Below are 140,101 nucleotides of genomic sequence, written 5' to 3' on the forward strand. Positions count from 1 at the left end.
CTTAAACAGGGAAAGGAAATGATCATAGTTTTACACATTGTTTCATAGTAACTGTAAACTTAATAAGCCATCAAGGCACTTCCATCATGACTGCTAAAATCTGGCTGGTTTTGCTTTCACTTTTACCGATACATGTTCAGTGAAAGGCTTCTGCTATTCATCTCTTGATTAATGATTGATATAAAGATGTGTAATAAGAAAAGGTCTTAAGATTTGTCCCCACTAATTATTTTATGACTGCATTTTCAACCTCTTACAAAGAAAATATTCCCTAAAGATGAAGAAATTGACACACTGTTGTCTGTTTGTCACATATCAAAGTGGCTTTCCTTCTGTTTCCCTGCTCTGATAACTGTTCTAAGCATGTAGTAGATAAACTGTAAGTCAGCCTTTAATGCAACCTGGTTCTTCACATGAGTGGATGCTGCCCTCTTGTGGTCAGTTTGCATGGACAGCTCTGATCACGTTCAGATTCAGACAACTTTATTTATCCCAAATGGCAGTTCAGTTGTTGCAGTTTACCCAGTTTTCCCACACACATTCACAAACAGTAAACAGGTAAGTCAGAACAAACCTAAGTAGTCAGTACATAGACGGAGATGCTCATTGACACGTAGACCCCCCTCACATGGCCCCTTTAGTAATGACACGCCCAGGGTCAGGCAGATTATAAAGCACACATAAGAACAGCATCAGATGAAAGAAAAAATAATTAACATACATGAATGTGCATTACATATTACATTATAAGTTTACATTTATAGTAGGGTTGGGCAATTCATCAAAAATTAGATTAAATTGCAATATGGCCTGCTGCAAATCGCAGAAGGTGCAATACTACTGTAACCTGAACTTTGTGTCAGAAATCCAGTTTAAAACATTTTTTTGCAGCAGAGATGTTATGCAATACATATCATGCAATCATTCAAGGCCATTGTTATAGAATAGTCTACAAAAAATCGTATCTTCTTCATTGTTGCACTTTTTTTCTCATCAAATATGAGAGTGACAAAAAAATCATTTCCTTCAACACAACATTTCATTTCCATGCAAGTAAAAATAATCAGAATTGGCTTTTTTTCTAAATATTCAGCACTTGTTTAATCTAATATTGTGTTGGTTATAATATAGAATAACTTAATGCTTGTGTTTGTTAAAAAATACATAAGAAACATAAGAAATCATTGCACATCAAATCGCACTGGGGGGAAAAATCGCAATTAGATTATTTTCCCAAATCATTCAGCCCTAACTTATAGAGTGTATAAAAGAGCAGTCAGCATAAGAACACACTTTTAACCATAACGTGGTTAAATGCCAAACAAATACAAAGCCTTCAATCCATCAGACCACTATCAAGGGTTAACAGTCTGATGGCAGAGGGAATGAAAGACCTAGAAAACGGTTTGTTCTCCTACAAGGCACAATAAAGCGGCGGCCTGAGGGCATTAAAGTAGACTCAGAGGACAGGATGTGGTCCGATTATTTTGGAGCAGATTTTAACAATACTTTACAGACTGTTTTTGTCTTTGACAGACAGACCATCAAACCAACAAACAGAAAACGTCAAAAGACTTTCAATAAATGACTGATAGAAAATACACAGCATTTCGCCACAGACATCAGAGGACTTTAACTTCCTCAGTAAATGGATTCTTTTTTGACCCCTCTTAGCAATGCTCTCAGAGTTTACAGCTAACTTTGGCTGGGAATCAAACACAGTTCCTGAGTATTTCTATGAGTCTACATCCTTACCATTGATAGAGCTTGCTTTAGGTTTAACACACTTTTTCCTGAATCAACAATAAGCTCCTTTGTTTTTGACACATTAAGATCAGGGAAATTTTCATCACACCATTCAATAAAAGCAGGAAGCGTGCTATGATGACGCTGAACCTTGAAAAAGAGATAAAAGTGCCATGTCATCAGAGAATGAACCAGGTAGCTATTGTCTTTCAATGACCTGCAGCTGTCTGTGTCCAGAATAAAAAGAAGAGGTGACAGAATTTTATGCCCATGATTTTGAAAAATCATTTTGAAGTTTTTTTTTTATTCTGCTCATTTTCTTTCTTGTTTGTTCAACTTGATTTTATTTTATATGCAAATTTAGGGACTGGAGTTTTAGCAGACTTACTGAATAAAAACATGAGTTAATTTTGAAAAAGCTGCAACTTGGAATTGTGTTTAAGGGACAGTTTTAAATAAACATCAAAATCTGCTTAAAATAAACTGCTTATAAATATATATTTATCCTGTTAAATTAGCATTAGTGTATTTCATATGTATATGTAGAAAAGATTCCTTCATGTTGAGAGAATTTAGTAAATTGATTCACATATAGGCTGCCATTATTGTGCATTACATTCTGGGTATTGATGTCCAATGTTTGCATTGTGTCTTTCTCACCAGTTTGTGCTTAATTCTTTTTGGTCGTGCTCACCTCAGTCTACATTACAGTCCGTCTCCTTTCTCTTCCTCTTCACTAAAACTGCCCTCAGATTAAAATTCAACAGGACTACACACCATAGGAAAAGATGTGGGAACAACAATACGACCATTTGACTTCACTACCCAGAATTCATAGCACTAAAATGGAAGCCGGCACATAAACATGTTTTGTATATTTTCTCAAATTACAAAAACTGTATTGTTTCTTATTTTAACATACATATGAAAGATGATTATTGCAATCTAATAAACCCACCATGTCTCATTATAGAAAGGTTATTTTAAAGCTCCAGTGAGGAACTTTTAGTTTGTGATGATTTTAGTGCCCCCTTTGGGCAAAGTGGTGTCACTCATATCTTGTTCTGAACATGAGTTGTGTTCCCAGACAAAAAACAAAACAAAAAAACATATGGTTTCATTTAATCCTGATAAATGGTTGTGCCATCCTTGGCGGCAACAACTGCAGGGCAGTGTGATAACTGGCAGTGAGTCTTTCACGTTCTCTCTATTTACAGGATTGTTTTAATTCAGCCACACTGAAGGGTTTTTCTAGCATTTACAGCCTGTTTAAGGTCATGCCACAGCATCTCAATCAGATTTGATTCCAGACTTAGACTAGGCCACTCCAGAACCTTATTTTATTTTATTTTATTTTATTTTATTTCTCATAGATATTTATTAAGTGTTCTTTTTTTTTTTTTTTTTTTTTTTTTTTGTCTTGCGGCTTGCTCAAGGGCCAGGGATCTTTCCCGGGACTTTCTGGATAATGACAATTTAATTTGATGCCCCTTTGAGCATGTGGCCCCAAGCCATCGCCCATCTTTGTCTATTGTAAAACTACCACACTAAAATGTGGATTAGCCAATGAACCTTTTATACTCAAAAGATAATTGATGAGGCAACCATCTATTACAGTGATATCAAGTCAAATTACTGCAGCTGTTAAAAGCAGCGTTCATTCTGGCAGCTTTTATAGATTTAGTCCTAATCTTAAGTTTAAAATAAATTATGGTTTTAGGCATGTTTTAGTCATTTTTAGCCTTTATAGTTTTAGTCTAGTTTTAGTTGGCAAAAACTAAAAAGGCCCAGTTTTAGTCATGCAGTCCTTACAGTTTTGTCATCCATAGTGTAATATTAAAACAATTTGAAACACTCATAATAATGCACAGTAAATAATTTGATTTAAAGTGTACTGAATACTGACATAGCGTTTATGCACAGTGGAGAAATGTTTTTGATTTTGAATATCCAACATTCCAGCACCAACATTTTGGCATTTTAGTCTACTTGACAAAAACTAAACTTCCTTAAAATCAGAGTTTTTATCACCAAAGATTCATGTTTTAATTCTTTGCCTTGTCATGTGGGAAAAAGATAATCAACAAACATTTTCAGTCATAGATTTAGAATTAAAACAAAATGACCACTAGTTAAAAGCCAGTGTAGTTATATAAAACAGAAGAAGTCTGATTAAAGCTGTTAAAGTAAAATTAATTGAATGTGGGTAAAATTGGATGCATAAGATAACGCCTAGTTTGCTGCAATGGTTTCTTATGTAAATAATTAAAGTAGTTATGATTAAATAAAAGGGTACGGTTAAGCCTGACAGTTAAAAACAGGTTAAGAGGTTTAAAGTATTAATTTAATGTAAAAAAGATGAATGTGCATTTATGTCAGGCAGCTATAAAGTAGACACATTTTTGAATGTTTAAATAAAGTATAAGGACCTCATGAGTGTTCTCATGTTTGATAAATGCAACTCAGTTTCTTTCCACCAGATGGATTTGATTGGAGTTTAGGTTGCTGAAGTTCTGCAATTATCCACAGGAGGGCAGCGATGGGCTATATAATCTAAACTGGAATCTACAGGGCAGAGCAGAGGGCAAATACAGTGAAATGACACTTCATCTCAAATCAGTGACTATAGTTGACAGGTGAAAATATAAGAGGCTTCATGAAAAACGGTGCCCAATGAGACCAGATCAATACTTTCAAAAGGCCTGATTTGATTCAGGTTGATTCAATGAATACATCACTGAGGGGAGGAACTGTTAATGTCACATACATGCATTATTCTTTAAAGCTCCTGTGAGCGAAATTCTGGTTTGCCAATTTTATATATATCTCTTTGCCAATCTTTTCTCCTCTGCATGAACAAATAATGTTTTGTGACAAAAGTGATCCTTTTTATCATTGCAGTTGTCTCGCCTGTACCTCTCAGTGTCTTTGGTGTTGAGGTATGCTGCACCTACTATAGAGAAATAATATTTTTCCCCCAGTGGTCTGGTTTGCTTATTTTAAACATCATAACAGAGCATTATTATTGATTTCTGTCTCATTACCATTTAAAAAGATCCTCTATATCAGGGGTGTCAAACTCAATCACAGCAGGGGCTGGATTCTGGATTTAGGTCTAACCTGAGATCCTAACAGGGTCCACATTTAACCATAACTGTCAACCTCATTTTCACCTGTTATGAAATATTAAAAAAACAGCACTGACAATAAATCATTTGGAAATTCAAAAAAGTAAAAATGATATGTTTAAAGGCTCAAATCTGAGATTAAAATTCCAATTTATTAGTTCAAAACATCAGAACATGATATTAAAAGTTGAATAATGTTTTAAAAGAGCAAATACATGAGAAACTTAAAATCCTAAGTTTGAAAGGTCAAAATATGAGATCAAATTTGAAAATACGAGTGTAATAGTCAAAATATTACTTAAGATTTTAAATCGTAAATAATATGACTTAAATTTTCAATTGGGAGTGTAAAAGGTCAGAATATTACATAAAAAGTAAAAATTATTAATTGACAATGTCAAAATATGAGAAAAAATTGAAATCATGAGTTTAAAAGTCGAAATATGGGATTAAAAAGCCAAAGTAAGGAGTTGAAAAGGTCAAAATATGTCTTAAAACTTAAAGTTGGGAATCTAAAAGATAAAAAATGTGACATATAAAGTCCAAATTGTGAGTTGAAAAGGTTAAACTATGAAATGAAAAGTCAAAATCATAAATTTGAGTCATAATCTTGAGGTGTAAAATTGAAAATATGACATAAAAACAAATTAATTTCTTTCCCCACATTCTTGACTTTTTAGGAACTCTTTCTCACTCTTTACTTTTTCAGATTTTTTTGGCTTAACAAGGATTTTTTAAATAAGTTAAAGTTTACATTTTTATACTGGAGGAAATCTGCAGACCTCATACTGGTAGGACAGTTATAATACAAATATGATATGATCTTGAGGGCCGGATATAATCATTCCACTGGCCAGATTTGGCCCCCGGGCCTTGAGTTTGACACCCCTGCTCTACATGGATCAGCTGGTCTAGCCATAGCACTCACCATCACCTCCTGATTTTCTAAATGCTCTAAAATGTCGACCCTAGACAGAATAAAACATGAATGAATAATGAGACTAGGCAAAACTTTGGGGCTGCACACATGTTAACATTTTATACTACTCCTTATTGCCATGATGAAATAACTTCTGTTGTCTTGTGAGACATCCCCTCCCATGTGAACACCAGCTTTCTTCAAGATACTTCTATCAAGATAACCGGATAAATGAGTCAAGATCTCGAGAACACAACCAGAATTAACTCCTTGTCCAACAAAAAAGAGTGAGGTAAAACACATGGCTGCCTAGGACTTTCTTATAACCTGGATTCTTTGCTACGTTTTATTTATCAGGCACCAATTCATGACCCACAGAAAGCAGGTCTGGGACCCACTTTTGGGTCCTCACTGACCAGTGAAGAACTGCTGCTCTAAGGAGCAAAACATGCATTTACTTTTAAAGATTTTAGAAGACAGTGTGCCTTCTTAACAGTCAGATCAAGAGCACATCTACAAACATAAATCTTCACCTCTTTAAACAGGCAGCTGCCTGACAGCCAGGAGGTTACATTTCAGTTTAAATCAGAGATTCTGTGTGAGCGTCCGTGGACTGTCAGAGGCTGAGTCCATTACATTGTCTCATAAATATTTTGTGGTCAATAAACAGACGCTTCCATCAACATTTATGGCTGTGGGCTGGATGTTTTTGGACAGCTCAATTAGTCAGATGAGCTTTACAGGCCCTCAGACACCTGCCTTATTAATCATAAACAACAAGAACTGATTCAGGATTAGGAGCTTTATGTGCCAATCACAGTTTAGTTAGTCAGTTTTATGGTGACTGTGCAGACCCTCAGTGTAAAGATCAGAGAATCTGGAGGATCTGACTGAGTTTTTCAGGAAAGGTGTTTTTTTTTTTTTCTTTTTTTTTTTTTGCCTTTTAAACATAAATTTTCTGTCCCTCAGAGTTTGCAGTAGAAGATGGCACCACTGGAACATTTAAGGAGTTCATCATGTGTCCACATGCCTGTTTTTTTTTTTACTTCCTGCGATTTTTTATTATTGCTTGCAGCCCAATCATTTCCCCCGTGGCTCGTGACACGTATTAGGCAGGATCAGAGAAAAATAAACGTGCTGTAGTTTGAGGGGACATGCAGTGGGGAGTGATGTGTGGGGAGAAGCTGTTTGTCACGGGTGGAGGGGGGGTTAGAGTTTCCTTGTAACCGGAATTAGCTGTGAAGTGCGACCTTGAGGTGTGAACACGGAATACGAAAGGTCCGGCTTGTTTCAAGAGAGAAAAAAGTCTCTCATACTTTGCACCTCGTTTGCAAGTGAATATCTTAACAAATAAAACAGGAATCAGGCGTGAAGCGTGGATGGAAAGTAAGGAATTCACACAGTCACGGGTTTGTAAAAGATTAATAAACCTGTTTGGGCAAAAAAAATTTATCTTCATTCTGGTCAAACCAAGCTAATATGCTGTTTAAAGAAACGGATAAGTCCTGTTAAATTAAATATATCCGTGCGTAATTACGCACAGGCCTCTTTGGCTGGGAGCCTTTGAGGCCTAAGTATATTGCCATGTCGTGGCGCTGATAGGCCGCACTGTTAATGTATTCATCCAGAAGAGAAGTCCTGTCCCGGATAGGCCCACTGTCAGCTGATGACGCGTTACAGGACAGGCGCAAGGAGGACAGCTGGGCCGGCAGCACTCCTCGCACTCATTTGAATGCAAATCTCCAAGAGTTTAGGAGTTAACTGACGTCAGGCAGGCCTCAGTATACCTTTAGCACCTTGTCAACAGAGACACATCATGTGAGAGAGAGGAGACAGCCTGGAACTACGTCGCGTTTCACACTGGGAACCCATTTGGACTACAGAAACAGCAGGATTGTTTTCAGCGTTTAAGGGCTAAAATGTCGCCTTGAAACAGGCCACATCATCCCCTCTGCTGTTTTTATTATCGTTACGTGTTTTTGCTGTACATCATGTATGTGGGATACCTTCTGGATAAAGAAACCGGCATGTATCACCAGGGGCCAGTCAGAAGATCAAGCATCAATCTGCCTCCACAGAACTTTGTTTCCACACCTCAGTACCCCGACTTTACCGGATACCATCATGTGCCAAACATGGATACGCACCCACAGTCTGCAGGGAGCTGGGGACCCACATATGGAGCTCCACGAGAGGACTGGGGTGCATACAGTCTGGGACCCCCTAATACTATTCCTACACCCATGAACAACTCCTCTCCTGCACAAGTTCCGTACTGCTCCTCCGAGTACACGCACATGCACCCTCCAGGCTCTGCGGTGTTACAGCCGCCACCAGAGAACGTAACAGTTGCACAGCTTTCTCCAGACAGAGAAAGGCGCAATTCATTCCAGTGGATGAGCAAAACTGCGCAATCATCTTCCACAGGTGAGTTCAGCATCATAACTACGGCGCCGAAAGGTGATACTGGAGTCTATGATTTATGACTTACGCCTTGCGTAAAACCAAACTTTTACGCGCAGACACCTTTTGATACTGCTGTAGTCCAGACAGAAGATGTTTAGTCTTCTTGCAGTGTCATGTCAGTTGAGACATTTTCTCTAATGTGGTGGAATTAATTGTTGGGAAAATGTGTAAAAAATCCAAAAACAAGATGGCAAAAATTGGGCTAACGTTTGGCAGATTGTGGCTCTTAAATTTGGCTCAACCAGTTAACAAAACTAGCGTAATTTTTGAAGACATATGCCATTAAATAATTACAACTTAGCGCAGAAAACTCAAAACAAAAAGAATAAATGCATGCATAATTTCAATAAGTCATATCGGCGGTGGGAAACCAGTTCGGACTGTTTTCTCTCCTGTGGTGGAAATTCAGAAAAAGGTGTGAGGCCTCGGCGCCAGGCCCAGTTGTGATGTTAATTTCACGATTCCTGCAGATGTGAGGAAGTGTTCCCTGTCACATTGTTTGCGGTTTTCAGTGTTATCCGTCATATCCAGGCGGTGGCCTTTGCTTTCAACACCTCTTCACTTTGATATGCACCAACCTCCCTTCCTCTCCCAGAGTTATATTACCGGAAAGAGTGACGGGTTTCACAGCCTCAGACGCAAAGCAGTAAATACTGTAGGCCTTACAGTAGCACTGCAACGCCAATATGTTTAATCATGGCTGCCTATAATAAAGCAATCCCACTGTAATTCACTCAATTTAAATTGTCAGATGGAAAATATTGCCATGTATTGCAGGAAGTGTATTCCAATTACATTTTAGGTATTGCTTGTTTCTCTAACAAGTCTAAAACTACAATAAATGCCACAAGAATCCCACAGGACCCTCTAGAGGTGCTTTGGTGTCATGACGTGAGCCAATAACTCCTTTACAAAAATGTTTCCTTATCTGATTTTTTCACTTGTCCGTTTTTGATCTGATCTCTGGCTCTTTGAAATTCTCTGAGCTGCAGTCTTCATCAAAGCAAGAGGAAAAAAAGGCTCAATTTGCGTATCAGATGTCGATGTAAAGGGATGTGTGTTTAACAAGCAGCTCATAAAGATGCTGTGTGCAGATATGAGCCGTCCTGGCATGCAGCCTCCTGTGCGTAAATCTTCAAAAGACTTGATTCTTGATGCTGGATGTTTCTTCTCTCGTCACCTTTGCAGGTAAAACCAGGACGAAGGAAAAATACAGGGTAGTTTACACAGACCATCAGAGGCTGGAGCTGGAGAAGGAGTTTCATTTTAACAGATATATCACCATCAGGAGGAAGTCTGAACTGGCTGTTAACCTGGGCTTATCGGAGAGACAGGTACGTCCATACCACTGGGCTTTATTTTCATGCGTTTGGGTGCAAAGCGAAGATTTTTATTAACTATTTTCCCTTTATAAATTAACAAGGAAAGATACTTAAAATATGGGAATTTATCCTAATTTATTATTACTTAAATGTGATGTCATATAAATGTTTTAAAAGACCATTTATTTTGTATCAGAAAAAAGTGGCATGAGAATCAGAAATGACAGCTCTTACCTAAGCCCAATAAAGTGTTATAAACAATGTCTGTTTGTATTTTTAGGTTGCTTTAATAATGCAATAGCCCTATCCATTATATTTTATTTTAATATATTTTTTTCGTTAGCTTTTTAAATTATAACAATAAAAATATTCTGCCGAATTAAACCAGGCAGTGAGTACTCAATCATGAACATTAGCCCTATATGTTTAGAATTTATTCTCTATCTTCCATTTATTTATGTATTAGGGTAACGAGATTGCAAATGGGTTAATCGGTGCAGCCAGTGACTTGAAATATATTCTAAACCTGCTGTTTTATTATTTCCGCAGGTGAAGATCTGGTTTCAGAACCGCAGAGCCAAAGAGCGGAAGCTGATCAAGAAGAAGCTGGGTCAGTCTGACGGCAGCGGGGGCTCGGTGCACAGTGACCCGGGCTCAGTGAGCCCTCTGCCGGTGCCGGGCTCTCTCTCTCCCTCAGACATCCACGGCCCTCTGTACCCTCCTCAGGCCATGAACACGTTGCCCTCTATCAGGAATATACAGCAGGTGACAGTGACTCAGTGAAAACTGTTGAGTTGACCACCTCACAAAAAAATATGAGCACTCCGACACGCGGACAGGACACCTGAACTGACGTCATGACGCACACAGCTGTGGATGAACTTTTGATTTATAGCAACGAAATGCTGGAGGCTCTTCAAATATCGCTTTTTATAGAATAGTTCTAATAACGTGAGGATTTAAGATTGAAAAAAGACGACGTGTTTCAAACTTAAAGCTTTAAATTGAGAGTTAATAAGATATAAATATCCTTTTTTGTATGTGATGAAGTGTATGTGAATAAAATCAGATTTCAGGGAGATTATAATGAAGTTTAAACCGGATGCATGATCCTGTCACACTTGACGAACTGTTGACAAATCATTTACACTGTTTTTTTCTACATAGTATTACCTCTATGGTGGCCTAAAAAGCAGCCAACAGCTGTTACTGATACGGGTACAAATGTCGTTTGATGGCATCTCTGAATGTAAATAAAATGTTTGTTTTTGCAGTACAACTGTTGTTAATCTATTTATTTTAATTCAGGCCCATTCATGGTGTTTCACGCATTAGGACTATGTGGTGGTCACTACTGTTTTTCCAACTATGTCTGCTGAAAAGCTCACGACATTTGCAAATGTTTACGGTTCCTTGGGTAAGGGGCATAGTAGTTGGACTTTAAAAGGTTGCCAAAAATGGTTAGGGGCTTTTATGCGGCTTGAACATTCACCTGGTCAAAACCGTGGCCTGTTATTTCTGAAATTGCCCGAATATTTTGAGGTTTAACTCTTAAATAACGAGGGTTGACTTTACTTCATTAATTAAGACCACTTCCTGTCAGTCTGTCGTTAATTGGCACCGATTCGCTTGTACACATTTCTTCTTAGACGTTAGAGAAAACCGAGCTGGAAACATTTTCGGTTCATTTCTACACTTGTGTCCAAAAAGTCCACTTTAGGTGGCTAAATGCGACGGCAGGTTCAAAGACGTGCACATAATAGCTGACATGTTAATTGGCTATTTTTGGGAGAAAGTCAAAGAAGTTAACTTCCCCTCATTCCGTGCGGGAAAATTCAATTTATAATTTCAGACATGTTTTAAACATTAAAAACTTCAGTTTTTCCTGTGACGCTTCTTTAATATAGCTGTCATGTCTCGCCTTCAAATGGAGAATGATGACTTTCAGCTGTGGTCCCTCTGAACACAAAGGGCGATGATTTTTCCTCCCTCGACTCGCGCTCGCGCTCAAGCGTCCGTGCGCAGCCTCGTAGGAAACGTCATGAGCGTCTTACTACCCAACATGGCGGACTTTGATACCATTTATGAGTTGGAAGACGAAGAGGATGAGCACGTAGTAAGCGAGGAACACTTGCCTAGATACTGTCCGGAGCCCGTGGTCATGCGAGGGGCCGGCCACATCACAGTGTAAGCAAAGCCGTGTTTGTCACTTCGTCTGCCCGCCTGTCGCTTTGTTGTTTTGGTGTCTCCATCCGGAGCCTGTTTAGCTGATGCTAGCAAGCTAGCTAACGACAAACACAACAACTAACAGCTAGATCTATGATTTGTCTGAACAGACAGTTTTTCTACTTGGCTTAATTTAACCTCAACAATGTCAACAGCCGTGTTTTTTAATGTTAACTGTGAATTTAGAGGTAATTACCAGTATTTGTCGGTTGGCAAATTTAGTTGTTGTGTACCGTTAGCGAGAAAAATGTAGCTTTAACGTCATAACCGAGCAGACTCATTCATCAACATCAGTCTGGTGGTGTTAACACAGAGGTTATAAAGTCATCTATCACATTAGCTCAGTGTCACAAACCTAAACACAGCCGTAGACTAGTTTATTCCAAGTTGTTTCTCTTGTTCCCACAGGAATATCAGCTCCTGACTGAGCTACATTTTCACTTTAACTTAGGCTGATGTCATTTTTTAAAGATGATTTCACCCATAAATACGATCAAGGAGATGCCATTTCTAAACAGTTTTCCACTGAATTTAATTATAAACTAATTTCAGAAGTTTGAGAAATACAGACTCTTAGCTGGAAACATATTCAGCTTACTTAATCAGTTTCCTTCTGGACTTTGATCAAACTAAACAGAAAGTCTGTCAAATTTAAAGCAAACTACAACTGATCATTCTTAGATAATCTGGTTAAAGTGACATTTCTCAGGTGTTCCACCAACAGCAGACCAACATTGATTATTTGCAGAATGAGAACTGGAAATAAACACAGTTGATAAGGAGTATCTAATAGGGATGCACAATATTGGACTTTTGTTGATATGAGCTGATAAGCTGGTATTTAAAAATTAATTTTTGCCAATATTGATGCCTATGTTTAACTGTAGTTCAGACCTACTACTCAAGTCCCCAAAAAGCAATATTTAAAGTTTGAGGATGAACAAATGAACACATTTTAGTCCTTATAACACATTTCAAAGTAAGGAATGATGATAAATGGCTAAAAAGACTACAGCTGTCATCGGTCTGTTGGTCTAGTCTAAAATTCCACCAACTTAGTTGTCCATATGGCCAATATTTACAGCTGATACAGGCAGATTTTTATAGCCAAAGTTGTAGTTGTAAATATTGGCAGAAATGTTCATATTTCACACCACTTTTTCACTTTTCAAGCTATATGTCGATTGCCTTATCATGCCAATAATATTGTGCATTCCTAGCATCTAATATCAAAATACAGTATCAGTATGGCAGTTTTATTGTAAAAGGTGGCGTCTGAGACTAAACAAGGGATGATTGAACTGTAGTAAAGCTGTGGCCTGAAATTATCTTTCTGTAGATGTATGTCAAATAGGGATGCTGCAATACCACATTTTTCCTGACCAAGTATGAGTACAAGTACTTAGGGTATATTTGGGTACTCACCAATACAGAGTGCAAATAAGAGTACTTTATAATACCATTACTGTTCATAAAGTTTCAACAGATGTTCTCCCCCCCCTTCTCTTGACAGTTTATCAGTGCAGTTTTTATTCCCCTCTACTTTTGTCACTCTTATTTATTTAAGAATATCACCAAACTGCAGACATGGCTCTAACTTTGACAACATACTTACATAACGAGAGGCTATAGGTATTAGCAGCTATCAGCTTAAAAAGTGAATTACCAGTATCAACAGGTATGAACATTGCTTCCAGTATTTATAACTAATATTTTGTCCATAAAAATCTGCCTATATCAGCTGTAAGTATTGGCTTTACAAACAAATAAGTTAGTGAAGTTTAAGGCTGGACCAACAGACTTAAGTCAAGCTGAAGTCTTTTTCTTTATTTCTAATAATTCCTTTCACTTCGAAGCATGTTTAAAGACAGGAATTTGTTCATTTTTTCATCCTCAAACTTTATGCGTTTTAAGGACTACCTTTAGATATCAGTATCAGTATTGGGAACCGGCAAAATATTGTGCATCCCTATCCTGAACATTTTGAATGAAGCCCCAAATATTAGAATGTCTACTTCCCCACTCCTCTTTCAGCTTGGCTCAGCCTTTCTTTGCATTGGAGACACTTGGTGATTTTATAATGAAAATAATATAATAACGTAACATATCATAAATCATATAATACTTCCTATTTTAAAATAATGATTCCTCTTTATTGTGATTCATATACCAACTGTATTTTAATACCATAAAAAAAACATGGAGTTAGGCTAATTCATGTCTCATTCCAAGTGCTATTATGCAGCAATACCTTTCATCATCAGGGGTTTTATTTTGGTAAAGTTGAGTGGGTTAACACGTGTTTTTTATATGTATTTATGACCTATGGTAAGACATTTCTGAACAAAAATAAGATTATCTTTACATGGACTAAAATTAGCTAAAGCAGTGGTTCTCAGGTGGTCTAGCCTCAGGACCCACCAGTATCTTTAATAAAACATTTGATTTTACCCATTATCATAATAAAACGGAATAAAGTAAAAGGTATGGATGCATGTACTTTATAGAGTTTTTGCCACATTTTTTCCAGACACATATCTGCAACCTACTGAAAACTGCTTTGTGACCCACTTTTGGGTCCTGGCCCACCACCAGTTGAGAACAACCGCACTTAAGTTTTTATTTATTGTTTGTGATCATGCAAAATGCAGAAGTTATTACAAGGACCATTAAAGTACTAATGGCATATGAAAACCGAGTTATTGTATCCTTACCTTGCTAGTTTCAATTTGTCATTTTTTGTTTTTTTGGATGTTTTTTTCCCATCATGCACAGGGTAAAGCTAATTTTGCACACTTAATAATGATCATATCAAAGTTACACGTTTGTTCCTTTTTGTATTTCAGGTTTGGACTGAGCAACAGATTTGACACAGAATTCCCCTCTGTTCTCACGGGAAAGGTACAGTTCTTTTTGCACTTCAGTCCTGCTTTCTGTTCAATTCCAAGTGGGAAGAATTAAGTAATTGAAGCCACAGTGTTTCTATTGTTTCCATTTTGGGCCTTTAATAGCCCTGACTTCCCTACACCAGCCCATTCAGAAAACCTCTCCAAGTGGTTTTGATCTGACAGAGATGCATTTCATCTAATGTCGCAGAGTGTGGAGAAAAGAGCCTGAATGTGCTGCTGCCCAGCTCTGTAAATGAGTAAGCCGTCTATGGGGCTCAGTTGGCGGGGACCCCAGTGTTTTGGAGGGTCTAGCTCCAGGTGATAAAATAATGAAATGAAGACTTTGCCGCAGACAAGAAAGGAAAGCTTCCTGGGTCGGACGCAGAAACACAAAAAGGCTGTAGGGGTAAGAGCAGGCCGAGGGAAGTGTGGGGCAATAAAAAGTACCTTCAGTATTGTGACCCAGGGTGACACGTGATGGATGAGGTCACAATTATGATGATTGAAGGGTGCAGATCAGGCCCTGCTGGGCTTTATTCCGAGGTCTTTGGCTGTTTGCAAAGAGACCTTTGCATCCTGTCATAAAAGATTACGACCCCTGTTTTATGGCGTACAGACTCAGAGAGGAATGAGCATCCATTCAAGTTGTTTGGCCGGCGCTGCCACAGGCACTGAGCTTATCTCTCCTTTGAGTCCCTCCTTGCCTTGAACAGTCTAGAGCTCGGTTAGCAAATCAGAGGCAGAGTATTTAGAGATCTCATCTCATCTCTGGACAACATCTGCAAATATCTACCTGTTGGTTTTCTAAAGCTCTTTGATCTTTGTGCTCAGGTTTTCTTTGCAGCAATTAGGAATCTTTCATGTCAGCACCACCTACAAACACTGAAGTGTCTCTTCCTATTACTCTTAACAGTTTGGTTACAGCTTCAGTTTGCTGTTATTTCCCCTACTTCTTGTACCCTAAAGGAAATAAAAAAAATACAACCAGAATATCTCTTAATTTCTAGGTAGCGCCAGAGGAATTCAAAACCAGCATCAGCAGGGTGAACGCCTGCTTGAAGAAGAACTTGCCGGTGAATGTGAAGTGGCTTCTCTGCGGCTGCCTGTGTTGCTGCTGTACAGTAGGCTGCAGTCTATGGCCCGTTATCTGCCTCAACAAGAGAGTAAGTCACAGCCTTCCTGCGACACAGGTCGGACAGTTTAACTCTCCCTTACATCAGCTGCTGATTACTCAGGGGCTGTTATAGCAATTCAGCTTCGTTGCTCACAGAGCAGAGGGTAATAACAACTCATGTTCAATTAGTGGCTCTGTGTAGAAGTGACGCATTGCGCTGCTCAGCTCCTCTCCTGCTCAGCTCAAGGGTGCGTCATTTAAAGGTGGGGTTACCACTCAGATTTAATGGCAACAAAGTGGAAATTACTAGCTGGTAAATTGTTAGTTCAGTCCATAAATCCTAACACCGGGGCTGTTTACTGATACCTGTTAAAGTGTTAAACTGAGCAATTAGTGTTCTATTCCTGCTTTAATGATAATGTGTTTGTTTTCTTTTTCCACAGACGAGACGGTCCATTCACAAGTTGTTAGAGTGGGAAAATAACCGATTATACCACAAGGTAAGAAAGACAACACATTTGCACCTGCGTGGAAGTGCTTATTTGTCTGTGTCAGTGTAAGCCAAGGACCTCTGTGATGGATTATGACCATCTATCTGTTTTCTAAACTCTTAACCCCTTCACACCAGTCGCTCAGAGCTGAGTCAGATCTGATACACGGGGTCTGAGTCAGATCTCATGCACAGGGTCCTAGAAGACCATGAGGTCAGCAGTAAAATGCCGTGTTAATTTTGTTTTGTCTCGCAGCAACAAATTACTGCTAGTAGCTGTGCAAAGGCATAAAGGAAGCTCTTCAGGGTGTCTGGCCACAGTTTGACCCCAGCCAGACCAGACAGCCCTGCTCCCAAATTCCCCTGACACTAAGGGGGAGATTTCAGACAGATTTTCTTTTGTGTGTCTTTGTGTCTGTTTGAGAGTCAGAGAGGTGTTCATTCATTGTGTCTGTGTCTTTTCTTCTCTCCAGCTCGGGCTGCACTGGAAACTCAGTAAAAGAAAATGTGAAAGCAGTAATATGATGGAATATGTAAGTATGCTGTCAGTCACACATATTGATTATTTATATCTGCAGCTGACCGGGAGATCATTTTCTTAATTAGTCTCTTAATCATGAACTCTGCAAGTTATCAGAAAATAGTCAGAAATGGTCATTATTATCGTTGGGGTTTAATAATCAAAATATTAACAGAGTGATGGCCTTATTCATCCACGGGGATAAAACTGTATCTTTAAAGAGTAATGTGGAAAAGTGTGATTGGTATCAATAGTTTGGGATAAACATTGGTGTTGATAGTTCCGACTGAACCCCCGAGTCTTCTAGTGGGCTTGAAGTGTTTGGAATTAATAAACTGTCATCAATTTTAATGGTGGATCTCTCTTTTTGTAGTATATACAATTTTCTCAGAAAATGTATCACCATAAATCCACAAACAAATCTGACCTATATAACTTCACCCAACTACTGCTTCCACAAATTACATTTATTTAGTACACTCCAATCTCTAATCTGTCTTTTCCCCTCTATGAACAAATAATGAAAACATCTTAACACAACCATTAAACAGATCAAAAATGCTGTGGTCATTACAGGCAAATACTGCCTAAGATTGTACAGTTTGGAAGAGGACAAATCACAAACTTTAAAGAAAAATGTACTAAAAAATTAAGCAAAACTATAATTTCAACCACGTAGCTCCATTCTTTGAGGTATCCTTTAACCCTTGGAACCCCAAGCCAGTTTTGCTATTTTTGTTCCGCCTGTGTTGTTTTATGCAAAAATGCATGTAGAATCTCAATCCTTTTAAGCACAATCAATATTTAGACATCTGTTTTTTCCAGGATAACTTGGACTATCAGGATATGTCCTGCATCGTTTGTGACCAGTTTTGTTTCTATAAGATTTACTTGACATATTCAGGCTTGGGGGAAAGAAGAACAAGATTCCAATTAAATAAAAAAACACATCTGACATACCAGATATTTGTATAAACAGACAACAGAAAACAAAAAGCTTAAATTAAAAAAAAGAACTGGTTATGGTGTCATCAGTCAGTCTAATAGAAAATAACCATGATACTTGTACTTTTTTTTTTTTTTTTTAATTGACAATTAAGCACCACATCTTAGTCAAACAGTGCGTACATTTTACGTTAACACCCTATCCCCCCAAAACAAAACAAGCACAATTTCCAACGTAAACACAGAGCATAGCACAGTCCTGCATTACAAAGTAGGATATCAAATTGTTGAAACATTGTTATCATTGACATACTGTGAGTGAAGCAATACAGACAACAGAGCCTCCCCTTGTCTTCTAGCCATCTTCTCCTGGTTAGGAAAGAGCCCTCCAGAATATACTGCATGTTCTCAGCCCCATATAATCAAGAAATGGAGTCCATTTGTGATAGAATTTTCCTATTGTCCCCCGGACCAATATGTTAAATATTCAATAGGTAGCAAATCAAATATGACCTTGTGCCAGTCAGAAACAGTTGGTGGTTTATGTGAACATTTGATATCTACATTTGATACATAAAGCAGACTTTTCAGGGTTCATCCTATGTCTAAGTTGTGAAGAGATCTGAAGACAATGTAGCAGCCTAAATTGTAACTCTTTAATACTTGTACTTTTCATTGATTTAACCTTTATTTAACCAGGAAAAACCTCGCTGAGCTTAAGAATCTCGCTGCCATACACAGAAAACATTATACAAGATACATAGATGAATTGCATTAAAAGACACAAAATAACACAATTCAGCAGCAAATATTTACCAAAATTAACAAGTAGAGATCATACATCCCTAACAAGATTCAAATACAGAAATATGCACACTCATATTATGGAAGCATGATATTTGTTTTTTGCTGCTTTGCCCATATTTCCAAAACCCCCTTAAGGGGACACATAAATATTCACACCTTTTTTAAACTGGTTAGTGCTTATTGTGGAGAGCACAGAGTGTCTTCTCTGCTAAAACTAACCTGGACAATCGGATGCTGAAATTAATGATAGATGCATTCTTTTTCAAATACAGACATTCGGCAATAAAAAAAAGAAAGAAAATAATTAACATTACATTAACATTTGGTGCAAAATGTATTTGTAATAGTAGTAGTAGTAGAACCAAACTTCATCTGAATTTTTGAGAGCAGCAAACAGGACTTCTAACTCTATTCTCTAAATAAGAATGAGTACCTTTTTATTGAGCTTATTCTTTCAAATTAAAATGATTTCTCCGAACCATGCCAATATATAGTCAGTGTGTTAGCTGTAAATATCAGCAGAAATCTATTTTATTTGTTATTAACTTTTAAGCAAATATCAGGCCAATAACATTGTGCATCCCTGTCTCATATATACTTGGACTGGCAAGATGAATTGCATAAATTGCGATTAAATCTGATCCACAGTTAGTGCTCACATTTTTTAAAATCATGATTAATCTCATGATTTATTGTCCCTTACATCACACTTTGGTCAAGCCACATCAGCGTTTCCCTGTAGCCACAGTGGTGTGAAATAAGTCCACCAATGCTCCTTAATGTCTCATTTCACTTTAAAAAGCTCCCAGTCAGAAATCATCTGCACCTTGTGGTATTTAACATGTAACTTTTTACTGTCCCTAAATTTCTTTTACAATGCATGACAAGTCCTTTTTTCCATGGTTAAGTTAATATCATAGTCTTCAATCTCCTTTTTAAAGCAGGTCTGTATACAAACAGGAAGTCCGTTACTCTTATTCTAAGACAGAAAAATCCAAAATGACAAAAGAACTATTTTAAATGCAAAACAGCACAATTTTAAAATGCAATAAAAAGTTGTGATTAATTGCAATTAACTACAGAAATCCTGAGTTTAATCAGGATTAAAAATTTTACTCTAGACTGCCCTAATATATACACTTGCAAATATCACATACAATGGGAAAAAGAGGAGTTAAAATCACTTTGAAGCCCAATAATTACGGGGGAGAAGTCATTTTATGATAACTCTATAAATCTCGATCAGAGTTGCTATTTACTTTATTTTACAACTGACTGTTTTCCATCAACATCATGAAGAAATGTTATAAATAACCATCAAGGATAGCATGTGTCAGAAGCTCTATCTAATAAAGCACAAAAATGCCCAAAAATAAATCTTTAAAAAAATCTGCACTACTATTGGCCTCCATTGACTTGTGGGGGTCAATAGTAAGGGCTTAACTGGGTTCAAGGATGTCTTCACTCACTTATGCTCTTTATAAGGCACAAGTATCTTGTGTTTACATAAAATCTTTCCAGGGAATGTAAGATCTGCTCATGAGACTGGCTGGAAATACTAATTCCGGTGTCATTTTTTCTTCTCTGCAGGTGATTCTTATAGAATTCTTACCCAAATATCCTATATTCAGACCGGACTGAGGAGCCTGTTACAGACTGGACGTGTGGCCCTTGAATCTTCTCCTTAGTGCCTTGTATATAAAGTTTGTTGAAATAAGGGTCTGCACTGGTGTCTGTCGTGGTGACCCCTCCGTACATCTCCCAGTTTTCTTGTACATTAGAATTTGCAACAGTGTCACTTTGCTTTAGAGCAGATTTTGCACATTTTCCCGACAGAGCTCGACATGTCTCCATTGTTGCACTCAGACGTGTTTTTCTTTTTCTTTTTTTTGTTACATGTGACAAAACAAGTGAAACTCTCAAAAAAGTGCATTTACCCCAAAGATCCATCAATCTGTAATCCCATCTGTTATATCAGTAATCCCTTGCAAAGAATGTGATGCCTCCACCTCCCTTAATTAATCCTTGCCTTATGTATGATTTTGTAACTCTGCGTGCAACACGAGGAGGATGGGGCATTGGGAAATTCAGCAAGTGTGTACATTTCAATGCTGTTTGTTGGGTTTGAATCCACTTCTTTGCAAGTCAATGGGACAGTTGAGATTGCCTAACGTACAGTGTACGTCCTCACCCTGTGTTTTCTTTACATCTGACCCTCTGTACATGGGAACTAGCTAGTAAAAGAACTTGACCTGTAAATACCATGTTAGGATCAGCTGTACAGTGGTATACCATTGTTTACATAAAGTTACTTAGCTCTTTAGTTTTTTGCCAATATATTGCTGTACCATAGTTTTGATTAATGAAAGATGTCTATGTACCTTTCTAGTTTATATGGACCTGTTTACCTTGTAAGCCATATAGTTAATATGTACACAATGCCAGAGTCAGGACTGATAATTGCACTTGAGCCCAGTGAGAGTCAGGATAATGCATCCTGCAGATTCATCCAGTGACAACAGCAGTGCATGTTTCCATAGGGGTTTGCCAATAAAGATGACATTTAATCACTTGTCATCTGTTTAAACTGGAGATGAAATCTCTGATGCGCAGTTGGAAGACGAGAACTGTCGTTATCTGATCATTTTATTCCAACTTTGCATTCATTTCTATAGTTTTGTACCCTCCCTGTGCTGCGTTGGGTCCTGGTGTGTAAAGAAGCACATGAATCAACAGTACATGGGGTATTATGAGCAGGTGGTTCTTTTGTTTCAGTCCACTGTTAGTATTATTTCTCTGAATCTTTGTCGACAGACTGCTGCATTGCGTTGTGTTCGAGTGCCTCTGGAGTCGTAGGTGAACCACAGAGAAGTACGGGTTGAAACCTTGTACAAAGGAGAGTTGAAATCCTCCTCCCAGTATTGTCCCTGTTACAATTCTTGTAAATGTTTGTCCTGATCCCTATTGGGAGAAAATAAATTCATAATTTTATTTCTTCTGTTGCTCTTTTTTGTTTTGTTTTACCTGAAAAATGGTGTTTCTTTGTGCCAAAATACAAATATCACTGACCTCAGCTTTGCCCACAGCCTGCAGCACCGCTGCTGAAATGTGGCTGTTTGTCACTTTTAACAAGGTGTTGAATCGTTAACTTTAACAAGACAGCATGCAATTAGTTGACACTTTTATTAAACCAGGGAATGCTTCTCCAATCATTTGCTGCTACTTTCTAGAGTCATGGACGAGCAGTCAGAGAAAAGTAGAGCATGTTTCTAATGTAACTCTCCAACACAACCCCCGAACGCTGAGAGGGTGGTGGGCTTGATTGCACTGTGGATGGTTTTATGGTCCTTTGTGTTTTTTGTTTCCACAGTCACAGTCTGTCCCTGTTTAGACAGAAGGTTTCACTTTACTGCAGCAGAGAGTTTCAACCCAAGCTGCTGCCAATTTATAATGTGCTTTAATCACAAGGATCAGCCAAACGGGTTCTTAATTTAATTACAACTATAAATAAAACAACTAATCTGTTTATAGGTTAACTGAGGGAAAGAATCAGTACAGAAGAAGTTATCATTGTATTTAGAACCAAAGCTAACCTGACAAACTAAAAGTATCTCAGAAAAATGTGAATATAGCAGCCTGAAGCAAGTCATATTACAACAGTGCTGAAGAGCACTTCTGTTCACAGCAGTAGAAACTCCTAGTGCAACAAAATGTTAAATTTTAACATTGTATATTGTAGTACTTCCACTTAATCCAAGGATCATAAAACTAGCTTTTCTTTCTCTGATTGTTGTGCACATGACTGCTGTGACCTACAGAAGCATTTTTCTTTTTTTTGCATTTGCAGCAAGTTGTACCGGTTTTATGGTCTCTTCTGTTTGCATGCACAAACATTCAGTACATGTCTGGGTATTTGTGTAATAGAGCTGGATATTGAAAGAGTCTGCAGAGGAAGCATATGCATCTATAGATTGACTGCGATAGAGATGGATAGATAAATTAAAGCAGGTGTTCACAAACCTTAATCTAAACGTCCCCTTTACCAGTATGGTATAAAGCCTTAAACCTCCGTTTTATCTTTAGTTTTTTATCACATATCATGTCATTAAGGTTAAATGAAGATGCGGGTGTGGTAGTTTAAGTGTAAAATGGGTCAGATTTTATGGTAAACATCAGCAGAGCCAGTCACATTCTGCACAGCTTTTGTCCACTAGGGGTCAGGCTGAGCCATGAGCACACTGCACAGTTTATTGGACACTTTCTCACTGAGGTTAATGACTGCAGTCATTCACCCTCCTGCTCAAAGACAAGGTGATAATCTACTACAGTGGTTCCCAACCTATCTTTCAAGCCTCCCACATGTATCTAAGAAAAGCCGGAGCCCATGACAAATACTGATTCACTGCTGTCAAAAACTAGCATTACTCATGATTTTTTATAGTGCTTAAATCCAAAGGAAATACTCCTGAAGGTGTGTTCTTACTAAAAGATCTTTGTATAAAAGGAGTTTCAACTCTCTCGGAGCAGACAGAGCCATGTGCCCCACCTGAAATCTCTGGGTTCCAGGACCCCAGGTTGGGAACCGTTGATCTGTTTATTTTATAGAGCTCACGGTTCCCTGGGGGGATTCTGTGAAGGAAGCTTATGGAAAGAAAAAGCTTAGATATAAGAGCTGAAGCTGAGCAGCAAGGATGGAAAGTTAGGGTTTGAATTTTAATAGATTTGGGTTTTTCATTTGTTCTTTTGTTTTTATCTTTTGTTTAACATTTCAGTGTAGTATTAAGTTTTTCCTGCTGGGTTGTTAGTTTGGTTAAGTTTTTAATTTACAAAAATAAAAACAAGTTTTAGTGTTAGATTTAGCTTTTTAGGCAGTATCTTATACCTGTCAAGGGCTTATCACTTTTCATTTTATTTATTCAATTTTGATGTTTGTGTAAAACTAAAGACCTAAAATTAGTGAAGTCTTCTCTAATCAAATCAGGGGATTTTACTCCCTCCAGGCTTGGGTATACATGCCAGTCCTTATGCTGCTGTCAAAGACTAAAACGAAGGAGATTTTGTCTTTAGTTTTATTTTGTTTTAGCTAGTTTTCATGTTTTGAAAGCTTAATTTTAATTTAGTTTCTGTTAACTAAAATGATTTTTACATTTTAGTTATATTTAGTTAGTTTTAGTTAACTATAATAACCTTGCTTTAAATAATGGGTGATAGTTGTAATTATAACAAGGTGGTGGAGCATCAGCCTAGTCCAGCAGGGGTGGGTGCACCTCAGCCTAACTCTGCTTCCCTGCTAAGCCTGGTGGTGGTAATGCTGTTTGGGCTCGGGGAGGGGGATTTTGTCTTGAATACACTGGCTTCTTGTAAAGATTTGCCTGGGTTTAGGGACTTCTTCACCGAGCACTCTCCACATGTAATCACCAGGTTTGAACGAGCAGCATCTGATGGAGCAGAGTCACATTAACATTCAGATTTGCTCAGCTGCAGTAATTCTTAACTATTTTTTCTATTTCAGTTGTATATAATAAAATATTGAGGCTCAATGTTATAGAGATGGACTGATTGTTAAAATGAGGCTGATTCCAGTGCTTAAAGAGTTAGCTGATGCCAGTGTCTTTTTTCTTTATTTAATACTTAATTTGGTGTCACACTCCTTCTTTATTAGCATTTTCTCTCACACTTGACCATGAACTGATCAAAGTTTGTCCAACAGGGCACTTTCCACCCTGTAAAAACCTCTTGTTTGATAAAGCAGCTAGATGCATTAGATGTCAGCGTAAAACTGAATGGAATCAAGAGATCAACAATGTTAACTGACATTTGTGCATATCACATAATGTCTCACAATCCACTTCAAGAGGCATCCTCTTTGTGCAGTTAGAGGCCAGAATAACGTGGAAAAAAGCTTGTTTTGTTATTGTATAATTTTATTGAACATAATGAATCAGTGGACAGTCTAATACAGGTGCTATCTACTGTGTTTATATAATCCAATAACTCTGGCATTAATTATGATACAAGAAAGGCCACTGGGAATGTGTGAGAAGAGAATTAAATGAGAACAAGACCATCTTTACAAATGTCTATAAACAGTGATGAAGGGAAGCAGAGAGTGAAACTTGTGGTGTTACAGTGGATATTTAAGGCAAGTCTCCGTTCTGGTTTGTCCTTCTATATACAGGCTCCTCCTTTACAACATCTTAAAGTATAAGCGACTACATCAGTAGAAATAAATATAGAGCAGGTTTAATGGACGTGGTGGTTAATAAATCAAGAGCAGCTGAGAAGACTAGTAGACCAAACATCCAACACAATTATTTGATTCTTTTTCAGCTCACAGTTTTCAAACATGTTTGAAAGTCTGACCGTGCTCCCTGTTGCAGTTGTTACTTATTTTTATGTTATTGTTGTCTATGCAGGTTTGCTGTGATGGGAGAGTGCTGCAAGGTTGTCAACATTTTCAATACTCTTGATGCTATTTTGATGCCATGTGCTTTCAACAATACAACATCGATTATTTTTATGTTTAATAGTATTAAAGTACCAAATTTGTAAGGAAAAAAACACTATTCTCTTATATTTGTACGACAAGATGCCACAAGAGAGAGCTCACAGTGATGGGCAATCAAATGTGAGTGTGTTCAGGTGTCCTGTTCCTAAAGCAGAGCAGTGATACAGGGAGAGATGATATTTCCTGATTTAGTCGGCACGCCAACAACACTGCACAGAAATTAACAATTTAGTTTGACTGATGCTGAAAATGTGCCTTTTCCTTCAACCTCTATCCTCCCTGTTTAATTCACTAGTCTGCATACACGTCTTATTATCTCTAGCATCTCTTAAAGATGCACAGATTAGCTTTAGTGTCTGTAACAGACAGAGAGAGCAGAGGAGAGGTTCAGTGATGTCTCCTTGTCCCTGTAAGTTTCCTTTTACATCCAGGCCTGCAGAGTGATGACAGAGTAAGAGCTCTGCACAAATACTGACACTCGTAAAATGACCTTAATATAAAAAAAAAAAATAGAGATTACAGAGAGCAGAACCTCTGCAGACACTTCTTCAAGCTTATTAATGATAATTCAGAGGATGTGTGCTTTTAGGAAGGCCCTACACAATTTTAAAAGTAAAATCTGGTTTATTCTGTTAAAATAAACAGTGTCAGATTTTTGGTACGTGTTTACTGTTCAGTGAACCTTTCTTAAAAAATAACTAAATTAAGCCATTTTTGGGTGTCTAGGGGATCATTGTGCTGCTGTAAAATCAAAACAGGCATCAAAATTGTTTGGCAAGGCATCCATTTTCTGCCCTGCTTATTGCTTTAATTCTGGTATCATGGCACTCTAGGATGCAGGATTTAACCATGTATTTTATAGGAGACAACCAGACCTCACTCCATTTAGCCAAACTCAACAAGTGCATTTCAGTGATAAAGTGAACTGTTCCTCTTTTCTTTGGCTTTAACCTCTTTGTAACAAGAACAGACGTCTTGCCACTGTAGCTGCTGATCTTATTCCTTGCATCTTAAGTAAATCTCAATTTCCATCACAGTGTTATCATTCTGTCGCAGGTTTTGAAGTAGACAAAAATGATTAAATCAGACTAGATTCGATCAACATAAGAAGCAGGTCAGGATGATTTTTGTGTCTTATGTGTCGGTCTATAAAGCAGTTCTCTTATAATCTATAATCCATCACAGCTAAACACTACATTTCATCTTTGGATGCCTTTTTAATGTGAATCACTTGAAATCAAGCCACAGCTACCCAACGATAACAGGATTATTAAACAATAAAGCAAAACAAACTTAAGGATCATCAAGGTGTTCCATATAAAAATATCCTTCCAGTTTATCCTTAGGATAGAATTCACTGATTGTCATTTTTGCCCCTGATTTAATCGTTCACCGTGTTGTGCAATCATCTGTTACTGAGATGACACTGGAACAAATGGGTTCCTGCTTAAACTAAGCATAGGAGAGCCACATCCATTGTGGCTCTTAGGTACACACCGTGTTACATTACTGAACAAACAAGTGAACAATAAAAGCTACACATGCAGGGAACAGTGAGTCAGGACCGGGATCTGTGACTGTTCGTGTGATAGAAAGAGAGCAGGGTGAATAGACTCCTGTGCTACACCAGACTGCCAGGCCAGGACACCACAGTGAGAGTGACTTTATTCTTCTGCAGCTTGAGCATGGGGATCAGGGACGAGTTGTTCATTCCTACTGTTGTGGCCCCGTTCACTGCAACAATCTCATCACCACACCTGCAGAGGAACACAGCAGAGTCAGAGTGAGAGAGAGTGGAGGTAGCATGCAGCAGGTGATTGTGAGGTTCAAAATGGACTCACTTGAGGCGTCCGTCAAAGTGGGCAGGTGTACCAGGCACGATGGTTTTGATGAAGAAAGGCTGCTGGCCGTGGCTCTCCTCATAGCCACCGACGATGCTGAAGCCCCAGCTCTCGTTGTTAGTCTTCTGTAGGACGATGTCCCGGCACCAGTGCATGTGACTGAAACCACAGGTACAGAGTCAGAGACTACACACCAACTAAAAACTAACAGGCTTTTCTAACAAAAGTATGTGCCCCTGGCCTGTCCTCACTCCCCCCCAAGAATCTGAAAAATCCATTCCCTCCCCCCTCTCTTCCTCCACATTTTAGAAAATGTGTGCTAAAACAAGCCGTTGTCAGATTTTCCCCTCATGATGTCATGTGGGGAGTTAGCACCACCCCCCGGGTTTGGTTGGCCCTCCCCACAGCTGCCAGCTGAGAGGAGGATCAGGAGAGCCACATCCATTTCTTGAGAGGGGCGGAGTCAGACAGCTCAGTAACATTTAAAGCTACAGACACAGAAATAGCTCGTTCTGAGCAGGGCTGAAACAGAGGGATATTTAGACATGCAAAAATCCAATATTTGAGTGTTTTTTTTCAGCACCAAACTATACAGGCATGTTTTGGGGACCTCTGAAACCAATATAAATTTGGCATAAAGGGGTAAAATATGTGACCTGTAAATCAAAATGTTGTCTAACACAACAGGACTTAACAGGCAAAAATGGATAAACTGAGTCTAGAGCTAAAAGATGAGGTCTGAGATGAATATATCAGGCTGATCAGTCAGTATCATTAAGGATGCACACTGATATTGGCAAGGTATCAGTAAAGGCAGATACAGACATTTCTGTCGATATATCTGCGGTATATATCATATATTTGTCCTAAATATTGGTGAAATATACAAATGAGTCATCAAATAAAGGTTATGTTGCTAAATGTTAATTGTAAATAAAACACAGAGTAGAGTGTAGGCATGATCTTTATCTAAAGCATCATTAGAAAACATTGGCTATGAATTGGGGCTTTATAAAAAGCGATTGATTATTCCAGGAAAGTTTCACAGTGCTTTTTGGTGATGCTTTCCCCATTAAAACTAGGAATTCATTCTGATAGGACTTGATCCATCCTTTTTTTCACTAAAGAAGTCAGAGGAAAGAGGATCAAATGAAGTGTGAAAATAATGCTGCAGATATAAATCACTTTCAGTGCCCCTGTCATTCAAGTCCTTTCTATCACACGAACAGTCACAGATCCCTGCCTCCTCCCCCTTTTTTAAGACAGGAATCATTTTTTTGTGAAAGGATCGAATGAAATACCTGTAAGGGCATGCTCTGCTATTGCAGAAACATTCTGGGAAATCTGATACTCCCCATTCCTATTCATGCACACAGTTAAGAGTTGAAATCTGTAATTTAAAAAAAATGCAATCATGACACCCCCGAATGGCTGGAATGGATGATTCTTCTATTTGCTAGTATCAAACTATGAGTTTACCGGGTTAATGAAGCTCTTTCAAAATGCTCCTTGAATACTTGACTTTTAGGGGTCATCCTTAGTTTTAACCAATGTTAAGGTTATAAATTGTAATTTAACACTCTATCTTGTCATGTAGCAGCATTGAAAAGCATATCTTTGCCTTTACAAAAATGATTTTTTTGGGCCTTTTGCCTTTATTTGGAGAGAAAAGCTGAAGAGAGAAGAGATACTCCATGTACATGACATGTGCAAACAGTGCCAGGACCCAGAATCGATCACATGACCAGTGCAAAGAGGAATGTAGCCTCTGTATATGGGGGCCTGCTATACCAACTGAGCTAAACCTGTGCTCTTTTGGTGCCATTTAAGGAAAAATTTTGAACTAAATATCAAATTTTTAGTGGTTGCTAACAGATGTGTCACCACCCTTTTTCTAAGTGTTTTGTTTGTGTTCTTTCTTAGCCCCCAAATTATTAACATTTGTAAAAAATAATAAAAAAATAAAAAAACAAAAAACCCTAACAAATATTAAATACTATGATGTTCAGAATTCAGGAGATCTCTACCTTGGCAATCCTAGCCACCGAGTCCACAGTGGTGTCCAGTTGAGGGCATCGTCTCTGGGGTCGTCTAGAGAGTCGAGCTCATCCTTGTTGGCAGACTCCATGTCCTCCTCAGAGTCCTCGGAGAGAGTCTGGATGACACGGAGAACCACCTGGGACTGAGCTGTCTGAGCCTTCAGCACAGAGACAGCCTCATTGTAGGTCAGCTGGGTCAGATCGACGCCGTTTATGCTCAAGAGGATGTCACCTGAGGAAGCACAAAGTTTCAATGGACATTTTAGCGATAGGGATTAATGTGTTCAACAAAATACTAAACAAATGATGACAGCTCTGCTTTGCATTCATCTGAATTTGCATTTAAAAACAATATAATACAAATCCTTTAACCATCCATTTACATATTACATTAAATGGCATAGTGCTGACTCTTTTAGTACTGCTTTTATTAACCAGCTTTCCAGTGCTGATCTTTTACATTGTTTTTATTAAGCACCAGAAGGCTGAGGCAAATCTCATGCATGTGTAAACATCGTCTGTATTCTGATTCTGATAAGGATCACAGAGAAGCTGAAGGACTAACATGTGTTATGAAAACATGACTGACAATATGCAGCCTTTAACCCTTAATTGACCAGTTTTCAACTTTAGCCAATAGCTTCATTTTTAATAAAGTTTTACCCTTATATCTCCTGCAGGCTGTGATAGACGAAAAAATGAAAAATCTGCATTTATTTGAAGACATGCAAATCATTATACATTCATTTCTCAAACTTACCAGGGTTTGAAATGAACTTTTCCACCTACCTACCATAGTGGCTGGTGGATTAAAAAAATCTACCAGCGCTTTAATTTAACAAGCAGCATAATTTCTATAGTGTATATTATAATGTTCAAAGCGTGGAATATTCAATTTATAGGCTTTTTAGATGAAGACAAATATGGACATGCTTTCTGTCTCATTTTTTTGAGTTTCTATCGCAGTCAGGTCCTCGAATTCAGATTTAACTGCAACTCAACCTCAACTGAGAAGCAAGATAACCAGTTCATATCTATGAGCTTATATTTTCTTCTTCTGTTTGCTTCTGCACATGTCAGAGCACTTTGTGTAGTAATTATAACATTAGGTGAGTTATTATAAAGCTCATGCTGGAAAGTGAGTGTTATTTTGTTGTCACATACTATAATGTTATTTCCACATGTCCCATGTTTAAAGACAGCAGGATGTTTTTAGAACTACTTAGGCATGTGCAGGTGAAGGTCAGTATGAGAATAGGTGTGTCAGTTTCTCTACAGGGCTCATCAAAATTAACACGAACTAAAAAGGTCTGCTTGGCTCTGCTCATAAAGTCAGTAGGAATACGCAGAAAGCTGTAATTTATTCATGCTGTATACCGACACAAAACCACTCTGTTATGTTTCTTTTATCTACCTACCCCAGTAGCTGGGAGGTTGAGCAACACTGTTAAAAAATAACCGCTTTAACCCTCTAAACCAGTGGTTCTCACCTGGTCTAGCCTTGGGACCCACCACAGGTTCTCTAACAACTAATCGTGACCCAAATTTCTGATATTTGTCCATCAATCAGATTTATCAAATAAAAAATGTTGCCGTATGAACCCTACATAGAAATGTGACAGGACAAATTAACAGAAGAAATGAGACATCATTTAGAGAATTAAAAAATCCTGGAAAATACTACAGAAGATTCTTTAAAGTTTCTGAGGAGTCCTTGATAAAATCCATAAAACACTTTTGGAAAATTCCTCCAAATTCCCTCACATTTCCATTGAAAATTCCTACATTTTATTGGAGAAGATTGCTGAGTTTCTGGGCAAAGTCCTTAAAGTCCCTTATATATAATAAAACTCCCCAAAAATCCTTAGCTTGCTATTACACCGTACTGTACTTCAAAATTATTTTCTTTAGAGAAAAATTGTCTTAAGTTTCCTTAAAAAATATAGAGAAAATCTCCTGTGAGTTTTAGGTAAATTCACAATGAAAATTCCAAATAATTCAGGGCAAACAAAACAACTTAAAAAACTCGGAACCTTGTGAAAACAGATCATTTTGAAGCCAAAATTATAACTGAAATCTATTAATTGCCCAGCTCTGCTGAGATGTCCCCTCAGAGACACACCAAATGCCATTGAATTAAACTCTTCATTGTAGGCCAAAACGACCAGAGTTGCTGCTGTGTACCTTTTTTGATTGTGCCGTCTCGGTGCAGGCAGCCGACCGGCTGCACACTCGTGATGTAAACAGGTAAGCGGCTACGACAGTCCCTTCCCCCAGCGATGGTGATACCCAGTGAAAGTCGAGGCTCCTTCTTCAAGCTCACAGTCTTCTCCTGGCTGGAAAACCCACCTGGAGGATCCTGTCAGAAAAGGTATAAATTATTATAATGTATTGGTAGACATATTGATCAACACAAATGAATGGGTCTTTATCACTGGCATACTGCAATTGCACAACAGAATTAAAATATGACATAATCTGTTTTATATCAGTTACTGATTTTAAACAACCACTCTGCTCAGTACATCAAAGAAAATGGGAGTCAGAGGCTGATAAAATAATTCCAGATAATGACAGGCATGACATGGAAAACACATCAAACATCCACAAAGTCACAGATATGGAGGGAATTCTGATCTGTTTTATCCCCCACATCCAAAATAAAAATTCAATGTAGGAAATTTTTTTTTTTGGGGGGGGGGGGGGGGGACTCAGTACCCTGCAAGTGATACGAAGATATAACATCCAAATGGGCTTAGTGGTACTCTATATCTGAATTCTAACTCTTCTGGAGGAAGTGTGCTTATTAAAGACAGATATGTGGTCAAAAATATTGTTGAAAGCTGCAAAAACTCGATCGCAAGGAAGGGGGATAGAGTTGAGCTGTCTACCCAGGATCAGTGGATAGACAATGGAGGAAATCTTCACAGTGGAAAAACTGACACATCATTAGAGATGGCAGGAAGCACAGACGGATGACAAGTGCATTTATTTTTGTTGTTATTTTTAATAAAACTTGGATCTTAATATCTACATGTTAATCTGTGGCCTTCAAATGCACAAAAATGTTGAAATAATCAATAAAAATCAAGTAAAGAAAATTAATGTTTAAAATAAAGCTGTCCTTTCTCAGGATGTTTCATCACATAAATCATGGTTCTGTTTTTTATAATTTTTCTGACATAATTTGCATGAAGCCCATCCAGCCCATTAGCTGTGGCCTTTTCAGGATCCTCTGACTTAATGGATTACACTCAAGGAACTATTGTAGAAACAAATGTGAAGCATTTGAGAAGGAGCTGAGAGGTAAGAGTAGAGGGAACGTGTGAGGATCCTCACTCCGCTCTCGTAGCGGATCAGATGTGTGGGAAATGACAGCTTCATTCAGCCTCCTTGTTTCTCTGTGGAGCCTGTAAACCTTTAGAAGGGAAGCTCGGGGGAGGTGGGGGCTCTTCCTCCCCCCCCAGCAGGGAGCCCACCCCCCACAGAAAGACGAAAAGGCTCAACTCTGCAGGCGAAAGCTAACTGTTACCAGCTTTGATCCTCTGCCACGCAAAGAAACAGCCAAAAAAAACAACAAGACGCTGTCCCCGTAGCAGCAGAGCGAGCAGCACCCCGGGCCTTTTGATCAGGACAGAGGAGGCTTTCATCTCCGCTCACCGACGCAGGTGTCTCCTCTCAAAGCTTCTCACCCCCAACTGAGGGGTGCTATTATTTCTACTGACACTGTATGGTACAGTGTGACTGACAGAGGAGCGATCGGCACAATTACACTGTGTAAACAGAAACATGTAAGGTTTGCAAGACTGACGCTGTAGTGAGTGGTGTAAAAAGGAAGTTAGTATACTGGCAGCCAACAGCTGGAGAGGAACAAAATACATGTGGACATACAACATTTTTGTACTCAAAGATTTGACTTGGTTTTGTTTTTAAAAGATTAAAAAATAGAAGAAAAAGTGAAGCTGGAGGTTCAAATTCTGTGTTTGAAAGGGGAGAAAGAGGTAGAGGGAGGTGAATACAGAGGCATGGAAATAAACACAAACATCATTAACACCTAAAAACAAAGGCAGCACTGTACCTGACATGAGCCTTACCTTCATATAGGTAGACTGGCGCCTGAAGTACTGCGGCTCAGGCCTCCTCACTGCTCTGCCGTGTCCTTCCCTGCTGCTTCCTCCTTCATCCTGGGACTCAGCAGGTCTCATAACCACAAAGTTCACACGGACCTCACTCGCCTAAATGTACAAAGAGAAGAAATAAACGATAATTTAAAAAAACATGAAAACAGAAACAGCTAACAATCATATGATCTTGGCTGATGCTTTGGTAAGCAGTGTGTAACTGTACAGTTTGAATGTAACTACCTGTCATTACAGTGGGTGGCCACTTTTCATGCTAGAATATATATTTTTAGGATTAATTAGCATCCTTCCCAGGAGGCTTTGATTTATAGTCATTTAAGGGGAAATCGTATCTTGCAAATAATTAAACATTAATTGAAATATGCAACCCATCATGCATTTACAATTCTGAGTAACTTTTTTTGGCCCTGCTAGCAGTGATGCTGGTGAAAACAGTTTTGGCCTTTATATCGATGCTACATGGAATTGGATGTATTTCAAGTAGTGGCAAAAGTGTGGAAAAAGCACGCTGGCAAACAGAGAGAGTATAAAGCAGCTGTAGTGCATGCACAAAGATGGCATTAGCTGCTCAGTGGCCTAATTAGAGTCAATATTTTTAACCAAAAAAGTGTTAAAAGTCAGCAGGTGACTTAAGTTGTCTTGGTATTATAAATAATTCAGAGAAATATCTTCAAAGGGATTCCAATAGAAAATACAAGTAAAGGAAATTGGCGTGACTTCTTTTTGTAAAAGACTTCAAGGAAAAGTCTTATACTAGGGGTTGCAGAGATGAACAATAAAGCATGTGTCAGTCAGTGTGACTGTTTCCAGGAAAAGAACAAGCAGAGCACAGCACATGACTCTGGACAGCAAAACAATTAGGAGATGTTAATGCTCTGCTGAAATAAAACAAGCGCACATAAATCATGTAACACACAGTCATGTGCATACAAAGCCAAACTTGCAATATGTCAATATGTGTGTCACTCGGCAGCCAAGGTCAAGCTTGACAGCATTTCTTCTGCCCAGGACATTTCAGCCATAGCGATACGCCAGAGACCGCCAGATGTATTCAGGCCCTCAGCACATCCAGCGCATGACCAGGGGCTTGTGGCAACCCTACCACCTGCCCAGACGGTACCCTCGGCCAAGGATTCTCAACATGGGGGTTGGGACCTCACTGGGGTCGTGAGACACTGAGAGGGGGTCCCCAGATGCCTTAAAAAGACTTGAATATTTCTTAAATTACACATTTGCCACTTTACATCAATTCTGACAAATTTTCACCTGTTTTCATCACTTTTCCCCATCAATTTCAACACATTTTTGCCAAATGAAACCCATGATTTGTCCATTTTAAAGCCTTTCCACCAATGTTTTTCTGCCTGTTTAAACCACTTTTAAACCAAATATTGCGACTTTCTGCCTATTGTTGTCTCTGTTGACCCATTATTGCCTCTACTAACCACTTTTTTGCCCATTTAACCCATTTTAACCAAATTTCACTGTTTATTATCCCCATTTTTTGGCAGTTTAACCCATTGCTGCATATTTTTCTGCCTCAGTTAACCCATTTTGACCATTTTTTAATCCCCCTTTATCAATTATTATGCCTGTTTTTGCCATTTTCAACCCATTTTAATTCTGTTTTTAAGCAAAGGGATTTACATTTTTAAGAAGGCTACTTACCAAGGCACAAAAGAATTAAAAAAAATGTTTACTCAATAAGAGTGGTTATTATTCATGTTAAAAATATGGACATCATAGCTTAACTTTACAATGGACCATGGTTTTGCTGACCTCCCTGGTCCTCTAGTTTGACTTGGCCCTAGAAAGCTCTCCCATTTTTTCCCCCTTAATGGGCGGCCTTGTCTGCACATGACTAGTCTTGACCGTGCATGGCCGTGTTCAACCACCTTCAGCCACAGTTGGGGTCCCTGGTCTCTGGACTTTATTTTCCAACAGATTATTTTCCCATGCCCCTGGCAGAATGCAAGGACATCCAGAGCAAAACCGGGTCGGTGCCAATCCTCTGGCCCGACTGATGGTGCCCTTAGGCAGGCTTACTTGCTATTAAATGCCTTACTGCAGCCTCAATTTCTGGCCCAAACATGCCTAGAAGTTCTGCACAGTACTCTGTTTCATGACTTTCATTTGGAGTAGTGCATTGGGGTGGTGGGAGACTGAAATGAAGGATTCAAATCTGTGTTGTAATCTGGTATGGTAAGTATCAGAAGTGTTGGCTCCCCATGCATGCATGGGTTCTTCTTTGGGCAATCCAGCTTCCGTCCAGAGACTGAATACATGCTTGCTAGGTTAACTGGTGACTGTAAATTGGCTGTAGGTGTGTGTGTGTATTGTTTGTCTCTATATGTCAGCCCTGCATTTGACTGGCAACCAGTCCAGGGTGTGGTCTCTCTCAGTGACAGCTTGGATAGGCTCCAGCTCGACACAACACCAAAAGGGATAAGTGGTGTAGAAAATGGATGGATGGACTATCATCCGTGTTTCAACATCAGACCCTAACTGAGCCCATCATGTCCCATTTACTATATTCATGAACCCAAACTGGATTTAAACCAGACATTTTCCAACAAATTGGCTGTTATAACTCAAGTTTTAAACTACAATCCTCAGTTGTTTAAATGAGTTTTTTTTTTTCTGCAATCACCAGGGCTAAAAGAGCACATCATTAACTTGACTTCAATGGTGAAAGCATTCCCTTGCAGTAAAGGTAAATTTTTTTTTTTTTAACCTTTATTTAACCGGGAAGTCCCATTGAGATTAGAAATCTCTTTTACAAGAGAGACCTGGCCAAAGTAGCAGCCATATAAAGTCAAAAGTGATATTATATAGTTAAATCATATGACTGATTCTTTGATATACCTGTATGATTTGGGCTGCACTCTCAGGTGTACCGTGTCTCAGGTCGTGTCCGTTGATGGCTAAAACTTTGTCATTGTTCCTCAGTTTTCCATCTTTGGCTGCCAAACCACCTGACAGCAGGTCCAGGATAAAAACCCCACTCTCATCTGATTTGCGAATGAGCTTGATGCCGAGCGGCTCAGTGCGCTGACTCTTCATTAGGGTAACCTGCAGGACTGTGCCAGGATTATGATTGGAGGTAGTGTTGCCATGGGGGCTGTGAGTGGGCTGGGAGGCAGTGGAAGAGGAGTGGTGATGATCGGGCCGTGGATCTCTTGATTTGAAACCTTTCTCCTGCATGACAGTGAGGCGGAGGAGGGAGGGTTGCCGTAGCACTGCAATGGCGCGGGAATGAGGGACAGACGCCAGACTGACATCATTCACCTGGAAATGCACAAAAGACAGTAAATCATAAAAATGAAGTATCAACAAAACTTTATGAGGGAAAAACTATGAAATTCCAAAAACAGTCACATTTTGGCTTACACCAAAACAAAGTCAATCCACACGGTCCTAGAGGAAACGATTTTTGGGCTCTCTCAATAGCAAAATAACCAGAATAGATGGACGAATTCAACCATTTGAATAAAATTATGCCTTAGTATCATGCCACTTGGGTATATAGCCAATTAAAGTAACAGGTGTGGTGCTGCTAGCTGTCAACTATGCATCACCTTAGTTTTTTCAGGTCACTGAACCTGTTCCCTAGCCTTTACTGGAGCCATTTGAAGATTTTTTTAATGTTAGTTCCTAAATAACCTTTTGTTTCTCTCCAGCTGCACCTTCTTGACTAAATATTTCTCTACGGAGAAGCAAATACGGTTGCTTCTGGGTAGGGAAAACAGGACTAAGTCAGGGCACTGCATCAGAATTTATATTAAACTGCAATGTGACCAATTTTCAAATCACAGACGGTGCAATATGTCTTTGACCTTAAATGTGTCAAAATACCAGCAGAGATATGATTTACACACCATGCAAACGTCCAGAGTCGGTTTTTTTTATAATAAGTTGTAAAAAAATCCTACTTTCCTTGTTTTTAGGTTACTTATTTAAAAGTAAATGACATTAAAATGATCAATCCCTTTAAAGCAACAATTCATATCAAATTTGCAAATTTCCCAAAATTGCAGTTAATTTTTTTTTTATCAAAATCATTCAGCCTTTGTTTAATCTATTTAATATTGTGTTGGCTATAATCAGGGGTGGAAAGTAACTAATTAAATTCACTCAAGTTACTGTAATAGAGTAGCTTTTTTGTGTACTTGTACTTCTTTGAGTATTTTTCAAAAGCACTACTTTTACTTTTACTTAAGTGCATTTTAAGGGAAGTAACGTACTTCACTACATTTTAAAAAGCATTGAGTACTGAGTAAAAAAAATTTTCACTAAAAGCCAAAACGAGGAGGTTCTAGCTTTCTGCCAACAAGAAAATGGCCCAAAGTTTGACTTTCACGGCACATGGTGGTCAGTAGTGAGAGAATGACTCCACATTTCATCCTAAAACAGCTGTTGCATTTGACTTTAGGTTAAATCTCACCTTATTAAAACAACCTGGTTATAGACTGATGTTCTCTTGTAGTTATTTCACACCAATTAAAGATCATATTTTACTATATAACCTCCTCAGGTATCAAAAGTAGCTCCTCAGTAGTACTCAGCACTTGAAGTAAATTTTAAATAACTTACTTTTTACTTTTACTTGAGTAAATTAATAGATTATTACTTTTACTTCTACTTGAGTAAATTTTATCCAAAGTAGCTTTACTTTTACTTGAGTACAAAAGATGTTTTGCTGCTACCAACCTGCTTCAGCATGGGTTTGTGATCATTACAATGGAGGTTGGGTTCTACTGTAAGCCAATGTATACAATTGATGCTACAGCTGAAGCAATTAGCAGTAGAAAAGTGGCAGTTTTGTCATAATTATGCCACATTTCTTGGTTAAAACAAGAGCAAAGAGCTACACCATCAGCTTTCCTTGGCAGAGAAGACGAATTCGTTCTGCTCCTGACTGATCTGTCGAGCTGACGTTACTTCTGAAGTTGTGCATGCGTGCAATCTAATCCTGGCTTGTTGCCCTGATTGGCCCATCATGAATGTGACAGACACAACATTTGTCCAGTCACCTTCTAAGAATGTTTTGCAAAGTCCTGCCCTTCCCTAATGTTTTCAGTGGGAGCTTTCCCAGATAAATGATAGAGACTTCATTAATCCTGAGGGAAATTCAATTCAATGTGATATATATCCATGCAATGGATATATGAAAAAATCTATCTGACAGGTTAATATAAAATGACTTATTACTTGTACGTGCATAAGATGAGAAACTTAAAAAAATAATTGCATATTAAATTGTAATCACAATATTAGGGAAAAAAAGTTACAATTAGATTATTTAGCCAAACTTTTGGCATTTAAAGCAGCAGTAAAAAAACACTGGACGGCATCAAAAATAATAATGTCCCCTTCTTTTTGAGCAGTTCATAGGTATTTCACACTAAGAATAGAAGCTGCTAGTATAAAGATAAAATTATTTTAGCATTTTCCTGTAAGTTTGTTAAGGACATGTTTTATAATATTTCAATAAAAGGTGCATTTATACTGTTCAAGCTATGAATGTGTGACCTAAATCTGACTTCAATTTCATGTCTAACTTCTTTAATCTTTTCCTACGTTTCAACCAACAGAGCAAACACGACCCACATTTAACCAGTTCCCTTTGTTTTGTTTCGTGCTGTTAAAAAATGGAACTGTCAAAAGATATTTGCCTGACAACTCTTATTTGGAAGAAAGCTTTCATAAAAAAACAATAAAACTGACTCGATGAGAAGAGAAAGACTGAGTTTCAAGACCAGAATTATGCAATCTTCAAATTATCTTTTCATCTTTTCATGGAGCTTATGTTTCATATCCTGGAAGCATTACATTATAATCTAGATTTGCAGGTTCTGAGGTTATTGACTTTAGTAAAAGAAAAGGCGTATTGGAAGACACAGTGGAAACATGAGGCTGAGACGGTCTGAAAGTTTGGTGTGCAGCAGTAACACACTCCAGAAGGACAAGAGGGTTTAAATCCAGGAAGACAGAAAACCACAAACTTATTAAAATTCATATTATTAATCTACCACATTCATACACCCTTCTCTGTAGAGGCTAAAACCTGCTGCACATGACACTCTAAACTGAACTCGTAAGTTAAAAAGACCTAAAACCTTTTAAGAAGACGAAGAGAAGGAAACATCTTATTAATACCCACAACAGGACAGGACGCAGGGATCCTTCAACAAAAGTCCCTGCAGACTAAGCTACTGCTACTCCAATTAAATCTATAAATGGCACTAAAAGTACAAAAAATAGCTGTACATTTTTTACAATATGTAAACATTTTACCATTGCAGACTTTGTATTGTTGTATTTGATAATTTGAGTTCACAGAAACAAGAATTTTTTTATAAAATGACAGTTTCTGATTGTACTCTATGAAACGTATATAATTCTTCACAGCTTTATGATGTTTTATGGATTAATTAACATTGAAAATAACTGTCAGATTAACCTTAAATTAAATAATTTATTAGAAGCAGCCATAAGTGACAATAAATCTCATTATCGCTTAAAGGAAACTCATCACACCGTCAACATAACTCTGCTTATATAACTTTAAAAGCACGGGCATATGACAGAGTAGCCCTTGATTGAACATTGACCTTCTCAAACAGAAAGACGGCTTAGTCAGTCAATCAGTGACAGCGGCCAGGTAGAGTTGTTTTCATTGCTATGACATGTTTGGCCTGTGAATATTAACCACACCCTGTTACCATGGAGCAGAACTTGTTTATCCTGAATGGATACTTACCTGCAGCACAGAGCTATGTTTACAACACCGTGAGAATGTAAGGACACAAAAATTGGTCTAACTCCTCCTGTGTCATGCTATCACCAGTATACTTCTGAATTTCAGTGCTTGAGACAAAAAGAAAAACAAAGGCTTCATTTTCCAGCACTTTCATTCTTTAGTTTATGAGTCCCTCTCACCTCTAAGATATGGTCCCCTGGGGCCAGTCTGCCATCACGGGCTGCTAGTGAGTCCCTGACTATCTCCTGGATGACGATGTTACCCAGCGGGGTGTCTTTTCCACCAACAATTCGGAGGCCCAGCTCCTCCTCCGGCTCCTCTCTGAACAGCTCCACCATGTTGGCCTCGGCAACCAGACTGGACCTTAGAGGAGTGTTGTCTACGGGGAAGAGGGATGGAGAGACAGTTACACTTAATATGGTTGTATAATGTGTGGGTTCACACACTTCAAAAAATCCAATTTAAGACTTAAACTAAGAAAACTTTCAACCACTTTCTGTGTGGCAGAGGGTCAAAAATGAAAGGTATTTGAGATTTCTCATTACACTGAATACAGTGAATTTTCTGATTTTATGTACTGTTTATAAAGTATCAAATAGTATGAACAAAGAATCACCCATAATAACCCAAATTGATGATCTCTGACGCATTTAAAGCCCCTGTTCTATTAATATGCCATAGGAGGATATTCAAGGCTGCCTATATAGTGGGATAAAGGGACGAGCTATTGATATTTTATATTTAACATGAATAAAAATCATGCTTATTAAAAGGAACAAAAGAGGTTTTTTTTTTATTCATGCTTTAGTAAAACAAAACCTTTTCAAAATTCCATTTTCTGAAAATAGAAAACCCTTTTTTTTTGTAGTTTTCTGTTCTTTTTTTGTTTTGCTAATGCTAGCATTGTGGATGGGCACACTGTTGGAAAGGAATGTCAGACTTCACAGCTAAACCACGACCTGCACAAGCATCAGGGTGCCCGAGTATAAAGTAGAAGGAACTGAAATGGTTAAGAAAGGCAAAAAAGGAGCAAAAATGGGCTGAGAAATGGTGAAAAGTGGTTAAAAGTGGCAAAAATATTGTCAAAAGTGGAAAAAAATGTGGTAAATATGGGTTAGGAAAAGCAAATATGGGCAAAATTAGGCAGAACAATGGTTATAAGGGGTAAAAATTGGCAAATTTTGGTTAAAAGAGGCAAAAATTATTTAAAAGTACAATTTGTGGGAACAGTGATGAAAAGGGTTTAAAAAGCAGGAAATCTGTAATTTGAACATCAGAACCCAATACTAGCTTGTCACACTTTTCAGCTCCAAAAAAAAAAAAATGTAAGTCAGGACACCAGCACTAATGCTACAGATCCAACACACACACCTGATTGGAGATCATCAGTAAACCACAATGAGGGAGCCCATTTATCTGGTTTCCAGGGGTCCAGCAGAGCGTGTGGGCAGACCTGGGGATATTTATTATACTAGATTTTGCAGGTGTGCTCAAATAAGAGTGAGCTGCACACTTTTTAAACTGGCAGTTTGATAGACCAGATGCTAGAGAACAGGAATAGTGTTCTGCATTAGTACAGTTTTGTTTTATATCACAGAAAGTGCTACAAAATAAGAGACCGGTCTAAGGGGCCCTACCCAAGGATATTTTGTAACTTCAACACTAAATTGCCTAAAGTCTGGTGAATATATATGAAACAATTTGTGGAGGAAATTCAGTTAGAAAAACAAAGTCATTGATTATTAATCAAAAAAGAACATTAGTTCTTTAATAAAGCTTACATTCTAGTTAGCTTGGGTCTGTTATGTTTCACATGGTTATTTCTAAAAAAGAAATTTCATATAGAACACAAACCACATTATAGTGGTCCGTTTAAGTAAACTGGTCTATTGCTAGTGCTGAGCTCATGGTGATTAACTTTGTAACTCTATAATAATTCATCAAAGAGGTCAGTCTGGACCTGCCCTCTGTGAAAATGCTGTTAGTTGTAACAGAAAAACATAATGCACAAAAAAGAATGATTTAAGTTGAATAAATGTAGCTAAAAATCAAAGATTGAATAAAGACATGTCTTACTTAATGTACCTCAGTTATTTAGAGGTCTTACACATAAACTCCATACATTCTAGAGAAAACTGCCCATGCAGTAATGTAGACAACTACCTTTTCTATAAATAACTTTTAGGTATTAGATATAAACTGCACAACCCCAATGAAAAAAGCAAAAACAAAACAGAAAACCCTGGAGTACTGACCTTCGAATATGCTGCATATTTCACAACACTGTGTCAAATAATAACTCAGTCTTCAGCTTAAGGTGATATTTGTTTAAACTGCACACAGGACAGTAGCACAGATGAGAACTCAACTTTCATTAATAAACAAAGAAACTTTAAGTGTGATATTGGTATCATGTTATTAGCCTTGAGAGTTAAATACCAGAAGATATGAAAATTTCTGCTGATATTCACAGCCAATATGTTGGCCATACATATCTGCATTTTACTTCATATACTAGCCTTAAACCTCTGCAAAATTTACAAATGTATCATCAGTTATAGGTGGTTGCTTAGGGAGCTACACACTCATGAGGGCCCCCAATGAGCCTTAAAAATTTTAAATGAAGTCTTAAACTTAAAACAACAACCAGACTGTCTACTTCTCTACTCCTGTCTCAGCTCCACATTACTCAGCCTCTCTTTGCACAGGAAAAACTTGGCGTTTTTTTAAGATTAAAAAAGGTGAGTACATTTTAGTTAAAATGAGTTTGGCATACCAGATATCGGCAAAAATCCAGTATTGTGCTTCCCTAATGAATATGCATGAACCAAGTACAGCTTTAATATTGCTGCAGCTAATTCCTAGTCTTTTAAGCCCCACAAACACCGCACAGGTCTGAGTTTAGCCGACTGAGAGATAATATCACCTGGAAAAGTTGACACACAACATGAGTCATATGTTTATGGCTAAAACAGGATTTCCACAACCAGTCTGGGTAAAATATTACTGTAAATCTGTGTTAAAAATAAGCTTACTACATACTAGATTGATTAAAATACAATCTGAAGTTTGAAAAGTATATAATCCAAACACTGATGAGCAGTTGCCTGGCAGCTACATGTCTAAGGACGATGGTTCATGAGGGATTTTCCCGATGATGACACTGTCTGGTTAAAACACCTGGGCAACGTGCATGTTCCTACAACTTGTGCGCTGATTCAACCATCAAAGAATTACAATTAAAACCTTTAGGCTAAAAACATCAGCACTTCCTGCCTTTGCATATTAAAAATGTCTGATATGGATGGTAACATTTTTTCCTCCAACAAGAAAGCTTTACATTCACCCTTCTATTAACATTACTCACTGTTAAAGCCAGTATGACCTAACTCCTATACCAAAGAAGCGACAGCTCAAGCTATCATGTTCTTACTGGTGAGTTTAACTCCACAAAAAAAATTGGAAAACACCAATCTTAGTTCCTGTCTGCAGTCATCTGATATCATTGTCTGATATATGGAATATGCCTCTGGGAATGGAAATTTAATTTCTGAATATTTCTAGTGAAGCCAAAGAAGTTGACTTTAAACAATTTCCAGACAAGTCTTTTTCATCATCAAACAATATTTTATCAGATTATCAGTCAGATTTTAGAAAAAAGCACAGTACAACCACAGCTGTTTTAAAAGTTCATCAACGATTTAGAGTCCTTGGACAGTAAGGAACGCTGTGCTGTTCTTTTTATTAATTTGTCTAAAGCCTTTGACACTGTTTAGAACAGTCTGTTGGTTTGAAAAATATTTATCAAAAAGAATGTGTTTTTTTCAGGAAGTGGGATTTATCTCTAAATATATTAAAAACTAAAAATAGCATGTCAGGGATAAGTCTCAAGTCCGCTGTTATTAACACTTTACAGTATCTTTAAAGTTTACGTAAGAGCATATAAGAGTGTATGCATACAAAGACATGACTTCAGCGTATTTTGGCAGTGATTTTCTTGCAAAGTAATTAGGGATGCACAATATTATCAGTCTGGTCGGCCGTTATGAGCTTATACAGGCAAATATTGATATCGGCAGATATCAAAATTTCTGCCAATAATTACATCCGATGTTTTGCCTGTGCATTTCAGCATACATCCACTCTAAACTTTGTCCATATATAATGATAAGTATATAACAGCATTAGTCAGAATGCTCCCAATGCAATGCTGATGAAAGCGTCATCTACTGCTTTGCTCCTACATCAGGCTCTCTGTCGTACACAAGAAGCCTTCTATTCTACACAGGACACTGTTAGGTCTTTCAGACCGGCAGGACTCCATGCCAGTTCCAGTTCACAAACCAAATATTAACTGGCCGGCGCATTAAAACTGAAAGAAATTTGGTTAAAAACCTGAAAAGTTGGTTCTCAACTGGAACCAAAACAAAGTTGGTTCTTCCTCAGGAACCGTGACATCATCGGTGGGTGTGTCATATTAGGTTAGGTTAAGAAGATGAGCGGAAAACAGAGAAAAGGTGGTCTGCTGATTAGACAAAATGTTTGGTTGTGATCTGGGCATCCACAGAATTCTAGGTGAAGCTGGAGAGTAGTGCAAGGAGCAGGTTATATGCCAAACTTGTAACCTTGCAAAGCAGATGGATTCGCCTGTTTCCGTGTTTCTCACTGGTGAATCCATCTTGCAAAGCTCCCATCTGAACAGATTGGGCCCTGTAGGAAAGTGACAGGACCAATCAGCATCGAGGGGCAGTACTTTCGGTGCGGCAGAGTGGTGACGTAAGCAAGCAGCAACGAGAGGCCGGTGCAGATATGCTGGAAGACATTAGCGTGGATGCTGCTAAAGCGTCAGTTTTATCAGAACTTGCTGCTGCTGCCTGTCTTTGCCTGGACACTCTTGTAAATGAGATTCTTCATCTTAATGAGTTCCTGGTTAAATAAATCAATGAAATAGAGACAAAAACAAAGGTGGCTGTGAGATAACCAACTCCATACCTTCTTCACCTTCCTCATAGGCAGGATTAATCAGACCAGGCTCAGGCTGATCTCTGGAGGGATTCCGGGACTGTGTTGCTGAATGTTTGGCCTCTCCAGATGACTCCCCCTCACCCTTACGCCCCTTTAGCTCATTCCAGGAGGGCCTCTTCCTCTTCTCTGCCTCCTCCCTTAGTCTTCTAAAAACAGGACATCTGAGAAAAGACAGGAACACAGAGGAGCGCACATATGAATGTTTTTTTAGAGGAATTCCGGAGAGGAATAAACACCGAAAATGAGAGTAAGATAATGGATGTTTGAGATATGGAAGAGGAGGGAATGGCTAATTATCCACAGGATTCAGACAACAATCACCATGTAGATTTGTAGACATTTTCACTGCATTGCAGAGCCTCTGTTTGACAGAGGTTCAGTCTGATTAAGTCAGTAACAGAGCTGGAGCTGTACTTTGTCTCCTCATTGTTTGCACAGAGAGGCTGCAGCAGGACAATCTGCCTCCCACAGCTGACTGTGTCATGGCTGGCCAGCGGGATGATAAGCACCCACTGTCCATGTGAAAAACAGGACGACCGGCTCGAACCTCAATAATTACAAGTTTGTGTGTTCATAGAGCTTTCAGGAATAAACATTGCTGCTTTAACAAAGATAAACACACTCTTTGGAGGAACTCGCATTACTGACAACAGCTATTTTACATTCCTGAGAAATAGTCCAAATGGTTTTGTCCTGACTTAACGTACTTTAAGAACTTAGTTACACAGATGTCATTACTCTACAGAGGTAGACACAGATTTGGTAAATATCCACATCATTGTTTACTCTTATTCAACAACACAAGCCAGTCATAATTTTTAAGTTTTACATTTTTAATTCAGTGTACATTAACATATCCAACAATGATCTGGTTAAAAGTTATTAAATTATGTTAAAAGGGAGATTAAGTTTGCCTGGACGCAGCCTTAGGAACTGTTTCTTCAGGCATTAAGGTTAGATTACTCTGCACAGTGTTCACTGAATTATACAGCATGTTTTCATTCAGTTAGAAAAAAAAATTTTTGGTTTTAGTCAAACCAAAAATGGGCTTTAAAAAACATGTAAACATGCTAGCCTGAATGGAATCATATGGGCTCAAATTTCTTAAAGTCTGACTAACCCACCTATATGAAACACTTAGGGTCAATTTAATTTTTCATAAGCTTCATAGTAGGGCTGGGCGATATATTGATATATTTTCAAACGAGATATAGTATAAGACATGATCTTTTATATAGATAAAGTTAAAATAATACTATTTGTTTCCTCCGTGCAGCAGCCAGCTCATCGCGTCACTGCTTGTCACCCTTCACCCTGCCACTTCTCTTTCCCTCTAAACAAAATCTAAACTTAAAAACACACCCTGCTCATTCACAACAACAATACCCGTTTGCAGCAAGCAAGACAATATAGATGAAGGAGAAGAGGAGCGAGTCAGCAAAAAAAAAGAAAAACTCAGGCTCAATTATTTGGAGGTGATTCAGGTTTAAAGATTCAGATGAGGAGCAGAACAATGTTTTCTATAGAGAGTTGAAATCATGTTGCGAATAAAGGTTTGAACAAGATGAAACTCTTCCATAACTTACAACAGAGGCACAAAGTGCACTATGAAGAGTGTGTCAAACTTGGTGCTGCAACCCAGAACCCAAAGCCTCTGCAGCAATCTGCATCAAGATGATCACCGCTGCAAGCGTCATTAAACAGTGCAGTGCCATATGATAAAAAAAAAAAAAAAAAAAAAAAAAAAGGTAAAAAGTGGGGTGACACTGCCAGAGCTGTGGCCTACCATATTGCTACAGACATGGTCCATGTTATGACTGTGGAGTAGGACGGTTTTATAAAGCAGCTTGAAACGACTGACCTGAGATACCAGCTGGCGACTTGCAATTATTTTTAGGGATGCACAATATATTGGATTTCTGCCGATATCGATACCAATATTTAAATATGCTTGTCAGACAAGAAATTTCAGTCCTTTTAGACACACTTTAAGGTTTGAGGATGACCAAGGAAACAAACTTAAGTCCTTAAAAAACACTTCAAAGTTTAAAGAATGAGGATAAATAAAGAAAAATACTTCTACTGACATAAGTCTGTTGGTTCTAAGGTTGTTCCTAAGCATCTATTTCCCTATTCAGCTAAACGCTGATTTACATATGGTTTAACTGACTAGTCTGACGAGGAGAAAACCCCTAGAAAACAGTCAAATTCCTCACAGGGTCATTGTGTCAGCTGGTGTGATGTTAGCCTGATATACTCTCTACAGCGTGGCTAGCATTAAAAGCTAACGCCGCCCGCCTTCATTCCTCTTTGCAGATTAATATCTTGCTTTGATATTTGGCCTCTTTTCACTTTGGGTAAGTAGTTATAGTGAGTAGTTCAACCCCCGACAGCCTACATACCACTTTATTTCCATTTACAACTTTAGAAAACTGTCATACTGTGGTCTTCCAACTACACCCTAACAGCTTAGCCATCTCTGAGCTTCTCATGTTTACATCAGGTGAAGTGCCAGAGAGAACGGCAGTGGCCACTGACTGAAGCTACTACAGCCTCTAGTGACAGGAGGTTCATTAGAGTTTAAAAGAGCATTATAGACCAGGACTGAGTTCATAAAAAATGATTGGTGATTAGTTTAACTGACTAGTAAATCCCGCTTCGGCTAATTTGATAAACAATTTTAACCGTTTTACCCATTAACCGCTCGCATCCCAAGTTAGTTCAGCCTAAAACTCCACCAACTTATTAGTATATAAGTACAAAATTTACAGTCAATGTATGCTGAAATGCACAGGCAAAACACTGAATGTAAATACTGGCAGAAATTTTTATACCTGCCAATACCGATACCAGACCAATAATATCATGCATCCCTAATTATTTTGCATGAAAATTACTGCCAAAAATGTATGAATGTCTACGAGAAGTCTGTGTTGTTGCATGGCTCACTTAACACTAAATACATACTGATTTGCACAATTACACTGTATACACATTAATACATGCTCTTATATGCCCTCACAAGCAATTACACATTCAAGAGTGTATGCTCATATTTATCTTCAGGTGCATACGTGTACTTACACAAATTCCTACCTTAATGCTTACATTTTCTCCATTCCCTTACTGATATTTTCTTATGTATCAGCTGACATACCTGCACTTGTTTTAAGTGGATTTGGCTGAAAGCTGACTGTTTTTGCTATATATAATTTTTTTTGTCCCACATTACCCAGCCCTACTCTATAGTTCCCATGCTGTGTATTGACCCAGAAGCTGAACAGCATAAAACGCCTAGACAAAAACATTAACTAAGGCAGTGCTAGAGTGAGAATCACATATTTCTGGATTAGCCAGAAGGCACTGTTTATGTTATATCTTGTTGAAGAGAAGGCAAATGCTTTTTGGTATGTGAAGTTACAAGCCGATCGATTTGAAGTGAACACAGTGTGCTTAGTGAAGAGATCTCTAAATCCAGTTAAGCCCTTAATATCGGCCCCTACAAGTCAACCGTGCAGACCGATAGCCAGCAAGGAGCCAGCACTTCACCAGGGTTGTCAAGTTGTGACCCCCCTTTGTCAGTGTTTCATTCAGTTACCCTCACACACCTCCAGAGGGTTGGGCAGTGATCTCCAGCATCCCAGAGCCACCGCCCTCCCTTTCCAGCCTTTCTACCTTTGATATTGGAAGAAAGCCCAGATATAACTGGCTAAAAAGGGGGCATGTTGCCACCTACCATAGTGGTGTCAGATATACTTAAATTATACCCTGCTGTTTGTACACTGGAACAAGGACAGAGGTGTAATTAAATGGCCTAATGGGGCTATAACCATAGGTGGACTTAATAGTGCATGTAAATGCTCTGATTGTGTGGTACCCACTGCCCATTATTGCCTCACTATACTCTACTCGCTGCATCATACATGTATTCAAGTGTATCCCCAGGTTATTCCTAGCATGAGGGCTCTGCAGGAATCTTTTGAATCCTTTATATCCCTGAGAAAAGCATCCCAAAGCCTCATGAAAAAAATGATAAAATCCAAGAATACAGCTACCGTCTCGCTCTTTTTGTTACATCATTTGTGCACTGCCTTAATACTCTATCAGTCTGCTAATGGTGTTGACCTCTGCAATGTCGTTTCATGGGTTCATTATATAGCACCACTAAACTCAGTCATATTATACCTGATGAAAGATTGATGTGTGAAAACTCAGATGTAGAAAGGGATTTTTTAAGACTCTGTTGCCAATCACTTTTCCAGTTAGAGGCCTTGCATCATCTTAAGCAGCTATCATGACTTGACTGCTCACCATCTAGAGCTTTACCTGTTGTGCAGGTGAGGCTGAAGCTCACAGCGCTGCATCTGCTGCTGACACTCTGCATAGTGAGGGCACATCACAGTCAGCTTGTCCAGCAGGTTCTTGACCAGCAGGCTGGAGGGACGGCACTGATGTAGCTGCAGCCGCTGGCGGTCCACTGGGCAGAAGTCCTGCTCTTTCAGGAAGTTGCTCAGACAGTGAAAGCAGTACGTGTGGCCACATGGGGTGTCCATAGGTCTGAGAAGGGGCTGCAGGCAGATGTGGCAAACCAGTTCATCGTCCACATCGTCCTGGTACTCATACAGGTGGCTCTCCTGACCGTCGTGCTGCTGCCCGCACTCCTTACATACCCTTGCCCATGACAGACCTGCAGTGCTGCTGCTACTGCTGGCAACTTTGGTTTCTGTTGTAGCCATTGGCTGAGGAAGCTCAGTCCAAACTGTATCTCAGGAAAAGATCTGCGTCCTCTTATCTCCTTAAAAACTTAAAGCTTAAATCCATTAAACTGCAAAAGCGGAATGATGATCCAGATGGAAAAATGTTATCTCCATGTCTTCATTTTGATTTTCTGTAGAAAGAAGAGGAAACAAAGTAAGAGCTCCTTCACAAGTTGAACTATTTCTACTCATACCAGTCAGCTCCACAGGAAATGACAAATCCACAGAGCAGTAGCAATATGGCAGCAAGCCGCAGCTGCTTCCTCTCAGCTTGTTTCCTGAGGGACAAAAGGAATTCTCATCTCAGCTAAAAGTCACAGCAATGCACACTGAAAGGGGCTAAACTTTGTGAAATGAGGCACGAGAAAGCGGACTTAAGTCAAACCCCTGCTAATGGGGAGGAACAAAGAAATGGCACTGCACGAGAATAAGAATTTTCAATGAACTGGGCAGGAATACAACCCCCATCACTAATGACCCCGTGCACCCAATCGGCAGTGGTCTCCATCCCTTTGTGCAGCTCCTAATCTCCTTTAATTCCTTCTCATAAGGCGAGTGCTGATTAGCAACACATTCTTTTAAAAACTTTTTTCCATGTAATCCACATATATGAGCAAACAAAAAAAAATCAAACACAATGAGGTGGAGCTTAATAAATATAGCTTGTAAGAGAAACTGCGGCCACTGATATGGCACTAATTGATTGTGAATGGCAGAAAAGGTGAACATCAATTAAATGCTTATTCTGTTGATGAGCAAAAAGTGCCATTAAGTTGCAGAAATTGATTTGTGACATTTCAAGAGACTGAATGCTGTCTGAGGTATGAAGGACAGGAATGCATGAAACAACTCACAACAAGCACATTACCACATAGAAAAAATGAAAAAATAAACCTTCACAATCACAGTCAACTCACTACCTCCAGCTCCCTTCTCCTTGTGACCAGACTTCAGACACAAAACCTCGGCTTTATCGTCTATGTTTCTGCCTCGCAGCGACTCACCCGAGATGATGTCTTTGTTGTCAGGAGCCTGGTCGCTGCCGCACGCAATACAGGACTCTAACCTCTCAGCTGCCTGAAGCCTGAATGAAACCAGAGCCCTGCCTCTCCGGCAGCACACCGTCAGAGTAATGTGTGTGCGTGGACACATATTTGTGTGCATGAGCGTAGATGTGTATGGGCTCTGACTACACCGGTGTGAGGAATGCAAGGGGGAATTGGTGTAACTAGGCAGAGAGAGAGGAAAGTGTTCCTTCTGACTTTCCCAAACGCCAGAGTCAGACTGCTGATGCTGCACTACCACTGGTATTATGGTGGCGTATTCGCTGTATCTGAGTGACTGATAGCAAACACACAAGACCGACTACAAGTATGTGTGCAAACATGCTTCCATATACATGTACAGTGGCTGAGGTCATATAGGCCCTTCTTTCTCTCTTTGTCTTCTCTTTGTACAAGTGATACCTCGTCCTGTAATGGATAGGGGTCATGGATCCTGTAGCACAGGAGAGGGACTCACAGCAGAAACCAGGCTGTGCTCTAGTTATTTAGAAATCATATGACCTAGTTCAACAATGTGAAACGAGACATAAATATGCAAACATGCTTACGTTCAACACACTTGAACTTTGTGTCATCAACCTAAATTTATATTTGTATATAGTATATCACCAGCATTTGATGTTTGATAAAGAAATGTGGGAATCATAGTTAATCAAAAAAGACTGTTGTGGGGAGGGCATTACACCACAGGCTATAGTGTTTTTGTTGTATTACTGAAGCAGTCATTCGTAATGGCACTAAGACGGCACAGGTCCTTACAAATAAAACTTACTGACTGTAATTTTGGTTGCATAAGTAGAGACCAGCTGTAGCTTCAACAGCTTGTTTCAGAGTCTACTGAGAGACCTCCAGTTGTTTCACATTAGCCGTTAGCTCACAGATTCATTGTGCTGTCTGAGTATTTCACTCTGGCATGGCATATCTAGCAAACGACTTGACTCTTGTCTATATTTGAACTTTCTTTATGTTTTGGAAACCTAAGTAAGTCCACACAGCCGCACTGAATGCAGCAAAAGTGGCTCTGCTGGATAGGCACGTGTGAACGCCTAGCTCAGGCTGTATGCAGTGTTTTCAACTCCTTAGTAAGTAAAGTAGCTATTGGCTGTCCTAAAAGTCGCTGAATTATGCCATCGCCTAATTTGCCTAATGGACCATTTACATGTAATAGTAATGGACGCTGTAGGGGAGAGGAATAACATTGTGGGAGGGACAAAAAGTGAGTAAAAACACCCTTACTACATTTAGAACTACAAATTAACTTTTTTCTGTAACCATAGCTGTGTTTCCAGCAAAGGAGATCCAAAAGAGACACTCTGGCGGAGTTACTTAGGTTTCTTTTGTTCTTGTTGTTGTTGTTGGTGGTGGTGGTGGTGGTGGAGTTTTAGTTTAGTTTCCCTAAGATTGGTTTGGTTTTTAACCTTATGGTCCACTTAAGAGCCTACAACAAGTCACAGCAAAACATGAAAATGTTTAACCATAGCACTTTTTACATTTTGTTTATATAATTTACATTAACAATCTAAATTGACCAAAAAGAGGCAACAGAAAAAACTAACAAAGCTTTGTTGCATGATTCATTTGCAGTCTGGATGCAGAGGGGTAAACATGTCCAGATTTGTCACCTATTGCTTTTTTGAAAAAGAATCGCTAGAGGGGTCTGAATACTTGCTAAATATAGCGACAAAGTCGCTAAGTTGGTAATACTGGCTGGATGGCTTGCCTGAAACAGAGGAGAAGAAGGAGGAGTCTAACAGCTGACTGTCTGCTGCCAACTAGCAGTCGGAGGTTGAAATTACATCACAAAAAACATCCTTAAACTGTTGTATTGGTTAAAGCATACATCAGTTTTGTGTAGAAACAGAGCATAAATAAGTGTATTTTATCAGTTTAAACTTTCTGTACCCAACTGTGGTGCAACTGAGGGCAAAGTTTGAGGAGATAGAAGAGGGACTGTTAAATACTAAAACAAATCAACAAAACAGCTTTATTTTTTAAAATGCACATACTGTTCCATAAAATTGACATTATAAATGTGCAGTGCAATTAGATGACAGATTCAACAACACTGTGTCAAGGCAGATCTACAGGAGCAGCACGTGCTCATAACACGGGTGGTAAAATTCACAGCAGTGACCCTACGACCCTCCAGATTAATGTGTCTGAAGGTGACTGCTGTCACAGGACTGAAACTATCTTTCATCGTCTACTATGACACCACTGACACTGCTATATATCTTCACGTTTCTCAAGGATACAGCACCACATCAATAAAGGAGCTCATCTTTCCCCCAATTCTCTACGTGAAATGGAGATGCAACAAAAAGCAGAGGCATAATGTAAAACACATGGTGTAGAGAAGATTAGTCGATTGATTGATTAGTCAGTCAATCAAAGAGCATGATTGGCAGTTTTCTTAGTGTGAGCTGTGGTGCTTTTTTGACTAAGTGTATAAGACATATGTGCATCCTTCTCTATTAACTAAAGCAAAGAATAAATATGCTGCATAATAAATAATAATGAAATTGTCTTTCAGGTGCAGCTCTATCTGAAATAATTAGCTCTTAGTTTCTGACTACTGGTCACAGGAAATGGAAAATCTGGACAAAAGGGTTATCAGAGTGCTAGAATTTTAAACTTCGATATTGGTACTGATAAAAATCATTCAGCAATAAGAAGTGTTAAGACACCATGGAAAAAAATGCATGACCTAGACACCAATTTTTTGGTTACTTTCTTGTTTTCAATGATCAAAAACTAGATCCTCTTTTAGGGACTCTTTGCTTCCCGCCACCCACTGGATTTCTAACCATAACTGCCACTACCACAGCGAGTGCATTCACTCCCACCTGCAAAAGGTCTGTCCACCTCAAGAAAACAACCACATCCATGTCATGTTTAATGGCGCTACACATGGATAAAAAAAACTGGGGGTCAGCTGGGACTGATTTAACTCCTGGTTCTGGCTTAGTAAAAACAATGTCAAAGTCATATTTACGGACCTTATCCACAAATCATTCATCATCAATTTTTTAAAGTCATACAGAGTTGGAACTGTTTATCGATCTCTGGAAAGTCTGTGTGTCATAAAAACTGCAGAGCACTTCCATCAGCTCATAAAGACAACAGGCCTACCTTTACTCTATCAGTGCTGTGCTATTACTGTCCTCATCGTTAGAGGTTAATGCAATAAGGCCAGTTTGCATTGAAAGGGGTGTTTTTTCCCAAAACAACTTTATTTGAGTTCGGTGTCCCTGGTGTTAATGCATGGTGATAGGCCAACAACACAATAAGGGGAGTATTAAAGCTGTGCCTTTTGACTTACTTTACATTTATCTTTAACCAAGTTTAATACTGTAACAGTATCTTTACTGGTCTGCCTAAAAAGTCAATCAGACAGCTGCAGCTGATCCAGAATGCTGCAGCTCTAGTCCTCACTAAGACCAAGAGAGTGGACCACATCACAGGTATTTACACTGGCCCCCGTCTCTCAGAGAACAGACTTTAAGATACTCCTGTTAGCTTATGAAGCTCAAAATGGTTTAGGCCAAAAATACATTAGAGACCTTCTAGTCCACAATGAACCATCCAGACCACTCAGGTCATCTGGTGCAGGTCTGCTCTGTGTCCCTAAACTCAGGACTAAACCCAGAGAATCAGTTTTTTGTGGAGCTTTAACAAAACTTCACACAGCCAATCTGCGATGTGATGCTGGCTGCACAGAGACGGACCCATATTCAATCACGTTTATGCAGCACCGACGACTACAGCAAACAAAACACAATTAAACCACGGTTTCTCAGTGAAACATTCTAACACCAACATCAGAAACATCTCCTGTATTATCTTTTAACATGAGCACAGAGAAGTGCTTATTTTAAAGTCATACAGGTGGACTTGTTTCCTGATCTCTGGAAAGTTTGTGCACCATAAAAACTTCAGCGCACTTCCAACAGCTCTCACATAGTCTGAGCATGGAGAAGCGCTTTGAAGAAAGCGTACTTTGATCTGGGATTTTGGAGCAGGTGTAGCATCTCATGCAAATATGTTTCCTTGCGGGCTAAATTGCACCATATTTTAGCAGAGTTTCAATAACGTTGTCAACAGATGTGCATAACTTTGACACTGTTTAGGAGTTTTCTTGCAGTGTTTGATTGAATCATCCTCTCTAAAGCACCTGTCTTATGAAACAGGTGAAGTTTTCTTTAAGGCTTTGATGTTTCTTGATATCATATTTTATTAAAATATAAGTAAACTACATGACAAATTAACAAAGAAATTGTTCATTTTAATTTTAGTCATTCACTGATAGCTGAATAAGTTCTCCAGTCCAGAGCTTTTTCTACACCATCATTATTTTCTAAACTCACATCTAATCCTACACTTGTGTAAGATCATGAGACAAGGGTACCATTTAAGACACATTTGACCCCACGTCTTTTTCATTTATTTTAACAAAAAGAATGTGATGCAATAGATGGTGTCAAGTACTTTTTAAAATTAAAGAGTCGAACAAAGCACGTGTTCAATACAGCCAGGCTCAATAAGGGAATGCTTTATCCAAATCAAATGCCCCATAATCATGTGACAGTCTGAGCTTTAGAGGAAAATGTCAGTGGTCCTACACTGCTCCCCAGTCTCCCAGAGGATTATCGGCAAAGTTGGCGACGTTCCTTCAGCACTGAGCCGAATCACTTGGTTTGATGGTCAAATATGAGTGAGTCACGTGTAAGGCCACACCTTCAGCCAGCACAGGTGAGACGTATATGAAAGGCATAACATCTCTAGCCTATGAGACAGGAGGTGTGTCATGTCTACCTCACACTCAGTGTCTGGCATTACCCATGGAGTTGATTGATGACTGATCCACATTAAATAGAAAATGAATCAAATTCCTACCCAGGGGTGAACAACACTTAGTCATCAGGTTGAGTGTGACGTAATCAAGCAAAAGCTTGAACACGTCCAAGATTAAACTTACATGGCTGCAAGGGTAACACAGCATAAGGTTTCTTTTATCTGCTCCAATACTTTATCAGTGAAATACAGCAATTCTCAGCACTGTCTGAACATTATGTAACTGCTATAGCAACATAATGTAAAGTCCTCTCGCTTTAAATATAATGGCCAAAATTTGCAATGCAAACAAACAGTCACCGAGGTGCTTTCACTCCCACATTATCTTGGTTTACTTAATACAAACTACAGTGTGATCCTCAGCCTCACTGCATAGACTCACACGTGGTATGGTGCGAGTGTCATGTCATCAGATCACACAGGCTTATATTCACATGGCCTCCCACTGTACAACAGCCTGAGTGAGCTACACATACCAAACAGCACACACCACCCATGTTTTCTAACTTATTAACAACCTTTGTGTTCAGTATGAAGGAAATTCACAAACAAAAGCCTCAGCATATTTCCTGCTCTGTTTGTCACTCAGTGGATGCAGAGACTTGAGTGTAATTACTCAGCTGATTTCTGACATTGCTTAAAATAGCTAAAATCCTAAAAAGGAAGCGGTAGATCTGGACTTTCAAACTTCTCATTGTCTCATTTTGACAACTACATTTTTATACAGCTGTTCCTTTATTAAATTTAACTTTTCGTCTGCAATAGCAACTGCTTATGTGGCCTGAATACAGAAATATTTTCATCAAAGATGTGCAAAAGTAGCTCTTTTGAAGACTAATCTTTTGAGGTGACAGTAGCTTTAAATAATCACACTAAATGTGGCTAAATTTAGCATCTAGGCCACTTTTAATCTTGACCTGTAGCAAAAGATGAATTACTAAGAATAACTCCATATGCAAAGTTTTCAGAGTGTCATGTGCTAGTTTTAGCTGAAGATAGTCTAGGTGGAGAAACTGAAACTTACATACAGTTCAGTTTAGTATTAACCCAGGGTTCACAAAATTTAAGGCATAGTTTCTGTATCACACTAACATATAACAGCAGCAATGCCTGAAAGATTGCTATTGTTACTGCAACTTACTATTTCAAACCTTTAGCCAATAGCCAACTGTTTAGCCATTACCTACCCTTACCATAACCTGACACGTCAGATGGATTTGTTTCACACATCCATCTGCAAAACCTCCCATAGACAGTGTTTGGGAAAGGGCAGAGCCTTTGAAAAAAAATCAGAGGGTGATTGGATGAACGTTCTGTCTCTCACATCTTTACGGGCCAATCAGAGCAACAAAACTGTGACGTTGTAGGTGTGTGCTGTTACTAAGGACCAAACTCCATACAGAACTGCATAACGCAAACCATAGCGACTATAGACATGTCAGTACACGACACTGTCGTTTTGAAAAGAAAACAACTTACTGCTGTTCTTTGTTTTTCTTTTAACAAAGAAATGTCATCAAGTTCTGATAAAACTGACACTTTAGCAGCATCCACGCTAATGTCTTCTGCCATAATTCCACGGGCCTCTTGTCGTTGCTTGCTTACGTCACGACACTGCCGCGTCCAAAAGTACTGCCTCTTACTCCTGATTGGTCCTTTCACTCTCTTACAGGGCCAAATCTTTTCAGATGGGAGCTTTGCAAGATGGATTCGCCAGTGAGAAACACGGAAATCCATCTGCTTTGCAAGTTTACCCTTACCATTGATCAGCCCTAACTTATGCTAACTAGTGTAAGTGTTTTGCCATCACTTTATCTAACTCAGCCTTTCCCAAACAGAATTATGGCCCAGTTTGGGACCTGTAGATCTTCTGTGGCCCACTGAAACTCTCATATAACCAAAACATGACACTCAATATACATTTTTTATATCATAAACAGAGAATTTCAATAGGAACACTTTGTTTTTGAGACATTAACATCACTAAGGAAGCATTTGCTAAACGCTATCCTCCAGGATGACAATGCTAATGCTTGCACCCCCACAGAGCAGAGTTTATCAGAGACTACCTCCAGAATTTGGGAGTGGAGAGGACTGAATGGCCTGCCAGCAGTCCTGAATTCAACCACATTTAACACTAATGGAATCAGCTTTGGCGTACTGTTCGTGCCAGAGTGACCAACACAATCACATTGGCTGACCTGTGACAAACTCAAGTTGAAGAATGGGATGCCATCAGTGTGTGACTGGGTTGGTGACCAGTATGAGGAGGAGGTGCCAGGCTGTTGTGGCTGTGTATGGTTCTTCCACAGATACTGAGTCTCCTGTTTGTCCGATGAATAAATTGTTAAATTGCCAATATGTCTTGTTTCTTCAGACGCCAATCATCAAATCCACCAAACAAGAGTCAATGGCAGGATAAACTGTTGGGCATAGATAGAGAAGATTTGGCACATTTTCATGGGCACAAGCCACATACGCAGCTCTGCTGCTCATCCCACAAATGCATGCTCCTTAAAAATGTGGCACAATTTAAAGGGGTAATAAATAGGCTTTCCAACAGTATAAATTATGGCCAAGATGCTGGGTTACAACTATTAAATTATAATCCAAACACAAATTTCCTTATGTTTTGTGCTAAGTTTATTTTGAGGGTTGAGATATGACATCTAGTTGATTCTTCAAATGAATTTTATGCAACACTTTACCGTTTATCCCCACATTTAGCATCCAACAGTCACCTCATTGCTTCAACTGAACAATTAAACTATAAATCCACAAAGAACAGATTATTTCAGCCTGTACACAAAGTGTACAACTTCAGCCATTCATCCAATACTTAAGCAAGCTATCTGAACCTATTATTCCTTAGTTTTAGTGACTACTTTTGAGATTAGTAGATGTAAAGTTCTCACTGTTTAAGCTGATTTAATACATGGTTTATCTGAGTCAAACTCAAATTTCTTTGGTTGTCTTCAACCAAGTTGTGTAGTTACTCCACAGAGGTGCAAAACAAATGGTTATAAATATAATCTTGGATGAAAAAATGTTTAAAATATTATATTTTGTAAGTTTAATCTATGTTGAGATGTAATCAGAAACAGGGTAAATAAAGTAGATTTTAAGTCTGACATTTGACAAAGTACATGAAAAAGCTGCTAAAAACGCAATAACAAGGGTATTTGTAATCACCCTACAGCCCTACCTGGATGTGTGTTGTCACTGGGACCATAAATAACTCGCAGCCCCCCTCTTGTCACTGCATGGCTGTTGGTTGCTCTTAATGTGACAGATCCAAATGACAGAAGAGGTAATAAAAGTTAAGCTTCGCATGTACCAGCCACATGGACCCCAGCGTTATCGTGGTGAATAGTGACATCGTGGCTTCACCTCAGCGGAAAAAAACCGCTGAGAAGGCGCTAACGGCTCACCTAAAACACGTAAACTCACTTTTCTCTTCAACACTCAATATGTGCTCTACTAGTCGCACATTTTACCATCAAAAAGAGGCTTTTCGCTCAGTTTAAAGTCGTAAAAGGCTTTGTTTGTCATTCATTCCCGTAAACGGGCATAATTTGTCCAAGTCGAGACCGAAACTCGTCTTACCTGTGTGGAGGTTGTTTTCCGGAAGCAGCTAACGTGTCGCTACTAGCTAAAACAAAGAGACCCCTGTGAAGTCACTGAAAGACGAATTAAAAAGAGCCCCAACATCGGACACTCCGTCCACTATGCCGAGGGTTTCCTCGCATTTCTTTTTACCGCAGTGCCGTCGTTGAATGAACACAGCCCTCTGTCCCAGGTGTAGTTCAACCTACAGGCGGAGGCTGGGCGACTTTCCCAGTTTCGAGCAAGTACGCCAGGAGCCGTCCAGCAGCAGGAAGGAGAGCATGCAGGTGTACACAGTATGCTGCAAACAGACTCAAACACACTCACACTACTGCCCTGTAACATAGAGGGTATATGGTAGGACAACAACTAAAGAGCACATAGGCTACTCCTTTATGAAGACTTAAGTATTCATACAGGAAACAGCAACTGATCTACAACAAAGTTTAGTCATCGACAATCATGCTGCCTAATTGAGCTCGAATTGTCTACTCTCATCTGACTTTGAGGACTCATGTTTCCATGACAGCACGCAGCATCAAGAGATTCAAAGCAAATGCATGGACCTAAAATCAGACCTAACAGTTGTTACCAAAAAATCAGCTTTCATTGTAGACCAAGGGGACTTTCTAATGAAGTCATGCAAAGTTTAATGTTTTTTAGTAGATTTAGCCCATATAAGGCAGAAAATCATAATAAATGCATTTTAATACATATCAAGGCTGCCCATAAGGGTTGTGGCAAAGGGGACAGCTATCTGGGCCTCAGCCAAATTTTGGGCCCATAGAGTTCAGCAAACTCATGGTTCAGTGTAAAGTTAATCTGTTATAACCATATTTTAAATGTTCGTTTTCTTTAACCTGGCCAAAACAGGCAAATTGGTGGAAGGGGTTGAAAGTGGCAAAAAATGGGTGGAAAGGGCAGTGAAATGGGATTTAAAGGTGGCTTAAAGAGGCCAAAATGGATTTAAAATGGCAAAAAAATGGGTAAAAAGGCAGTGAAATTGGATTTATTGGTGGAAAAAAATGGATTAGCAGAGGCTAATAATGGTTTAAAGTGTCAAAAATGGGTGAAAAGGCTGATAAATGGTGTTGTAAAAGTAGCAAAAATGACAAAAAGTGTCAATAATGTGCTCAAAGTGTTAAAAATGGGCAGAGTAAAGCACTGAAAGAGTTAACATGTGGAAAAAGTTTGATGAAGTGGTAAGAAAAAACAATGAGTAGAAAGAAGGAGAAAAATGGGCAAAATTGTTCAATGGCAAAAAATGGCAAAAAGCACCTGAAAAAAAAAACACTTCCATCATATCAACAAATATTTTTATTTATTTAAGCTATGCCATAGTTGTAGCTTTCTTAAAAATGTGAACTAATTTTTATCAAACTAGTATTAGAATGGGTTTAAAGTGGCAAAAGGGCTGATAAAGGTGGTGAAATGGAATTAAAAAGTGGTGAAAATTGGTTAAAAGATGCAAATATGGGTTTCAAGTGGCAAAAATGGGTAGAAAAGAGGTGAGAAAAGGGCAAAATTGTTCAAAATTGATTTAAAAAGTGACAAGTAATAGTGGAAAAAAATGGGTAAAAATGATCTGAATAAAAAGGGTACACAAGGTACACAAGGACATCAGCTGTGAAAATAAGATCCAATTAAAGGCCTAAGAGTCAGACATAATAAAAAAACAACACAATAGAAAAAGAACCATACACATACAAAAAATCACTAACAAAAGATCAGTCCAGAGCTCATACCAAAATGGAAAATTACTACCAAGTAATACAAGAAGTGCAATGTGAGGATGTGCAAATGAGCAATAATAGTGCAAGAAGAGCAGGAGCAACCTAAGGGCTAATTGTCATGAAGTAAATACATTGCACTGGGGATGAATGAGACCTCTAGTCTTTTAGTCTTCCTCATAGGAGCCCTGAAACGATGGCCCGAGAGCAGAAGCTCAAACTAGGAAAGGCTTTAAAAATATCTTTTCAGGTGCAAAAAATAGACAGAAAGTGGCAAAACCATCAGGAAAAACATGGGGAAAAGAGGTTTAAAGTGTCAGAAATGGAAATGACAAATAGTGAGATTTGCAAAAATGCTTGAGTTTTGAAAAGGGGTTAATAGTTGCAAAAATTGGTCAACAGCGGCAACAAAAGGCAGAAGTGGCAAAAACATGCAGACAGGGTTTGAATGGGGCAAATATGAAAAGTTGCAGAAAGTTGCAATGAATTGCGATTAATTCTTTTCAAGCCTGTAGTTAATTTGATGATTTGTTGTTTCATCACTTGACAGTGCTAATACAAACATTTCATGATAATAGAGGGAAGAAATGTAGGCTACTGTATTTTTTTTCTAACATAGTAGCTTGAAGGCTGTAATTAGAACTGAGCTGTTGTCAGTTATTGATCTTAAAAAATCAAACTTAATTGAGTTTTTGGTTGCAGAATTTCCTTGTTCAAAGAATACAGTCACACCCTCAGTCTTTATATAAGATTCTAGAAGATGCATGTTTGTAACAGTACTGTAAATAAAACTTTGGGTCCAAATTTATATATTAATCATTAACACTAATAATGAATGACAAAGGACCCAGTATGGTGCCTTGTGGGACACCGTTTTGTATATTGTAAAAGCTAGAAACTAAATCATGCACTCAGGCATATTGCATGGTACCAAATGATTGATTTTATAACCACAGAACTTGTCCAAAGTGGGGATGTACAATTTTGGATTAGCCAATATTTAGTAAATTAAATTTAAGCCTATACCAATAGTTACATGTAGTTTAAGCCTGAGACCTTTGTCTTAAAAACACACAATTTAAAGTATGAGGATAATTAAATTAACAAGTTTCAGTCCTAAAAAAATCACATTAAAATGTTAGGAATGATGAACTGTAGAGTAAAAGACTTAACCTTAATTGATCACAGAAATGGTGCAACAGTGCTGTTGTTTAAGGATGCTATTAAGATCTTTATTGTAATAGTTACTAAATTTTGTTTTTTTTTTCTGAAACTAGATTGCAAAATGAACATTTGCTGGCTTCTTTGTCTCTTAAGAATCTAAACTAAATGTCTTTTGGGGGTTTCATTTTGAAAGGTTGTCATTGTTTGTCAGGGTTGTAAGTGTTTGCCTGTTTCATTGATTAAAACAGAAAACAGCTCCATAGCCATTTAAATAATGTAATTCTTTTCTTCATCTGCACCCTTTCCCTGACTCCAGCCCACATTCCACGTCTTATCAAAGCATCCATCAGTGATCAGCTGGATGATGCTGAATAGAGAAATCCTAGTTTGGGCCTGTGCCGGTTGAAAGGACCGGGATACACGAACACACGGTGTAAAGCAGCATGACCCCCTGCAGAATGGAAGGGAAGTCTGTGCCATAAAACTTCTCTTTGAAAGCCTGTTTCCCCCACGATTTATAGCTGTGGTAGGAAACCCCAACACAAAGTGACATTTGCTGGAACAAGCCTGCAGAATGAGACACTCCAGCGTGGCAGCGTGGATGTCAATTGGTCTATATTTCAAAAAGACGAGCAGGAAGAGGGTTCAGAATTACAGTTTAGAGGGATTTAGTGGCTTCTATAATAAAAAGTGTAATTTGACATACCTGTAACATAGGAAACAGGCCTAATCAGTGTATTTAAAGCAACTAAAGTTCACAAATTAGCCCTAAAGAGACATTCTGTGATCAGATCTGAAAAACAGCATAATGTCAATACCTAGCAGTTTTGATCTAGATAATAAGAAATAGATAACTTCAAAATTCTGCACAGCTTTAACTCAAGAGTTCCCAAAACAAAAGAAACAAATATAATAAGGGCACTTTGAGTTTTTAGAGTTATATATTTGCTGAAAAACATGGTTGACAGCATGATAATGTGTGATAAATATAGGCAGAGTAAGAAACAGGAGAGAGGACTGAGGGCTCCCAGCATAGAAAGAGTGACACCGTGTGTCTAGTTGTGGTATTATTGCTCATTTTCTTGATATTCATCTTAATACATGAGGTTTATTGCTGTTAATTGCATGGGGCAGAGTACCAAATTACCAGATTATTAGACACTATAGATAATTTTTCTGTCACAATAAATAGATATTGACTTAAAAGCCTTATAGTGTAACAGGATGCAGTGAAATTAAGAGTGCCACTCCTGGTTGTTGCATAAAAGTGAAAAGGTCTGGCTGGTATTAAAGTATTTGCACGAAAAAGCCAATTTCTTACTCTAATGTAAAAATGACAAATTTCCTAAAAAGCACAGCTGAAGAACCAAGAGCAGCTGCACCCATGCATGCAGCCATCTGACCCTTTAAAGCTTAATGCTCAGATATCAGACGTCGGTGTGTGCAGCTGCTTCTTATTTTGTAAGTTTTGTTTCCCAGAATTAAATTTGGTTGCTTCTGGCGGGAAACTTGGAGGTGGAGTGAAAACACAGAGACAAGATAAACACTGACGTAACAATACAATACATCCTCTCACATGCACACATGTACACACACACAGACACAGAAACAGAGTGAGCCCACAGCTCTGTGTTTGAGCCGCTTACCTACAAACAAGAACGTGACTGTTTGTCTTTCCTGGGATCAGTAAACATCCTCAACACAAACAAGTTCATCAGGAGTGAGAGAGGAGAAACTCACACCGTCAGGGCAGCTGCACTCTCACTCCAGCTCGGCCTTTGAAGTCTGTGTGACGGGGCTGATAATGGAGGCCTCTTACATCTTCATTCTTTTAATTGGAGCCTGGATGTAACAGGTTGCTGATAGCTTGTCACTGTGGACTCGATGTAGACTGTAGACAAAGTTAGGACATCCTAACCTTTGATTTTTGAGAGGAAACATGCTTATTTGTTTTGCACTCGGACACCTACCCAAAATACGATTAAGATTTCACTTGATATTTTGTTGAATCTAATTTATTGAAAACAACCCCTATGCATGGCCCAAACCCAAAATGACTGAACCAAAGTGACTGACGTTTGTAGGGGTGAATGATGCATTTAACGGGAAATATTCTACCTGTGAGCAAAGCGGCCCATAAGGGGGGATAAAGGAGGACCCAGCCAAATTGGGGGCCCATGGAGGTCAACAAAATCATGGTCCACTTTAAAGTTAAGTTGTAATAACCATATTTAATTTTAACCTGAATAATAACCACTCTTATCAAAACAACTTAAATTACATATCTGCCAAAAAAGTTTAAAAAAAAATTGAGTATAAAAGTGGAAAAAATTAGTTAAAAATGGCAACACAAAGTGGTAAACATGAGAAAAAAAAGTGGCAAAACTGGGAGAAGAGCAGCAACAAAAAGCTTAAAAATTGAAAAAAGTAGATGGAGAAGAAGCAAAAGTGGACTGGAAGTGGCATAAAGATCTCAAAGCAGAAGATACTGATTAGAGGGGCAAAACTCTGGCAAAAATAGGATAGAAGTGGCAAAAAAAAGAGTGCGATGTGACAAAACCATGGCAAAAAAACAGGCATTAAGTGGTGAAATTGGGGGAAAAGCAGCAAAACTGGGTTAAAAGTTGCCAAAATAGACAATCAAGTAGCAAAAATAGGCTTAAAGTGGCAAAATAAAAAAGCAGCAAAAAATGGGATAAAAGTGGCAAAAAATGGGACTAGAGTGGCAAAAATTAGTGACGTGTGACAAAACAGTGACAGAAATGGGCATTAAATGGCAAAATTGGGGGAATGGCCAGAACAATGGGTTAAAAGTGGCAAAAGTAGACGAAAGGTAGCAGAAGTGAGCTCAAAGTGGTAAAAATAGGAAAAAATGGGCAAAGAGAAGTGAAAAAATGGGTAGCAAGTGGCAAAGTTTGGGGCAAAGCAGTGACAATAGGTTAAAGTGACTGAGAAGGTGGCAAAAATATGGACAAAGAAGAAAGAGTTGAGTAAAAGTGGCAAAACTGGCAAAAGTTGGATAAAAAGGGGAAAAAGAGCTCAGTGTGGCAAAACAGTGGCAAAAATGGGTATAAGAGGCAAAATTAGGGGAAAGCAGTAATAATGGGTTAAAAGTTGCACCAAAATAGACAATCAAGTAGCAAAAGAGAGCTTAGGTGGCAAAAATTGACAAAAAGCTGCAAAAAAATATATTATAAGTGGCAAAAAAATGGGACAAAAGTGGCAAAAAATTAGTGTCGTGAAAAAACAGTGATTAAAAATGGCCATTTAATGGCAAAATTGGGGAAATGGCCGGAACAATGGGAGTTGAGTAAAAGTGGCAAAACTGGCAAAAATTTGATAAAAAGGGGAAAAAGAAGTGGCAAAAGTGAACTCAGTGTGGCAAAACAGTGGAAAAAATGGGCATAAAGAGGCGAAATTGGGGAAAAAAGCAGCCACGGTGTGTTAAAAGTGGTAAAACTCTGGCATAAATAGGATAGAAGTAGCAAAAAAATGAGCATAATGTGACAAAACGGTGGCAAAAAAATGGCATTTAGTAGCAAAATTGGGGTAACACAGCAACAATAGATTAAAAGTGGCAATAATAGACAAAAGTAGCAGAAGTATATTAAAAGTGGTAAAACTAGAAAAATGGGATACAAGTGGTGAGAAGAGATGGCAAAAAGGAGCCTCATATAGAAAAACAGCAGCAAAAAGTGGCATAAAGGACAAAAAAATTGATTAAAATTGTCAAAAAGGGTTAAAAAAGGCAAAAAGAAGTAGCAAAAAGTGGCAGAAATGATGCTGAAAAAGGGTTCAAAAGTTAAGCAAATAAACAATTCCAACATCAGAACCCAGTGATAGTGTCACACACTTTCAGCTCCAAAATGAAGCAACTGTTAGCCAGGATGCTAGCACTAATGCTACTGATCCAACACATGTGCAGTGATATCTTCACAGATGTGGAGGGCCTGTTCTCTGGGTTTTTCTGGGCCTAGACTGTTCTGTGGGCAGCGCTGTCTATGAGTAAAAACTGAAGCCAGGAGATGTTCAGTGCCTTGATTCTACACTGCATACATTTAATACAATGTGGAGTGGTTTGATGTGGTTTATTTATGTTTGAAATGACTTTTGAACATTAATGGAGGTCTTGGCACTGAAGAAAAGACATTAGACTTCGGCTGCAAAAAATATCTATATTTTTTGTCATTTTATGCAATTCATCAAAATCAAAAATAAAGGCTGGTTAGAATAAGACCAAACGTATTCTCTGACTTTAAAGAAGGCTATTAAACCTCACTGAACATCATGTTGTGAAGCTAAAAGCTAAAAGCTTAAATGCACATGCGTTCATTTATCTTTGCTTGTATTTTAACTCTCCCTGAAGAGAAACTAAGCACACTTTAACTCTGCAGCAGCTTGCTCACCCCTCCCGTGGTCACTCTGAGCAAAAAAAAAAAGCTCCTCCATCTTGCCCTGGGCGGTACAGAAAGGCATGTGGTTCAGGCCACAGCTTGTACTGCAGCCTCAGGTCTAGTCTGGCCTCCATGTGACAGCTTTTAATCAGTGACCAATGGGACAATCCCAGCTAACCAAATTCTTTATGTAGGGGCAATCTGCTCTTGTCAAACTCAAATTTAGAACCAAACTGACCACTGTGGCACGGGGATAGTGGAGCAGGATCAAGAAATGTCAGTGTCCAAGAAAAAGAAAACAATTATTTTGTATTTATTCAAAAAGAGTTTTGCTGGCTCATGCCTTCCTGGTAAAAAGACATTCACCTTCCCTGTTGCTCTCCCATCCTGTCCTACTGTCCCTGTCCTACCTACACCAAGAACTGAGTAAAAAGATAAACACTAGAAGCCAAAACAAGGAGGTCCAGCAGTTGAGAAACCTCATATTTTAGGATACAGCCTCCCAGTACTTACTTTGCACTTAAAGTAAACTTTGAATGTTTTCTACTTTTACTTGAGAAGATTTATACACCTGTACTTTTACATAACTCAAGCAAGTTTTAACCAAAGTAACTGTACTTTTACTTACGTCTGATAGCCTTGTACTTCTTACACCTCTGCCCCAAAATGACCAATTCTATCAAAATAAAAACACTAATCAATACTCTAAACCAGTGGTTCCCAACCTTTTTTCCTTAGCCCCCACCCTACTCAAAAAGCTAAGCCCCCAGGACCCACTTAGAAAAATTCATATCAAATTTTATTGTTTCTATCGACAAAATCTTAACATAATAGACCCACGTGCACATGTTCTAGACAAAATCAATGTATAAACTATCCGTTATTACGACAGTGTATTAGGGACACTCTTAAAAACAAGATTTGTCAGTTTTTAAGAAAAACCTCTAGATTTTAAAAAGTCGTTAATTTACAAGAGAAAAGTAGACATTTTTTTTACTTCAATAGTTGTAAATCTAAGTGAAACAAAACTTAGTGTTTTTGTGATTATAAAGTCAAAAATCCAACCACTGCTTTCAGTTTGGTTTCTTTCAAATTTTTGGGCTAACACTATTGTTAATGTAGAATTTTAAAGATGTGACATTTTTAAGTTTCTATTGTCAAAATGTAAGACTATAAACTCAGAAATTGCAAGGTTGTCTTGTATATTTCCCACTTTCTAAACTAAAAAATTCTGAATTTTTTTCTTTTAAATAAACAACTTAAAAGTCTTGTTTTCCCCCCTTAAAAATGTTAGCTTTTTGCTTAAAAATGAACAGAGGACTAAACTCCAAAGAGAACTGCATAACGTGAACCATGGTGAGTATAGACATGTCAGTACACGACTTTGTCGTTTTGAAAAGAAAACAACTCAATCCTGTTCTTTGTTCTTCTTTTAACAAAGAAATGCCGTCAAGTTCTGATAAAGCTGATGCTTTAGCAGCATCCATGCTAATGTCTTTGACCATAATTGCACCGGTCTTTTGTTGCTGCTTGCTTACGGTCATGACTCTGCCGTATAGAAAAGTATTGCCCCTCATCGCTGATTCGTCCTGTCATTTTCTAACCGGGCCCAAACATTTCAGACGGGAGCTTTGCAAGATGGATTCGCCAGTGAGAAACATGGAAATGGGCGTACCCATCTGCTTTACAAGGTTATAGATTCGCTTCATTTTAAAAAATCTTTTAGGTTGGCCTTAATACATTACGTTTCTAATCATGATTCTTAAAAAATATACATGTACACCTAATTTTGACAACCTCAGAGCAGACAGGGTCTTGCGCCCCCCCTCAGAGTGCCTGGACACCAGTTATGGAACCAATGCTCTAAACAAACATTAGCAAGATCAATCTCTAACTTTAAGAAGCTCAAAATAATAAAGCATAATTAGATTTATAAATAAAATTATCAAACTGCAAGCTTTAAAACAATTGAATAGCTCCAACACTTTGTCACATGCTCACACTGATGGGCAGTGTAATGCAATGACTGTTCTTCAACAAATCACTTAAAAATTGCTCCAAAAGTCACATATATTATGCAAAATGTAAAAACTGAATTAAAAATGAATAAAAATGTGTTGTTCAAGGTTACCATTTGCATATTTGGATAGTTTTACCCATTCATGGCTATCTTGCAACAACATACAAAGATTTTATAATAAATATTTTATTATTATCCTGTATTATTAAATTTCTGATCTTCTCTCAGAATGAAGCCTTATTTGTAGCAAATTTTAAGTTGTAGCTGAGCATGCTAACTGTGCTTATGCTTTTTGTAGATCTACAGTTTTAATCACATTAATCGTGATTAATTAGGGTTAGTAATTAGTGTATAATGTTAAAAAAAATCAAAGTTGATCACATGCTTGATTGTCTCTCTTAGCACATTTTGGTGGAGCCACTGCAGCTTCTCCTTGTAGCCACTCTATTAAAATTTATCACATTAATTGCAATTAATTTAGGTCCACAATTAGTGCACTATCTTTTTTCTTATATTTTTACCAGAACTAATCACATGATTTATTACTCCTTTCAACACAATTTGGTCAGGGCACTGCAGTATCTTTCTGCAGCCACCATGAGATAAATAAATCCACCGCTGCACTTTAAAACTGTCAGACAGCTCAGTGGACAGGTCAAAGGTCATCTGTACCCTGTGCTTTGAGAGATTTCATTTTTACTGTTTTCTTGATATCCTGTTCAATCCATAGCAAGTTCCTTTTTCTGTGGTTAAGTTCATGCCACCTTATTTTATATCAAAATAAAAATAGGTCTTTACCCGGACAGGAAGTCAGTTCTCCTTACTTAAAGACAGTTTTATAAAAGTATAATAGTGTAATTTCAGAATGCAACATAAAGAGGAGATTAATTGTGATTAACTACAGAAATTCTGAGATTAAAAATTCTAATTGTCTAACAGCCCTGACCGTTTGAAATATTTAGGTCAGCCTGTTTGCATGTGTGCACCAGGAGACTCTCCTGTGTAAATATGCTCAGATGATCTTCAAGGGCTCGCTTGTTTGTACCTGCCGTGTCGTTCAGCTCGTCCTCCCAGCATGACACCCTGTAGCCCAGGATCAGCCCCTTGCAGATCAAAAGACCCTGGTGATTCTTATCAGATAATATTCTTGTCCCCCCTCCTTTAAGTCCAGCCTCCTCACACTGTTGACCTGAGCCGTGCACACTGTTCCTTACGGCCCTTTGGCCTTTCCTCTTCTTATCACCGTGATAAGACAGGTCCAGCTTCAGGACAGAAGGAGTTGACTCTTCTGAAACCTTCACAGTTGCATAACTCGGACACTTCGAAGTAGTAAAGAGGTTATCTCGGCCTGGTGCGCGTGCTTGTGTGTTTTACACACTCGCAAAAAGGCACAAGTGAGACATCTCTCACCGTGCAAATTATACCATCAATTTGTCAGTAAATCAGTTTAATTGTCTACAAGGACAAAATATCTGTCATTCACTCTTATTTCTTCTTTGCTTTACATTGCAAAAACTCAAATTTTGGCAAGCACATTTGTCTAGTTTCAAGCCAAAAATATCTATCTATACATGTTATGAATTATTCAGATGACAAATCCAGATTAACAAAACTATTTTAAGGTATAAAGGTAGAAATTAAGGACTAAGTGCTTATTAAATGAGAAGCACAAGATAATTCAGATTGCACATCTCATTTCAAGACACTTAGGTGAATTTTTCTTGTTGCATTTATATTGCATAGATATTTTTAATCATTGAGTGAGTGTTTTTGCCTTTCATATCTTGGGTTGTCAAGTGAATATTACCTGTGATAAATCTAATGAGAGATTTTTGACTAAACACAACAACAGTACAACTGCTGTGATCTGAGACTTTGCAGTGCAGATATTTTATTGGTTTTATTCTGATGTTAATTTTATAACACCTGTTTTTCTGTAATTTTTCTCGGTCCAAAAAACAAAAAAAAGCTCTACAAGCAGCGATTTGCCCCTGACATGTGACACAGCCGTGCATCTGTCCCACTGCTGTATGTATTTATGAGTATGCGGGCTGAGAGCAGACAGACAGGGGATGACTGGTGTCCAAAGTCATGACCCTGCCCTGACCTGGATGAAGGAAATGGTCACGCTGCTCGAGACAAAGCAGGGCAAAGGAGAGTCTGAGGGGCTGGCTGGTCAGCCTCTAACAATGGCTCCGTGCTCTAAGACCACAGGCCACACAAAGGCCAGAGAAACCCCCTCCTCCTTACTCCCACATTGCAATAGAGCTGGCATTTCACACCGGCCTGTGAACAGCCATTCAATCAAACTACTGTTTAACCTGACCCCTGGCCTGCACAGAAACCAGGATGAGTCTGATGGGATGTGCTGAGGTAACTGACCTCTATGGCCTCCATCAGTTACTGTCATTCTGTTAAATATGTATTAACTTTAATCTAAAATGTTCCTCAGTTTGATTTTAAGCCATGCTTTAAAGTCTGTGACTGCTGTTAAGGAGTGTATAATCAATAGGTGACCCAATAAATAATGTGTCTAGTGATGGCTGTGAGGAGCAATAGCACCCTGGGGAACAAGAGACACCACCAGACCCTTCGTCTGGGTCAACTCCCCTCGAGTCGTGGCTGAGAGGAGCGACCACATGACCCTCTCTCCTCTCAATGGCCTGCTCCTCCCCCTGTACCTGTACGGATCAAGGTGTGGGGGCCGCATATCAAACAGAACAGGGCCTTTGATGTGGATGGAAACACAAACACTGATTTGAGCAGAGTCGTAACAGCTTATTTGTTCCCTTTAGTCATTCATTGAGCTGCTTGTTGAATGTGTATGCCTTCAAAGGGATGCTGCTGCAGCATGCGCTGGCGGTACAGTAGCCGAGGAGGCCCTGAGAGCAGCCCGGCCCTTGTAGGGTTGTGGGAAGGCCATCTGGCTTCCTGTTCCTTAGATTTAATATTGATTTATTGGCTGTACATGGGAAGATAAGGGGTCACCAGCTGCCAAAAGTACTCCTCTGCATCCTCACAGACAATGGGCCTCCTGGTCATCTACGTCCTGGTTAAATAGGTGATGCATCATGGCATGTTAAAGTGGAATAGAGGTTGCCTAAGAGAGTGTCATATTTTGCACAGTTTTAGTTAAAAATCACTGTATTTTTTGCAGGAAAGTCAAATCCCTGCAGCAATTTTCAACCTCCCTGAAAATGTCATGGCAAATGAGCTAAAATTCATCCCACATTAAGGTAATAAATCACAGCTCAGCACTTGAATGCATCCTTGCTGAAGCCTCAAGCCCAAAAGTACACATCTAAAGCAGATATTTTTACCTAACAGGCTCTGCTGAGGCACATTTACCGGTCTGCAGGCTTGAGATAACATAGTTTCAGTAGTAGTCGTAATAAGAAATGCTCCCTTTAATGAGGTGCAAAATTGCATTCAGTATTCCTAACAAACCCTGACAACCTTTCACAGTTTAACCCATCAGAGAAACCATTAATTCAGAATGAGGCTCTTTATGCATAACAAGTGTCCCACTCCTGTGAAGTGAGCCAGTGAGCGCTGCAGTTTGGCTTTGTTGGCCAAGGTGAGAACATAGTGCTGTGGTAAATTGTGCTTAAGCCTGATTTTTCTCACCAGTTCAGCCCCCACCCTTGAAGAAAGAGACGTACAGACAGACTCTAGTGTCACCCACCCCCATCCCCACCTCCTCTTCCAGCCTTTCTTCCCTTTCCCCTCCCCAGCCAACACAACCCTGTGATGTGACTGTCTCAGATAATGAGGTGAGACTTTTATTGCTCCAGTCTGTGTTTCAGGATGACAGTCAGCCTTCCCTGGTAGTCGGCGCCCTCTGCTGACCACGGTGAGGTCGCACTGGATACATACTCGGCCCACAGCTCCTCCAGCAATGCACTTCAAAGTGGGAGATCAAGGGTTGACTTGCGCATGACATCCAGGGAATGACAATGCCTCAGCCAGCCTACACCTACTGCTACGTGCCAGTGGCGGAGACACAAAGGCACACAGGCTGCTCCCGCGCTGCTCTGCTGCATGGAGGAAGCACTAATTCAGGAGAGGAGGGGGGGTCACATACATACAGGAAGAGGGCAGGGCTCTATGTGTATTCTACACGCATACAGGCGGGTAGAGGAGGCAACGCGAAGGGGCAGAGGAAGGACAGGAGAGGAGACAGAGTGGCAGCAGATTGCTGGAGGTGTCCTGTTTGATTGTTGAAGCATTAATTGATAAGATACAACATCACAGCATTTATCTTTAAAGGATGATGTCCCATTATCTCGAGGGATCAAAGTGCCTTCAAAGTGGGCTTCTTTATTGCTCCAAGAAACAAAAATGTTGATATTTTTCCACTGGAGCTCAATTTCTAGTCAAATTTTCAGACTTTTTTGCATGGTTGTTCATCAGCTGTTGCTAACTGTCTCTACATCTCAGGGCATTTGTGAGCTCTGCACTTGTTTCTGAAACACTAGTGCCTTTAAACTTGAATAACTGAGTTTTCAGTTTTCAGATTAAGATTGTCAAAACTTCTAGTTAGGGCTGTTAAACATTTAAATGTTTAGATCATGATTAATCTCAAAACTTTGTTGTGAATCACAACCAAACTCCTCTTTTTAACCTCCTGCTTTTATTTTGAAATAAAATAAGAAACTTCGGATAGACTAAAAAGGCAAAGTAAAAGTACTTTTACTCTGGTTTAAATGTACTGAAGTCAAAGTACTGGTCTATAAATCTACTCAAGTAAAAGTACTTATAGCACTGAGTAGCTACTGAGGAGTTTTACAGCAAAATATGATCTTTCCATATTATCAAGAACAACAAGACAATAGATCTCCAACCAGGTTGTTCAGGTAAAGTTCCACCTCTATAATAAAGTTAAATACACAGCAATATTGACAGTGTTAATTTAACTCATATAGTTTAATTAACACTCTAAAATGTCTATATTGGTCCACGCCACATTAGTCAAACTGCACTTTTACAGTGTTATATATTTTACTATATGACAGTTCTGCAGTAACTCTTTAAAATCTGTGGTAAGGCAGGTCTCTCTAGAGAGAACAAAGCAGAGAGTCCACCTCATTGCAAGGTAAAGCATGCTGATGAAGAATATAGACCAGGGGTGTCAAACTCAATCACAGCAGGGGCCGGATTCTGGATTCAGGACTAACCTGAGGGCCTAACAGGGTCACCTTTTTAACCATAAGCTTTCGACCTTGTTTCGCCGGTAATAAAATATGAAAAATAAAAACTTAGCACTGATTAATAATTTTGACATTTAAAAATGTAAAAAGATAAGTTTAAACACTCACAATCTGAGAAAAGTAAATTTATTTGTTCAAAAAGGTCACAACATGGAATTGAAAAAAATAATTAAAATAATAATAATAATTAGAAAGCAGTCAAGATCATGAATTTAAAAGGTCAATATATGAAATAAAATTTCTAATCATGAAATTAAAAGTCAGACTATCATTCAAATTTTTAAATTGTGAGTCTAAAAGGTCAAACTATGGGATTATGAAGTCAAAGTTTGGAGTTGAAGATATGAGGTAAAATCAAAATAATTGGTTAAAAATGTAAAAATATGACATAAATATTAGAATAATGAATCTTAAAGCTCAGAATATTATGTGAGAAGTCAAAATTATGAGTTGAAATGCTCAAAGTAAGAAATTGAAAGTAAAAACCCTAAGTTTGAGTCCTTATTGTGAGATGCTAAATTGAAAATATGAAATTAAAACACAAATTAATTTATTTTCCCACATTCCTGACTTCTTATCTGATCATTTTACTCCTTACTTTTTCAGATTTTATGACTTAATAAGGATATCTTAAATCATCAAGGATAAATTTACATTTTCATACTTGAGGAAATCTGTGGACCTCATACTGATGGGCCAGTTATAACAGAAATGTGAGATCATCTTGCGGGCCAGATTGAACTGTTCCACGGCTGGATTTGGCCCCCAGGCCTTGAGTTTGACACCTATGATATAGGCTATGAGTCCTTTAGGAACACCTGAAGTCACAGGTGGGAACTCTAACTCAGTGGATAACTTCACCCAAGGGGTAAATGTGTCTCACATCCAAAAACAACAATCCACAAGAGACAGGAGTAAAAGACCCCCGCAAGGATCACTGTACAACATCAAAACACAACTAAACACCCTGCACAAGAGTATGATGGCAAACTTTGCCTTACACATCCCACAGATTTGAAATTTTAGTGGCCGGAGCTTAGATTAATTACCTCTACAGAGTTGAACACTCCAATACTCCAATACTCCAATACTGAAGACCATTTCACTCAGAATAGAGGTAAAATTTCACTTTAAGAATTAAATCAGCTCTGTAATGTTTAACCCTGAAATATCAGCGCCCCAATTTTGCTGTTATGGTTCCTGATGTGGAATCATTTTCTCTCTATGTGCTACTGTGTAGTCAACAGAGGTGGAAAAACTACAGTTACTTTGGTTAAATCTTACTTAAGTAGAATAAAAATTACTGATTTCAAAATGTACTCAAAAAGTAAAAGTACCCCCCCAAATATCTACTCAATTACAGTAATTTGAGTAAATGTAGTTTGTTACTTTTCATCCCTCATTGATGGATTTCTAAGTCTGGTCATTGCAGAAACATGTTGACAATGTCACCAGAGATTTTTAAATTAGAGGAAAAATTTTTTAAATTTGCTAAAGAATGTTTTTAAATGTTGGCTTTAAAATAGGGCCGTCAAACACCTAATTTTTGTAAGATTGTGATTAATCTCAGAATCTTTGTTGTCATAATTAATCTCCCCTTTTTGTCACAATTTAAAATAACACTATTTCACTTCTGAAAACATTTTCTGTTTCACTGAGGATTTTTATGCTGTCTGTAGGGCGATTTGCCACCTGTTTGGTTATAGACCAGCTTTTATCTTAAAAGAATTAAAGAGCTCCGGGCAGATTTAAGTTGTGACACCAGCTTAACCACAGAAAACAGGATTTGATATGGACTGAAAAGGAAAATAAGGAAACATAAAAAGTGAAATGTTTGATAACAAGGGGTGCAGATGACTTTTACTTGTCCTCTGAGCTGACTGGGAGTTTTTAAAGGGAAACAAGATTTCAAGGAGCGGTGGTGGACTTATTTTTACAGGGGATGCACGATTATTGGATTTTGGCTGGTATCTGATTTTTTTCAATATCAGCAAATGTATTTAAGCCAATAGAAAGATATTTAAATGTAGTTTAGACCTTAAAACACACTAATGAAAATTTGGGGATGAAAAACTCATCAAAATTCAGTCTTTTAACACTGAAAGTGTAAATAATGAAGAATAAAGAAAAAGACTGCAGGGAGATGTTGCAGTGGCTTTAACAAAGTGTACTGGAGAAGACAATAAAGCAAGCAATTAATCAAGATAAAAAGCACAATGATGAACCTTAACTGATCATAAATCATGCCTTAATGCTAACACCCTTACTTCTGATAGTTTATGTTTTCAGTACTGCTTATTTATAGTTCTATTTATTAAATAGCTGCGTAGTAGAGAGGAGTGAATCCATCAAAAATGGATGCACATTGTCTAAATTGCACAAAAGCATTGTCAACATCTCTTTACTGAAATATTGCAAACATTCTTGTTCACTTTAGAAAGTCTGCAGGAGTTTACCTGTGATTTCTGCTCATTGAAAACAACAAATCTCCTAATATTGGATGCCTAAAACTTCTATTTTCATTGCCACTATATGGAAACAGGTATTGCTTTTGTTAGATTTTTACTAGTATATTGAAGTTAAAAATCCCAGTATTGAGACAACCCTAAGAGTGACACACCCTGCTCCACCCCCAGTAGGCAGCCAGAGGAAGGGGTAAAAGACATCAGGCTGTCATTTCCTTTGCTGGGCTCTGCTGTCCCACACAGCCCTTTGTGAAGGAGCCAAGCGGTCCGGTCGCAGACAGAATGTGGGCTCCTTACATGCAGCTCAGGTTGTCAGCCCAGCAGGGGAGGGAGGCGCTCCTGGAAGGCTGAGACAAGGGGAAAACAAACATGGTGCTGAAAGAGACAGCAAGAAAGAGCTCCTGCTGATAAATACAGTAATACAGTACATCAGACATCAGACAGACAGGGCTTATCCTGTTGGTAGAATGGAAAAAGTATCACAGATTTTTAAGCCCATATTGAAACTTCTAAAGTTAGTTGTGAAAATCTCCCTTTTATGCCACATTCTGATATTCCAGTATTTTGCATTTGCATCTGTTTTGGTACTGTCCTAAACTAATGGACTTCCTGTTAGGATACAGGCCTGCTTTTGCTTTGGGAAGATCAAAGCTTATGATGTGAACTTAACAATGGAAAAGAAAAGGCCCTTGTTATTGATTGTAAAGGAAATAAGGGAACAATAAAAGGGTCAACTTTTAATAGCACAAGGTGCAGATAACTTTTGACTTGCCCACTGAGCTGTCTGAGAGTTTATTAAAGTGAAATAAGACATTAAGGAGCAGTGGTGGACTTATTTATTGTCACTGTGGCTGCAGGGAGACTTGCAGTGGCAGTGACTTAACCAAAGATTGCTGAAAGGGATAATAAAGCATGCAGCTGAAATTGAATACACTAATTATGGATATTAATCGTATTGAGATAAATGCATTAATGCTGTCAACCCTATTCTTAATAAACCATATTTTTCACTCTTATTGAGACCATCAATAACAGAAAGATGATAAAAGCCTTCCTAATATTGGATAATGCCTTACAATTCTGCTGAGTGCTCTTCTATTTTTTCCTTTAAATAGTCTGTCATGAAAATGAATGAAATGAAAAAAGTCTTTAAATAATTCCTGGAGCAGTGCTTCCAAAAGTATGGGACATGGCCCTCTGGTGGGCAGAAGGAGTACTACAGATGGGCTGTGAGGGGCCATTTACAATAAAAAAATATATATAGAAATCCAATTTTAAAAATTGAAATAATGTTTTAAATGGTAATAGAATTATTTAAAGGCCCATAATCAAATAAACACAGCCATAAGATTTAACTTCTTTGTCAAACTGGTGTCATGGTTTAACAGGTGCTAGATTAATTAGTGACACTATTAAATCTATTTATTTAATGGTTATTTGTATAGGGACAAGTATGGAGCAAGTAACACGTTGCCACACACCAAAGCAATTAAATATTCTACTATGGCACATCGCTATTATAAAAAATGATCAGTGCCTTTGGAGACGTTAAGGATTCTAGGTCACAGAGATTGTAAAAATATGAGGGCTTTGGGGAATCACAGGAGATTTTCAGGTTTCACTTTCTCAAATTTGGTAGGGCTGGCCTACAGTTTAGGGAATAAATCCAAAATTAGGAGTCTGGCGCCACCTACAGAGACATAGTAACCACAGCAGTCTGTAAAATGATGCTGTGCTGTAGAGTTCATTTGGGTTCCCCTCAAGAAAGGGTGGTTTATTTGAACAATGTCAGAGGCTTCACTGTTTCTTTAGTACTGGAGGAAGTTAGTGACTAAAAGATAAGAAAGGTCTAGATTGGCTAAAAGTGTCACTTCCTCCATTTTCACCACACATAAACAGATGTGGTCGGACAAATTCCACTTTCAGGGACAGTTTTAGTTGTGTTTTTTTTTTTTCTCTTTTAGGTGTACCAACAAACAGTGCTCCATAAGCCATCAGCTTCCTCAGTTTATTACTGAAAAGTCAAGTTTGTACTTGTAATTACAAATTATGTATAACTGTTATAACTGTGAAATCTATAGCTATTTTGTTAAAAAGATTAACATTCATGATTAGACATGCAAGGACTTAAATCATAGTGATTTCAGTGACTACAGTCAAATTACAGCAGTGCTACTATGCATAGGCTCAAATGTGCCACATGTGTTAGTAAGACATATTAAAACACATACATAGAAGAATGATTTCCAGTGCAGAATCATTCCTGTTTTAATGCAGTGCCGCCGGAGGGCCTGAAGATTACAAGCATCCATTACTGACCTTCAGCCTTGTCCCTTATGCACCAGGACTTCTGCAGATTACCTGAATCTTTTGATGATATTATTTACTGTAGATGCTGGAATATTCAAAGTCCTTCCTATTTTATGTTGCACATTTTTCTAAAATTGTTAAGATGCTTTTTTTTTTTTGCAGTTTGTGAACCTCTGTGAACTTCTCCTTTTGTACCTAGTCATGTTATTGACCTGTTGCGAGTTGATCAAATGAGTTGCAAAATGCTCCTCTTGCTTTTATTTGTACCACTTACTTTTCAAGGCTTTTGTTGCCCTGTCCCTACTTTTTGAGATGTGTTGCCGTCATCAAATTCAATATGAGCTAATATTTTTTATGAAATGGTAAAATGTCTTAGCTTCAACATCTAATATGTTGTTTATGTTCTATTGTAAATAAAATGTAGTGTTATGAGATTTGAAAATCATTGCATTCTGTTTTTATCTATAATTTAAACTGTGACCCAACTTTTTTGGAATTGGGGATGGGGATTTCAACCCTTTATGGGACAAAGAACCATTTATGGCCTCCCCTAAGCTCCGTGATACAGTAGAACAGAATGATTTTTCTCAGCCAATCAGTGGAGATTAGTCATCATCATCATGCAAAGTGACACCACCCCATCCAACCAATCAGCAACAGCACCTAACATCATAACTAACTATGACAAGCTGATGAACCTTACAAATTATAAAGGTGAATAGTAGTGCTGAAAGTCATGTTGGATTAATTTGCATAGGATTTCAAGCAATTACTGAAACTTTTGCATGAAAAATGGATGAACCATATTTGAACAATGTTGTCTACATTAATACAAATGACCAAGTTTTCTAGCAAGCCTATTTTGGTAATCCTCTTGATAATAACTTGTAATGTAGTAGGAGTATTCTGTAGTGTAGTTGAATGTTGCCATGGGTTTATGAAAACTAAAAAGTAATCCAGTGGAAAATTTGACAAATTTATAGACATTTTCAAGGTATAAATAGTAAAGTAGGTGTGATTTTTTGTTCGTTTTTATAACCTTATAAGAGTTTTATTATACTTATGTGGTTAATGTCAGTTTTTATTTTCTCTCTGAACCTTATTTATATTAAAAATAATTTAGACATTTATTATTTGTGATTTTTTTTACATTTTCTGGTGCAATTCTAAAGAAAAAAAAAGTGGTACAAATTGTGAAAGACAAAGAATTACAAGATAAAAACACCTCCGTTAAATATACAGTAAACTGAAGCCAGTCATGTCTTGATTCTTAGAAAGACCATAATCTCTTTCCACTCCCCATTTCTTGTTAAATGAATATTTTGAATTTAGATAACTTTATACTACTCATTAGACTATATATGTGTGTTTTTAAAGAAAAAAATAATATAAACATCTTAATATGCATACACTTTATGGATATTTTAAAACTGTAAATGGGCAAGGAATCATATTTGGCCACTTAATTGATCTAGATTTTCACCATAATAATGGGAAATATATATATTAAAATGACAAAAGTAAAAGGTATTGTGATGTTTAATTTTCCAGGGCTTAAATTTTTAATTTCCAAATATTTCACTGAGTGCCATATAAAGGGTTAAAGAAATGACTAATGGATTGTAATTCTGTAAACAGCAATGCAAAATAATATAATTGCGGTACTGTTACTCCAGCTTGAATAAGTAATTTTAGTATTTGCTCTACCATCATTTGGAAACATGTAGACAGATATATCTGGACTGAGCATTCATTGTTATACAGACATGTAATGAACTAATAGTATTCAACTCTCGAAGGATTAGAGATGGGTCCAACAGCGCCCTCTAGTTTCGCTGTGACGTCACACCAGCTCTCCTCCAGTCCTGTCACATAACACCGCTGGACGAGACAGAAGACGGATACCTCCTGGACCTCTATATTTAGATGTCTAACCTGCACAAACAAATCCTTTCCTGTCCCACGAAGAAAGCTGAAATCATCACAAGAAGAGGAAAGTTCACAGGAAAGCTAAACGGTGATGGCCACCGTCAAAAAAGATAACAGACTGACGAGTTCCCAGAGCTTTATGTGCGTCGGTTTCGCCGGGTTTTTCAGTAAAACTGTCACATCGCCTTTGGAGGTTGTTAAAATCAAAAGCCAAGTCGGCACTTTTCACTGTAAGAGGGGATTCTGGCAAAGTTTTCTCCTCATTTATAAGAATGAGGGGCTTAGAGGCTTCTGGAAAGGAAATCTGGCGTCATGTCTCCGATTGTTTCCTTACACCGCAGTTCATCTTTCAACATACAAAAAGTAAGTAAAGCTCAACCTTGCATTTGTTTCTACTCAACCATGTCTAAGAAATGTTTTAATCTGACTTCTGCACCGTATCCCTGCCAAATCAGCTCGTTAGCCAACTTTGTCAGCTGACGTCGACTTAGCAAGTTTGTGTTGTGAGTAGTGAAAAATTCTGATCTAATTTATTAAACCCAGCACCACAACACACGAACAAATACAAAACGGTTGAATGCGTCTTTATTATCCATTCAGGTTGTTAATAGGTTTATTAAATAAGTAAAATTACTCTCATCCCTCTTTCACGAGATGTACTTCCTGTTTTACTCTTACGAGGCGCACCTTCTATTTTCAGCCAATCACGAGGCTGGATTCGCTCAGTCGATTTTTAAAGTGACGTGTGTTTTTTTTCGCCCCGAGTTTGGCTCACAGACAGGTTGCGATTAAAGAAGCTACTGTAAACTCACTTACACACTCACGTTTGGATAAGATAATCAATAGGGAAAGATTTATCAGTAGCTGTTGTCTTTACTGATTAACTGGATATTATGATTATATGACTATTTTCTTGATTGAATCAATCGTTTGGTTTTGAATATATTACAAAATAGACCCCACAGATGTTTAGATCCCTAATTGCCTTAACTATTTGGAAATATATTTTCCTTTTTAATGTTGCTTACATTTATTCCATTCATTATTATGCCACGAAATAAAAGAGCTGGAAAACTCAAAACTCATATATCTTCAAATTTAACACTTTAAACGTGTCTATATTGGTCCACACCACATATGGTTAAACAACTCTTTTAAACGTGTTACATATTACCTCTTAAAAATCTGTGGAAAGGTGGGTCACCTCTGGCAAGAAAAAAAACAGAACCAAGATCGTAGCAAGGCAAATCATGCCAATGACGTTGTAGAAATACCCGCAATCACAGGCATTATGTCTAATCCAGTAGATAACTTCAGTCATGGTGAAAATGTGTCCCACATCAGAAAGTACAAGTTTCTCTGGCAAAAATATACTCAAGTAGAAGTAAAAGTACAGATTATTTTAAAGAGATACAAGTACTCAAAAAACTAATCACACTAACTTGAATACATGTAATTAGTTACTTTCCACTCTTGCTTTATAATAACATTAATTTTCTGACATCAATACAAGCCTGTCACCAGAAATGGGCTCCTGAAGTATCCAATAAGGTGCTCTTATTTATGTGATTTGATAATATAAACCCATGCATGCTGGATCTGTAGTGCTAACACCTGCCTCTGGCAAACAATTGCCTACCTTTTTTAAGCCCCCAGTGAGACTGGGCCCCATAATGCCCCCAAGGGCGGCCTCGCACTATTATCTGCTGGTTTCTTTCCAATGTGTTGCATATTTTACTCATATACTTTCCATGTTACTTATTATGTCTAATTGACAGAGGACGTACTTTAGTGGTAGTTGCTAGCTACATAAATGGAAGTCCTGCCTGTAAGGCAGAGCTCAGGGAATAGCGTGACTACTATGTTGTAACGGGTTACTACAGGTTAAAGCGGGCTGCAGTGCTGACAGCGTGGCTGCTTTGTTAACATCGGTTGAAAGAAAAACTACAGCCTGGTCAACAATAATTAAAGGTTCTGTCATACATACAGTGTCCTCTGTACTGTCACGGTGTGCTGTCAGTGGGTTTCCGCTCACGTTTCAGCACACGTGCGGTTGTAAACATTACCGCACCCTGATTAGACACACCACCCGGCTTTCGGTACACCGTGTTCCAGGAAAAGAAAGCGCTCCCCCACGCGCGTGCGCGCACCCACATGGCTACTGTTATGATTTCGCTTCTCATGTGTACGCGACAGGAACCTGTCCTTGTACAGACTCTCCTCGTGCGATTCTCCGAAACGGCGGAGTGATGATACAATCCCTTTCCTGCTTATACGGAGAAAACAACACGATTAACATCATTAACCTTATATTGAAAATTCTATATATATAGAGCTGTTCTTATGAATTTAGTTTTGCTTCATAGGTTATTAAAATATAGGGACATTTTTATTAAGGGGTTGTTTAGTCTAATCAATCAGTTGAGGAATTATATCAACACTCCTATTGCGCCAAAGTAAATACTCAGAGAGGGGCAGGTGGGCGTATAATACATTTTTAACAAGGTATTCAAAATGATAAATTATTGTAGTTTAGATAAAATGCAACTCTTAGAGAACAATTCCATGACTGCAGTCTGATCAATAAGAGTGTTGTCTTTATCCTCCTCGCTTTCCAGGATAGTCCACCTGCACATGGATGAGCTGGGCTTCATCTCTCAGTGGAGAGCCATACTGGCCGGTGGACTCGCCGGTGTTGCTGCAGCACTGGTCACATATCCTCTAGAAGTTGCAGAAACAAGACTGGTGGTTCAGAACTGCAGACAGCCCACATACATCGGTGTGTTTTACACACTGTCAAAGATCCACAGGAGTGAAGGGCTGCCTGCTCTCTACAGGGGCTTCTCCCTCACTTTATTGGGTGCGTTTGCATATTCTTTCATAGGATTCAATTTCTCATGTGTGTTGATGAAATACAAGGCATTTTTTAATGAGTGCTATGCTTTTCACCACTAAAATGCGACAGTTTATGATTTTCTAAGTTTATCAATGCATCTATAATGTATCCTCATGTTAAAAGATGTTGGAGGAACACTGGCTCAGGGCAAACAGTCATTCTGTTTTTTTCCAGACTGCATTGTTTTCTGCACACAGTTTGTTATTAACTGTCTTTAACTTGTCTATAGGTGCTTTTCCCTTCTCCCTGGGCTGCTATGCGGTCTACATGAACTTGGATAAGCTCTGGCAGGAGCCTCCTTTTCGTTTCACTCCTCTCCAGAACTTCATTAATGGCTGTGTTGCAGCAGGGGTGGCCCAGACGCTCTCCTACCCCTTTGAAACTGTAAAAAGGAAAATGCAGGTAATTAATTATCATGGCAGTTTATTTTTTAAAGCAAACCTTAAAAAATTTAACAAAATGGGACAAGAAACCTTTAAAAAAGCTCAATAGTCTAGTAAGTTACCTGCTCTTAGTCTAAAATCAATTAATTTTCATGTTTATTTTTGCAGGAACAAGTATGTTGCATGAAAACTGATACTGCACTCTACTACATTTTATAGCCAATGCTATTTTGCAGTGCTTTTTTCCACAGACGAGACAAATGAAAGGCACAGAGTAAAAACGTAAAAAGGAATTGGTCCAAAGAAATTGCACATATTACATCTTACTTACCACATGAATCATGGATATCAATAAAAACACATACTAAAAGACAGACTAGTTTGTGAAATAAAACTTTCAGAACATCTACTAATAAAACTAAAGAGAGAAATATTAAAGCTCCGACTGGGCTCTACTTTAAATTACATACGATCATGTTCTTCCTCCTTTGTCTAAACGTGATCTTCTTTATCACTATGCAAAAACTGATACAGAGCAAACAAAGTTAGCTCAGTATACTTGTCTACACTATTTATGGCAGTCTCTTCACATTTTCCTCTCATTCCTCAAAAGTAGCAGCAAGGGGAGCACTCACATCATTCCATTTGAAGTGTAACAGATGACGTTCATGCATATTTTATCTCTGAATTGCAGTAATCAGGGTTAGTGTCTCATTACTACAGAAATGCCGCTAAGACAGAAGGCAACGGAAATCACACTCACTATTCATGCAAATCGTCTGAGGGGCTAGGAATGAGGTGGATAGGGATGATAGAATAGAATGTACAGGACAGGACCTGGAGTTTCTATGCTCGTGTCTGCTGAAGGCAGCGATGCTGTTTGGGTTGTGATGGCCATGTTGGAGGATAAGTAAAGTGTGTCTGCATGTTACCATGTTTGCATGGTAGATGGTGAGAGCCAGCATGGAGGGGGGTGGCTCTGGGACACTAGAGATCACTGCTCAGCTCTCTAGAAGTGTCATGGGGACTAACTGAATGAAATGCCAGTGAAGGGAGGCTACCTCTTGACACCCCAGATGAAGCGCGGGTTTTTGGTTGCCCATCGGGCTGCTTGCTGGTTGACTTGTTGAAGTCAGTATCAAGGGCATTATTGAGTTTAGGCGCTGTCTCCAATTTGATGAGTTCTGTAGTGTGTTGTGGTAAGGGACATTTTGCATGTAAACATTGCTGCTGCTGTTACCTGCACACCTGGGCATAGGGGGTAATCACAGCCACAAGGGAGTCGCAGGTGAACGGGTGCAGGGAATCATGAATCAGGGGAGGCCACAGGATTTCAGCCATGTGTGGCTGAGATAGGTTTTTTTCTTTTTCTAACCACCATGAGTTGGAATGACTTCAAGTTCCTTCCTGTGGCTTTTTTGGTCAGTAGATTGCCATTATATTAGGGATTTCTTAATTGGGTGCTTATTCTTTCATTAGGGCGCCTTAGGTCTCTTATGTTTATTAAAAACAATGCATTTATCACACAGATTAACTAATGGACTTCATGCTATCTTATTTGCTTTTAATAATGTTTTTCCAGTCCAAATTTTTCTAAATATCCCAGGACACACAACATCCTAAAAGAAACTCAGTCCAGTCCTTGTAGTACAGCCCTTTTTCCACAAGGTGGTAGCAGAAGTGTATTGAATTAAGTCCAGCCTGACTTTTTCTGTCAAGGTTTTTTTTTTTTTACCTTGGAAAGTTGGACTTCCAAGATCAAACTGTCTAAAATTATTTAACTGGTGAAGACACTCATCATCAGGCAACACATTGGTCTTCTCTATGTCAAGTTTAAAGACTGTTTGTAGTGAAGGACAGACTGGGAACAATGGTGCTGCAAAGGACAGAATACTACATCCGGTTTCATCAGCCTATTTTTAGCCAGCACACGTTTCAACCCGGTCTGACAGCAGCTGGGAATGTGAATGTGTCCCTGGGTCTGCTAAAGCTATAGATAAGTTCTCCAAAGATAGACAGACAGCCGACAAGGTGAGAGATGCGTATGTGCAGACCATCGAAGCATCACAAACATGCCACTTTATGATTCTGTTACATAATTATCTAATTTAGGGATTCAGCTCTTGTCTTGTGTTGGAGTTAAACATTAAAAGTCAGACAGAGGATAGGTGATCAGATGTTTGCAGAAGCTTAGGGCGGTGATTTAAGCAAAGTATTGTTTAACTTGCTGTTAGCTTGATGGTTTCTCTACAAACGGAGCTGTTTGAATAGCTTAACACACACACGGCTGCGTGTTCCTTTTGGAAAGCTTCTACAGACACATGTCCTGTTGTCATATGATGCTCAGGCTGAAGAGCCTTGGTTAGCAGAGCAGCACAGGACACAGGGTCACTGTCTCAGACTAGAGCAGTCAAACATCATTATGTCTCCTTCTAAAGCTTCTTTATAACTTTAACTGGGTTTGGTTTAAAGTTCACATCACCTCCACTTGCTATTTTCCACATTATCTTAAAACATGCTTGTTTTTGTGTGTTTATTTAAATGGTGCTTATTTTACTTAAATTTATATTTACATTTGGCAAACAATTCCAGATTGAGCAGGACCTTAACTGTGATTACTATTAGCAAAAAGCTTTTGATTCACCTCTGAATCACATTCTTACCAAATTGCAGCAAGTTTTATCCCTCTTCTAATGCCTCAGTTGACCTCCTTTTTTATCACTTTATTACATCAATTTGTGACAGACACTGCTGATTCACTGACGCTCATTTCCACTCCTGCTCTGTTGTCAGGCACAGAATCCACGTCTGCCCCATTTCGGAGGAGTCGACGTCCATTTCAGTGGAATGATTGACTGCTTCATACAGGTGGTTAAAAACAAGGGCGTCCTCTCGCTGTGGAATGGACTTACCGCCAACACAATAAAGGTACGATCCCACACTTAGGAGGCCCTCTGTATTAACTGTGTGGAAGGGCTTCTGGCGTGAAAGTAAGTGCACGTGGTTAGGGGCAGGAGTGACTTTATTGTCACACCAAAGGGAAAGTGATTGGGGGGGGCAGAAATGTTCAGAGTGTAATTCATAGCAGGAATATCACGAGCAAGGAGAGCTAAAGTCTGTCTCTGGAACAGCGTGCTCACATCTCATGTTTCAGCTGCAAATGTCACAATAGCTGCGTTATACATCTGAAACCTGTCACTGAGCTGCTGAATGAAAATGAAGCATCTGAACATGTTGAAGAAACGTCATATGCATGGTTTTAAGAGCATCACTTTCTCCAGTACTTTCTCCGATACTCTTGCAAATTCTCCCAAGCTTATTCAGGTTAGATGGGGATCGTCGGTAGACTGACATTTTCAGCTCTCTCTCTCGAGATGTTTGATGGGTTCAAGTTAGGGCTCTGGCTGGGCCACTCGAGGACATTCAGAGTTCTCCGTAAGCCACTCCCATGTTGTCTTGGCTGTGTGCTTTGGGTCACTGTCATGTTGAAAGGTGAATCTTCGGCCCAGTCTGAGGTCCTGAGTGCTGCTGGAGAGGGTTTCAATGAATATATCTCTGTACTGTCCATTCAGCTTCCCCGCAACACTGACCAGTCTCCCAGTCCCTGCTGCTGAAAAACAACCCCACAGCATGATGCCACCACCACCATGCTTCACTGTTGGGGTGGTGTTAGGCAGGTGATGAGCAGTGCCTGGTTTCCTCCTGACATTACATTTAGAACTGAGGCCAAACAGTTCAATCTTGGTTTCATCAGACCAGAGGATCTTGTTCCTCACAGCCTGTGAGGAGTCCTTCAGGTACTCTTTTGCAAACTCCAAGCAGGCTTTCATGTGTTTTGCACTGAGGAGTCTTCCCTCTAGCCACTCTGCCATAAAGCCCAGATCAGTGGAAGGCTGCAGTGATGTCTGTCCTTCTAGAACTTTGTCCCACCTTCATAAATGATCTCTGGAGCTCAGTCAGAGTGATCATTGAGTTCTTGGTCACATCTCTTGATAAGGCCCTGCTACCCTGATTGCTCAGTTTGGCCATGGGACCAGCTCTTGGAAGAGTCCTGGTTGAGTCAAACTTCTTCCATTTGAGAATTATATATTTGTTCTGTTGTATTAACTGATTATCAAGAATAATTATTGAAAGGTAGAAAGGTTTCTATTTCTCATAATTCCATGGCTGAGCATCATAACGTTTTCCTTATTTTTACAATTTCTTGATATTCAAAATTAACTTGAGGGCAGCATTGAGTGAAGATGAGGGCCGCATGAGGACCCCCGGGCTGCCAGTTGCCCACCATTGATCTGGTGCGTGGCCAGCCTTACCCTACCTCCTAAGCCACAGTTACCCCTGTTGAAGTCAATTCATGTATAAATGTCATTATTTAATCTCAAATTTGAATATACAAATTCTGTATTTCCCTTTTCTTTTTTTTTCTTGTACAGGTACTACTATAAAGTCTGGGGTTGTATACTTCCTGATAAAACAATTCTTTTAAGTGCTCCTGCTTCACCTACTGATCTCAAACAGGGGAAGGCAAAGCACATAGCAACTTAAGCCAGGGGTTCTCAAACTTTTCAGCCCACGACCCCAAAATAATGGCAACCAGAGACCAGGACAACCCCCCCCCCCTTTACCTGAAGGTGGTTGAAGCATAGCTGAACACATCTGTGCACATTCAAGAATATTTGTGTGCAGACTATTTTTTTAAAGATATATTTTCTGGTTTTTTTTTTTTAGACCTTTATTAAGCAGTGAGGACAGTGGATAGTCTGTAACAAGGATGAGAGAGTTTGGTTGAGACATGCAGGAATAAGGCCTCAGGGTAAACCAGAACCCAGTTCGCCCACGCGCAGGGGGCACAACCTAACTGCTAGGCCATCTGCACCCTGCAGACCTGCAGGTCAACAAATGGCCATAGTTTCTTTTGCTTGTAACTGATTTTATGCATATATTTAAAAAAATTGGTAAAATACACAATTTGAAATCATTTAAAATTATTCTCTGTTTTCTGGAAGGCATTTCGTGACCCCCTCTCAGTGTCTTGGGACCCCTCACTTTGGGAACCACTGCCCTAAGCTATTAAAAAAATAGTAGTCTTACATAGACTTTTCTCAAATCAATTCAGATTTTCCATATTTGTGCTGATTTTTATTGTGAATCTTCTTTACAGTTTAAAAATACACTCATCTCTGCCTGTCAACCTCTTGTCATTCCTGCACAGATTGTCCCTTACTTCGGCCTTCTCTTCACCTGCTTTGAGATGTGTAAGCAGGTCTGCCTTTACCGCAACGGCTACATCGTGTCACCTCTGAGCTACAAGCTGACGCCGGGGGTTGACCAGAGCCTGGGGCCGTCCGAGCTGGAGGAGGTGAAGCGTTACTTGAGAAACAGGAACTTTGGGTCTGCAGGGTCGTCGTTAGGAAACCGCTGGTGAAAAAAAACTCACACGAGATGAAGACGAGCGCCTGCTGATGATTATTTGTTGGACTGCACTATTTCAGAGGCTGTAACGACTACTTAATATTGTGTTTTAGATTTTATGTGTTCATACAAGGTATAAACATACATTTACATTGTGTGCAGTAATAACAGTCTACCTCTTTCAAAGTTTGTTTTATCTCTCAGTATTCTATGAATTGTCCTTCACACATAATGCCTTTTTAACCAAATATTATGTGCCTTTAACATTCACTATTTATTTAAGAGCTTATTTCAGTAATACTGTCTAAAAGTGCCAGTTCATTCATAGACTCTAAGCACAATTTTACTCTGCTTCTGTATTGTTTTTTTTTTTAATATATAATGAATGCAACATTTTCTTGCTTCATCATTTGACTTGGTATGGACAATAATGAAGGAATGCTTACATGGGTGGAGATAGAAGAAATGTGCATTACCATTAAACTTTCATTGAGTCATTTTTCATTTATCAGGTGTACTGTATGTGATTTGAAGTTTTAGCTCAAATCAACTTGATATTTTAATTCTATTAATTAATTAATTTCAGAGGGAAGTATAGTACTGATTACTTTTGTTTACTTTTCTATGCATTTTAAGATCAGTTCTAAAAAACATGTTATTGCATGATATTAAGTCTTTAATTTTTTAAAATTGTGATTAATCACATGCCTCACTGTGCCTGGATGGTTAAATTTATGTTATAATCTTTGATCTAATTATGGAAGCAGTAAGTTAATCGCCCTTTTTCAAGACAGTAGAAAAATCCCAAATGACACGGAAACAGTTGTAAATGCAAAACAGTGGAATTCTAAAAATGCAACAAAAAAGATGTGATTAATTGCAGTCAACTAGAGAAACTTTGAGATTAATCGCTGTGAAAAATGTTAATTGTTTGATAGCCCTAGTCTTTATGTATGCTGTACACATGAGCAAATTAAATGATTAAATTTATCAATCTTTAATACAAATTTACATCTAAAAAATAAATGTGTACCTAATGTTGGCATAATTTTTGCTTTAAAAAAAGCATCCTTTGGTGCCAACATAATTTATTACAAAAAATATTATTATTACAAATAATTCATTTATTTTTTTATTGTTATTTTTGTTATTTATTACAAATAATATAACATTTGGCCCCAGGCCATAGTTTGGACACCCTTGCCAATGGATTAGGCAATTCTGCACAATGAGCAAAACTTTCAGCGCTTTATTTGATCACTTTTGAAACTAATTCTTGGGACCCATAACTTTTAATATATTTTAATTGTCGCCTATTGGTTTTGCTACTTTAAGAAAGAAAAAAAAGTGCTTACTGTCATGATTTAGGGGGATTAATTTTTTTTCCTCCTAATTTTTGTCATTTAGTAACATTCTTTTCCCTGTGTTGCTCCTCTTGTTGTTTCCAGAGAATATCCTTGTGTTTTAACCCTTAATTTAATCAAGCAATACCTCTGATAAGATTTAATTCAGGCTAAGTAAGCTTGTAAGTTGAATCATCTGATCCAACCACATCCTCTCTTTCCATACAGTAACCTGAGTGACAGCCAAAGGACATTAACAGATGGGGTGACCTTTAGCCACAATAGCCTTTGGGCCTCAGCTAATTCTAACGGGACATGTCATATGACCATGAGCCAACATTAATCCAAAACCCAACTAAATAACACAGCAACATCGATTTTAATGTTATTAAATTAGAAAAAGCCACACAACTTCTGTCAAGAAGCCAAACTTTCCCTCTTAAGTGTCACAGTTAACGGTCAGTGAGCGTTTCTGTGATGTAGTAGAGCGACCAAGGAGGGCAACCAATGAGAATCATAGCACATTTGTTTGTCCCGCCCTACGACCAATGACACGCGAGAGTCGAAGTTCACGGTATTTCTCGCGTTCACCCTTCTTAAATCCCCTCTCCTCCAGGTTTGAGTCGGCCATTTCAACTCCACGGGCGAACCCCACCGACAGAGGCAGCCGGAAGGAGACTGATAACATCTGAAGATGAGTGAACAAGCTATTTCCTTTGCTAAGGACTTCTTGGCTGGTGGTATTGCTGCTGCCATATCCAAAACAGCTGTAGCCCCCATTGAGAGAGTCAAGCTTCTACTTCAGGTAAGAGTTAACTTTATTTATACAGATACTCTGATAAGCTCTAATATGTTAATGAAATGCAGCCTGCTCGAGCCTACCTGCTAGCATAATTTCTGAGCTCATTTTCTAGTTATGTCAGAGTGATGGAGGGTACATTTGTTTGGATGTAGTGGTTTTAAATGAAGTGAGGTATAAATGCTCTATTTTTAGAGTAAAAACTGGTGTGAATCAAAGCAGCTCTGTTTCAGATTGGTGCAGGCACAGATGGAAATGAGCACAGTCTAGCTGCATCCCATCTATTACGTAATACACCGGCCATCAAGCTGCAGTGTAGCCCAGCTTAAATGCAGTGTGTTACAAAATGCAGACATGCTTATCCACTGCGGCTGTGGTGTTTTAGAAGTGTTCACCACCATGACAGCTCTTAAGTTTGGCTGGGCAATTAATAGCCAAGGTCAGAACAAGGTTTGCGCCATGGTAGTCCTCTGCTGCATTGGACCTGAGCTCAGCAGCAGCAGCAGCAGGGGGTGGGGCTGTTGAATTTTTGAATGGGTGCCATTAGTGTAGTACTCTGGTACATGCATGAGAATTCTATGAAGCAGGCACGTGGGAGTCATGGAAATTAGTGTCCTAATCATTTAAAGTTGTTGAAGATTAACAGGTGCACCTACACTACATTAAAAAGGCTGTTAAATGTGATAGGTTTGATCTGATTCACTGCCTTGTCTCTGCTGTTATTCCAGGTACAACATGCCAGCAAACAGATCGCAGTAGACAAGCAGTACAAGGGCATTGTTGACTGCGTCGTCCGCATCCCCAAAGAGCAGGGCTTCCTCTCATTTTGGAGAGGGAATCTAGCCAACGTCATCCGATACTTCCCCACTCAGGCCCTCAACTTTGCTTTCAAGGACAAGTACAAGAAGATTTTCCTCGACGGCGTGGACAAGCGCACCCAGTTCTGGAGATACTTTGCAGGTAACCTGGCGTCAGGCGGCGCTGCCGGAGCCACCTCGTTGTGTTTCGTGTACCCCCTTGACTTCGCCAGAACACGTTTGGCTGCTGATGTCGGCAAAGCTGGAAAGGAGCGTGAGTTCAAAGGCCTGGGAGACTGCTTGGTGAAGATCAGCAAGTCTGATGGCATCAAGGGTCTGTACCAGGGCTTTAGCGTCTCCGTGCAGGGCATCATCATCTACAGGGCAGCATATTTTGGTGTTTATGACACAGCCAAGGGTGAGATGAATTTATCAGACATTTGAACTTTTCTGCCTTTGAATCTCTTTTATTAAAACTTTCCTGATTCCCATTTTCTAACAGGCATGCTGCCAGACCCCAAGAACACACACATTGTTGTCAGCTGGATGATTGCACAGTCTGTAACCGCCGTCGCTGGCCTCGTGTCTTACCCCTTCGACACTGTCCGGCGTCGCATGATGATGCAGTCTGGACGCAAAGGAGGTAATCAACACAATATCATAACACCTGACTTTCAGTCTGGGCTACTGTTTAAGTAGAATAACAGCCTGACATACTTTTTTTGTTTCCCGTCAGCTGACATCATGTACACTGGCACCCTCGACTGCTGGAGGAAGATCGCCCGTGACGAGGGCTCCAAGGCCTTCTTCAAAGGGGCATGGTCCAACGTGCTGAGAGGCATGGGTGGCGCCTTCGTGCTCGTTTTGTATGACGAATTGAAGAAAGTCATCTAAGTTGTTTTCGTATGTCCACTGTATATGTTGTGAAGTTAAACTGTAACATATCTTGTACATTTGAAGGGACTTATAAATGCTGCGCTATATTTATAGGGACCAACTAGTATTTTCTACTAGTTGTATTGGGGGATCTGTTAACCACTCTTCTCTTGGCCCGTGATTTTTCTTTTTGTTTTGTTTGCCCCTAACCAGAATGTCATTCCCTGTCACACAGGAACCTAACAGGAAAAAATAAACAACCTACTGAGTGAATTTGCTGTCTGGTGTTGATAACAGTATTTAAAGGTTCAGACGGAGTATGACGGAGTGTCTTGGCTGCTCTTGTCCTCTTTCGCATGCTTCAGAAAGCATTTTGGCAGCCTCCTGTGTGAAGGGAAAACTTAGAGCTGCAGAGGGGCTCCCAGGTTGTAATTGGGGTCGAGCCAAGACCAGCTGAGAAAGTTGACCTCCTGATAGTATTTCAGTCTAGGCATGCTTGCAGAAGAGCGATGCACATGAAGCTTTAACAACTGAACAACATATTGACAGTTCAGCTGAACATTTGCACGTGCAACTCTCCAGCCAGGGGAATCTGTCTCAAGGTGGATTAATCCAACCTTCTAAATATACTTTTATCTCCTGCCAAGCCTCTTGTGACTCCAACTGGAGTGACAACAGGACTTTACCCTTGGACTTGTTGGACAGACACAAGTGCTTTAATTATTTACTGTCGTGGTCAGGTGATCTTTAAATTATTTTGAGTTAAAATCTACATTTTCATTTCATTTAACCTTTATATAAATCTCAGTCCTTTATATTTCACGTTTGTTAATTATTCTGCATTTTAGGAGCACAGAAGTTGAATGCAGATTTACCAAATTCAGTTTAAACCCTCAAGAACTGTAACGTCAGACAGTCAGTAGAGCGAGTTTGGTAATGTCCAGTGGTCCAGTTCAGCAGAGATGTTCTGTAAGATGGAGTATGTCCAACCAGAGATTTATAGATAAAAAAGATATGTTGATCACGACTGTGCCAGAGAACACCAACCAACTTTGTCATACAGAGTACACTGATAAGTGTTAAATGGATCCCCCGTTATGGATCTAAGACCAGAGTGATAAGGAGACAGAAGAAATGCCTCAACTGAACCTTTTCCACAATAAGGAGTAAATTAAGACTTATTTCTAAAAGCCTGAGTTTCTGCCAAAGCTTCCCAGTAAGATATTCAGTATGTTGTTTAATGATTTATCCTGTGACAGAAGAATTTTGATGACTTTTGAAAGCAGGTTTTTTCTGCAGCTCGCTATACCAAATCAGCAGATCAATGTAAAATAATATTGTTAACATAAAGATGAAAATTACCATCTGTTCAGGAGGAAACACCATTATTAATAAAGATTGTAAACACAGAAGGACCCAGAACAGATCCTTCTGGGACTCCTTTAAACTGTTATCATATATTTACAGCCCTTACATACTGTGATCAGTCAAAAAGAGAGTTCTAAAACCAGTTACAAGCATTTGAGTTACACCCATTTTAAGTAGTTTATTTCAGAAACGAAGGTGAATGTGTTTGGATGAGTCTTTAACTAATTCTTTTTCAGGCTCATGGCCAACCCGCCCGTAAGGGGGATAAAGGGGAGAGCTTTCCAGGGCCCAGCAAAATGGGAGGTCAGCAAAATCATTATCCATTGTATATTTAAACTGTGATATTCTATTTTTGTACCTGAATAACAACTACTCTTGTCAAAGCAACAAATTACTTATTATTATTATCTATATATAGTATTTATTCCGTAGTATAAAGCCTTCTTCAAAATGTTAACCCCTTTTCTTAAAAAAGAGAAAAAATGGGTAAAAAAATTGGCTGAAATATCTCTAAGTGGCAAAATTTGGTTAACAGAAGAACAAAATAGTTGCATAGTTACAAAATGGCTTAAGAATTGTAAAGAAAAGGCCCAACAAGTTGTGAAATTGAGTTCAAGTGGCAAAACATGAGCATAACAATGACTGAATGAGTTGAGATTGGCAAAATTGGCATAAAAAGTGGGTCAGTGGGTTAGCAGAAGCAAAGCGGCTAAAAGGGTTAACAGAGGCAAATCAATAAAGATGCAAAACTAGGTTAAAAGAGGCAAAAAATTGGTCTTAATCATAAACATGTGGAAAAGGTAGGTTAAACAGAGGTAAAACAATAGGTATAAAGTGGCAAAATGAATTAAAGAGGCATAAAATAGTTAAAAGTGGAATAAAAGGGTTAACAGAAGCAAAACAATAGTCATTGATTTATGAAAATGGGTTAAAAGAGGCAAACTTGGTTTAAATTGTTAAAAAAAAATTGGTTCAAAGTGGAAAGGTAGGGTAAATGGAAGTGAAACAAGAGATATAAAGTGGCAAATGGGTTAAAAGAGGCAAAACCTGGTTAAAAGAAAGGGTTAACAGGAGCAAAAATTAAGCACAGAGTGTCAAATGGGTGAGCGGAAGTAAAAATGGTTTTAAATTGGCACAAAAAAAATTTAAATGTGGAATAGATAGGGTAAACTGAGGTAAAAATTGGTCAAAAGTGACAAAAAAGGCAGAAAAATTAATTTTAAAAATATATGGGGGGGTGAATGTGGCAAAAATGGGTAAAATAGTCAAAATTGGTAAAAAGTGATGCAACACTGATAAAAAGTAGCTAATAAAAGTGTAAATAATGGGCTGAAAAGGGTTAAAAGATGTTAAAAAGTGGCACAAATAAATAACTTCAACATCAGACCCAACTAAAGTTTTAAACACATTTCAGCTCCAAAATAAAGTAAGTAGCTGTTAGCCAGGTTGCTAGCATGAACAGTACTGATCCAACACACATACATTAATATGACTGATAAATCACTGGGCAGGGTCCATTCACTGGGTTGGTCAGGGGTCCAGCCAACTCTGTGGTAGGCGTGCTCATGGCTGTGTATTTTAAGGGGTGTCATACACTGAATTCCTCCTGAAACATGATCTTGTTCTTTGAACACAGGCACATAATTAGACTACACTGTAAGGGACACGGTGTGCTTGTTATCTCCCAAAGAGAGTGTCACTGCTGCAGTATTAGACTGTAATCTTTGTCATTATTTCCTGAATTAGAGCAATTACAGCGGTAGACATTCAAACCATTTGGACACTGACTTTCAACATTAACAATACACTGTCAGCTGGTATTGGAAGTCCTTTCTCACTGAGGTCAGAGCTGTGAGGCAGCCTTTGATCAGTCTTCAGCAGTTTTTCTTTGGCCACCTGAAGGCAGCAGGAGCATTATTCATCTCAGGATAAAATGAGGACTGGTTCAATTAAGGGGCTTTTTGACATGTCTGAAATCCTTATCAGCAGTGACTTGGAAAAAATGTCAGTACAACAGATTTTTTTCTGCATTCAACATCACAGAAATCCTCCATTAGTATTCAGTCACTGCTGCTGTAATTGCTTTTATTGAAAGTGGTACCATATTGTAAAATCCAACAGCAATCCCAACTCAGTTAAATAAGTTGAAGTAACTAAGTTTCAAAAATGTGTAGCTTACTTCTTACTAAGTTCCATTAAGTACAACTAAATTACAGGATAGAAAAATCAACCATACTCCTGTTTTGAGTGACGCCAACTTAAAGAATCAAGTAAACCCAAAGCTGGGCTTCAAACCCACTGCTTAAAACCCAAAGGCCAGTAGGTGGGAGTAACTACATCGGGTTAGGTAGCAGCTTTTCTCTGTGAGTCTTTTCCGTTTGCTTTGTTTTGAGCAGGCACCTGCACAGACACTTGTACTTGCTTTCCCATTTCTAGTGCCAGTAAATTTCTGTATGTTTTTAATTCACTGGAGGCGCTTGGTTGTAGCTGGTGGCCGTTTTTGACACAAGCTTGGCTGCTGTGTTCCTTTACCCAGTCCATATAAGGTCGATATCCGCCATGGTTTAACTCGATTTGTGTTTGGATAGTTTTATGCGGCAGATTTTCTGCACTGTGCTCCCTCAGTTTAGTCAGCTTTGTGAGGAGAGCAGACAGGTAAAACTCGTCGTTTTAGCAGGAATGCGGCGTTTTATTGGTTTTACATGTAACCACTCACATAAACGTAATCAATTAGGGCTTCGCTACATGGCAGTTTTGTTGTGTGAGTAAAAGTTAATACTTGAGCATTCGCCATGAAGGGATGAACAGCGAAATGGTGAGTCCACCGAATTAAACATCAGCATAATAGGAGCATGACAGCTACACTGAGAATGAGGATTTATGTAAGACGGTGAGTGCCCATGACTAGAAAAAGGTTTTGGGTGAGATGTCAGTCTTGATGCAGCATACAGGATCACTCACAGGTGCACGCCTAGGTTAAGGTAATAAAGGTACATCTCAAAATATTAGAATATCATGAAAAAGTTCAATATTTTTTATCACTCACTCCAGAAAGTGAAATCCATATATTATACAGACTCATTACACATAGAGTGAAATATTTCAAGCCTTTATTTCTTGAAATGTTGATGATTATGGCTTACAGATAATGAAAACCCAAAATTCAGTGTCTCAGAAAATTAGAATATTGCATAAGATAAAAAAAAACAAATGGTATTTTAAACAGAAATGTCAGGCTTCTGAAACATATGTTCATTTCTATGCACTCAATACTTGGTTGAGCCTCCTTTTGCATGAATTACTGCATCAATGCGGTGTGGCATGGAGGCGACCAGCCTGTGGCACTGCTCAGGTGTGATGGAAGCCCAGGTTGCTTTGATAGCAGCCTTCAGGTCATCTGCATTGTTGGGTCTGGTGTCTCTCATCTTACTCTTGACAATCCCCCATAGATTCTCTATGGGGTTCAGGTCGGGCCAGTTTGCTGGCTAATCAAGCACAGTAACACCATGGTCATTGAAGCAGCTTTTGGTACCTTTGGCAGTATGGGCAAGTGCCAAGTCCTGCTGGAAAATGAAATCAGCATCTCCATGAAGCTTGTCAGCAGAAGGAAGCATGAAGTGCTCTGAAATGTCCTGGTAGATGGCTGTGTTGACTGTGGACTTCAGAAAACACAGTGGACCAACACCAAGTTCATGGAAAGTCGTGGTGTCACATAACTTTCCAATATTTAACTTTTTCACGATATTCTAATTTTATGAGACACTGAATTTTGGGTTTTCATTATCTGTGAGCCATAATCGTCAACATTTCAATGAATAAAGGCTTGATATATTTCACTCTATGTGTAATGAGTCTGTATAATATATGGGTTTCACTTTCAGAAAAGAGTGACAAAAAAATATTGAACTTTTCATGATTTTCTAAATTTTTTTAGATGTACCTGTATATCACAGTTTTAATATGTGAGTGGTGTTTTACTTATTGAATCATTTAGACAAAAGAGGAGAAAATATTTTGTGTTACCTGTAATTTAGCAGTTAAATTCGAGCTTTCAGTGCAGCATACAAATAAACAGCAGGGTCTCAGTACCTCTTCCTGACTGTGGAATAAATAACAGGCAGTGTAGGTTTATTAAGTCTTCAACAATTCATGTGAATTGTCATTAAATTTAAAAAAGAAAAAAAACCTGACGTGCAATACAAATATTAATAGGCAGGGCTTTATCAGCCCTTTTGTAATATTAAAGAATATAACACTCTGCTTTAGATTACCACCAAATCCCCATAGATTTGTAGTGTCTTGGACACTGAAAACATTTGTTTGTCCTAAAACAGCAACAAAGCTAAGAAAAAGCTTTAAATGGATTCCAAAAACATGCAGACTTATGTTCATTGTCTCAGCTTATATGCCTTAAAGGGCTGCAACAGTGTTAGTCAGGAAGCCATTTAGATAGTTTTTACATTTGCAGTTTAAAAGGAGAGACAGACTTTGTTTTTGTTTGATTTTTTTGTAATATAACATAGATTACTGTGTAGTTTATATTTTAAATATAAGTGACAAATAACATGTTAGCTGCTTGCAATGGTATACTGCTGCTTAACTGACCTAGATGAAATAAAGTATTAGAATTATTTTCAAGAACTGTGGCCCCATATCTTTGTGTATACAATAGCATTCATTTTTTTATGACAGACATTAATCAAGAATATTCATGCAATCCTTACCTAAAACATTTTCAGCTAACCGAAACAAATCTTTGTCTTATTCAGGAGAGGTGTGTGCAATGGGCTCTCAGCTAATCAATGCTTCATCACCCCCGCCGAAGAAGTGAAGGTGAGAAACCAGCAGTCAGTCAGTATGCTCAGCAGTAGAACAGTTTTGACAGAGGTCATTGTCACACACTTCATGATAAAAACACTTTTGTGGTACATCAGTGGTAACAGAACAACAAATGGGACAACAGGACTATCAACTTAAGCTACCTAAGTTATGCCTGGTATGCAAGATTCAGAATGTGTAACCTTTAATCATACCTGGGCTAAGGTTACAAATACAGATGTAGTACTTGATGGTTACCTTTTTAACTTGCAACTTTGAGATAGAGGTGTTTCTGGTTGTCATAGTTCATACAGCTGTTGAAAACCTTTATCATGATTCTTACACAAAATAACAGTTTTTCAAGACACATATAATTTTTTTTTCACATTATTCTGAAAAGCAACACTAATCCTAGACACATTCAGATCGAGTCACTGGTTAAAATGGCCACTCATTGAAACAAAGCAGTGGTGGCTGCACTTGTGTGCGAAGTGCATGAATAGTGGCTCAAACTTTGGTGAGGTTTTAATTTTTGTTTGACACAAGGTGCAGATTACTCTAGACCTGTATGGAAGTTTGTTATAGTGAAACAAGCTGTTAAAAGAGCTCTAGGCTTATTGCTTTATATGAAGACAGAGTAGGGGCTCAGCTATGGTACAGAGCAAGGTAAAATCAGGCCCCTAATTAGGGAAAATAAAATAATCACTGTCAACATGTCTGCTAACAGCCGTTGTTAATGATATTAATGAGAACATCTGTGACATACCGCCTTTCCTTTCATCAGAGTAACTCTGTTGCTGTGGCTCCATTATAGTTTGCCCAGTGTGTTTTTCCTGGTACCTTGGCTGCCAAAAGGCCTCAAGGACCACTGACTCCTGGAGCATCCACTCTTGTACTACATATTCCCATTTCTTACATTGACTAATTTGTGGATGGTCTAAAATGTTAGCTGTTGAGTTGTGTTTAATAGCAAATGCTTTAAAAGATAGTCTGCAGTTAAATTTTTGATCAATATCTGTCTTTCAAAGCCAAACCACCTCCGTATGAGTAAGGATAAGCCTCATATTGCTATTAAATCTAAAGGTGTTGACTCCCTGGCTGTTTATTTAGTCAGTGAACAAACAGCCTGTGAAACAACAGTGATGCAAATGCATAAAACCAGGGGACTGTATTAAAAAACCCACCGCTTTGTCATTAACTTTCTTTTGGATCAATGATATCTCTGTACCATATCTTAACCTCTATATGTGATATTCACTTCTAGACACCCCATGTGACAGCAATGCGTCACCCTCGATGACCCCGGCAGCTTTTACCTTACCTGCTTTGTAAGTTATCATTACTCTATGTTATTTGGACTGTCATATGCACTGCACTTAGACTATCCTAAAGCCATGAAAAACACATTTGGATTCACCCAAAGAGTGATGCTTGGCTTGGGCCAAATCAAACTCCATCCAAAACTGCAGTCGCTCAAAAATCTTCTGCTGAGTTTAAATGCATTCACTATGCAGAAGTGGTGATGTTTGGCTAAGGTTTTAACTGGTTGTTTAACTACACTTTAGCTAAATGACAGTTGCACTGAATCTGCCTGTAAAAGCTCATTATTGAGTGGTTGAGAACCACTGACAGTCATTTTTCTTCAATAGTTTCATTGTCTTAATGAAGCAATACATTTACCTAAACTGAGTTTGTTCTGTAAACTAAATGCTGTTCTTGTAGATTAAATGTTGATGTTTCAAGATTATATTCTGAATTATAGATCAGGCCTGGGGTTTATTTTTTAATTTCATGCCTAGTTGATATATTGGCTGCCAAGTTGGACTAGAATGTTATTCTACTATCCCTGAATGGCTTACCAGTAAACAAAAACAGGTTTGTAGTTTTATTATTCAAAATTTTGTTGCACCAAGCACAATATTGTGTTTGAAATGGTTGTGCCAAAAAAAAAGTTAGTACTGTTTCACTTTAGAATCTGTAGCATCCAGTACATTTTTATGACTGTGCATCATCCACCTTGGTAAAGCAATTGTCTATTCAATTTTTATTTTTTCCTAATGAAGTCTTTCGTCTAATTTTTTTTGCTGTCCTTTTCAAGGTGGTTTACTGATTCAGTTCTTACCATAGCAGAATCTGCACAGCGTCTAAAACGTTTAAAGTACAATAAGAATTTAATGTTAATAGTGTTCTGAAAGTTTCCTTGTAGGCTTTTTTAAACACACTAATGTGTGCAATTTATAACTTGCATGGGCTGTAACTGTTATAAACTCTCTTGTGACTCTCCTCCAGTTTGTTTTACAAAAAGAACTTAAAATTTTTTAGTTGTTTGAAATTGCAATTCCTAGTAGTCTGTACTAAATCTTGAGCACTAATAACCTCCTTGCTTAAGTACTCTACACAAAGTATTTTTTGTTATTTGAACTGAAGTGGAGTTGTTCTGTAATTAAAAAGCCTTTTTAAGTACAATGCAAATATCTCTATATTACCCTTCTAGGGTCATAAAGTTAAAGTTACTTGGTTTTTTCAAGGCAATGTTTGCAGGATTTTTTAAAGTAAGGTTAACCAATTGGATTTTACAGTCCACTTAATTGGAGTTTATGAGAATAAGTTATGTTGGGATCTGAAATATTAGTCCAGCTTTGAACCATTATTCTCCCTCACAGTTCATCAGAAGTTCAATCCTTTCACTGGAGATATCTCCTGGGTAGTTTTAGCTCATTATGACATCCAAAATGAGAACACAGAGGCTCAAGCATGAGCTAAAATCAATAAACCAAAGTAACCTACTACATATGGCTTGTTGGCATCAAAGATACTGAAATTTACCAGTAGGTGGACACACTCACTGCCTTGTTCACTCAACCCAGACGGATATGAAAGGCGGACGTAGCCTAGTAACACTATATCAGATTACATGATTTACAGCTGGGCAGAGTTTAATCTTCTTTCAGTGATTCAGAGAGTCTTGGACGTAAGACGACCCCTGGAAATCACATTTTAATTGTGTGTCGACCAAGCCATCTCCAAAAAGGCCCCTCTCAGCAGGTAGCAATCCCTTCTTCAGCCGCTCCATTACAACTTTTAACAGGGATTAGTGAATCAGAGCTAGCAGGGATCACAGACGTTTAAACACTGTCTCTCTTTCTGTGTGGCTTTAGATACGCAGAGACGTCTCCAGGTCAAGTCTGGGTAATAAGTCAGACAAGTGTGCAATGATTTTCAGTGGGAAGTTCATCATTTTACAAGAAAACTGCAATGATCCATGATGTGCACACTTCATAGATATTTCTATTTATAACTAAGTGGAGACGATTCCATAGATCATGTTCTGAACATCTCACAAAATTAGGTCGTTGATCTGCATTTTCATATCAGCATGGTGAGGATTTTGCTGCAGATGTGGCAAGTTTCCATTTGTTAAGTAGTGAAACCTGCTGAAATTCGTTATTATGTTAGGTTTGGGTGCTGAAGCAAAGTCTGGAAGGAGATGGAAAAATGTCATGACCTCGCCGTAAAAACGCCCCTGTGATAGTTGCTTTAACTGGAAACCAGCTAGATAACTATCTAACTAAGTATAGGCCAGGCCTATGTGGGGTCCTGCATGCCAGTGTTGGCCACACCAGCGTCTCTGATTTAGAGGGAAGAGAAAGATGACCGACAAACGAGTGTGTGTTTCAGTGATTCTCTTCCATTTATTGCAGGATGACATGGGCTTATATAAAGTGTGACAAACAAAAGCAGGTTTTACACGTGGCAGTGTACTCTGTCCGAGAGTTACATAAACTAAACAATAAAAGATATTATATGATGCATGATATAGTAAGTTTGAGTTACCCTTTGTGCATTACACAAGGACTTCCTGAATTATACAACTAATTAAAATTGCAGAGTAATCAAAAATAATGTCTGCCTTACGGGGCCGGCTCTAGCTGTTTTGGTGCCCTAAGCGGAATTACAGTTTGGTGCCACCCACCCCCCACCCCACCATTTCAATGGAATAATGTTGACAACCGCAATTTTGAAGCTGCTTTTCTAAATTTAACACACAAAATTATCCAGTCCAAAATGAAAGTATGCTGCATAAGATGAGATAAGATAAACTTTTTATTGATCCCCCATCAGTGTAATCACACTAACGCTACTGTAGTTTCAGTATGATAGTAACTGCTCATAGGCAACATTTAACTATACTATTAAATATCAGCAGGGTGAATCTGCTGATTACTATCTAAAATATTTCTTTTCACATGCATCAGTCATAACACTCAGCAATAACATACTTTTACCAAACAAAAAGATTCAGAGCTTTCAAGAAAACATTAGGGGCATATGCCCTGCAGGCCACCCCATGGCTCCACCTCCGACTTATAAACTTATCCACCACACAAAATCTACACATCATAATGCCAAAAAGTGTTAGAAACGTAGGATTATAAACACATTGAGAAATAATTAATTACAGACACATTTCAAGACCACCTGCAGCAGTGTTTTTTTTTTTTAAGGAAAATGATCATGCGAGCTCAACTAAAAGAAGAATTCTTGAACTGAACGTAGCTTCTATCATTCCGTGTTTTACGTGGATGGTCAGACTTTAGGAGGAATTGGACACGCATGTTGCGGTTGCAGTCTGGAGGGAGGGGTGACACACACTGCACAAACAGGTGTTAATGATCTGGAATTCAGGATGGGCAGGTAGGGTGTTGGCTGTCTGACGCAGGGCTCTATCTCAACATCCATTCTGTTCAGTGCTGTGTGAATGAGGAAAAAGAAAACTTGTTTTATCTTAATGTCTTGCTGGGCTCCTAGTGTTCATGGGCTGGGGGGCGCGTGTGGAGAGAGAGACAGAGAGCAGCGAGGGAGGCTGGACCGTTTCACGAATGAAGAGCGCAGAGGTTAGAGGAGTGCAGGAGTTAATGAACTGCTACCGCCTATATTGCCCAGAGCCAGCCCTGGGTTCATGTAAGGGGACCGTTTGTGTATCATTGACACAAAGATGCAGTCCAATAAGCAAACCTTTTTCGAGACCACTTGGTAAGTTTCTGAAATGGTTCTCCACAAGTGCCCTATATCAGTAAGGTTCATCTGCACTAGTCTGCCTGCTCTTTTAACTGTAAGGTGGCTCACACAAGTTTTGACAACTGCTACCCCTACAGTCTCCTACTGTTGTAGTGGCATTACGCAAAATATACATTTTTCAGGGCTTAGTCCTAGAGGTCAAACTATGTTTGAAATAGTCCTATTCCATCTACAGCGTGTTCCAAATTATAATGCAAATGACATTTTTCGCTGATTTTCCTAAATAGTCAATGCAAATGACAGTCTGTATAATTTTCAAGTCATCAACTGTAAGCATAATTCAAATTTGATTAAACAAACCTCCTAGTGATAACGATTTTTTTTTTCAAAAATAAAAAAACTCAAAATGCACTGTTCCACATTATTTTGCACAACAGAGTTTTAAAACATTCCCAATTCTTGTATCCATTGAACTTGTGTATTTTTGAAGAGTTTTTGTTTGAATTTCTTTGCAAGATGTCAGAATATCCTCCCAGAGCTGCTGTTTTGATAAGAACTGCCTCCCACCCTCATAGATCTTTAGCTTGAGGATGCGCCAAAGGTTCTCAACAGGGTTGAGGTCAGGGGAGGATGGGGGCCACACCATGAGTTTCTCTCCTTTTATGCTCATAGCAGCCAGTGACACAGAGGGATTCTTTGCAGCATGAGATAGTGCATTGTTATGCATGAAGATCATTTTGCTACGGAAGGCACGGTTCTTCTTTTTGTACCATGGAAGAAAGTGGTCAGTCAGAAACTCTATATACTTTGCGGAGGTTATTTTCACACCTTCAGGGACCCTAAAGTGCCGAACAGCTCTCTTTTCATGATTCCAGCCCAAAACGTGACTCCACCACCTCCTTGCTGATGGCACAGCCTTGTTGGGACATGGTGGCCATCCACTACTCCATCCATTTGGACCATCCTGGGTTGCACAGCACTCATCAGTAAACAAGACTGTTTGAAAATGAGTCTTCATGTATTTCTGGACCCACTGCAACCATCTCTGCTTGTAATCATTGGTTAGGGGTGGCTGAATAGTAAGTTTATACACGACTGCAAGCCTCTGGAGGATCCTACACCTTGAGGTTGGTGGGACTCCAAAGACACCAGCAGCTTCAAATACCTGTTCACTGCTTTGTAATGGCATTTTAGCAGCTGCTCTCTTAATCTGATAAATTTCTCTGTCAGAAACCTTCCTCATTATACCTTTATCTGCATGAACCCGTCTGTGCTCTGAATCAGCCACAAATTTCTTCACAGTACGATGATCACGCTTAAGTTTTCATGAAATATCTTATGTTTTTATACACTATTTGACACTTTTCAGCAGCAGAGAGATCCTTTTTCTTTCCCATATCGCTGAAACCTGTGGCCTGCTTAATAACATGGAACGTCATTCTTAAGTAGTTTTCCTTTAATTGGGCTCACCTGGCAAAATAATTATCACAGGTGTCTGAGATTGATTTCAGTGATCCAAAGAGCCCTGAGACACAACACCATCCACAAGTTTAACTGAAAAACAAAAAAATTGAATGTTTATGACACTAAAATCCAATTTGCACAATAATGTGGAAAGCGGTGCTGTTTCGAAGGTCTCTAATTTTAGGCTGCCCCCCTCAGTTAACTCTGTTGGCTCCATATTATTAACTTTATGTGGCTGCTGTAGGAGTGCTAATTTTTGTGTTAGTGATTTCTTTCCTTCTTAAATTCGTAAAGTTATATCTGGTCTAAAAGATAGGTGATACAACTACAGTACAGCTTACCACTCTGTGGTTTTGATTTCCAGACACAAAACAAAGAAATTACAGAATCATCATATTTTGGACCTTGCACAGCACTGTAAGAGGCACAGCAGCTGGACTTTGTCCCCATAGTTGGTACATGTGTCATGATAGTTTTATGATCCTCATCAAAGTATGCAAATTCTATCATAAAACCTGTGATCCTTCCCATATTGGCCTGGCACCAAGGTTGTTATACTTAGCTAAAACTAACTAAATCCACCTTATTCCTATCCCCCATGATTCTTTGCGTGAAATGTGGGCCTAACTTCCGCTCCGTTCCATCTAAATGGAACTTTGCATAAAAAAGAGACGCTGAAAGTGATTATTAGAGCAATTTGGATACCAAAATATGTAAACTTCGACTGCTTCAGCTAAAACGCGATAACGTTATTTCTCCGCCCTCTACTAAAGAGTACAAAATGATGACATTACCTCAGATAACCTAGACAAGCGTATTTAGCTAACTTTATGAGCCTTATATCAGTGTAGAAAGAGACGATCACGTTTTGTTAAAGGAGTTTGAACACCACCTTTAGATAACATTTCTAGTTTGTGGGGTTGCCGAAATGTTCATTTCACAAACTAATACCTCTTAAAGTGTGGGAATTATATTCATAAAACCAAAGACTTTAAGTATAACATGAATTAATTCAAAAAAGATTCAAAAATAGGGGTGAGCTTAAATCTCTGTTCTTGTGTGTGAAAAATTTAGCCAGACATAGAATCACATTTATACAGAGTTCATCATTTTTGTTTTTTAGTAAAATACCAAATTCAACATTTTCTTCTGTGATAGATTGAAAGGATGGAATTTTTTGATTTATCCATCTATGGATGTCTATCCAAAACCTATTAGTTATATTACATAAGAAGAACATGTGGTTTATAGTTTCAATGTCTGAAAAAAAACTAAAACTGTATAGTACACTTACAAAACGAACTAAAATAAAATATCCTTAGTTTTAGTCTTTGACACATTCATACTGACTGGCACTTAGACACAAGTCTGGGGAGTGTAAAATTGTCTGATCTGATTGGTTGAGACTTTACACTGGCAGTTTTATGTCTGGAGTTGTATTCAAACATCATCATTAAGTAAATAAAATAATAAGTGAAGAGTAGCCTGTTTGAATATGTTTTTAAAAATGTATGACGCTCACTCAGCCCCAACATCTATCCTCAGAAACTAAAACGAAGCATTTTTGCAAAATAAAACTAAACTAACTAACAAACCAGCAGTCAAAACTAATAAAACTAAACTGAATTGAACACAGAAAGTGAAAACAAAATAAAAATGAAAAGGAATTAAAATTCCAACACTATTATAACCTTGCCTGGCACCAGCATGATAAGTCATCCTGCTGATGCATGGCACTTAATTTCACATCCCCTGCTGACACAGTGATATCCAATTCACCTTTAATTCCCCATAATGATACACACATCCTGAGATAGAACAACATTTTACAAATCATGTCACACTGTTCAATCTTACAAGACCCCCCACAATGATTCAAATGGTGATTGGTGATGATTCTGTTATGTTTCTATTTCTCATATTTCCATGGCTGAATTTCATCATGTTTTCCTTATTTTCAATTTTTTTGACATTTGAAATTAACTTGAGGGCTGCATGAGGACCCCAGGTTGCTAGTTTCCCACCACTGATCTGGTGTGTGGCCAGCCACAGTTACTTCTGTTGAAGTTAATTCATGTGGAAATATCATTATTTTATCTCAAATTTGAATATAAAAATTCTGTATTTCCCTTTATTTTTTCTTTGTACTGATACTACTATAAAATTTGGGGTTGTATAGTTCCCAATAAATGGTGTTTTTAAGTGTTCATGCTTCATCTACTGATGTCAAACAGGGGAAGGCAAAGCATATAGCAACTTAAGCCAAGGATTCTCAAACTTTTCAGCCCGGGACCCGAAAATAATGGCAACCAGAGAACAGGGTACCCCCACTTTACCTGAAGGTGATTAAAACACAGTTGAACACAGCTGTGCACATTCAAGAATATTTGTGTGCAGACTATTTTTTTTTTTAGAGATATATTTTCTGGGCTTTTTTATGCCTTTATCAAGCAGTGAGAACAGTGGATAGTCAGTAACAAGGATGAGAGAGTTTGGTTGAGACATGCAGGAATAAGGCCTTAGGGTAAACCAGAACCCAGTTCGCCCACGCACAGGGGGCACAACCTAACTGCTAGGCCATCTGCACCCTGCAGACCTGCAGGTCAACAAATGGCCATAGTTTCTTTTGCTTGTAACTTATTTTATGCATATATTTAAAAAATGGGTAAAATACACAATTTGAAATCATTTAAAATTAATGTTTTTTGGAAGGCATTTCGCGACTTCCTCTCAGTGTCTTTGGACCCCCACTTTGGGAACCACTGCCCTAAGCTATTAAAAAAATAGTAGTCTCACACTTACCTTTCTCAAATCAATTCAGATCTTTTGATTTAAAAATACACTCATCTCTGCCTGTCAACCTCTTGTCATTCCTGCACAGATTGTCCCTTACTTCGGCCTTCTCTTCACCTGCTTTGAGATGTGTAAGCAGGTCTGCCTTTACCGCAACAGCTACATCGTGTCACCTCTGAGCTACAAGCTGACGCCGGGGGTTGACCAGAGCCTGGGGCCGTCCGAGCTGGAGGAGGTGAAGCGTTACTTGAGGAACAGGAACTTTGGGTCTGCAGGGTCGTCGTTAGGAAACCGCTGGTGAAAAAAAACTCACACGAGATGAAGACGAGCGCCTGCTGATGATTATTTGTTGGACTGCACTATTTCAGAGGCTGTAACGACTACTTAATATTGTGTTTTAGATTTCATGTGTTCATACAAGGTATAAACATACATTTACATTGTGTGCAGTAATAACAGTCTACCTCTTTCAAAGTTTATCATTTTATCTCTCAGTATTCTATGAATTGTCCTTCACACATAATGCCTTTTTAACCAAATATTATGTGCCTTTAACATTCACTATTTATTTAAGAGCTTATTTCAGTAATACTGTCTAAAAGTGCCAGTTCATTCATAGACTCTAAGCACTCTTTTACTCTGCTTCTGTATTGTTTTTTGTAATTGTTTAATGAATGCAACATTTTCTTGCTTCATCATTTGACTTGGTATGGACAATCATGTAGGAGTGCTTACATGGGTGGAGATAGAAGAAATGTGCATTACCATTAAACTTTCATTGAGTCATTTTTCATTTATCAGGTGTACTGTATGTGATTTGAAGTTTTGATTATCTGGATTCAACTCAAATTAACATTATACTTTAGTTTAAAGAGGCAAATATAGCACAGATTACTTCTGTTTTGTTTACTTTTTCTATCTATTAGGATCAGTTCTTAAAAAATGTTGTTGCATGATATAAAGTCTTTCATTTAGGGCTGTCAAGATGAATCGCAGTAATCTGGATTAACTCAGATCCACAATCAGTGCATTATTTTTTCAATTGTGATAAATCACATGCTTCAATATGCCTTTCAACACACTGGTTAAGCCATGTCACCGTCTCCCTGCAGTCACAGAGATGCAAAACAAATCCCCTACTGCTCCTTAATGTTTCATTTGAGTTTTAAAAAAGTCACAGACAGCTCAGTGGACAAGTCAAGTCATCTACCCCCTGTGCTATCAAAAATTTACCTTCTTACTGTTTACTTATTTCCTTATCAATCCATAACAAGCTCCCTTTTCAATGGTTAAATTCATGTTATAATGTTTGATCTAACTATGGAAGCAGTAAGTTAATCACCCTTCTTTTACGAGTAGAAAAATCCCAAATGACACAGAAACAGTTGTAAATGCAAAACAGTGGAATTCTAAAAATGCAACAAAAAACAGATGTGATTAATTGCAGTCAACTAGAGAAACTTTGAGATTAATCGCTGTGAAAAAAGTTGATTGCTAGCCCTAGTCTTCATATATACTGTTCACATGAGCAAATTAAATGAGTAATTTTAGCAATCTTTAATACAAATTTACATCTAAAAAATAAATAAATGTGTACATACTGTTGGCAAAAATGATATTCCATCTTTAATAAGCATCCTTAAGCGGCAACATAATTTGTTACAAAAAATATTGTTAGAATTACAAATCATTCTTTTTTATTGTAATCATTTTTTTTTTTTTTTTTACAAAAAATATCACATTTGGCCCCCAGGCCAAAGTTTGGACACCCTCTCCCAGTGAGATTTTTTCCTCTAATGATGCTATTTTCATTTATTTTAAGCCATTTTCATTCATCCAGTGCACATATTTTATTTGGGAGAACTTAATGTGCCCATTAAAAATATTCTATAAGGTTTTAAAGTGATGAGTATACCTTATCTCATAATAAACACATATAGGTGTTAAGTATACACCTGTAAACTGGCTCCTCTGCTGTCTTTTCTGTAACACAGATCTATTATCTGATCAACAGTTTCATCTTCTGCCTCTTTGTCTTCACCTGATTTTAAAACCACTTGTGGCTTCACTTCCTCTTCTCTCCTTCCTCTCTCTTTCTCTTTTTACTTTTCTTTTACTTCATGTTTTCATGATTCCTCAAATCTGAATTCAACCGAAGGCCTTTCTGTAATTATTCTCCTCTTCTCCTCTCTTGGCTCATGACACTTTTCCTCCCCCTTTCTTTTCCTGACTTCTGTTGTTTCAGTCCATCCTGGAGAATCTTCATCTGTAAGGGTGTTTTCCTGTCCTTTCCTCATCTTTTCTTTATAATTGCACTTGACTCAGCCCTTTAATTTATTTTGATCCTATCCTTCAGCTAACTCTGAAACTTCAAACTACCAAAACCACATTGTACCTGTAGTTAGCAAGGCATGTAGATTTCATTTAGACGTGAGTGGGGAGTCTGGGAGTTCTCCCACAGAAATCTTTGAGCTTCAAATGATTGATTTCTTATATTGTGGTGCATTTTGTTCTAGTTTTTACTAAAGAGGAGTGGCTAAATTTGCTGTGAGTTTAGGGAAAAGTCTCAGGTTAACTGTTTCCACATGATAGGAGTCAATAAGGTCAGGCTACATCACCCTAACACAAAAACTAATCTTCTAGAGCAGGGGTGTCAAAGTCAGTTACAGCAGGGGCCAGATTCTGGATTCAGGTCTAACCTGAGAGCCTAAGAGGGTCACCTTTTTAACCAGAAATTGTCAACCTTGCTTCACCAGTAATAAAATATGAATAAAACCTTAGCCCTGATAAATGATTTTGACATTTAAAAAGTTTAAAAGATAGGTTTAAAGGCTCATAATCTGAGAAAAATAAATGTATTAGTTCAAAAAGGTCAAAACATGAAATTGAAATTGAAAAATAATGTTTTTTAATGGGAAATATTTTAGAAAGAAGTCAAAATCCCAAGTTTAAAAGGTCAAAATATGAAATAAAATTTGTAATCATGAAATTTAAAGTCAAAATATGGTTCAAAATTTTAAATTGTCAGTCTAAAAGGTCAAACTATTGGATTATGGAGTCAGAGTTTGGAGTTGAAAATATGAGGTAAAATACAAAATGACTGGTTAAAAAGGTCAAAATATCATTTAAAAATTAGAATTATGAATCTTAAAGCTTAAAATATTATATGAGAAGTCAAAATTATGAGTTTAAATGGTCAAAGTATCAAATTAAAAGTCAAAATCCTAAGTTTGAGTCCTAATTGTGAGATGCTAAATTGAAAATGTGAAATTAAAAGACAAGTAAATTTCTTTTCCCACATTCCTGACTTCTTATCTAAGTATTTTTACTCCTTACTTTTGACTTAAGGATATTTTAAATCATCAAGGAAAAGTTCACATTTTGATACTTGAGGAAATCTGCAGACCTCATACTGATGGGTCAGATATAATAGAAATATGAGATCATCTTGTGGGCCGGATTTAATAGTTCCACGGGCCGGATTTGGCCCCCGGGCCTTGAGTTGACACCTGTGTTCTAGAGTATAAAAGCCACAGTATATATTTCTGTGAAAGATAAATGAGAGACCAAATCCTGTTAGACTTTCATATTAGCCAATATTTTAAAGAGTAAAAAAGTCAGTGTTTCTATCTGATTTGAACCTCTCCAGTCAGCTCACACTTCAGCAGAAACACAGTGTTGAGACAATCTAGGGACATTCTGATTTTATGTTTGTCATGGTTAATTTATTTGGCAGTCATTTATGTCTTTCCTGCTAAAGAGTGGCTGCAGGATCAAGCCAGACTCCTCAGTGCAGGTATAGAGGGGGAGGGGTAGAACTGAGGTAATAAGAAGGCTCAGAATCAGGTGTGTCACCCTTTTGCCACACAGACACAGAGTGTGTTGGAATCACTGCATGGAGACCTCAGAGACGCCAGTGGTGAGGAAAATTTTAATTTAATCACACTAAAAACTATAATAACTTTAATTCAGTGACTGAAAGGCTAAAATGATTTGTGTACTGTTAATTTAAGCCCTGCTATTTCAAATGTAGAGTTAAACACTGGCATAGTGACACTGGTGATTTGAGGTCTGATTTATCTTAGGATTTATCTTTAATTCTATTTCGTTGTTTAAACTTATAAAGGCAATCTGATTGAGATTGAGATCATTTGATCTGATTTGATCTGATTTGGTTGAAATATTGACCATTTATTGATTGATTGATTTGAAAATAGACCACTAAAACATTAACATCAAGTCAATATATTTTAATCATTAAAGTAGTTACAATAGTTCACATGTATAATTCTGAGTTAAATTTATGAAGTAATTTAAATATTTAAGCATAAAGAATGAACTTGAATGAATTGGTCAAATAATTTAAGTTTAAAAACTGTTCAAGACTTATTGGGGCAAGGTTAAAGTGATTTAAATAATTTAAGGAATTTAAAGAATTAAGAAAGTCAATTGATATATTTGCAGTTGATCCTTTGTTCAAAATGTATTTAAAATGGACATTAATAAGGCCATTGATTTGAATCCTTTTAATGACAGCCTGATTCTTTATCTATTTTTTTGAGGTTATCAACCTGCTACTGCCACTGCTACTTCAACTGTTGTGACCAATAAATGGAGTAACATGAAGCAAGCTGAGTTGTGTCCAGCGTTCTCTGTTGATCTCCAGGCCTCAAGCGAGTAGGGGCAGGCAATGATACCAGGAAAAAGGGAAAATTAACTCGACACACAGTAAAGGGTCGACCCAGGCTAAATCATGAGTAGAAGTTTAATCTCCTTTCTTTTAGATAATCTTTTATTCGACATGATTCATGTTTTAAACACAGCTTTAACCAAATTTCAAAGTATATGCACATAAGTTTGTTCAAAATGACAAGAGAGTTATTGTTTTCTGTTTTTTTCTTGTTGGTTTGTTTTTTTGAGACAGGGATTCTTCCTCTAAAATGAGTGAGACAGTATTTAACACCTTTACTGTAAGAGTGTGTGTGTGTGTGTGTGTGTGTGTGTGACAAACTGACCCAGGGTCAGCAGCATCAGACTCACAGATCTCTGTTTATCATAAATGTTTAGAACTCAGAGGAAAACTTTTAAGAAAAGAATGTTGTCTGAAACTTGGAGGATGCATATTTATTTTCTCTGTTATAGCTCCATAGTCTAACTGGTTCATGTGACGGACGTGTCTGTGTGTTTAGATTTAATCAGAGTGGTGAGTATGACTGAAAGGCACAGACACTAGCAGACACACCAACAAGCTGTGGGCTCACGTTTAATGAACATGCTGAATGCTGGCTGTCTACTAAATCAGACTTTAGAAACTACCTGCATTTTGACCTTCTGCTGTCCTCTATGCTGAACCTTCACTCAACTTTGGTTTCACTTTCACTACTGCAGCCACTGCATTTGCCAAAGATTGCATATTGACGACTAGAGCACACACTTTATCCCCAATTCATTTACAAATATTAACTTAACGGAGGAGGGAGTCGCTCTGAGACCAAAAACGTCCGGGGCTAAAGCCCGTGTTGCCACCCCCTAGCTCCGCCAATGTAAAATCAGCGTTTTATTTGTTCACTTTTAAAACTTAATGAAATTCTTGGGACACATACCTTTTAATTTATTTTACTTGTCGCCTATAGGTTTTGCTACTTTAAGAAAAAAAAAACGCGGTCATGATTCAGGGGGATTTGTAATCCCCCCCTCCAACCCCCCTAATTTTTGTCATTTAGTAACATTCTTCTCCCTGTGTTGCTCCTCTGGTTGTTCCCAGAGAATTTTCTTGTGTTTTAACCCTTGATTTAATCAAGCAATACCTCTGATAAGATTTAATTCCGGCTGAGTAAGCTTGTAAGTTGAATCATCTGATCCAACCACATCCTCTCTTTCCATACAGTAAACTGAGTGACAGCCAAAGGACATTAACAGACGGGGTGACCTTTAGCCTCAATAGCCTTTGAACATCTGCTTCTAACGGGACATGTCACATGACCATGAGCCAACTTTAATCCAAAACCCAACTAAATAACACAGCAATATCGATTTAATGTTATTAAATCAGAAAAAGCCACACAACCTCTTTGAAGTAGCTAAACTTTCCTTCTTAAGCACATTTAACGGTCAATGAGCATTGCTGTGGTGTAGTAGAGCGACCAAAAAGGGCAACCAATCAGAATCAAAGCACCTTTGTTTGTCCCGCCCTACGACCAATGAGCCGCGAGAGTCAAAATTCACTGTTTCTCGTGTTTACCCTTAAATCCCCTCTCCTCCAGGTTTGAGTCGGCTATTTCAACTCCACGGGCAAACCCCACCGACAGAGGCAGTCGGAGGGAGACTGATAACATCTGAAGATGAGTGAACAAGCTATTTCCTTTGCTAAGGACTTCTTGGCTGGTGGTATTGCTGCTGCCATATCCAAAACAGCTGTAGCCCCCATTGAGAGAGTCAAGCTTCTACTTCAGGTAAGAGTTAACTTTATTTATACTCTGATAAGCTCTAATATCTTAATGAAATGCAGCCTTCCTACTCGCTTGCATACATTCTGAGCTCATTTGCTAGTTATGGCATAGTGTTGGAGGGTACACTTGCTTGGATGTTTAAATGAAGTGAGGTAAAGATGCTCCAATTTTAGAGCATAAACTGGAGTGAATCAAAGCAGCTCTGTTTCAGATTGGTGCAGGTTTGCCATATTAACTGGTGACAATCGGAGCCAAGTGGCAGCCTCCAAGTCCTGATAAATGAAGCCGATACAGAAGTGCAAAAACACGAGTGTCCACTTAAGGCTGGCTGCAGGAACACCGGAAGTCCCGTCTGGACACTTGTTAGCCCATTTTTACACTAGCAATAAACTGGTTTACAGTCTGGTTAAACCCCAAAATGTGTCTCACATGTTGAATGTGGATTTTATTATCATTCTTCAGTTCATGCATTTATTTGCGATGTAGTCCTCGTGGAAGAAGTTGGTCAAGGTGGTGCGCTAGCCCTGAATATTACAGGTGTGGCAAAGAAGGTAAGGGGTTACAACAGATCTGCACAAATGTAAGCCAAACAACGCCACCTAGGGACTTTCACCCAAGGAGTTTCCAAACATAAAAGGCAAACAGGCTCAGCACATCACAAGCAAGACACAGACGTGGTTCAAAAGCAAATCAAAAAATTGTAACAGTAAAATATTTAACTGGAAGTGTCTGCGGAGAGAAAGAGGAATTAGTGATTGGCAATGAATTTCAAGTCGGGGTTATGAGAAGAATGTATCAAAATTTTATTACAAATTACTCTTTTTCACAAGTAGTCTAGATTAATAAAACGCCTCCAGACGAAATAACTATAACCAAAAAGGGAAGGGGGAATGAGTGGAAGCTAGCAAAAGGGAGGATGTCTACCAAAAGAAGTTTACTTACCAAACACTCATGAACTCACTGCAAACAGGTGCAGACTACTGTGTCCCAGTGCGCCTATCACTACAACAAAAAGGTGCAGGGAACCACCCAGAGTGCCTATAACTTAATCATATTTATATCGCCTCCACCGCTAGCCAGCAACCACTGCACTGAAGGGGACAAGAAAGAAAGAGTTAAAAAGAAATGGTTAAACCTGTGAAGCTAGTTGGTTCAAGTTAAAAGGACCATTTTAATTACAGTAATTCAATAACATGCTGACATGCCTTAAAGAGATAAGGGCTAAACTTAAAGCAAAACAAAGCTAACCAGACCAAAACCAAACCAAACCAGCAGCTGATAGTGTCTATACGATAGTGTAATACAAAAATGGGAATTATTACATGTTATAAAAATGCAATAAACATGTAACCGTTTCAGACACTTCCTGTCAACAAACATGCCGCTACTCATACCTGCACAGGTACATTTACCCAGATGTCCTCAATCCCACTTTACACCACTACAAAAGATATACAAACACAAATGTTAACTTCCAATAGAAAAAGTAAAATGTGTTCAACAATGTTTTAGAAGTTAACAAACCTCAATCAGTGGACATCAAGACGACCAGGTAATCAAGTGCAAAAAACAGGCAGGAGACCATTTAAGACAAACACAATTTAGCTACTGGTTAAAAAGGTCACAACTCAAAGTAAACTACAGACTAAAATGATCTCCAGAGTTAGCTACCTCAGAGTTCAGACCATGTGGCAGCCACCAGGCACAGACAAAGGGAAAAGACAGCTATGGTGCCACAGGTGCCTTAAATAGGCTCTGCCAATATAGGGGGGTGGAGTTGACCTACTTTTGGAGAGGCTGCACAGCTTGCAGCCTCTGAACCCAGATCCTCTCTGCTACACAGGGAAAAAGATGATCAAACATAGGTCCCTCATGTCCCTCATACTAACAGTCACAGACAGACAGTACACATTTTAAAATGTTTACAGAATCAGTATGAATACTTTGGACATCGGTATCAGGACATAAATTCCATACCGGGTTGAAACATTGGGTCACAAGTTCACCACAGCTGACAGCAGTCTCAACGAGGCCATTTGGGATTAATAGCCTACTGATTTTTAGGAGGTAAATAACATTTGGGAAACTACTCAGGATGACTTGGAGAAAGGTGCTCTTTTAAGATGCAATATTTTTAATGTCTCTACAATAAACGACACTTGGAAAGCACAAACAAGCAACGTTTTCAGGTGTTTTTTCTGATTGAGGAATTAGGTATAGCCAAATTTAACATGCCATCATCTAAACAGATTACGTATATTATTAATTTTCCCTGTGGCCTAATACTGTTCAAACTCATAAACCCCCACAAAGTGCTAGTATGTGGACTGAACATGTTTGAATTGTGTTTTTTTCGTATTTAAATACAAGAATGCATGGACTGTCACGAGCTAACGCACTGAGCACGTCTTTCTACTTTACTTGCTAGTCTTGTTTAAACGTATCCACTCAGACGGGGTTGTGCCTGTTCCAGACTGTGAAAGAAACATTTCCAAATCCATCGATTCATAACCACAATAATACTGGACGACAAATATTCCACTTAGAACAAGAAGTTATTCTCTGCGTGTCTCCTCCGTTTGGCTTGTTTTGAACAGGCACCTGCACAGTCACCTGAATTTTCTTTCCCATTCCTATGGCTTAAAACTTAGTTTGTGACTGCACAAACACCTTCCTCACTGCCTCAATGCGTCTACGGAAAACAATAAAGTCTTAAATTGGAGCAGCAAGCGATGTTATTGCATTTTAATGCCATTTAGAAGGTAAACAAGAATCATTGATAGCCACTCCCCCTGAACATCTGCTCCGACTGTCACCTGTTAATATGTCAGAGGTTAATATGGCACACCGGCACAGATGGAAATGAGCACAGTCTAGCTGCATCCCATCTATTACGTAATACACCGGCCATCAAGCTGCAGTGTAGCCCAGCTTAAATGCAGTGTGTTACAAAATGCAGACATGCTCATCCACTGTGGCTTTGGTGTTTTAGAAGTGTTCACCACCATGACAACTCTTAAGTTTGGCTGGGCAATTAATAGCCAAGGTCAGAACAAGTTTTGCGCCATGGCAGGCCTCTGCTGCATTGGACCTGAGCTCAGCAGCAGCAGGGGGTGGGGCTGTTGAATTTTGAATGGGAATACATACATGAGAATTCTATGAAGCCGGCATGTGGGAACCATGGGAATTTGTGCCCTCATCGTCAAAAGTTGTTGAAGGTTAACAGGTGCACCTACACTGCATTAAAAAGGCTGTTAAATGTGATAGGTTTGATCTGATGCACTGCCCTGTCTCTGCTGTAATTCCAGGTACAACATGCCAGCAAACAGATCACAGTAGACAAGCAGTACAAGGGCATTGTTGACTGCGTCATCCGCATCCCCAAAGAGCAGGGCTTCCTCTCATTCTGGAGAGGGAATCTAGCCAACGTCATCCGATACTTCCCCACTCAGGCCCTCAACTTTGCTTTCAAGGACAAGTACAAGAAGATTTTCCTTGACGGCGTGGACAAGCGCACCCAGTTCTGGAGATACTTTGCAGGTAACCTGGTGTCAGGCGGCGCTGCCGGAGCCACCTCATTGTGTTTCGTGTACCCCCTTGACTTCGCCAGAACGCGTTTGGCTGCTGATGTCGGCAAAGCTGGAAAGGAGCGTGAGTTCAAAGGCCTGGGAGACTGCTTGGTGAAGATCAGCAAGTCTGATGGCATCAAGGGTCTGTACCAGGGCTTCAGCGTCTCCGTGCAGGGCATCATCATCTACAGGGCGGCATATTTTGGCGTCTATGACACAGCCAAGGGTGAGATGAATTTATCAGACATTTGAACTTTTCTGCCTTTGAATCTCTTTTATTAAAACTTTCCTGATTCCCATTTTCTAACAGGCATGCTGCCAGACCCCAAGAACACACACATTGTTGTCAGCTGGATGATTGCACAGACTGTAACCGCCGTCGCTGGCCTCATGTCTTACCCCTTCGACACTGTCCGGCGTCGCATGATGATGCAGTCTGGACGCAAAGGAGGTAATCAACACAATATCATAACACCTGACTTTCAGTCTGGGCTACTGTTTAAGTAGAATAACAGCCTGACATACTTTTTTTGTTTCCTGTCAGCTGACATCATGTACAAGGGGACCCTCGACTGCTGGAGGAAGATCGCCCATGACGAGGGCCCCAAGGCCTTCTTCAAAGGGGCGTGGTCCAACGTGCTGAGAGGCATGGGCGGCGCCTTCGTGCTTGTTTTGTACGACGAATTGAAGAAAGTCATCTAAGTTATTTTCATATGTCCACTGTTCATGTTGTGAAGTTAAACTGTAACATATCTTGTACATTTGAAGGGACTTATAAATACTGCACTATATGTATAGGGACCAACAAGTTTTTTTCTACTAAAGTTGTATTGGGGGATCTGTTAACCACTCTTCTCTTGGCCCGTGATTTTTCTTTTTGTTTTGTTTGCCCCTAACCAGAATGTCATTCCCTGTCACACAGGAACCTAACAGGAAAAAATAAACAACCTACTGAGTGAATTTGCTGTCTGGTGTTGATAACAGTATTTAAAGGTTCAGACGGAGTATGACGGAGTGTCTTGGCTGCTCTTGTCCTCTTTCGCGTGCTTCAGAAAGCATTTTGGCAGCCTCCTGTGTGAAGGGAAAACTTAGAGCTGCAGAGGGGCTCCCAGGTTGTAATTGGGGTCGAGCCAAGACCAGCTGAGAAAGTTGACCTCCTGATAGTATTTCAGTCTAGGCATGCTTGCAGAAGAGCGATGCACATGAAGCTTCAACAACTGAACAACATATTGACAGTTCAGCTGAACATTTGCACGTGCAACTCTCCAGCCAGGGGAATCTGTCTCAAGGTGGATTAATCCAACCTTCTAAATATACTTTTATCTCCTGCCAAGCCTCTTGTGACTCCAACTGGAGTGACAACAGGACTCTACCCTTGTGCTTGCTGGCCAGACACAAGTGCTTTAATTATTTACTGTCATGGTCAGGTGATCTTTAAGTTATTGTGAGTTACAATGCAGATTTACCAAATTCAGATTAAACCCTTGGGAACTGTAACATCAGACAGTCAGTAGAGCAAGTTTGGTAATGTCCAGTGGTCCAGTTCAGCAGAAGTGTTATGTAAGATTTATAGAAAAAAAGAAAAAAGCTTCAACTGAACTTTTCCTACAATAGGGAGGAAAATAAGACTTACTTCTAAAAGCCTGAGTTTCTGCCAAAGATTGCCAGTAAGATATTCAGTGTGTTGTTTAATGATTTATCCTGCAACAGAAGAGTTTTGATGACTGTTAAAAGCAAGTTTTTTTTTACAGCTCGCTGTGCCGAATCAGCAGATCAATGTAAAATAATATTGCCAACATAAAGATGAAAATTACAGTCTGTTAAGAAGGAAACACCATTATTAATAAAGATTTTAAATAAAACCCAGACCAAGAACAGATCCTTCTGGGACACCTTTTAACTGTTACCATATATTTACAGCCCTTACATACTGAGACTGGTTAAAAAAATGATTCATAAAACCAGTTACAAGCATTTGAGTTACACCCATTTTAAGTAGTTTATTTCAGAAAAGAAGCTAAATGTGTTTGGATGAGTCTTTAACTAATTCTGTTTCAGGCTCATGGCCAACCCGCCCGTAAGGGGCAATAAAGGGGAGAGCTTTCCAGGGCCCAGCCGAATGGGAGGTCAGCAAAATCATTATCCATTGTATATTTAAGCTGTGATACCTGTGGTATACTATTATTTATTATTTATTTATTTATTTATCTTTATACTTATGCCACAGTATAAAGCCTTCTTAAAAATGTTAACCTCTTTTCTTAGAGCACAGTAAAAATGGGTAAAAGGTGGCTGAAATAGGCTTAAGAAACAAAATTTGGTGAACAGCAGCAAAAGAATAGTTGCATAGTCGCAAATGGCTTAAGAATTGTAGAAAAGGCACAATAAAGTGTGAAAAGGGGTTACAAGTGGCAAAACCTGAGTGTAACAAAGACTGAAATAAGTTAAGATTGGCAAATTGGCATAAAAAGTGGGTCAGTGGGTATAAAATGACTTCAAAGAGGCAAATGTGGAATAGAAGGGTAACCAGAGGCAAATCAGTAGGTATAAAGAGGCAAAAGTTGGTTTGAATTGGTATAAAAAAGGTTAAAAGATGAAAAGGTAGGTAGAACAAAGATACAACAATAGGTATAAATTGGCAACATGAGTTAAAGAGGCAAAAAAATGGTTTAAATAGGCAACAGATTTTTAAAAGTGGAATAGAAGGGTTAACAGAAGCAAAACAATAGGTATAGAGCAACTAAAATTGGCCAGAAGAGGCAAAATTTGGTTTAAATTGGTAAAATTGGTTTAAAGTGGAAAAGGTAGGGTAAACAGAGGCATAACAATAGGTTAAAGTGGCTAAATAGGCTAAAAGAGACACAAAAGTTAAAACGAGCAAAAATTGGTTTAAATGAGCAACAATTGGCTACAAATGGAATAGAAGGGTTGAAAAAGAGAAAAAAAAAATAGGTAAAGAGTAGTGAAAATGGGTTAAAAGAGGCGAAACAGGGTTTACATAGATAGAAATTTGTATAAAGTAGAAACGGTAGGGTCAACAGAGGCAAAAAATAAGTTTAAAGTGACAAAATGGGTTAAAAGTGTCTAAAAATTGGTATAAATAGGCAGATATTGGTTTAAATTGGTTAAAAAATGTTAAAATTGAAAAGGTAGGGTAAACAAAGGCAAAACATTAGGTATAAAGTGAGAAAATGAGTTTAAAGACAGAAAACATTAAATTGGTTGAAAGTGGTAAAAGTAGGGTAAACAGACAAAAAATGCTTTAAAGTGTTAACAGTTTGTTTAAATTGGTAAAAAAAATTGATTTAAAGTGGAAAGGTAGGGTAAACGGAGGTGAAACAATAGATATAAAGTGGCAAAATGAGTTAAAAGGGGAAAAAATTGGTTAAAAAAGGGTTAACAAAAGCAAAAAAATAAGCATAAAGTGTCAAATGGGTGAATAGAAGCAAAACAATGGGTTTAAATCAGCAAAAAAAGTAAAAAGTTGAATTGATGGATTAGGGCACAATTTGGTCAAAAGTTGCAAAAAAGGCAAAAAATTTGTAAAAAGAGTCAAAATTGGTCAAATGTGGTGCAAAATTGATGAGAAGTAGCAGATAAAAGTGGAGAAAATTGGCTGAAAAAGTATTTAAAAGAAGTTAGAAAGTGGCTCAAATAAATAATTCAACATCAGACCCATCGTTTAAAGTTTTAAACACATTTCAGCTCCAAAATAAAGTAAGTAGCTATTAGCCAGGTTGCTAGCATGAATGCTACTGATCCAACACACATACATTAATATGACTGATAAATCACTGGGCAGGGTCCATTCACTGGGTTGGTCAGGGGTCCAGCCAACTCTGTGGTAGGCGTGCTCATGGCTGTGTATTTTATGGGGTGTCATACACTGAATTCCTCCTGAAACATGATCTTGTTCTTTGAACACAGGCACATAATTAGACTACACTGTAAGGGACACGGTGTGCTTGTTATCTCCCAAAGAGAGTGTCACTGCTGCAGTATTAGACTGTAATCTTTGTCATTATTTCCTGAATAAAAGCAATTACAGCGGTGGACATTCAAACCATTTGGACACTGACTTTCAACATTAACAATACACTGTCAGCTGGTATTGGAAGTCCTTTCTCACTGTGAGGTCAGAGCTGTGAGGCAGCCTTTGATCAGTCTTCAGCAGTTTTTCTTCGGCCAACTGAAGGCAGCAGGAGCATTATTCATCTCAGGATAAAATGAGGACTGGTTCAATTAAGAGGCTTTTTGACATGTCTGAAATCCTTATCAGCAGTGACTTGGAAAAAATGTCAGTACAACAGATTTTTTTTCTGCATTCAACATCACAGAGATCCTCCATTAGTATTCAGTCACTGCTGCTGTAATTGCTTTTATTGAAAGTGGTACCACTTAATTGGAGTCTATGAGAATAAGTTATGTTGGGATCTGAAATATTAGTCCAGCTTTGAACCATTATTCTCCCTCACAGTTCATCAGAAGTTCAGTTCTTTCACTGGAGATATCTCCTGGGTAGTTTTAGCTCATTACGATGTCCAAAATGAGAACACAGAGGCCATAAACCAAAGTAACCTGCTACATACGGTCTGTTGGCATCAAAGATATTGAGATTTACCAGTAGGTGGACACACTCACTGCCTTGTTTACTCAACCCAGACTGATGTTGAAAGGCGGACGTAGCCTCATTTTAGTAACACTATATCAGATTACTTACCCAGCTGGGCAGAGTTTAATCTCCTTTCAGTGATTCAGAAAGTCTTGGACGTAAGACGACCCCTGGAAATCACATTTTAATTGTGTGTTGACCAAACCATCTCCAAAAAGGTCCCTCTCAGCAGGTAGCAATCCCTTCTTCAGCCGCTCCATTACAACTTTTAACAGGGATTAGTGAATCAGAGCTAGCAGGGATCACAGACGTTTAAACACTGTCTCTCTTTCTGTGTGGCTTTAGATACGCAGACGTCTCCAGGTCAAGTCTGGGTAATAAGTCAGACAAGTGTAGGCAATGATTTTCAGTGGGAAGTTCATTTATTTTGCAAGAAAACTGCAATGATCCTTAATATTTCTATTTATTTATAACAACGTGGAGACGTTTCTATAGATCATGTTCTAACCACCTCACAAAATCAGGTCAATGAGAGCTGTATTTTCATTTTAACATGGTGAGGATTCATTCAAATTAATTTTATTCAGTGTTGTCACCCCTTGTGCTGCAAACATGTGGTAAGTTTCCATATAGAAAGTAGAGAAACCTGCTGAAACTCCTTAATATTTTAGGTTTGGGTGCTGAAGCCAAGTCTGGAAGGAGATGGAAAAATGCCATGACCTCACAGTAAAAATGCCCCTGTGATAGTAAAAGCACATAAGCCATATACTATAGACAAGTGGTGTTTTCACCGAGGGCCACACACAGAAAAATATATGAACAGATCACTTTGATATATACCTGCGTGCTGTATACAATATGTGGACAAAAGTATTCAGACGCCTGACCATTACACCAGCAGGGACTGCAATGGTGCAGTATTTAAAAACATGTACCTTAATATGGAGTCGGCCCCCCTTTGCAGCCATAACAGCCCGGGTCTTCTCTGAAGGCTTTTAACAAGATTTTGGAGTGTTTTTGAGGGAATTTGTTCATAAGCTAATTTCTCAGAAAAGCTAGGCACAGGTGTTTTAATGATTAACATTAAGAATTTTTCAGTATGTCAGTGTTCTTAAAATATTCTAGCCAACAATATTATAACTTAGATGAAAAGTGCAACAATATAAGACAATAAAAAATGGAAAAGAGGAAGTGAAAGAACTATAAAGCCGTACTCATTCAACCTGTGCAGTGGCAGGAAGCTGGTTTAATTTACCAGCCATATGGAGGTGAGTATCACTGGGGCAGATCTGCACAAGCACAGTGGGTCACTACAGCTTCAGTCAGGCTGCGTGTTACGTCACCGCTGCCGTTAGACCGTGTTACGTCACGGTTATACGGGGTCATGACCTCAATGTTTTCTACTCATGAGGAAAAAAATACAGTGAGATGACTCATAAATAAATCATGAGGCTTAAAGACGGAGTGAAAACATCGAGCCCTGCAGTAAATGCCTTTTACGAGTCACACAAGGAGTATGTGCAGAAACTTTAGCCGTTTAGCTATTACTGCACGAGATAGTACGCTAAATATTTAATTTATGATGTTAAGAACATTAAAATTGACATGTAATATCAAGAAAAGGAGTCTTCCCCAACGGAAGGTCTTTATGTTCTTCAGAGGCATGTATATTATTGTTATTTATAACATTTCTCATAATAAATCGTTTAACATGCACCACTTTCTTCTTTGCAGATGTATTTCTTTTAAAGTTTTGCTGAAGAGTATACCAGGCTATGCTATGCTAACTTCCTGAGTATTAAATAAAACCGCAAATCGTTATTAATCAAATCGAATCACAACCTTCATTATTCCTCAAATAAATCATAAGCTGTTCGAGCCTTGTACTCGCTTTTAGCGCCATCCTGTGGTATATTTTTTCTACTGCTCCCTTTCATAAACTGAGAAGCGAGTGTCGCTGCATTAAATTGGGACCATATGACGGAGCTGATGAGGTTTGGGGTCAAATATTTCCCCAGCCGAGGGCTCACTTTCCACATGGCTAAACCTTTCTATAGTTTTATCTCGATTCTATCATATTTAGAGGCTGTGAATACACGGGAGAAAACAGAAGTCTGCATTAATTAAACTTGTTTAATGATGGCAAATACTCTTTATCTTTGGCTATAATTAATTTTCTCTCATGAATTACCCAGGAGGGCATGGTGGCAGCTGCAGCTGAATTATATATCTTAAAAGGAGACATAAATTAGGAGTAGACAGTTATTAATGAATTGCAGTAACATGGGCTTTAGAATATTTTCCAAACATTATCTTTTTTATTGTTATTTTATCACTGTAAATGCTGCCTATATCAGTGTCCAGGCTCTGAGCCTGGTATATTTCTTTGTTACTTTGCCTGTACTCTTAGATATTACCATATTTGCATATCTTTTTCTGAATAAGCCAGTGGTTCCCAAACTTTTTTCTGACAAGTATTTTCATCCCTCCTACCCCTCACCATACAAATCAACATTTGAAAACAAATAAATGTGTAACAAATATGCTGTCATCAACAAAATCCTTTTTTCTCTATTTTTATAGAATCTTAAAACTATGTAGAGAACCGTAAAAAATCCGAAACATTGAATTACATGCATTTTAGTAGCACTAAAGCTCACTGCACAAATCAAAAACTGATATATGCCATATAGTTAAATCAAAACTGTTATAAAACTGTTCATAAATTATAAAGGCAAAGGCCAATAGAAGGCCCTTCAGCATTTAGTCAAAATCAATCATAGTGAGTGAAAAAAATATTTTGAGCTATCTCTTATCAGATGACACAGAGAGAGAACCACAGGACCCAAATCTGGAATAAAAATACCAAACAGCACTAGCTCATCGCCTCTTCGGAGAGCATCAAATCTCAAACTCTCCAAATATTTTAACAAGTCTCAGGGCCAGCTGTGACTCATAAAATGGAAAATATACGCCCATTTTGGTGCAATATCCCAACATCTGTATTTACAGCATGCCTTTTTACCGCAAAAGAACCCACCAAATCAGAGTTTCAGCATTTCTGCGAGGATCTATTTGACTAATTTCTTTGATGTGAAGAAACTTAAAAAAAATAAAATAAAATAATAATACATTTAATTTATAGAGCACTTTTCAAGAACTCAAAGACACTGTACAAAAATAATAAAATGCATTGCACAAAAAGCCAAAACAGAACAATACCACAACAAAACAAACAAGCATGCAGTCAAAATGACAAGACAACATCAGAATCAAACATTAAAAGCCATTTTTTAAAAAGGTGAGTTTTGAGCAGTGATTTGAATGTGGATGAGTCTGTACAGTTTTCTGAGGGGCTTGGACCATGCTACTGGGAACAGGGGTTCTCCATAGGATATTTTGAATAGTCAAAATCTATTTGACACTATATTATTCACTCTTAGCCCTTAATTCATGCTCAAAATACTTGCCTTAACTACTGAAAATGTTTCAGGATGCATACCTCATATATACATAAAGATATAGACAACACCTTGAAGGAGGAAGCCCTAGGAAAATATCTGCTTTTGCATCATGGCAAAACCATCTGTGATAATATTTCATTAAAGCAGGCGTTTCTGCTTTTTACAGGGCTTGAGTCCCAGTGTTTTTTTTTTCCAGAGCCTTGAATCTTTCAGGTTGGTAAAATGTAAGTTGCTGCTGATTGTTATGATAACTAAACAAATGGACCCTGCTAATCACAACATGAAAATTCCATAGCAAAGTTTCAGGAGCAGCACCACACCTCAACCACGCCTTTTGCTAGGTTTCTAAAAATTAAAACCCAACCATCTCCTCTATAGTTCTCGTAATCCACAACCCTCCCTCCAACCCCTTACTCCCTATTTCTCTATTTCGCCCTATTTATAGGGCTCTAAGGGAGTTCATCATGCCCTAGAGATATGGTGGATCCCCTGAGCTTCTCCATAAGCCATTGCCAGCATACATCTCCCATCACCGCTCATTTTGTTAATGGTGTGGTCCTTGATGGAGAAATTACAGTCAAAACAAACAAACAAACAAAAAAATCCAACTTTTATATTCTTTTTAGAGCTTATGTACTCTGCACTATGAGAAATGTATTACATATTACAACTTTTTTATTTTATAAATAAATTGATATCTGAAACATACTTTTTTAGCTGTGTTCGAGTGTTTTCATAGAGGACAAGCTTTTTCCTGTAAGCAGACTGTTTAGTTGACTTTATTAAACTTGTTTTTAAAGGGGACATATTTTACCCTTTTAAGACAAGTTTATATTGTTCTCAGATGTCCCTTAACCATGCCTGTGAAGTTTATTGCTGAAAAAACATTCCAGTATTAGATTTTTTATGTCTAAAAACCCCTCTGTTTCAGCCCTTCTCAGAACGAGCCATTTCTGTGTCTGTGGCTCTGCATGGTAATTAGCTATCTGACTCCGCCCCTGACCACACCCCTATCAGGAAATGGATGCAGCACTCGTAATATTTCAGACAGTTTTTTTCCTCCAAAGTTTAGACTGGGATTTGAACCATCAATCGCCCAGACTGTCAGGGAGCAGGGTAACCAGCAGGGTGACCCACTGAGCTATCCAGTATCTCAGCTAGTAGCTGAGAGGAAGTGAGGGAGGGCCAACCAAACCTGGGTGCTTAGGGGGGCGGCTTGTTTCAGCACACACTTTCTGAAAGGTGGAGAAAGAGAGGGGGAGAGGGAATGGATTTTTCTGGTACTTGAGGGGGTTGTGGACAGGCCAGGGACACATATTTGTGTTAGAAAAGCCTGAAAAAGTAATTTTTGCATAATATGTCCCCTTTAAGTTTGGTTTTGGTGGTCCAGTTTTAACTTATATCTTTTGGTATACTAACACTTACCTTTACCCTTACCCTATCCCCAACCAGAAGATTAATATGATTTTTTTTTTCTTTTTTTAGCAAGTGTGAAGATATAGTTAACGTAGCCCTTTTCTCCTGCACTGGCTTACATTCAGGCCATTTGGAGTTTTAAGGTGTAAACACATTCAAAATATAAAGTATACTTGGTGATGTTATAATGACATAAAAGCTAGCTGACGAAGATAAAATGTAAATTTTGTGTAATTAGGTTATCTTTTGTTGTTGTTGTTGTTTTTACTTTTTCATTTACAAAAAAATAACCCTAACAAACGGGTCACTCAGTGTAACTGTGTTATTTAACAAGTAAATGTTATGCTAATATATTATCAAATACACATTTTGCCACTTTTTGGGAGGTTTTGGTTATTATAGTATGACAAAAAAAAAAAAATCCCAAATTGAATAAAGATTTTTTTTTTTTTGTGTCTGTCAGTTAAATAAATCCAGTACTTTTTGTTTGCATTTACACAAAGTTATAAGTAGGAATTTCTTTGATAAATAAGAATTTAGCAGCATAAAAGGCCTACATACACTTGTTTATGACAAAAGATCTATGAATAAACTGTCCATTATCATAAAAGTTATTACGGTCACTCCAGAAAATAAATAGTAACTCAAAATTCTCAAGTTTAGAAATCAAATTCACTAGAAAAAAAAAATTTGACTGTAAATTTGTAAATGTACTTGAACCAAAACTAAGAGTTTTTTAGATAAAAAAAAAAAAAGTCCAAAATCAAACCACTTTTTTCAGTTAGGTTTCTTGTACATTTTTAAATTTACACTGTTGTAAATTTACAATATAAAAAACTTGAAATTTTCAAGTTCTAATGTCAAAATTTAAGACCTTTTAAATTGGGAAATTTCAAGTTTTACTTTGTAATTTCCCATTTTCTAAACTCTGAAATTCTGAGTTTTTTTTTTTTAATTAAATATAAGACTATATATTCTCAAAAATGTAATTTTTTTCACAGAAATTTTGACTTTTTTGATTCTCTTCTCTATATTTTACATTGGCCCTAACAATACAGGGTTCTGAGATTCAGCCCCCTAGGGGTGCCCGGCCCTCAGGTTGGGAACCACTGGCCTAGGGCCCCAAAATGACTAAATACGCCACTGTTTCCAAGCCCTGGAAACAACGCCATGACTTATTTTTGGGTCCCGACCCTCTAGTTGAGGACCACTGGTCTAGATTTGGTTAATCATACATCTGTTTTAAATAGATATAGCTGGATGCTGTCTAGTAAAGCTGTCACCTGTAGATGGCCTTGTGTCAAAATCAGCAGCAGGCTCGCGCGGAGTGCTTGCAGCCAATCACAGCTCCTTTTCAACAAGCTCAATAAAGTTCGCTTTTTCCGCTGTTTGACTTCGCGTCAGGAGGTAGCAGTGTCTTTCTCTGTCGAGTGTAAAGATGTGGAAGAACCAGCAAGGAGCGGGTATGAGCAACACGTATCGCCTCGGAGTGAGAGATACGAACAAAAGGAGCGTGTTGTTGTAAGAAAAGAAGATGTATCTATGGCGCCTCTCCATCGCCATAACGCTCGGCTTGGTGTGGTATTTTTCAGACTGTGGCCGCACGGTAACGCAGTACTTTCTCTGCTTTCTCTTTTGTTTCACTACTCCGCTTTTACTCGGGAGCAATGGGCGAGAGAGCAGCACCCAAACTGATGAGGAGACCGGGGAAAACCCACGGCAGGTAACGAAGGCTTTAAAGAGGCTTTATTTACCTGTTGCATTGCATGTTTGTGTCTTGAGTATCTACTACGAGGGCTGCTGCATTATCAGCAGTGAGTCAGGTTTTACTACGTTATATTGGCTAATGATTATGCGAGCTTGAGATGAATTTGAGATCATGCTTTAAAAAGATAAATCTGCTCATAGTCGGCTACAATAGAGTTGTCAATTCTTCAACCAAAAATATCAGTCAGTTATCTAAAGTGTTTGCCAGGTTTCACAAATACTCCAGCTCTTGGCTGGCTTAAACGTGTCAAATTTTGAAGTGATAACTCAAAGCCTGAGGCCTGGAAAAACTTGTTTTCACTCATTGCATAGCTCACAGGGGCCTAAAGTTCAGCTCTTCTTAGTGCATTTTTAACTCTGCAGTGAAAACCCACTGAACACTGCTAGTCTCTTTTTTAGGAAACAACAGAGGAAGAGTTGTTCTCTGATTTGACTGATGGACCATGCAGTGAGCAGCAAGCAGAACCAGCCAAGTCTGAGTATCCACATGTAAAGAGGTCTTTACAGCAAGGTGAGACAAGTTTTACACTGTAGAGAATGTGCTTTTACATTTTTGTCTGCAGGGTGGACTCCATTGAGCAGGCATTTCCTATATTGCTGTTTAGAATCAAGGTTCATCTTATAACTGCAGGGTGTTTTCTTTGCAAACCACTGCTTTGTTTTGACCTGACACAGTTGAAAAGGACAGCTTTGCATAGACACATCAGGGGCTGAAGCTCAAGTTTCATGAAGCAAGGAAGGGGCGTGAAGCAAAGAGGAAAAGATGAAAAAAACCCACCCCTTCAAAAAGATAGATGACTGTCATGTGTTACACAGGAAGTAAGGTCTGGTTTTTATCCCCGACTGTGAGAGCAGAAGAGTCGTGCAGGGCTTCTGTCAGCATATATTTCATGCTTTCTTGCACATTTCGCAGTTTTTAAAACCAGGCTTTGAAAAAGAACTACAAAATGATATGCTTACTGCGCCTAAAACTGCTCCATCAACAGTCTTAAATTTACCTCTTGTGTTCACATGCATGAGCTGCAAACAGTTTGTTAAAATCAAAGTTGAACTTCTCACTTTGTTGCTATAACAACGTGTAATGTCGCCAGGACCCAAAAATACATGGAGTAAAGTGAGAAAGGCTCATCTAAGATATGTACAAATCTTCAGTTATGATCACCTAGACATTTATAAAGGAACTGCTTGATTTATTTAAAAAGTTATATAAAAACTAGGAAAAACTAACATCTACAAGGCAGCCTATTCACACATTAAGTCAATCAATTTAAACATTGGGCAATATATGAAGTTCTTTAAATATATCTATATATTTTCAGATGAGATATTGTATCAGACATTATCTATTATATCAGTATCATTGAAATATTATGCGTTTCCTTCGTGCAGCCGCTTGCTCGTCATCCTGCTAATCCTCTCTGAGTGGTAATGTACAATGGCTGGTACCTGAGTGATTAGCTCCGATTTAGCCACAGTGGCAGGTTTGTCACAACTGGAAAACATTACTTTATTAAAACAAGGGCATATAGTAACACTGAGAGCTTTTCATGATGAAAAGATGTGTTAGCTTTACTCCCGATGAGTTCGCGATCCTTACTGGTGGGGTTTGCAGGTGTATTCAATGGCTGCTGCTACTGTAACTATTAGCTCTGATGTAGCTGTAGGAAAGCGGCAATTTAATCGGAACTGGACCTCATTTCTTTTCAAAACAAGAGCAAAAAGCCAAACTGAAAGCTTGTCTTGGCAGAGAAGACATTTTTGCATGTCTTCCTACCGGCAGTGGCATCTATTTAATTCATCAAGAAGCTCTGCCATCAACAATCTACAGCAGCAGTAACCTGTTAGCTCAAGAGGAGCATATGCGTACGATGTCATTTTGTCTTATCGCTCTGATTGACAGAAAGTTCCTCCAGTCACCTTCCGAGAATTTTTTTGAAAAGTCCTGCCCTTCCCAAACACTTTCTATGGGAGTTGTGAAATATATTTATGCTATGGATATGAAAACAGTCTGTCTGGTGGGTCAGGTGACTTTAGAGGTGGCTCGGATTTAAAGTTTCAGACGAGGAGCAGAACAATATTTTCTTTAAAGTGCTGAAAACATGTTGCTACAAAAGGTTCAAGCAGAATAAATTTCTTGCACCTTTTATAACAGTGGCACAAATTGCACTACATATGAAGAGTGTGTAAAACTTGAAGCCTCTGCAGCCATCTGCACTGAGACAGTCATATCTGCAAGTGTCATCAAGCAGTGCAGTGCCATATGACAAAAAAAGGTAAAAAGTGGAGTGACATTACCAAAGCTGTGGCCTATCATATTGCTAAAGACATGGTCCCTGTTACAACTCTGGAGCGGGACTGTTTTATAAAGCTGCTTAAAACGATTGACCCGAGATACTAGTTGCAATTATTTTGCAAGAGCATTACTTTCAAAATGTACACTGAAGTCAGCGAGAGCCTTGGTGCATGGCTGACAAATGTGACTCACTTGTCAGTCATATCTTTACATGTTGCATATCTTTGTTTTTTTGTGAAGTTCAAACATGTTTTTATATCTACCTTCACCTTCCAAATATACATTCAATAGTGTATGCTCATATTTATCTCGGGTGCATAAGTGTACTTACACACACACCTTTATGCCTACACATTCTCCATTCCCTTACCAATATTTTCTTATGCATCAGCTTTCATATCTGCACCTGGTTTATCTGAAAGCTGACTGCTTTTGTTATTTTCTGGAATAGATTATTGAGATGTATGGCAAATATCACCATTGAGCTTAAAAATATCAATAGATGATTTTTGATCCGTGTCGCCCAGCCCTAATTTGCATATATAAATATGATTAATAGTGCTCCATTGATTAAAAGCACTTGTATCCCTTTCTACCTGATAAATGCTTACTTTTTTATTGCTGTAATAAAACATATTCAGTGTGTCTACTGGTGAATAAAGCCTCATGTTCACAGGAAAATCCTGTCACGGATATTTCTGCTGACTTTTAAGGCGAAAAAAATTGACCAGGAATCCATCAGAACAGGCTTGAAATTCTCTGCACTTCTCCAGTTTGATGTTCAGGAGCTTGTGTGAGCGTGGGAGATTGGTGTTAATGTGAATTTCCTTTGTGACTTCTCTTCTCAGTGTTTGAGTGCGCCTACGCTCAGCTGGTCCTGCCTTGGTACGCCGTTCCTGAGCCGCTTGAGTGCCAGCCTCTGCACCAGGTGCTCAGCAGGGAAGTCGACTTTATAATCGACCGGATCATTGAAAGAGCCAGAGACTTTGATGTTTGCCAGGCAGTAGTGGGCTCCATTCGGATTCTGACCCAGCACTTGCATAATGCGAAGCAGTCTGATAGGTGAGACCTTACACCTCCTTTTACTTTATTAGAAGAATTCTTGCTGCTTCAGTTACTCTTTGCACTCAGTGATGTGTCTAAACTCTATAAAATCCGCCATATTTTTTACCACCTATCAATAATTCACCTGGCTTTTTACAGGAAGATACCTCAAATGACCTCCTGATGGTTGTTTTTAAGGTGTTCCAGAGTTGTAGAAGCTATCAGATTACAGGTGTTGTTAGTGGGATCATCAGAAAAATGCAATGATAAATATAAATATTATATTTCTGTTTCAGAGAGCTTTTGTTCACGTCCAGAGCAGACGAGATCACAGTCCTCAGAGAGTTTTCTGATGCTCTGGTACGTAACCTTTTCCCCAAATCTCTCTGGAGCCAAGAAGTCAACCGCTGTGCCTTAAATGAAATCGTTGCCATAAAGGGTAAGAAAGCCTTAAATTCTCTCTCACTCTCTGAAGGAATATGTTCTTACATAAGTGCTAAGCCTCCCAAGACTCCTTTTTACAAGTGTGAATTGTATGTAATCCCTTATTGTCAGTGGCATTAGAGAGCTTAAGACATGAATTTGGGGCTACAAAAAAGGAAAGAGCTTTCCACACTGATTTCCAAATTCCCTTCAGGATTCCGTATTTTTTTTTGTAACAGATAAAACATCTCATCATGGAGAACACTCGCTGAGCACAATGTTTTAACAATAATGCTTGAGTCCTGTTTAAAATAAGTGACTTTAACAGCTGTGGTTAAATAATGATATAAATGTCCAGATTTCTCTTAGTCATTGCAGCCAGAAGCACTTCATTTTCAACAGTTGGTGAATTATAAAGAGCTCTGCTGTACAGTTAAAAATGGAAATCATTATTTTGCCTAATGCTGTGATTGATGGTATGCATCTCCATCCATCCATCCATTTTCTATACCGCTTATCCCGTTTGAGGTGGCATTTTTGTTTTCTAAATCGATGAATACAGTTGTTTTTTTTAACTTTATTTAAAGGGATATTTCAATGTTTTTGAAGTCAGGTTGTCTAAGGTAGTGGTTCTCATCCTTTTCAGCCCACGAACCCCAAAATAAAGATACCAGAGACCTGGGACCCCACAGCCATGCACGTTCAAGAATAGTCATGTGCAGACAAGGCCATCCATAAGCGGGGGATAAATGGGTGAACTTTCTGGGACTCAGCCAAACCGGGGGTCTAGGAAGTTCAGCAAAATCATGATCCATTGTAAAGTTAAGCTGTGGTGTCCATATTTTATATTTACCTTGAAAAATACCCACTCGTATCAAATAATCAAATATTGTTTTTGAAAGCATCTGCTGTAGCAGCTGATCGTAATTGAAGAGGAAAAGAGTTCCAAAGTGTCGCAACACAAATTCAAAAAGTACAGTTACCTTTAGTCTTTAAATGAAATCGAGGGACAACAAGTAGACCCTGGTCAGAAGACCTGAGCCATCAACCAGGGATGTAGGGAATGGAGCATGGTCTAAGATATTATAAGGCACCTGCCCATGAAGGTCTTAATAGACATAAAAAGGATCTTTAAATGAATTCAGAGGTTAATTGGGAGCCAATTTAAGGAAAATAAAATTGGAGATGTGAGTTGTCCTACTGGTCCTAGTTGTAGCAGCATTTTGTACAAATGGGCCGATTATGTGAGGATTTCTTTAAGCAGGTAAAAAGGGGATTGCAATAGTCAAACCGGGAAAATATGAAAGCATGAAAACTGTGCAGAGCAGCTGTAACCGTCTATAGTGCTGGATAGCATATCTTCCTTGCCAGTACCACCAACATGCTCTCCTCAAAGGGGCAACCCAGACTGAAATCTTGTTACCAGTATAATTCCTATAGCAAACTACTTTTTACAATCTGACTTCAGTATATATACTAAAATTAATGGATAAGGCTCTCCTCATCCTGATTCTCCTCTCAGGTGATCAGGAGAGGGGGGTGGAACCTTCTTCCAAGTGGGGAGGGTCAACTGACCCAGGGGGCGGTGCTAACTCTCCACATGACAACATTAAGGGAAAATCTGAGAACTGCTTGTTTCCGCACACATTTTCTGAAAGGTGGAGAAAGAGAGTGGGGCAGAGAATGGATTTTTCAGATTCTTGGGGGGTGGGGGGATTGTGGACAAGCCAGGGGCACATATTTTTCTAGAAAAGCCTGGAAAAGTGTATTTTGCATAATATGTGACCTTTAAGATAAAGCAGTAAAACGTAACTTTGTTCATCAGTTTAGAAAAGAGTCATTTCATCAATCACAGTATTGAACAAAACAATGATTGTAATTTTATATCAATTGCAGAGCTCTTCATAATTCATGAACTTTTGAAAATTAGAAATGAGATGCTTCTGGCTGCAATGACAGAGAAAGAGAAATCTGGACATTTTTATCATTAAATAACTGCAGCTGTTAACACTTACATTACTAGTATTAGCAAGTACCTGATAAAACCCTGACTTTAAAAATAAAAAAATATCTTTAAGATAGATTACAAAGGGGCTTTCTCTTGATGGGACACAAATTAACATCAACCCAATATAAATAGTCCAGAGTTTCTTCAGTTTTTAGAAATTACCCTGCTTTTATGTGAAACAGTATAGTCCTTGCTGTGCAGTAGTGGTGCACAGCAAGGGTGGGAAAAACAAAAAATATGTTCTAAATAAAGATATAGATCAACACATTAAATCCCGTATCACTTATTGATCTTGCTTTGTAAGACAGCCCATCCACAGAACGCCAACCTGCTGCACTGTGTGGGAGAGAAAGAGAGCTGGGCTTATATAAGCACTACCAGCATGTGCTGGCCTGTGGAGCTGTGTAAACACATCAGGTTGTGTTAAGTTGTTTAAAGCATATGCTACAGCTGTAACATTTAGAAAGAGAGAGGGAAGAAAAAATGTTTTTTATAATTTCAACTTTTCTAGACCCCTTAAGCCAGCACAAGCAAGTGAGTCCTCTCGGTCCATCCTGATACTCACTGAAGTTTAAATTTCTTAAAGCTTTATCCAGATCATCTTACAGGGGAGTCTGAGAGGCCGTGCACACACTTGAATCTCCTGCTGGCTCTGAACCTTCTTTCTTACACTGATGCAAGCACTTGTATTATTCCAGTTATACCAGAGGCCCATTATTTAGACCTGTTTTTTTGCCCAAAATGTGCAGAAACACCAGGCGAGTAAAGAGACTGGGCCTTACAGACATAATACGTAGCATTTCTGTCCAGAAATATCCCTTTCTAAAACTTATATATCACTTTAAGACCTCATTTTGAATTTGTATAACATAGGAATGGTCACCTTTTTACGGTATTCAAATATTTCCAAAAGTTTTCAAAGACAGAAAAAAATCTTAATTTTATTAACTGTAATTGGATTTGTCTTGTCATGGTGACTTCTAGAGGTGGGAGAAAAAATTGATTCTTAGATGCATTGTGATGTGGAGGTGGAAGACTCTGAATTGATTAATAAATGTCCAATAATCGATAATAATTTTGACATTTAATACTGTGGAATAGCAGGAACAAAAAGGTGGAACTCTGACACGCAGTGTGTAACAGCAAGATTTAGATTACCAGTTGTTCATCTGTGAAAAAGGACATTTTTTTGTTTGTAATTTCAGATATATATACAAAGAAAGGATGCTGCTGTCTTTGGTTCAGTGCATTTGTAAATTTCCAGTTTATAGTGGAAATTCAATTATCTCTTTTTTCTAAACACAAATGTAATGTTTTTATTATGTTTGACAGTGAGAACAACAGAAATGTAAGGAAAAAAAACACATGCATAAAAATGCATCAATATTAGATCAAGAATCAAATCGTAGCCCTATGAATTGTAATCGAATCGAATCATGAGGTGCCTTAAGAGTCCCACCTCTGGTATTGGTGCATCCCGAATGGAAATGACAGTCTTTCCCAGTTGCAGTGTGAACTGGTAGGTTTTCAGAATTTTGCACAGCAGCTTTTTGCAAGCAGTTGTGTTTCTTGTTTAGTCACAATTCTTTGTTCTGAACTGGGCTTAAGATTTAAGATCTCTATTTTCAGGCCTTCAGTACTTTCAGTACCATCCATCACTGACAAATCAGATTGTATTTCTTGAACAGATTCCAGTCTTAATGATGAGCCACACTGAGCAGCAGCTGTTCCTAAATTGGGTCAAAAGAGCAGTTTAGAAAGTAGAAAATATCAAGCTCCTCCTTTTTAAACTTCTGAATTGTTATTTTTTTATTAAATGATATTATGGTTGAATATTTTAGGCTGTTATAATTTAAGCAGATGTTTTGACACAAGTCAAGTTGTGCAGGTCGTGCATATTTTAAGAGTGTGTTTATGTCATTAAAGCATATTTGCCATTTTTCCCACAGGATTGGGTCTGTTGGTGACATGGCTGTCTGACCCCGACAACCTGAACCAGCTGGTGGTGAGCCAGCTCGACAGCGTGACTCCCAAGGGCTCTGTGGAGGAATTGTGTGAATCAGACCCTGATCTGACTTCTCTGACTTCACAGGAGGGTGAAGGAGAGGGCAGTGAAGTGTGAGTGCCCGTCATCTGTTGCACCCGTCTTGTACTGAGCCTCAAGTAAACAAGCGGATAAAAGCCACATCTCTGCTTGAAATGGGAGCTGACCTTGTTTGTTTTTCTTTTTATTCTTCATTTCTAGGAGCTTGGAGGGAGCTGGGATTTCAACTAGTGTCAGAACCAAGGGCAAAAGAAAAGGTGTGTTTTTCTCTTCTTGCTGTTTATAAGTTGGATTTGATCCAAAGATAAGTGACACTTTTACCTTTCAAAGGTAGTGCATTAAACACAGACATGGTTTTCAGCTTTTAGTGAGAGAACACTTCTATTGTGGATGTTAGGTCCTTGAGAGATGCATGAAAAAGTTCAAGGAATTTAGAGAAGAACAGCAAGGTCTTACCTAACATCTTGTTCAACAAATTGATGAGTACCAATATGTTCCCAGCTATCTGACATTTATTATTTATTTATCTATCAGTATGCATTTCTTTAATAACCTTGTTTCTTTTGTTTACCCATTCAAACCGCTAATTACACAAATTCACAGATGAATGCCAAAAAGCTTCCAGAGTGTCCTCCAGTGAAGCTCATCTTTTTCAAAAGCAAACTCTTTGACTGAGCTGACGAGAGAGTTAGAATTGATTCTGCAATGATAATGGACTCTGTGATGTGATTAATGAGTATTTTCTGCAGAGATCGTGTCACTGATTCTGGTATAATCTGTACTTCTGTCGAATTGCATGTTCATTTTTTTGTCCATTACATCTCCTTTTTTTAACAATATTGACAGTTTGATCGCTAATCATGTTTGTGCTGCTAACACGCCTAATATGATTTTGCAAGAGAATTGTTTTTCTTACTAAACTTTAAAATAACACAAGGCTCAAATCTTAACATTTCATTCTCATTAAAAATGCACATTTATGAACATAACCAACAAACACTATGTTTTCTGCATATGCATAAGAGAGTAATTGTTGCTGATATGATTATTCAAGGACAGTTTTACTGCTTACAACCTCTCCATATGTTTAACGCAACAGTTCTGCTACTCAGTTTGTGTTACATGCATTAGATCAGCTCTGGCCAGAAAAAAATGGTGTCTGGAGTAGAGGTGCTGTAAAAAAAATTATTGTCTGTATTGCAAATCGAAATTTTACAGTTCTGAATTTGAAATATTAATATTTTCAAACATGCTTTATAACATCGCAAGTGCATTTTCAACTGCAGACAATTTGAGCACAGCAAACTGGCTGCTGGTATTTTCTCCATGCACTTCCTCCACCTTGCCTAATGTATGGATGCAGCAAGGGGCTCATTTGCACTGTTATCATTAGCAACACTAGCTTTTGAACATTGACATACCGCCTACACTGTCTATGGAGCTAAGAATAACCTGGCCTTTTCCCATAATAGATGTTTTAAGATGTATGGTGGATTTTACAATCCTTCGTTAAGAGGAAGTCTGATCTGTTTGTTAGATGTGCTAAACTAAAATAATGTAGCCTACCTCAGTGTGTTTAGATTTGTAATCTAGTAAGTACATTTATGACCATGGAAAATGTTTGTGTTTTTTCCAACAATTTTCTAACTACAACCACCAACACTTTGAGCTGAAAAGTCACCTGTTAACACGGTCACTTGTTAAAATCATAACATCTACTCTCCTTTAGGCTTTAGATTTATGATATTTTCACTGACAAGTTTCTTATAAATACTTGTTTTGCCTAAAAACCCTCTGAGACTGGCGTTGTCATACACAACAAGAAGATACACATCATTCAAAGATGGATAACTTCTGAAGCATGAATTTTAGCCTCTTTTTTTCCCTGAAAGTCCTCCATTGTGCCGTTCTAAGGACGCTATCCATGCCTTTGTAGCTCTTACAGAAACTTTTCTAGCAAGCATGGAACTGTATAACTTGCGAGGTCTTTAGAGATTAAATCCACACCACACCGGTAACTACACTACTGAACATCTTTTTATCCATTTTATAATACATTTTTCGATCATCGACCATATTGTCTGTTTGTACCCCACAGTCCATTTTCTTTTCTTTTTTTTTTTTTGTTTTTCTTTAAGATTTATTTTTGGGAAAGTGCCACAGGCTGGATCAAAACCTAGGCCGACTACGTACACGGGGCACATTAAACCACTAGGTCACCTGTGCCCCATCCCATAACCCATTTTGACCGGGCTATGACAACCAATGGCAGGCTGGACTGTCATCACATCATACTTGTAGAACAGATCATGTGCATCACTTTGAAGCTGGAGGAGAGAGCCTGAATGGCTCATAATAGAGAGAAAGAGACAGGCGCTGTGATGTGGCCCTCTGTGCCACTGCAGACAGACCCTGCTCTGAATAACGACTCAAGCTACTAAAAGCACGAGTGTTTTTTTTTTTAATAAAAAAAATGTAAATATTTTGTAGAGTTCTTGTCACAGAATGATTTTTTTTTAATTTTTGGTGTCACAGAGATGGGAGAATATCCATCCTACCATTTTCTATACCACTTGTCCCATTTGGGGTCACTGGGGGGGGCTGGAGGCTATCAAGGTGGGGTACACCATGGACTGGTCGCCAGTCAATTGT

General features: G+C 38.5%; 7 protein-coding genes and 1 long non-coding RNA gene across 12 annotated transcripts in view; 7 read left to right on the forward strand and 1 right to left on the reverse strand.

Moving 5' to 3' along the window:
- The window catches only part of cdx4 (caudal type homeobox 4), a 19,110-nt gene extending 8,263 nt beyond the window's left edge, over positions 1-10,847 (forward strand). For 2 of the 3 annotated variants that reach the window (XR_005992489.1, XR_005992488.1), the window contains exon 4: positions 9,448-9,562. Coding sequence is in view for 1 of the 3 variants with exons in the window: in XM_041797908.1 (XP_041653842.1) it covers positions 7,785-8,220; positions 9,448-9,593; positions 10,131-10,364 (816 nt within the window). In the remaining 2 variants the exon portion in view is untranslated. Of the gene's footprint in view, positions 1-7,784; positions 8,221-9,447; positions 9,594-10,130 lie in introns of those variants that run through there. The other variant, XM_041797908.1, reaches the window with a different exon arrangement.
- Positions 10,848-11,574: 727 nt separating this feature from the next.
- Positions 11,575-21,562, forward strand: chic1 (cysteine-rich hydrophobic domain 1). Its single transcript, XM_041798280.1, has 6 exons — positions 11,575-11,768; positions 14,654-14,708; positions 15,703-15,858; positions 16,253-16,309; positions 16,773-16,832; positions 20,162-21,562. Exons 1-6 carry the CDS (start codon positions 11,623-11,625, stop codon positions 20,210-20,212), a joined length of 525 nt encoding a protein of 174 aa, XP_041654214.1. The 5' UTR covers positions 11,575-11,622; the 3' UTR covers positions 20,213-21,562.
- A 2,924-nt stretch (positions 21,563-24,486) lies between these two features.
- Positions 24,487-59,439, reverse strand: lnx2b (ligand of numb-protein X 2b). 2 transcript variants are annotated; one of them, XM_041797842.1, is made up of 10 exons: positions 59,171-59,439; positions 49,216-49,777; positions 44,857-45,050; positions 40,044-40,243; positions 35,967-36,389; positions 33,054-33,194; positions 31,144-31,318; positions 28,948-29,191; positions 26,921-27,079; positions 24,487-26,836 (listed from the first exon to the last, which is right to left on the reverse strand). In XM_041797842.1, exons 2-10 carry the CDS (start codon positions 49,623-49,625, stop codon positions 26,701-26,703), a joined length of 2,082 nt encoding a protein of 693 aa, XP_041653776.1. In that variant the 5' UTR covers positions 49,626-49,777; positions 59,171-59,439; the 3' UTR covers positions 24,487-26,700. The 2 variants fall into 2 exon arrangements, with proteins under 2 accessions (XP_041653776.1, XP_041653777.1); XM_041797843.1 differs by lacking the exon at positions 59,171-59,439 and adding an exon at positions 50,651-50,724.
- Positions 59,440-80,338: 20,899 nt separating this feature from the next.
- slc25a43 (solute carrier family 25 member 43) lies at positions 80,339-89,591 on the forward strand. The gene is made up of 5 exons (XM_041797057.1): positions 80,339-80,755; positions 83,011-83,252; positions 83,518-83,690; positions 86,465-86,599; positions 88,884-89,591. Exons 1-5 carry the CDS (start codon positions 80,484-80,486, stop codon positions 89,094-89,096), a joined length of 1,035 nt encoding a protein of 344 aa, XP_041652991.1. The 5' UTR covers positions 80,339-80,483; the 3' UTR covers positions 89,097-89,591.
- Positions 89,592-91,027: 1,436 nt separating this feature from the next.
- On the forward strand, positions 91,028-93,171 carry slc25a5 (solute carrier family 25 member 5). The gene is made up of 4 exons (XM_041798244.1): positions 91,028-91,231; positions 91,954-92,440; positions 92,525-92,665; positions 92,759-93,171. Exons 1-4 carry the CDS (start codon positions 91,121-91,123, stop codon positions 92,914-92,916), a joined length of 897 nt encoding a protein of 298 aa, XP_041654178.1. The 5' UTR covers positions 91,028-91,120; the 3' UTR covers positions 92,917-93,171.
- Positions 93,172-96,675: 3,504 nt separating this feature from the next.
- On the forward strand, positions 96,676-109,157 carry LOC121516539. Of its 2 annotated transcripts, none has more exons than XR_005992487.1 (4): positions 96,676-96,812; positions 99,036-99,099; positions 100,349-100,412; positions 108,449-109,157. It is a non-coding gene; the product is annotated as an uncharacterized LOC121516539 (long non-coding RNA). The 2 variants fall into 2 exon arrangements; XR_005992486.1 differs by having other exon boundaries at positions 96,686-97,081.
- A 3,057-nt stretch (positions 109,158-112,214) lies between these two features.
- On the forward strand, positions 112,215-119,338 carry LOC121516618 (ADP/ATP translocase 3-like). Its single transcript, XM_041797991.1, has 5 exons — positions 112,215-112,279; positions 114,624-114,812; positions 118,118-118,604; positions 118,689-118,829; positions 118,923-119,338. The coding sequence occupies exons 2-5, from the start codon at positions 114,702-114,704 to the stop codon at positions 119,078-119,080; spliced, it is 897 nt and encodes a 298-aa protein (XP_041653925.1). The 5' UTR covers positions 112,215-112,279; positions 114,624-114,701; the 3' UTR covers positions 119,081-119,338.
- Positions 119,339-129,167: 9,829 nt separating this feature from the next.
- The window catches only part of si:rp71-46j2.7, a 24,604-nt gene continuing 13,670 nt past the window's right edge, over positions 129,168-140,101 (forward strand). Inside the window, exons 1-6 of the mRNA XM_041797909.1 lie at positions 129,168-129,593; positions 130,037-130,148; positions 132,779-132,992; positions 133,271-133,413; positions 137,355-137,523; positions 137,651-137,706. Of these exons, the coding sequence (XP_041653843.1) occupies positions 129,405-129,593; positions 130,037-130,148; positions 132,779-132,992; positions 133,271-133,413; positions 137,355-137,523; positions 137,651-137,706 (883 nt within the window). The 5' untranslated portion in view covers positions 129,168-129,404. The remainder of the gene's footprint in view (positions 129,594-130,036; positions 130,149-132,778; positions 132,993-133,270; positions 133,414-137,354; positions 137,524-137,650; positions 137,707-140,101) is intronic.

This window comes from Cheilinus undulatus, linkage group 10 (assembly GCF_018320785.1).
Source record: "Cheilinus undulatus linkage group 10, ASM1832078v1, whole genome shotgun sequence".
Lineage (NCBI taxonomy): Eukaryota > Metazoa > Chordata > Actinopteri > Labriformes > Labridae > Cheilinus > Cheilinus undulatus.

What these genes read in the sequence shown, in the direction of transcription:
- slc25a43 (XM_041797057.1), top strand. Translation starts at nt 80,484, where the DNA reads ATGGCCACCGTCAAAAAAGATAACAGACTGACGAGTTCCCAGAGCTTT. An exon ending in CATCTTTCAACATACAAAAA is followed by an intron (nt 80,756 to 83,010) that starts GTAAGTAAAGCT and finishes CTCGCTTTCCAG; the next exon opens with GATAGTCCACCTGCACATGG. An exon ending in CTGTAAAAAGGAAAATGCAG is followed by an intron (nt 83,691 to 86,464) that starts GTAATTAATTAT and finishes CTCTGTTGTCAG; the next exon opens with GCACAGAATCCACGTCTGCC.
- slc25a5 (XM_041798244.1), top strand. Translation starts at nt 91,121, where the DNA reads ATGAGTGAACAAGCTATTTCCTTTGCTAAGGACTTCTTGGCTGGTGGT. An exon ending in GAGTCAAGCTTCTACTTCAG is followed by an intron (nt 91,232 to 91,953) that starts GTAAGAGTTAAC and finishes CTGTTATTCCAG; the next exon opens with GTACAACATGCCAGCAAACA. An exon ending in TGTTTATGACACAGCCAAGG is followed by an intron (nt 92,441 to 92,524) that starts GTGAGATGAATT and finishes ATTTTCTAACAG; the next exon opens with GCATGCTGCCAGACCCCAAG.
- lnx2b (XM_041797842.1), bottom strand. Translation starts at nt 49,625, where the DNA reads ATGGCTACAACAGAAACCAAAGTTGCCAGCAGTAGCAGCAGCACTGCA. An exon ending in GCCAGTCTACCTATATGAAG is followed by an intron (nt 31,319 to 33,053) that starts GTAAGGCTCATG and finishes CTTTTCTGACAG; the next exon opens with GATCCTCCAGGTGGGTTTTC. An exon ending in CGGTGGCTAGGATTGCCAAG is followed by an intron (nt 27,080 to 28,947) that starts GTAGAGATCTCC and finishes CTGTGGTTTCAG; the next exon opens with TCACATGCACTGGTGCCGGG.
- chic1 (XM_041798280.1), top strand. Translation starts at nt 11,623, where the DNA reads ATGAGCGTCTTACTACCCAACATGGCGGACTTTGATACCATTTATGAG. An exon ending in GGGGCCGGCCACATCACAGT is followed by an intron (nt 11,769 to 14,653) that starts GTAAGCAAAGCC and finishes TTTGTATTTCAG; the next exon opens with GTTTGGACTGAGCAACAGAT. An exon ending in GCAGTAATATGATGGAATAT is followed by an intron (nt 16,833 to 20,161) that starts GTAAGTATGCTG and finishes TCTTCTCTGCAG; the next exon opens with GTGATTCTTATAGAATTCTT.
- LOC121516618 (XM_041797991.1), top strand. Translation starts at nt 114,702, where the DNA reads ATGAGTGAACAAGCTATTTCCTTTGCTAAGGACTTCTTGGCTGGTGGT. An exon ending in GAGTCAAGCTTCTACTTCAG is followed by an intron (nt 114,813 to 118,117) that starts GTAAGAGTTAAC and finishes CTGTAATTCCAG; the next exon opens with GTACAACATGCCAGCAAACA. An exon ending in CGTCTATGACACAGCCAAGG is followed by an intron (nt 118,605 to 118,688) that starts GTGAGATGAATT and finishes ATTTTCTAACAG; the next exon opens with GCATGCTGCCAGACCCCAAG.